Source organism: Bubalus bubalis, chromosome 1, assembly GCF_019923935.1.
Source record: "Bubalus bubalis isolate 160015118507 breed Murrah chromosome 1, NDDB_SH_1, whole genome shotgun sequence".
Taxonomy (NCBI): Eukaryota; Metazoa; Chordata; class Mammalia; order Artiodactyla; family Bovidae; genus Bubalus; species Bubalus bubalis.
In genome coordinates this window covers 121323208-121454771 of record NC_059157.1, presented here as the reverse complement: position 1 = coordinate 121454771, position 131564 = coordinate 121323208, and the positions used below count along the sequence as shown (strand labels likewise).

At 39.1% G+C, this 131564-nt stretch overlaps 1 protein-coding gene across 4 annotated transcripts; it reads left to right on the top strand.

Moving 5' to 3' along the window:
• Window positions 1-41648: 41648 nt before the first annotated feature.
• CCDC50 (coiled-coil domain containing 50) lies at window positions 41649-128894 on the top strand. 4 transcript variants are annotated; one of them, XM_006050270.4, is made up of 12 exons: window positions 41657-41997; window positions 78654-78716; window positions 79556-79682; window positions 82892-82982; window positions 93977-94094; window positions 99026-99550; window positions 107686-107801; window positions 113277-113321; window positions 113407-113511; window positions 115650-115729; window positions 119782-119888; window positions 122389-128894. In XM_006050270.4, exons 1-12 carry the CDS (start codon window positions 41949-41951, stop codon window positions 122406-122408), a joined length of 1446 nt encoding a protein of 481 aa, XP_006050332.2. In that variant the 5' UTR covers window positions 41657-41948; the 3' UTR covers window positions 122409-128894. The 4 variants fall into 4 exon arrangements, with proteins under 4 accessions (XP_044799504.1, XP_006050333.2, XP_006050332.2 ...); XM_044943569.1 differs by lacking the exons at window positions 119782-119888; window positions 122389-128894 and adding an exon at window positions 117419-118691 and having other exon boundaries at window positions 41649-41997; XM_006050271.4 differs by lacking the exon at window positions 119782-119888 and having other exon boundaries at window positions 41650-41997.
• The last annotated feature ends 2670 nt before the right edge of the window (window positions 128895-131564 follow it).

Below are 131564 nucleotides of genomic sequence, written 5' to 3'. Positions count from 1 at the left end.
CAAATTTGAAATGAATCATAATGGGAACATTAATGTCTTACTCTATCATTTTGCTGCAGCCAACACTTTTAAAAATTAAGACTGAATCTAATTAATTCAAAGTTGGCAAATGTCCCATCAATTACTCTTTTTAATACTTGCTTTAACTGTACTTTTTTTTTAAGTAAAAGTCTTTCGGTATTATCTATAGTTACAATTTTATGACTGAAGATGCAGTAGTGACCTCTGGCCTTGGCATTTATTTTTTCTCCCAAGAGACTTAAGATGTATTTGCTTTAAAACTGTATTAGAGACATGTTCAGCTCATGGTTCCCTAATTTAAAAAAAAAAAATGTTTTTAAATATAAATAAGGTTATTCTGAATTTTTTTTTAATACAAACTTCTGTTATACAAAACAAGGAACACTGTTCTCACAGGGTTTGCCTTCTAATAAGAGGCTAAATAATTGACTTGTCTTCTCAGATAAGGTTGGGTACTGATGACTTCTTCCTAAACAAAATTATGTTTGGTTTCTTTCCACAAAGGCTTTTTCATGATATCTGACACAACTTTCTGAACCTTTTCTTCTGTTATGTTTTAGTTGATGTTGGCAATTTAATGACACAAAGGTTCCTTATTCACAACCATCCATTCACTTTGGGAAAAAAATTTACAAAGACCTTTCATTAAATCATTCAATCCTCTGTCCCTAACAATCAAATTATTTTACTAAATTCTTCTCATGAGTGTATAGCCAAATTAATTGTTCAAAGAAAAACAAATTTTCACTACTGACTGTGTTAGATAAATGAAGTTAGCATGTTTGTTCCTGGAACCATTAGTATGCTGCTGCTGTGACTTAGTCGCTTCAGTCGTGTCTGACTCTATGCGACCTTATGGTCTGCAGCCTGTCAGGCTCCTCTGTCTGTGTGATTCTCTAGGCAAGAGTACTGGAATGGGTTGCCATGCCCTCCCCCAGGGGATCTTCTTGACCTAGGGATTGAAAACAGGTCTCTTGCATTGCAGGCGGATATGATATTGCTGAGCCATCAGAGAAGCCCACCATTAAGTAGACGCAGTAATAATACATACTGAGGTTATTGTTGCCATTCAGTGAGCAGTCATCCCATGTCAGTTCCTGTTCTAAGCACTTCACATACTGTATCTTATTTAATTCCCACCTCAATCCCTCAATAATTATATAATTGTTGTAACATTTCACCTTTTTCAGCAAAGGGAGAAAGTTGTGGAACCAAAAGTGAAACCTAGATCTATTCAACTGCAAAGTCACATTCTTAACCCAAGTTGTCTCTTTCCCATAAATAGGGAAAAAAAAGACTGTTCCAATAACAGAGACCTGATCTTTAAGAGAGGCTTCCCAGGTAACCTAGTGGTTAAAGAATCCACCTGCAATGTAGGAGACACAGGAGATGAGGGTTCGATGCTTGGGTTAGAAAGATTCCCTAGAGAAGGAAAAGGCAACTCACTCCAGTATTCTTGCCTGAAGAATCTCATGGATAGAGGAGCCTGAGGGTTAGAGTCCATGGGGTCACAGAGTCGGACACAACTGAAGCGACTGAGCATGCACACATGCAATTTTAAGAAACTTACAACACTTTCACTTCGCATTTTCAAGAGCTATTTTTTAATCACTTAATCTGTATTTCAATTACAGCAGATAAATAACATTTTTATTTTGTCAGTAAGGACATTTTAAAGTTATAATTTACAGATAGCTTTAAGATTCACATACATTTTATCTGTTTCTCATGATGAGCAACAGGAAAAGAGCAGAGAGTCAGGGTCCATATGGTGACTCTAACACACTTGAATAATCACTTTTGATTCTATTAAACTCTTGGGCTTTTTTTCCAGTAAGTAGAAAAATTGAACAATTTCATTCTGACCTCAGTCTGACCCTGTTAGTTCTTGGTAAAATCCTGACACATCGGTTAAATGAGTGAATAAAAGCAGCAAGCAGGAGGAAGAAGGCAAAAGCAGAGACTCTGGAATTCTGACAAGTCAAGACATAGATTTTATTAAGAGTTCAGAATGGCCTTTATTTGTTAAAATCAAATAGATTTTATTTTAACGTCTATCCAAATACGTTAAAAATTTTTTTAATTGAGTTATTTGTCTTGTTATTATTAAACTGTAAGTCTTCTTCATATTCCAGATACTAGTGCCTTATCAGATGTATAATTGGCAAACTTACTTTATATTCTGTCAACTGTCTTTTCACTTTGTTGATAGTGTCCTTTGAAGCACAGAAGTTTTTATTTGGATAAACTCCAACTTATCTATTTTTTTTTCTGTCATTTTGTGTTTTGAGTATTGTATCTAAGAAACCATTGCCTAATACAAAGTCATGGGACTGTTTTTTTTTTTTTTGAGTTTTGTAGTTCTGGCTCTAAAATGTAGGGATTTGATCCATTTTGTGTTAAGTTTTGCATATGATGTGAAGAAGGGGTCCAGCTTATTCTTTTACATGTGGAAGTTTAGTTGTCCCAGCACCATTTGTTGAATTTCCCCATTGAATGATCTCAGCATCGTGTCTATATCAATTGACTATGTTATTGTTGTTCAGTCAACAAGCTGTGTCTAACTCTTTGTGACCCCATGGACTGCAGCATGCAAAGCTTCCTTGTCTTTCACTATCTCCCAGAGTTTACTGGAACTCATGTCCATTGAGTTGGTGATGTTATCTAACCATCTCATTCTCTGCTGCCTTCTTCTCCTTTTGCCTTCAAGCTTTCACAATGTCAGGGTCTTTTCCAATGAGTTGGCTCTTCACATTAGGTGGCCAAAGTATTGGAGCTTCAGCATCAGTCCTTCCAGTGAATGTTCAGGACTGATTTCCTTTAGGATGGACTGGTTTGATATCCTTGTGGTCCAAGGGACTCTCCTTGCTGTCTTCTCCAGCACCACAGTTCAAAAGCAACAATTCTTCAGGACCCAGCCTTCTTTATGGCCCAACTCTCACATCCATACATGACTACTGGAAAAACCATTGCTTTGACTGTATGAACCTTTGTTGGCAAAGTGGTATCTCTGCTTTTTAATATGCTGTCTAGGTTTGTCACAGCTTTTCTACCAAGGAGCAAGTGTCTTTTAATTTCACAGTGGCAGTCACCATTCATAGTGATTTTGGAGCCCAAGAAAATAAATTCTGTCACTGCTTCCACTTTTCCCCATCTATTTGCCATGAAGTGATGGGACTGGATGCCATGATCTTAGTTTTTTGAATGTCGAGTTTTAAGCCAGTTTTTTCACTCTCCTCTTTTACCCTCAGTTGACTATAGATATGTGGCTTTATTTCCAGATTCTCAATCATATTTCATTATTCAATTGTCTTTTTGTTAGTACCATATTGTCTTGATTAATGTAGCTTTGTAGTAAGCTGTGAAATCAGGGAGTGTGAGGCTTCCAACATTTTCATTTATTCTGTATCACTTGTACTTCTATATAAATTTTTGGATTAGCTTGTCAGTATCTGTAGGGAAAAAAAACCAACTGCGATTTTGACAGGAAAGGTCTTGAATTTGTAGGATCAGTTTGGGAAATATCACCATCAAGTCTTTCAATCCATAAATCCAGGATATCTAACTATTTATGTCTTTTATTACATTCAAAGTTGTCTCATCGTTTTCAATGAACAAGTCTTACAGTAGTTTTGTTGAACTTACATCTACATAGCTTTTTGTTGCTATAATAAATGGAATTATTTTCTTCACTCAATATTTGCACTGTTCATTGCCAGTGTATAAAATATAATTGATGATCTTATTTCTCGCAAACTTGCTGACCTCACTTATTAGCTCTGACGTTTTTGTTTGTTTGCTTTGCAGATTTCTGCAGAGTTCCTAATTAGAAGGTCATATCATCCACAACTACAGTTGTACTCTATCCTTTCCAATCTAGATGCCTTTATTTACTTTCCTCACCAATTTTCTGGCTATAATCTTTAGTACAATGTTGAGTAGAAGTGGTGAGAATAGATTTACCTTGTTCTGATCTTAGGTGGAAAAGCTTTCAGTCTTTCACCTTTAAATCTGATATTAGTTCTGGACTTTTTGTAGATGCACTTTATTAGGTTGAAGAAATTCCCTCCAGCTCCTAGTTTGTTGAGTGTTGCTATTATAAAAGAGTGTTGGATTTTGTCAAATTTTTTTCTCATCCACAGTGGTTTTTCACATCTATTGTGGTCCTGTGATTTTATTCTTTATTCTACTGGCATGTTGTATTACATCAATTTTTGTGTATTAAATGACATTTGTATTCCTTGGGTAAATTCCGTTTGGTTGTGATATATGATTTTCTGACTATGTTACTAGATTCAGTTTGCTAGTATTTTTTACACCTATATTTAAAGGGGTATTATCCTGTAGTTTTCCTTTCCTTGCTATGTCATTTTCCAGCTTTGGTATGAAGAGAACAATGGCATCATATAATTTAATTGGGAAGTGTTCTCTTATCTTTTAATTTTTAAAAGAGTTTCTGAAGGATTAGTGTTTACTCTTCTTTAAATATTTGGTAGAATTTGACAGTAGAGTCATCTGTTCCTGTACTTTTCTTTGTGGAAATTTTTTCTGAAATACTAGTCAGTCTTACTTCTCATAGGGCTATTCTACTTCCTGATTTAGTTTTAGCAGTCTGTATTTATCTAGGAATTTGTCCATTTCATCTAGGTTATCTAATTGTTGGCATAAATTTTTTTCATAGTATTCTTTTATATACCTTTTTGGAATAAATAATTTGATTATACATGTTTTAAATCTAGAAACAAAATACTGAGATACTTGTCACTTTTTATCAAGAAGAGCCATGAGATATAGAGACCTCTCTGGCAGAATCTAATGCAGAGTAATAGTAATAATAGTGTATACAACATATATTAAACAGCAGTAAGAACTGAATCCAGAAAAGGCTTTACTGCAGTGGATAAGCATGGCAGCAGGAATTTCTGCTGCTGCTGCTGCTAAGTCACTTCAGTCGTGTCCGACTCTATGCGACCCCATAGACAGCAGTCCACCAAGGCTTCTCTGTCCCTGAGATTCTCCAGGCCAGAATACTGGAGTGGGCTGCCATTTCCTTCTCCAATGCATGCAAGCATGATAAGTCACTTCAGTCGTGTCCCACTCTGTGCGACCCTATGGACCGCAGCCCACCAGGATCCTCTGTCCACAGGATTCTCTAGGCAAGAATACTGGAGTGGGCTGCCATTTCCTTCTCCAAGCAGGAATTTCTAGGTACCTGCATAATATAAAGTAGGAGCTTAGCCTGTTTTCAAGTAGCATTTTTGATAATGATTAACAGCATGGTAAATATTTGAGTAGAAGTAGAGGCTTAGTTTCTGGCCCAGATTGGGGACTTAAAATATATGCTTCCACATCTGTAGTACTTGATGCAAGACAGAGCATCTTTCAGAACTGTAACCAAGGTGAAACCACAGAGCAAAAAATCATATGAAATACAGCCAATGGGAACAGAAAGAGAAAAATTGGGTTCAAAATCCAGGATCTACCAGAGGATGTAAAATTAAATTAGCAGTGTTTGATAAAAAAAAAAGTAGTTAGACTCTTAGAATTGAGATGAGAGGAAAAAAACTCAAGAATTTTGGGCCTCATTTTAGGTTTGGGCCTCCTTGGCCAACAGGGGACCTGGGTTATAAAAAATGTCTCAAAATTCACTATCTTCCTTCAGTTTCCACAGTGATGGTAGCTGTGAAGACAGTTTATCCTTCTATCATGAATCAGGAATTCCATGTGCCATAATCACTTGAGTTCAGTTCAGTCGCTCAGTTGTGTCCGACTCTTTGCGACGCCATGAATTGCACCACGCCAGGCTTCCCTGTCCATCACCAACTCCTGGAGTTTACCTAAACTCATGTCCATCCAGTCGGTGATGCCATCCAGCCATCTCATCCTCTGTCATCCCTTTCTCCTCCTGCCCGCAATCCCTGCCAGCATCAGGGGCTTTTCCAATGAGTCAACTCTTCGCATGAGGTGGCCAAAGTATTGGAGTTTCAGCTTTAGCATCAGTCCTACCAATGAACATCCAGGACTGATCTCCTTTAGTATGGACTGGTCAGATCTCCTTGCAGTCCAAGGGACTCTCAAGAGTCTTCTCCAACACCACAGTTCAAAAGCATCAATTCTTCAGCACTCAGCTTTCTTCGCAGTCCAACTCTCACATCCATGCATGACCACTGGAAAAACCATAGCTTGACTAGACAAAACTTTGTTGGCAAAGTAATGTCTCTGCTTTTTAATGTCTTGTCTACGTTGGTCATAACTTTCTTTCCAAGGAGTAAGTGTCTTTTAATTTCATGGCTGCAGTCACCATCTGCAGTGATTTTGGAGCCCAAAAAAATAAAATCTGTCGCTGTTTCCACTGTTTCCCCATCTATTTCCCATGAAGTGATGGGACCAGATACCATGATCTTAGTTTTCTGAATGTTGAGCTTTAAGCCTAACTTTTGCACTCTCCTTTTTCACTTTAATCAAGAGGCTTTTTCATTCCTCTTCACTTTCTGCCATAAGGGTGGTGTCATCTGCATATCTGAGGTTATTGATATTTCTCCCAGCAATCTTGATTCCAGCTTGTGCTTCCTCCAGCCCAGCGTGTCTCATGATGTACTCTGCATATAAGTTAAATAAGCAGGGTGACAATATACAGCCTTGATGTACTCCTTTTCCTATTTGGAACCAGTCTGTTGTTCCATGTCCAGTTCTAACTGTTGCTTCCTGACCTGCATAGGGGTTTCTAAAGAGGCAGGTCAGGTGGTCTGGTATTCCCATCTCTTTCAGAATTTCCCACAGTTTATTGTGATCCACACAGTCAAAGGTTTTGGCATAGTCAATAAAGCAAAAATAGATGTTTTTTCTGGAACTCTCTTGCTTTTTCCATGATCCAGCAGATGTTGGCAATTTGATCTCTGGTTCCTCTGCCTTTTCTAAAACCAGCTTGAACATCTGGAAGTTCACGGTTCACATATTGCTGAAGCCTGGCTTGGAGAATTTTGAGCATTACTTTACTAGCATGTGAGATGAGTGCAATTGTGCAGTAGTTTGAGCATTCTTTGGCATTGACTTTCTTTGGGATTACAATGAAAACTGACCTTTTCCAGTCCTGTGGCCACTGCTGAGTTTTCCAAATTTGCTGGCATATTGAGTGCAGCACTTTCACAGCATCATCTTTCAGGATTTGGAATAGCTCAACTGGAATTCCATCACCTCCACTACCTTTGTTCGTACTCAGGGCTTTTTTTATCTCCCATCTTAAAACAAACAGGAAATCAACTTTATTAGACTACTCACATAGTCTTTCAACTATGTTCTGAGTTTCTCCATTCCACCAAGGCCAAACTTCCTGAAATAATTTCCTGCCCCCAGTTCTTTCTCGTATATTTACTTTGCTGCTGCTTCTGCTGCTGCTGCTAAGTCGGTTCAGTCATGTCCGACTCTGTGCAACTCCATAGATGGCAGCCCACCGGGCTCCCTGACCCCTGGGATTCTCCAGGCAAGAACACTGGAGTGGGTTGCCATTTCCTTCTCCAATGCATGAAAGGGAAAAGTGAAAGTGAAGTCGTTCAGTCGTGTCCGACTCTTCACGACCCCACAGACTGCAGCTTACCAGGCTTCTCCGCCCATGGGATTTTCTAGGCAAGAGTACTGGAGTGGGTTGCCGTTGCCTTCTCTGATATTTACTTTACCCTATTTCAATCTTGCTTTCAGCTTCCTCTTCCCAACTCTATTGAAATGGTCCTTCCCAATGACCTTATTACTGCTTAGGTTTTCCTTTTGGTGGATATCTTTTCAGAATCTCCTTGGTTGACCACACTCTTCTTACTGAAAAACTCCCTGGTGTTCTCCTACTTTGCTAGTCATTCTTCTTCAGTTTCTTTTACCATTTCCTCCTCCTCTGACCTTTAAAAGGTGAACTTCCTCAGGTTTTGATTCTAGATTCTTTTTTCTTATCAGGCTTCAATCTCTTCTAGGAAATGTATGACTTTAACTATCTACATACCAGAGACTCAAAAATGTGTCTCTCACTTCACCTTTCTTTGGTTACCATGCCTGGTTTTCTTACAATTTTCTCAACCATATACAAAAGAGAACCATTCATTTTTCACTCTAGTGCTTCGCTTCTCTTCTAGTGTTTACTACCTGAGTAAATAGTAGGGCCCTTACCAAGTTACTCATTCAGGAAAACCCTTCCTCTCCGTCTTTTTCAACCAAGAACAAAGTTCTGTCTAAACCTCATAAGTATTTTTCAGATCTTTCCATTTCTATCTTCAATACCACCTCCCTAGACCAAGAAGCTATCATTCGCACTTAGGTTACTGAAGTACACTTTTTAAGTCTCTTCGCATCCCCTTTTATCCCTTTCAATCCATTTTCCAGAAAGCTTTTAGAGTAATCTTTTGAAACTGAAAATACAAGTCTGTAATACTCCTACCCTTCAACTTCTTTCCTTTACACTTAGGATAAAGATCAAAAGGCATAATATGGTCAATGAGGTCCTACACTCTCCACTTCTATCTACTTCTTCCATCTTGTCCAGACCCACCTTTCTCTTATCACAGTTCAGCCACAACAACCTTCTTTCAGTTCTTCAAAAATGTCATTTTTTTCTGCCACAAGGTCTTAGTACCAGCAGGAAGTCACACTCTCCTCTCCCCCCTCCCCCCACCACACACACATTCCTCACTTAAAATCATCATTTCCTTAGCAAAATCTCTGATTTTTCCATACCGGATGAGTCCTCCCATCATAGCTCCCCACCGTGCCATATTTTTCTGAATGGCACATATCTTAACTTGAAATCAATTACTCATGTACGTTTTTGTGCATTGTCTGTCTCCATTGCACTATAAGGTTCACTATGCCTGTAAGGTTTTTGTTTGTCTTGCTCATAACTATATTCCCAGCAACCAGAGAGATCCTAGTCTAGAACAGTCTTCCACAGAATATCTAACGATGAAGGGTCCATTTGTAGTCCTGTTTGTGCTTGGATGTCTTCCATTAGTATGACTAATTTAAACTCCACCTGCTAGAGGCAAGAAGGCTCTGAACTATTCTAGACATAGAATAGGGCTATTTCAAGAAAAATGGAAGGATGCCTAAAACGAGGCAGGGCTGAGAATCTCAGGGCCCAGAGGAAAAGAGGACAAGAGAAAACAAAGGCTGGCATACATTATGTTTCATTTTTCATTGTTCTCCTAAGTTAGGAAATAGCTGACATTGAGCATGACTTTGAATTAATAAGCAAACTAATTGAATATATATATATATATATGAACATCTTAATGTGTATATAGACCAAGCAATAAACTATAATTATGCTTGCTATCCTTGAGAAAGAATGTTATTATCTGTAGGGAAGAACAGTGTTGAAAACCAAATGATGTCAGAAAAGGAACCTGGCAGGCATCCTGCAGTTCACTTATAGCCTGAATCAAGGCTTCTTCTAGAGAAGCTCAGGAGCAAAAAGCCATTTTTAATGAGAGTCTCTTCAAATAAAGAGCTTCCCTATAAGTGTTTTTCTCTTTCTCCTTGTATGTGACTTTGGGATTTGGACTGCAGATTAACTTAAAGATTTTGTCCCTTGTAAGTGTCTGACTCATAGAGTAATTCATATATGTTTGGCCATTCCTGACTTTATTCCTGTTAGGAACTAATCTCAGGAGTCCTATTTGCCCTTCTCTAACCCTAATTTCAGCTTTTTCCTTTCTCTTGCTCTGAGATCTGGTTTCTTAAAATTTGCCTCACTCTGCAGTGGAGTTGGGAAAATACTTTCAAGAGATCATTCTTTTGTTCCTACAGTTCCCATCATTGAGAAGATTCTTAACCTTCATTTAACCTACCTTGGAAATTCATTTTTAAAAAACAGAAATCCAAGATTGTATTTTTCAATTAATAGTTATAAAATCTCCTTAGGGAAGAATAAATTGTTTCTTTTCCATATATTTATAGTATAATATAATTCTATGTGTTATGGCGCTTGTTGCATAATATTGGTTGCTAATTAAGTCAGCATCTGGATCACTGTCTAAATCTGAGTTGCTTGAAGACAAGGATAGTTATTCTTTATTTTTCACTGTAACATATATCTTCCAGCCTGTGGTGAGAATTAAGCAAAAAAATATGAGATTTAAAAAAATTAGCATGGTTCATGTCACATAGTTTGTGATTATAAATGTTGGTCAAAGTGAATTAATGAATTTCACCATTCATTATCTTCATTTAGATGATCTCTTTACTAAGAAAATTTATTTAAGAAAACATTATTCTTTATAAAATGTACTTAAATATGCTCATTTTTATCCAGTCAGGTTCCATGTTCTTTTGTCACTTACCTTAGAAAAATAATGAATACAAGTTGCTCTACCATGTAATATTGGGACTTTGAAGATCTGGACTCCAGTCTTCCCCATGTAAGATGCTGAGATTAATTATATCTTAGATTCTTTCTCCTTAAACATTCTGTGCAAAATTTGGCTAAATACTTCCTTATAAGCTATATTGTGATGCAAAATCATCTTAAAAATAATGCTAAATTCTTGTCATATATTTTCATACCCAACATAGTACTGAACACAATAATAGATCCATAGTAGCCTCATAAAAAATTCATCAATTTAAACTATGAAAACATCACTGTTTTGTTTAACTTAGAATGTGTATGTGTGTTAGTCACCCAGTTATATTTGACTCTTCGCAACCGCATAGACTGCCGTCCCCAAGCCTCTTCTGTCCATGGAATTCCCCAGGCAAGAATACTGGAGTGGATAGCCATTCCTTTCTCCAGGGGATCTTCTGGACCCAGGGATTGAACCTGGGTCTCCTGCATTCCAGGCAGATTCTTTACTGTCTGAATTTCCAGGGAAGCCCTTAACTTAGAATGGTTACTATTTTTTTCTCACTAAATCAATTTTGTGTGTCTGTGTGTGTATTCTGGTTTATTATTCTTTTTCTTCCATTTATAGTAGTGACTTACTCCTTACCACAATATGTCACTTTCCTCTCCTTGACTGAGTCATCTCCTCCCCCTTTGTTGAATTCTAGGAAGTCTTTTTGGGTGGCTAAACAAATGTAAGAACTTATGTAAGCCTTAGTCAAACCAGCAAAAAAATTTGTCTCATTTTAACTGATGACCTGAAGATTTGAGTGGAACACAGTCATTCAGATTTGCTTGGCTTCACATAAGCCATTTTGCTCAGTCTTAGTTGATTCACAATGCTACCTTGCCACCCACAAATTTCCTTTTATTTCTCATTACAATATTTTTCAAGATTTCACTGTGAGAAATCTTCTATGCTATCAATACATTAAGTAATGGATGAAATTAGATGTTGAACAATTCAGTTTTATTAACTAAATTCTTTGTATTAGTGCACCCAGAGAACTTCAGTGCAAAGAGCAGTGCTTTTGGAAGAAGATGCCATTATCATAATGAGATTTCTTCCTCTGACATAAACCATTAGGTGGAGTCAATATTTATGAAGCTTTTATCCTGACTTGTATAATTTGTAACTCCTGCCTGGGTACGACTTTTCAGCTCAGCTATTCTTAAGTCCATTAAGTACTATAACAGGATGAGCTCAGATTTATTGCCACTACTGAGAGCTTTTCTAAGATGTGTGAGTTGAGAGGAAAAGAGTCTCTGGGAAGTGAGAATGTAGAAACAATCAATTTTGTTGACTGCTGAGATTCACCTCCATATACATCTTAATCAGTACCCCTTAGAAGAAATATTTTCTCTGGGAATGGAGAACTTTAGAATTGGACAGGAGTACCTAGGGACATATTCTCTTTATTAAAAAAAAAAAAAAATCTCACAGTAATTCACAAGTACCTATTTAACCGCAACCATGTAACCATCAGTGAGCCAAGTGATATAAAGGATAAAAATGTTATGTAGGTAGAATAGGGGAAAGGAATACAGAATAACGGTGACTAAAAGAAAGGGAAGGGAAAAGCCCACAAAAATAGAACAAAGGAAGGTCTGAGGACCAGAGTGAGGACCTCGGGTAGAACAAACAGCACTCCTGGCTAGCCCAATTTACATAGGGCAGACCCAGGGGGAGGAAAAAACCATTTAAAAAGAGGAACCAAAGGGCCAGGGGTCTCTCTCTCTCTCTCTCCCCCCACCACCCCCACCCACATGCATGTGCTCTCTGTCTCTTTCGCTCTCTCTCTCTTCCCTTCACTCCTTTTGCCCTCACGCCTTAGGGATGTATTCCCCTTTATTGTCTAAATAAAACTGATCTGTCTGAGAACTATAACACGGACTGTCCAAGAGCTGTGATGCACCAAGGATTTTAACATCCGTAGCTTCAAATTTTTGTTGAGACTAGACGAGACAGAACACAGGAGCTTACATGCCCCTGACATCTATGGTGCCACGACTCGGATTTAACCTGGCTGAAACAACCTTGGTGCAGTCCGAGCAAGGAGGAGGCCAAGCACAGCAGGAGCCCAACTCAGGGAAAGCTCCCAAGGTAGAAGCAGAATGCAAAGAAAACCCAGCTCAGGGGAAGTGACAAGAGGCCCATCGTGCTGGAAACGGGGACAGCGAAAAATGAACTCAGCAGAAAATTCACGTAGCTCAGTCTCAGATTCCAGAAGACCTCCAATTAACGTAGGAGGTCCTTGCTCCTATGGCTGGAGGGACATATGCCTCACGAAATCTTAATTCCTTTACAAACTCACGTTTCTTATTTCCTCGAACCTCCACCCAGTCTATTATTAAAATACCTTAATGCCCCTAACACAGCCAGATAACCCACTCCTTTGTCATTACTTCTGTTATTACCTAAAGTGGGTCTATGACAACGAAATGTTTACCATTGGAGACACCCTAAACTGCTCTTATGGAGGAGTAGGGAAAGAAGTCAGTGACCTACAATCCCTTAGAGCAGTAAGAGGATAAGGCTTATGACTGTTTCACTGTTTCCCAGTCTCAGGGCACAGGCTTAGATTGCTTTATATCATGATATCTATTCCCATCTGTAGTGAACAAACTGGCAATGAGTTAAAATTAAAACCCCTTAATCCTACCCAGCACTGGTCATGCTGGAGACCTTGGGGATGCCCAACTCCAGTCCAGGATTCCCAGGAGGTCAACCTGCCTTTATCTGCCTAGGGATCTGGTCCTCAAAAGTTTGTTATGCCTCAACTTGCTTGGGGATCCGCCAGTCCAGGAGACCCAGGAGGTCATCATGCCTCAACCTGCCCAGGGACCCAATTCTCAGGAGGCTGACCTGCCTCAACCTGCCCAGGGATTCGATCTCCAGGAGGCTGTCATGCCTCAGCTTGCCTGGGGATCTGCACCCTAACCCGGGGACACCTGGCTCTCAGGTTGCAACAGTACTGGGTAGGATAAGTTTCAGAAAGACTCACCCCTAAGGAAGTCGACCCGTGGAAATTGAAGGAGCCCTATTAGTTTTTTTCTTTTTCTTTTCCTCCCTGCCATGACTGTCTTTCAGATGGGAAATAACCAATCCACTTCCCAGCAGATGCCCTTGAGATTTATCCTTGATAACTAGAAGCTGTTCGATCCTCTAACTCTAAGAGGTCGCTTAAAATTCTTTTGTGAAGTCGCTTAAAATTCTTTTGTGCCACGGCGTGGCCACAGTATCCTCTGGGGCATGAGGAACACTGGCCTGGGGATGGAGTTTAAATTACAATGCCATCCTGCAGCTAGAATTGTTCTGCAAAAGACAAGGGAAATGGACAGAGATCCCCTATGTCCAAATTTTCTTCCAACTAAGAGATGTGAAGGAATCTGTGTTAAGTATGGGATTGTTGTATGCCCTAAAAGTGAGCCTACTAGGGAAATGGTGCTAGGCACAGGCAACCAAGAGAAGGAACCCCCCATGAAGGGTCACCTCCCAAGCCCCCAAAGAGACTGGAGCCTCCCACAGCTCCCGAGTTGCCTGGTGTTCTTTCCTTGTATCCAAATGTGCCCCCATGTCCCGGAGCACTCCCTCCACAAAAGCCAGCTCTTATGTCCCTTAGTCAAAACTGGAGGAGAATTCAGACCAACCCGGGTCCATAAACCCTTCCTCTTAGAACTAAGACAGATCAAACAAGACCTGAGAAGCTAAACAGATGACCCAGGCAAATATGTAGATACATTCCAACACATTACCTTGGCCTTAGATTTGATGTGGAAGGACATCATGGTCATATTATGTCAAACTTTATCAGACCCTGAGCATGCTAGGGTCTTAAAGGAAGCCCGAAGGTATGCAACGTGGCTTCACATGTCAAGTGATAAATACCCAGTAGGGGAAACTACAGTCCCTTCCTCAGATCCTAATTGGAATTATAATGGCCCTGAGTACATTTGGGAAAGGGATCATTTTCTAATCTGCATGAAGGCAGGACTGAAAGCAGCCCAGCAAAAAGTAATCAGCTATGCCCAGGTCTCAGCAATAAGTCAGGAGCCCAACGAGAACACTATTGCCTTTTTGGAAAGGCTAAAAGAGGCTCTCCAAAAGTTTACCAATCTGGACTTAGACTCTTACGAGGGGCAGATGATTTTAAAGGACAAATTCCTGTCCCAGTGTGCATTCTTGATAGAAGATGTTTTAAAGCATCTCTCTCTTTTCAGGGCAAACTATTTTTACCAGCCACCAAGTAAAACAACTCCTAAATGGGAGAGGCCATGTATGGATGTCTTGATGAAAGTGAAAATGGAGAGTGAAAAAGTTGGCTTAAGCTCAACATTCAGAAAACGAAGATCATGGCATCCAGTCCCATCACTTCGTGGGAAATAGATGGGGAAACAGTGGAAACAGTGTCAGACTTTATTTTTCTGGGCTCCAAAATAACTGCAGATGGTGACTGCAGCCATGAAATTAAAAGACGCTTACTCCTTGGAAGAAAAGTTATGACCAACCTAGATAGCCTATTCAAAAGCAGAGACATTACTTTGCCAACAAAGGTTCGTCTAGTCAAGGCTATGGTTTTTCCTGGATGTGAGAGTTGGACTGTGAAGAAGGCTGAGTGCTGAAGAATTGATGCTTTTGAACTGTGGTGTTGTGGTGTTGGAGAAGACTCTTGAGAGTCCCTTGGACTGCAAGGAGGTCTAACCAGTCCATTCTAAAGGAGATCAGCCCTGGGATTTCTTTGGAAGGAGTGATGCTAAAGCTGAAACTCCAGTATTTGGGCCACCTCATGCGAAGAGTTGACTCATTGGAAAAGACTCTGATGCTGGGAGGGATTGGGGGCAGGAGGAGAAGGGGACGACGGAGGATGAGATGGCTGGATGGCATCACTGACTCAATGGACGTGAGTCTGAGTGAACTCCGGGAGATGATGATGGACAGGGAGGCCTGGCGTGCTGCCATTCATGGGGTCGCAAAGAGTCGGACATGACTGAGTGACTGAACTGAACTGAACTGAACTGATCAAAGAATTCTCAGACATCAAGTAGTGCTGATGGAAAATTCAGGCCTCACTATATCTCCTTGTGAGGGTCTTAACCCAGCCACCCTCCTGCCTACCCCTGAGGGCTCTCTCTCCTTTAACTCTTGCCTAGAAACCTTGGACCACTGGACAAAATTCCTCCCCAAGAGGAATTGTCAGAAGATCCTCTGACCAATCCTGAGGAAATCTGGTACACTATTGGAAGCAGCTTTGTCTTGGATGGAAAAAGAAGAGCTGGATATGCAGTAGTCTCCAATTTTGAGACCATAGAGGCTAAGCCTCTGCCACCAGGTACTTCAGCCTGATTAGCTGAGCTCATAGCCCTGACTCAAGCTTTAGAGCTGGGAAAAGGAAAAAGAATAGCCATTTACACTGACTCCAAGTATGCCTTTCTGGTGCTACATGCACATGCTGCTATTTGGAAAGAAAAGGGCCACTTGACCACCCGAGAGTCCCCAATCAAATATGGTGATCAAATCCTTAGGCTCGTGGAGGCAGTTTATCTGCCCACTGAGATTTCAGTCTCCCACTATAAGGGACACCAAAAAGGGAGCACAGAAGTGGCAAAAGGGAGCCAAGCAGCTGATCAGGCAGCTAAGAGAGCAGCATTATAGAACCATGACCTAATACGGGGTTGCCACCTTAGTTCCACAGACAAATTTGCCAGAAACTCCTTCATATACTGAAGGTGAAACTCTTAAAGCTAAGAGTGAGGGCTTTCAAGAAGATCATATGGGGTGGTTCCAAAAGGAGGGACTCCTTTTTCTGCCTGGAAACCTCCAATGGAAGTTGGTTAACTCCATACATGCCACCACTCATTTAGGGGAAAAGGCCCTCCAAAGACTACTAGAAAGGTCCTTCAGAGGAACAGGCCTCCAAATGACTATAAGGCAAATGGTCTCCTCTTGTCCCACTTGCTAATTAAACAACTAAAGAGCTTGAAGACCCCAGCTGGCCCAGCCCATCCAACGACGTGGGGCCTACCCAGGAGAGGACTGGCAGATGGACTTCATCCAGATGCCAGTTTCTCAAGGGTATAAATACCTATTAGTCATGATAGATATATTCACAGGATAGATTGAAAGCTTTCCCACCCAGACTAAGAAGGCTGAGGAGATGGTAAAAAAAAAAAAAAAAAAAAAAATACTGCTCCGTGAAATCATTCCAAGATTTGGTCTGCCCAGGTCATTACAAAGTGACAGTGGGACATCTTTTTTACTTCTAAGGTCACGCAAGGGGTCTCTAAAGCATTGGCCATTACTTATTATCTCCCTTGCACCTAGAGGCCTCAGTCTTCAGGAAAAATAGAAAGAGCCAACCAATTCTTAAAATCAGCGATAAAAAATATAACCCAGGAGACCTCTCTGGGAAGGAAGGAGGCTTTACCAATAGCTATCCTCCGCACATGTACTTCCCCTAAGGAATAGGTTGGTCTTAGTCCTTATGAGATGCTATATGGGAAACCTTTTGTTTACGTCAATGACCTCTTCTTAGATCCAAAGGCTCAGACCCTCCCGTCTTATACTATGGCCATTGGGCAATTCCAACAGGATATATGCTTGTGGGGTATGAAGCAGGACCCAAAAGATTCTAAGGAGTCACCACTATATGATCTGGGGATGCAAGTCCTAATTAAAGTCTGGAAAGATGGGTCCCCTAAGGCTCAACTCCAGCCCACATGGAAGGGCCCTCCCCTGTAAGACTTTCTACCACCACAGCAGTCAAGATACCAGGACGTGACTCCTGGATTCACTACTCACGAGTCAAGCCGTGGAAGAAAACAGAAGAGGACACTCCATACACCTGTGAGCCCCTGGGAGCTCCCAGACACCTGTTCAGAACTACAAATGAGCGCCATTCTAATGAACATGCCCAAAATTAAGTTTCTGGGTATAAGATGTCTCAGGATCGCTCTAAAGAGCAAACACAGCTTGGCAGGGGTTGTACTCCAAAACAGACAGGAGATAAATCTTCTGATCCCTGAACAAGGAGGGACTTGAGCCATCCTAGCTATGGGAATTTGGAGTTGGCTAATGCACCTACGAGTCCTTGGTATGCCATATTGATGCTCCTTATGATTGTTCCATGTATTATCAATTTTCTAAGCCATTTTGTCTCTGCCCAGGTCAAGCTACAACATGCAGTGATGGTTCAACAAGGATATATAAAACTACAGCTGACCACGGAAAATATCACTCACCCTTAGATGGACACCACTATAAGGACTCTGAGGCCTGAGACTAGCAAGAGGGGTAGGCCCAATGCCCCTCACCATCCCAGTTCAGCAGGAAGTAGCCAGAAAGACCTTAACACCCCTATTCCCAAATAATTGGGCCTCTCATCTCTTGGGGGTGGGGGGAATATTATGTAGGTAGAATAGGAAAAAGGAGTCCAGAATGACATGGCTAAAAGAAAAGGAAGGGAAAAGTCCACAAAAATAGAACAAAGGAAGGTCCGAGCACCAAAGTGAGGACCTCAGGCAGAACCAACAGGACTCCTGGCTAGCCCAATTTACATAGGGCAGGCCCAGAGGGAGGAGAAAACATATAAAAAGAGGAGCCAAAGGGGCCAGGGGTCTCTCTCTCTCCAGTGCACAGGCTCTCTTTCTCTCTCTTCTCTTCGCACCTTTTGGGTCGGCATGCCCTCATGCCTGGAGGATGTATTCTCCTTTATTTTCTAAATAAAACTGATCTGTCTGAGAACTATAACACGGACTGTCCAAGAGCTGTGACGTGTTGAGGGCCTTAACATCCGTCGCTTCAAATTTTTGTTGAGACGAGACAGAACCGAGATTACACTCCCCTGACAAAATCATTTAATAAGCTGTGCTACCAAATAGTAAGAACCTATCACTAAGATTCAGATGCCCAAGTTCAATCTGTGATGCACTATTCATGAATGTCACAATGCCTGGTGAATCCTGATTTATCTTCTTCCTCATCCACTCTTCTTCCCAGTATTTCAAGCTGATGGTACAATGAGCAACTGTTCATTGTCTGTGGAACATTATACATATGATACAAACTCGCAGCCAAGCCACCTGGAGTTATAGTTTTCTGTGTAGCCAGAGACATTACTTTGCCAACAAAGGTCTGTCTAGTCAAAGCTATGGTTTTTCCAGTAGCCATGTATGAATGTGAGAGTTGGACTATAAAGAAAGCTGAGCACTGAAAAATTGATGCTTTTGAACTGTGGTGTTGGAGAAGACTCTTGAAAGTCCCTTGGACTGCAAGGAGGTCCAACCAGTCCATCTTAAAGGAAATCAGTCCTGAATGTTCATTGGCATGACTGATGCTGAAGCTGAAACTCCAATACTTTGGCCACCTGATGCGAAGAGCTGACTCATTTGAAAAAACCCTGATCCTGGGAAAGATTGAAGGCAGGAGCAGAAAAGGATGACAGAGGATGAGATGTTTGGATGGCATCACCAACTCGATGGACATGAGTTTGAGTAAACTCCGGGAGCTGATGATGGACAGGGAGGCCTGGCGTGTCACAGTTCATGGGGTTGCAAAGAGTCAGACACGACTGAGTGACTGAACTGAACTGAACTAAGACATAAAATAAGATAAGACACACTTGTTTAGGGCCAACTTGGTGAAGGATCTATTGTAGAAAAGAGACTTAACTGATGGCTTTCAAATTATATCTAGAAAAGTTCCTGAGACAGTCTTCATCAATGAAGGGATTCAAGAAATAATTGTGTTGGCTTCCTTGTCCTTGACTGGGACAACTCTGAAGCATGTTCTTCACTGACAGCCCAAGTTCCCTATTAGATTATGCTCCAGGTGTCCACAATAGTGACCTACTTGATAACATACTCTATCAGCCTTCTTCCTTTCCTAGGCTCATTACTCCTGTCCCCATCAATCTCTTCTGGTATTTCCTCCCAAATAAACTACTTTTATTGAATCCTTGTCTAAAGGTGCACTTCTACTGAAAGCAAATTAAGACACCTTTAATGCAGTGTATATATAATATTAATATCAAATATTAACCTCAAAACTCCATTGTACATAAATTCAACAAAAACAAGTTATGTATATATTGTTTATCTTTTCCCTAACTTACCCTATAAAATAAAGAAGGACTACATTAACATAAGAACATAAAGAGCACAAATTCACTTCAGAGAAATTGTCAACCTGTTCACAGATTTCATCATCTATAGATTAGGTGTAATGATGATTTAACTCTAGTACGTTTACAACTTGCAGATAATCTGTTTGGGTTAATAGACATTTCTTATCTAAAATGTCCAATGGCATATTTGGTCCACACCAAATGGTTTTGGACAGGACCAAATGGTCATGCAAATATAAAAACATTTTGGCATGGACCAAATATCTAGTGGACCAAATGTCTTAGAGAGTTTCCGTGGTGGCTCAGTGGTAAAGAATCCAGCTGCCAATGCAGGAGATGCAGGTTTGATCCCTGGGTCAGGAAGATTCCCTGGAGAAGGAAATGGCAACTCACTTCAGTATTCTTGCCAGGATTATCCCAAGGCCAGAGGAGCCTCGGGGGCTACAGTCCACGGGGATGCAAAGGAGTCAGATATAACTTAATGAGCAAACAATAAAAACAACAACAAAGTATCTTACAGACATTTTGGACAGGACCAAATGTCCTGCAAAGATCTGCTTGTCATGCATTTTTTTAGTTTAGTCTATGTCTTTTCTTGTTTTATGCCCTGGCCCAAATTTAAGTCAGAAATATACAATAACCACTAGATTTGTATCAGTTTCAGAAATTGCCTAAAGCGTGATAGAGATATTGATAAATGGACAAAAGACCTGCTTTGGGGTTCTTTAGCTGCTTAAGCACTAAATCATCCCCTCCGGTAAGGATGGGGAAATTTCACGCTGGAGGTTGCTGCAGAATTCTCATTAACTAATTCCCTGAAGAAGCTTTGCTTCACCTCTGGCAGACCTTTTCTCTCCAGCACATGAGAGATGGGCTACTGACAGGAATGAGAGTGCAACCCATGTAATTAAATGAAAGAGAGGTTCATAGGAATTATGTGAAGAGAAAGAATCAGCAATCTTCAGTCCCTAGTTTAATTAGCTAATGAATGCCTGGACAGGCACCGAGTCACTTTATTGATGCAGAATTCCTTTCGACCACTCTGTTTGAATACAGAATCATAGATTCTTGAAACCTTCGCTTGCTTTGAATGCTGAAATTGACACTGAAGGCTCTCCCTGACCTAGCCTAACCTGCCTCAACCTATCCCTATAGGTTCCTTGCTGACATTTCCATATACCCTCTATATGCCAGTACACTGTGTTTTAGACCAAGTACTTTACAGAAGAAAACTTGTGGCAAAATTACATGCTGATGTTTTATTGGAGGGTACTGAAGGGTGACAGAATATGCCACTTTAAAATATGCCACTTTGACATAAGGATTATTTTGAGCTAAAGACACTTGAAAATTAAAAGCAAGTGAAAGATGGATACTGTGCCCTCCTCTTTTTCTTCCTGAAAGCAGGAAATAAACCCCCCATATGTCCTCCTCATACCAAGAGGACAGTAACATTCTTATCTGAGAGAAAACTATAAAAATAAACCTTGTTAAACTAACAGTTATCTTGCTGGTCACTTTTCTACTCAATTAACTACCCTAGCTCTAGGGTAGTTATTTTGCTACCCTCTCTATTTTGCTACATTCTCTTGATTTACTACTCTTCATCCAATTCAGAATAAATATGCATTCAATTCTAACAGCTTCATTGGATCTTCAGTTACTTTTGAGGGCTCTCTAGCCTGTAAAATACATATTAAATTCATTTTTATACATTTCTCCGTTAATCTGTCTATGTCAATTTAATTCTGAGTCCCAGCCAAAAACTCTTAAGAGGCTTAGAGGTACTATTTTGCCTCCCAAATGGTACAAAAAGGGAAAGTAAGGTATGGAAAGAAGGAAACCAAATACACAGCAATGTGCTGCTGTGCTGGCCAGTCTCACTCACCTGAGTCCGGCTGGATGAATCCAGTCAGGTCAAGGAAGCCCTGCACCTCAAAAGAGTCCATGGTGGATCCAAAGGGTGAAAGTGAAAGTGTTAGTTGTTCAGTTGTGTCCGACTCTTGGTGACCCCATGGAGTAGCCTGCCAGGCTCCTCTGTCTATGGAATTCTCCAGGAAAGAATACTGGTGTGGGTAGCCATTCCCTTCTCCAGGGGATCTTCCTGATCCAGGGATGGAACCCAGGTGTCCCGCCTTGCCTGGGAAGGCCAAAGGATACATCTTTTAGATCTTTTAGATATTTGAGGGTGGTTCAAATCTCTTCCCCTGGAGAAGGAAATGGCAACCCACTCCAGTACTCTTGCCTGAAAAATTCCATGGACAGAGGAGCCTTGTAGGCTACACTTCATGGGGTCACAAGGAGTCGGACACGACTGAGCAACTTCACTTCACTTCACTTCAAATCTCTTCAATTCCTTTGGAATTGATATTGTTTCTTACTTATAAAGTGCTGGTAATGCTATAGGAAATTGATTTAAAATTATTTATTCTCTAATTGTTGCTAGTATACAAAAATACAATCGATTTTTGTGTGTTGAACTGTACTCTATGCCTTTGTTAAATGTATCACTTCCAGTAGTTGCTTCCCTTCTAATTTCTATTTACACGATCATGTCAAATATAATTAGAGTCTATTTCTTTTCCAATCTAAGTGGACTTTATTTTCTATCCTTACTGCACTGTGGAATGATGCACAGTAAAATATTGAATAAAAATAAGGAGAATTGATATCCTTTCATTGTTCCCAGCTTAGGAGCCAACAGTGAAGTATTTCACGAACCTCTATTTTTTCTTTTTATTTTTCATAAATACCTTTTACAATATTGAAGAGGCTTCTTTATATTCCTGGCCTGGTAAGAGTCTCTTCTCTTAAAAGTATGAATTGGTTTTCCATTTTCTCAAGATTATTTTTGATACTTTATATTGAGATGATCAAGATGTTGAGTTACAGTGACTGGTTTTTTAATATTAAGTCAATTTTACATTCTTAGAAGTAACTTCAATTGGTGTCTATGTGTTATTCCTTTTGTATATTTCTACTGACCTACTAATATTTTGTTGAGAACTTTTGCATCTATCTTCATCAGGGTTATTGGTCTATATTGCTCTCTTCACATAGTATCTTTGTCAGGTTTTGTATTCAGTGTTATGCTGCACACACAAAATAAATAGGGTCATGCTTCCACCTCCTGATTCATTCAAGTCTTCTCTTTTCACGCTTCAACCTCATAGTACTTCAGTTTCATTTTTCCATCTATTACTTCATGCTTTTGTTATCATGAATCTAATTTTTAAATACTTTATAAACACTTCTTATAATGAACTGTTTGCTTTAAGCAATGAGTTGTCTTTTACAAAAATAAAGGAAAAAAGAAAAGAAGCTAGTCTTCCTTCAGCCTCTTGAACTTCTTGTAGTATTTCTTGTAGTGTAGATATGATGGCTACTCATTTTCTGAGCTTTCATCTTTAATAAGTTACTTTATTTTATTTTAAATATAAATTTATTTATTTTAACCGTTTATTTTATTTTTGAAGTGCCATTTTGTAACATATTGAATATTCATTTGATAGGTATTTGTTGTTATTACTTTACAGTTGTAATTTTTATTTTCTGACCTGTATTGTTTCTAGCTAGAAGTCAGTCATCATTTACATACCTTTTCCCTTGTATATATTGGATTGGTCAAAAACTTCTTTTAGGTTTTTCCATACAATGTTATGGAAAAACCCAAACCAACTTTTTGCCTAGCCCAATAACATGTCATTTTTCTTTGGATGTTTTGAAGATTTTCTGTTCCTCTGTGGTTGTCACCCATTTTGACTAAAGTGGTTTAAATGCTTTTTCTTTGTATTTCTCCCTGGGTTTTCCTGAGCTTCATGGACCTGTAGACTGATGCTTTGAAATAAAATCTGGGAAATTTTCAACCATTATTTTCTCAAGGGTTTTTTCTTTTTTTTTTTTTTTTTTGGCCTCATTATCTTTCTCTCCTATCTTGTTTCCTTAAGCCCCTGTGTTATAAACAGTATGGTATTATTCCACCGGTAATAAGGGCTTTTTTTAAAAAAAGAAATCTGTTTTCTCTCTTTTTCTGATTAAATAATTTCTATTCATCTGTTCTCAAGTTCACTGAGTCTGTATCTGCCATCTCCAATATATCATTAAGTCCATCAGTGATTTTTTTTTTTTCACTTTAGAAATTGTAATTTTTGTTTCTAGGATTTCCATTTAAGTTTTTGGTTTTTATCTGCTAAAATTCTATATTTGTTCACTGTTTTTTTTGTATAATTTTGATTTCACTACTGAGTTTCTCGGCTTCCCTGGTGGCTTAGTGGTAAAGAATCTGCCTGCTAATGCAGGAGATGCAGGTTTGATCCCTGAGTTGGGAAGATGGCCTGCAGAAGGAAATGCAACCCAGGCCAGTATTCTTGACTGGGAAATCCAATGGACAAAGGAGCATGGTAGGCTACCGTGTATGAGGTTGCAGAAGAGTTGGACATGACTTAGTGACTGAACAACTGAGAGTTTCTAGCTATTTATTCATAATGACCACATATTTTGCTCTAAGTCCTTAAAAATATTTCTAATAACTGCTAAAAATAGTCCTTTTATGTCCTTGACTGCTAAATTCAACATCTGAGTCATCTTGGTGTTTGTTTCCTCTGATTGCCGTTTTCTGGATTTTTCATCACATTTTCCTACTCTTTTACCTGTCTAGTAATTTTGGGTGGGAAAACTTTTCTTTCCTCATGAACATTTTGAATGATACATTGTAAAGAATCTGGGTTAAATTAACTTTTTTTTTTTTTTAAATGACTGTTGAGTTTTGTTTCAGCAGGCAGTTATATGCTAGAAGTTCTTTCTGTCAAAGTTTGGTTTTAGAGTGTGTTAGATTAGATTAGCTACAGAACACTTTTTACAAGTAGGCTATCCATATAATTTATGGCCTTTTTGGTAGCTTACCTGAATACCAGATGTGTTAATGAGATCTCTCCACTGTCGGTGGATCTTGAACATTTTCCTGCATCTGGTGCCCTCTAGAATGGCCATTCTGTCCTCTATTTTGTGCATGCTGCTTTCTGTTAGGCCTCATAGGGTTGGTTTCATCAGACAGATATGCAATGCCGGCTTTGATCAAGGACTTGGGAACTCCTGTGTGCAGTTCCTGCTTCTTCAATCCCCTGCCCCACAAGTTCTAAATGTGTCAGAAGCCCTGAACTCTATTCCCCAGAGAGAGTACTGGGACTCCACTCCCTTTATAAAAGTTCAGCAAAAGAGACACTGATGTATAGAACAGTCTTGTGGACTCTGTGGGAGAGGGAGAGGGTGGGATGATTTGGGAGAATGGCATTGAAACATGTATAATATCATATATTAAACGAGTCGCCAGTCCAGGTTCGATGCACAATACTGGATGCTTGGGGCTGGTGCACTGGGACGACTCAGAAGGATGGTATGGGGAGGGAGGAGGGAGGAGGGTTCAGGATGGGCAGATTCATGTTGATATATGGCAAAACCAATACAATATTGTAAAGTTAAAAAATAAAATTAAAAAAAAGAGAAAAAAAAAAAGTTGGAAAATTGTACCAAATTAAAAAGTTAATAAGAGCATGGGAACTCATTCACGTATTTGTCTTCTCCCAGGGATCATATTGCCTAAAGCCCAGGACTTTAAAACATTTGCCACATATGTTTTCTCCAAAATTATACTCGTTTATGGAGGGAGGACATGCTTGGAACTATTGACTCTATCCCAGCAAGAAGTGCAAGTCTAAATAAGCTTTTAAATTTTGAATGATGAAATATGTAATATTTTATATGTAAAGAAAAAAATGGAAAATATCACCACACCCAGACCAAAGTCAGTATTTTTCCATACTAGCTTCAAATATGTGGCTTTTTTCTCAAAGAATCGAAACTTTTACAGATATAATTGAAATACACTCTTTTGGTTATTTACTGCTGTATATACCACTTTGGGCTTCTCTAATGGCTCAGTGGTAAAGAATCTACCTGCAGTGGAGGAGATGCAGGAAACTCACGTTTGATCCCTGGGTTGAGAAGATCCCATGGAGGAGGACGTGGCAATACACTCCAGTATTGCCTGGAAAATCCCATGGACACAGGAGCTTGAGAGGCTATAGTCAATGGTGTTGCAAAGAGTCAGACACAACTGAAGCAACTGAGCACAATATATCATTCTACAGCTTCTTAATTGTAAACAATAACATTCATTTCTTTATTCGATATTCAGCAAATTGAGGGCTTCCCTGGTGGCTCAGACAGTAAAGAATCTGCCTGCAATGCAGGATATGAAGGTTTGATCCACAGGTCATGTAGATCCTCTGGAGAAGGAAATGGCAACCCACTCTAGTATTCTTGCCTGGGAAATGCTATGGACAGAAGAGCCTGGTGGGCTACAGTCAATGGGGTCACAAAGAGTCAGACACAATTGAACAACTATCACTTCCACTTTTTGACAAATTGCTCCAGATTAGTGAAGACAGTTTATCTCTGTCCCATATGATTTTATCTGGAATGTCTCAACTGGATTTTGAAGATTCATTTTCTTTTTTTTAATTTCATTTTATTTTTTAACTTTACAATATTGTATTGGTTTTGCCATATATCGAAATGAATCGCCACAGGTATACATGTGTTCCCCATCCTGAACCCTCCTCCCTCCTCCCTCCCCATATCATCCCTCTGGGTCGTCCCAGTGCACCAGCCCCAAGCATCCAGTATCGTGCATCAAACCTGGACTGGCGACTCGTTTCATATATGATATTATACATGTTTCAATGCCATTCTCCCAACTCATCCCACCCTCACCCTCTCCCACAGAGTCCAAAAGACTGTTCTATACATCTGTGTCTCTTTTGCTGTCTCGTATACAGGGTTATTGTTACCATCTTTATAAATTCCATATATATGCGTTAGTATACTGTATTGGTGTTTTTCTTTCTGCCTTACTTCACTCTGTATAATAGGCTCCAGTTTCATCCACCTCATTAGAACTGATTCAAATGTATTCTTTTTAATGGCTGAGTAATACTCCATTGTGTATATGTACCACAGCTTTCTTATCCATTCATCTGCTGATGGACATCTAGGTTGCTTCCATGTCCTAGCTATTATAAACAGTGCTGCGATGAACACTGGGGTACACGTGTCTCTTTCAATTCTGGTTTCCTCAGTGTGTATGCCCAGCAGTGGGATTGCTGGATCATAAGGCAGTTCTATTTCCAGGTTTTTAAGGAATCTCCACACTGTTCTCCGTAGTGGCTGTACTAGTTTGCATTCCCACCAACAGGGTAAGAGGGTTCCCTTTTCTCCACACCCTCTCCAGCATTTATTACTTGTAGACTTTTGGATCGCAGCCATTCTGACTGGCGTGAAATGGTACCTCATAGTGCTTTTGATTTGCATTTCTCTGATAATGAGTGATGTTGAGCATCTTTTCATGTGTTTGTTAGCCATCTGTATGTCTTCTTTGGAGAAATGTCTATTTAGTTCTTTGGCCCATTTTTTGATTGGGTTATTTATTTTTCTGGAGTTGAGCTGTAGGAGTTGCTTGTATATTTTTGAGGTTAGTTGTTTGTCAGTTGCTTCATTTGCTATTATTTTCTCCCATTCTGAAGGCTGTCTTTTCACCTTGCTTATAGTTTCCTTTGTTGTGCAGAAACTTTTAAGTTTAATTAGGTCCCATTTGTTTGTTTTTGCTTTTATTTCCAATATTCTGGGAGGTGGGTCATAGAGGATCCTGCTGTGATGTATGTCGGAGAGTGTTTTGCCTATGTTCTCCTCTAGGAGTTTTATAGTTTCTGGTCTTACATTGAGATCTTTAATCCATTTTGAGTTTATTTTTGTGTATGGTGTTAGAAAGTGCTCTAGTTTCATTCTTTTACAAGTGGTTGACCAGTTTTCCCAGCACCACTTGTTAAAGAGATTGTCTTTTCTCCATTGTATATTTTTGCCTCCTTTGTCAAAGATAAGATGTGCATAGGTGCATGGATTTATCTCTGGGCTTTCTATTTTGTTCCATTGATCTATATTTCTGTCTTTGTGCCAGTACCATACTGTCTTGATGATTGTGGCTTTGTAGTAGAGCCTGAAGTCAGGCAGGTTGATTCCTCCAGTTCCATTCTTCTTTCTCAAGATAGCTTTGGCTATTTGAGGTTTTTTATATTTCCATACAAATTGTGAAATTATTTGTTCTAGCTCTGTGAAGAATACCGTTGGTAGCTTGATAGGTATTGCATTGAATCTATAAATTGCTTTGGGTAGTATACTCATTTTCACTATATTGAATCTTCCAATCCATGAACATGGTATATTTCATCATCTATTAGTGTCCTCTTTGATTTCTTTCACCAGTGTTTTATAGTTTTCTATATATAGGTCTTTAGTTTCTTTAGGTAGATATATTCTTAAGTATTTTATTATTTTAATTGCAATGGTGAATGGGATTGTTTCCTTAATTTCTCTTTCTATGTTCTCATTATTAGTGTATAGGAATGCAAGGGATTTCTGTGTGTTGATTTTATATCCTGCAACTTTACTATATTCATTGATTAGTTCTAGTAATTTTCTGGTGGAGTCTTTAGGGTTCTCTATGTAGAGGATGATGTCATCTGCAAACAGTGAGAGTTTTACTTCTTCTTTTCCAATTTGGATTCCTTTTATTTCTTTTTCTACTCTGATTGCTGTGGTCGAAACTTCCAAAACTATGTTGAATAGTAATGGTGAAAGTGGGCACCCTTGTCTTGTTCCTGACTTTAGAGGAAATGCTTTCAAGTTTTCACCATTGAGGATAATGTTTGCTGTGGGTTTGTCATATATAGCTTTTATTATGTTGAGGTATGTTCCTTCTATTCCTGCTTTCTGGAGAGTTTTGATCATAAATGGATGTTGAATTTTGTCAAAGGCTTTCTCTGCATCTATTGAGATAATCATATGGTTTTTATTTTTCAATTTGTTAATGTGGTGTACTACATTGATTGATTTGCGGATATTGAAGAATCCTTGCATCCCTGGGATAAAGCCCACTTGGTCATGGTGTATGATCTTTTTAATGTGTTGTTGGATTCTGATTGCTAGAACTTTGTTAAGGATTTTTGCATCTATGTTCATCAGTGATATTGGCCTGTAGTTTTCTTTTTTTGTGGCATCTTTGTCAGGTTTTGGTATTAGGGTGATGGTGGCCTCATACAATGAGTTTGGAAGTTTACCATCCTCTGCAATTTTCTGGAAGAGTTTGAGTAGGATAGGTGTTAGCTCTTCTCTAAATTTTTGGTAGAATTCAGCTGTGAAGCCGTCTGGACCTGGGCTTTTGTTTGCTGGAAGATTTTTGATTACAGTTTCAATTTCTGTGCTTGTGATGGGTCTGTTAAGATTTTCTATTTCTTCCTGGTCCAGTTTTGGAAAGTTGTATTTTTCTAAGAATTTGTCCATTTCTTCCACGTTGTCCAATTTATTGCCATATAATTGCTGATAGTAGTCTCTTTTGATCCTTTGTATTTCTGTGTTGTCTGTTGTGATCTCTCCATTTTCATTTCTAATTTTATTGATTTGATTTTTCTCCCTTTGTTTCTTGATGAGTCTGGCTAATGGTTTGTCAATTTTATTTATTCTTTCAAAGAATCAGCTTTTGGCTTTGTTGATTTTTGCTATGGTCTCTTTTGTTTCTTTTGCATTTATTTCTGCCCTAATTTTTAAGATTTCTTTCCTTCTACTAACCCTGGGGTTCTTAATTTCTTCTTTTTCTAGTTACTTTAGGTGTAGAGTTAGGTTATTTATTTGACTTTTTTCTTGTTTCTTGAGGTATGCCTGTATTGCTATGAACTTTCCCCTTAGCACTGCTTTTACAGTGTCCCACAGGTTTTGAGTTGTTGTGTTTTCATTTTCATTCCTTTCTATGCAAATTTTGATTTCTTTTTTGATTTCTTCTGTGATTTGTTGGTTATTCAGCAGTGTGTTGTTCAGCCTCCATATGTTGGAATTTTTAATAGTTTTTCTCCTGTAATTGAGATCTAATCTTACTGCATTGTGGTCAGAAAAGATGCTTGGAATGATTTCATTTTTTTTTTGAATTTACCAAGGCTAGATTTATGGCCCAGGATGTGATCTATCCTGGAGAAGGTTCCATGTGTGCTTGAGAAAAAGGTGAAATTCATTGTTTGGGGATGAAATGTCCTATAGATATCAGTTAGGTCTAACTGGTCTATTGTATCGTTTAAAGTTTGTGTTTCCTTGTTAATTTTCTGTTTAGTTGATCTATCCATAGGTGTGAGTGGGGTATTAAAGTCTCCCACTATTATTGTGTTATTGTTAATTTCTCCTTTCATACTTGTTAGCATTTGTCTTACATATTGTGGTGCTCCCGTGTTGGGTGCATATATATTTATAATTGTTATATCTTCTTCTTGGATTGATCCTTTGATCATTATGTAGTGACTGTCTTTGTCTCTTTTCACAGCCTTTGTTTTAAAGTCTATTTTATCTGATATGAGTATTGCTACTCCTGCTTTCTTTTGATCCCTATTTGCATGGAAAATCTTTTTCCAGCCCTTCACTTTCTGTCTGTATGTGTCCCCTGTTTTGAGGTGGGTCTCTTGTAGGCAGCATATGTAGGGGTCTTGTTTTTGTATCCATTCAGCCAGTCTTTGTCTTTTGGTTGGGGCATTCAACCCATTTACGTTTAAGGTAATTATTGATAAGCATGATCCCGTTGCCATTTACTTTATTGTTTTGGGTTCGAATTTATACACCATTTTTGTGTTTCCTGTCTAGAGAATATCCTTTAGTATTTGTTGGAGAGCTGGTTTGGTGGTGCTGAATTCTCTCAGCTTTTGCTTGTCTGTAAAGCTTTTGATTTCTCCTTCATATTTGAATGAGATCCTTGTTGGGTACAATAATCTGGGCTGTAGGTTATTTTCTTTCATCACTTTAAGTATGTCTTGCCATTCCCTCTTGACTTGAAGAGTTTCTATTGAAAGATCAGCTGTTATCCTTATGGGAATTCCCTTGTGTGTTATTTGTTGCTTTTCCCTTGCTGCTTTTAATATTTGTTCTTTGTGTTTGATCTTTGTTAATTGGATTAATATGTGTCTTGGGGTGTTTCGCCTTGGGTTTATCCTGTTTGGGAATCTCTGGGTTTCTTGGACTTGGGTGATTATTTCCTTCCCCATTTTAGGGAAGTTTTCAACTATTATGCCCTCAAGTATTTTCTCATGGTCTTTCTTTTTGTCTTCTTCTTCTGGGACCCCTATGATTTGAATGTTGTAGCGTTTAATATTGTCCTGGAGGTCTCTGAGATTGTCCTCATTTCTTTTAATTTGTTTTTCTTTTATCCTCTCTGATTCACTTATTTCTAGCATTCTATCTTCAAATTCACTAATCCTATCTTCTGCCTCTGTTATTCTACTATTTGTTGCCTCCAGAGTGTTTTTGATATCATTTATTGCATTATTCATTATATATTGACTCTTCTTTATTTCTTCTAGGTCCTTGTTAAACCTTTCTTGCATCTTCTCAATCCGGTGCTGTATAGAAGGAGAAGTTTTGAAACTACTGTAAAAAAAAGACCGATAACTGGAAGCAGGAGGCTTAAGCCCAAACCCTGACTCCAGGGAACTCTTGACTCCAGGGAACATTAATTGACAGGAGCTCATCAAACGCCTCCATACCTACACTGAAACCAAGCACCACACAAGGGCCAACAAGTTCCAGGGCAAGACATACCAAGCAAATTCTCCAGCAACACAGGAACACAGCCCTGAGCTCCAAGATACAGGCTGCCCAAAGTCACCCCAAAACCATAGACATCTCATAACTCATTACTGGACAACTTCATTGCACTCCAGAGAGAAGAAATCCAGCTCCACCCACCAGAACACCGACACAAGCTTCCCTAACCAAGAAACCTTGACAAGCCACCTGTAGAAACCCACACACAGTGAGGAAACGCCACAATAAAGAGAACTCCACAAACTGCCAGAATACAGAAAGGACACCCCAAACTCAGCAATTTAAACAAGATGAAGAGACAGAGGAATACCCAGCATGTAAAGGAACAGGATAAATGCCCACCAAACCAAACAAAAGAGATAGGGAATCTACCTGATAAAGAATGCCGAATAATGATAGTGAAATTGATCCAAAATCTTGAAATCAAAATGGAATCACAGATTCATTTTCAAAATGCTTGGCAGTCTTCTTGGTGTTAGCTGTCACTTGGGAGCTCCATTAGGGGTTCAGGCTTGGGATCTTTGTTCCCCTACAGATAGCCTCTCCACATGGCTAGATGAGCTTCACACAGCATGGAGCTGTTCAGATAGTCACATTTCTTACAAGGCAACTTACTTCTCTCAGAGCATCAAAGCAGAAATTGCCTAGTCTTAATGCCAGGGCTTTCAAGTCTCAGAATGTTACTTCTGCTGCATTTTACTAGTCAATGTAGTCACAGATCCAGCCCAGATTCAATGGGAGGAGAATTAGACTCCATGTGTTGATGAAGGTCTATAATGTCATTATGTAAGAGGGCATGTATGATAGGAACCAAGATTTTGGTCATTTTTGCAAATATAATCTACAGCTCACAATCTTCTGCATTCCTTATTCCTTCCCCTCCTCCTCTACTCAGAGGTAGCCACTGTAATCAATGTTTAAACTTCTTATTCATATTTTTATACCTTTACTAAAGCTCTCTGTAGCACAGAACACCTTTAATACTTCAAGCATTCTTTACATAGAACCAAACAAAGTATTGAAGAAATTTCACAAGTGTGTAACATGACAGAAATTCCTTAGATGTATTTATCCAAGAATCTTCTAAGGCCATTACAGTGCTAACAACTTGAGTTAACACAAGTTTATCCTGTTTCCTTCTCTCAACTTGAATTTATAGTCTTGCCCTTTTAGTTATAGGTATCATGGGGAAAATAACATGGAGAAAGAAGATTCCTAAATTATGGGTCTCCTGCAGAAAAACTGAGTATGCAGTTCATCTTTAAGAGTGCATTCCAAGCTTTTCTAGGTGGAAGATCTTTTAATTTAGACCTTCCTTCATTCATATTGTTTGCAGTAACTTTTGGTTGAAAAAAAATATATACACAGAAAGTTATGCTGATCTTAGTAATGTTTATAAAAAATTTTATATATGAATCACAAATGTACCTGAGTTCATTAAAAAAATGGAATTGTGTTTTATGAGAGATTTATTATTTATACAATTTGCAGATCATTTCATATATATGTGTGTGTGTGTGCATATATATAAATTAGTGGAACTAATGATAGTAACTCTATCACACAAGATTTTTCCCCCCAAGGCTAGGAATATTTTACTACAGCTCACATTGCTATATCTTGCTTTAGCTCTGTCTTAGGTCATGATCCTCCTCCTTGCATAGTCAGAACCTGTGCCAGTGTACTTACCATCCCTGGATGTGAAGCCTGTTGACATCTTATCCTAGTTGCTGCCAAGTCTCTTGGATGAGAGTCCCTTGCTCTGGCTCCATGTAGACTCACTTTCTTCATTGTTGTCTCTTGCCTGCACTCTCGTGGCAGCCATGAAAAATCTCCCAAATGACAGTGGTATCCATACTTACTTTTTATGGTCCTTATTTTTTCACTTAAGAAATGTATTTGTATGTAAGAAATAAATGCCCCATAAGCAAAAGTTGGACTTCAGGACGTGGTTATAAATAAGTTAAAGTTTCTTCTTGGCAAAGTTAGAGTTCTGTCTTTTTAACCTAGTTGTTTCTCTAAATCTTTTCAAGGATGTCTACAATCTAGACAGTTTTAGATGTCTACAATCTAGATTTTTTTTCTTAAAACTCATTTTTGAAAAGAAAATATTAAGAAATTTACTTTAAAAATATTGTTTGATCAGCATTTTAATACTTCTTTACCAAATACTTTATTCAACAATGTATTCAATACACGTTTCATGAACAGTTATTATATGCCAACACTATTCTATGTACTTAGGATTCAGTAAATCTGGAAAACTCAGCAGTGGCCACAGGACTGGAAAAGGTCAGTTTTCATTGCAATCCCAAAGAAAGGCAATGCCAAAAAATGCTCAAACTACTGCAAAATTGCACTCATCTCACACGCTAGGAAAGTAATGCTCAAAATTCTCCAAGCCAGGCTTCAGCAATATGTGAACCGTGAACTTCCTGATGTTCAAGCTGGTTTTAGAAAAGGCAGAGGAACCAGAGATCAAATTGTCAACATCTGCTGGATCATGGAAAAAGCGAGAGTTCCAGAAAATCATCTATTTCTGCTTTATTGACTATGTCCAAGCCTTTGACTGTGTGGATCACAATAAACTGTGGGAAATTCTGAAAGAGATGGGAATGCTAGACCACCTGATCTGCCTCTTGAGAAATTTGTATGCAGGTCAGGAAGCAACAGTTAGAACTGGCCATGGAACAACAGACTGGTTCCAAATAGGAAAAGGAGTTCGTCAAGGCTGTATATTGTCACCCTGTTTATTTAACTTATATGCAGAGTACATCATGAGAAACGCTGGACTGGAAGAAACACAAACTGGAATCAAGATTGCTGGGAGAAATATCAATAACCTCAGATATGCAGATGACACCACCCTTATGGCAGAAAGTGAAGAGGAACTAAAAAGCCTCTTGATGAAAGTGAAAGTGGAGAGTGAAAAAGTTGGCTTAAAGCTCAATATTCAGAAAACGAAGATCATGGCATCCGGTCCCATCACTTCATGGGAAATAGATGGGGAAACAGTGGAAACAGTGTCAGACTTTATTTTTCTGGGCTCCAAAATCACTACAGATGGTGACTGCAGCCATGAAATTAAAAGACGCTTACTCCTTGGAAGGAAAGTTATGACCAACCTAGACAGCATATTCAAAAGCAGAGACATTACTTTGCCAACAAAGGTTCGTCTAGTCAAGGCTACGGTTTTTCCTGTGGTCATGTATGGATGTGAGAGTTGGACTGTGAAGAAGGCTGAGCGCCGGAGAATTGATGCTTTTGAACTGTGGTGTTGGAGAAGAGTCTTGAGAGTCCCTTGGACTGCAAGGAGATCCAACCAGTCCATTCTGAAGGAGATCAGCCCTGGGATTTCTTTGGAAGGAATGATGCTAAAGCTGAAACTCCAGTACTTTGGCCACCTCATGCGAAGAGTTGACTCATTAGAAAAGACTCTGATGCTGGGAGGGATTGGGGGCAGGAGGAGAAGGGGACGACAGAGGATAAGATGGCTGGATGGCATCACTGACTCAATGGACGTGAGTCTGAGTGAACTCTGGGAGTTGGTGATGGACAGGGAGGCCTGGCGTGCTGCTGCGATTCATGGGGTCGCAAAGAGTTGGACACGACTGAGTGACTGATCTGATCTGATCTGATCTGAATAATTCACATAGGCAAAGATCCAATCCTCTCACTCAACTAGACAGACGTATTGAATAAACATATAAACCTGTAGTATCTGCAAGAATAACTGACGTGGAGAGAAAAAAAAGAGTGGACAGATATGGAATGACAGATAAGGTCAGGAAATATCTCTCTGAGAAGGTGGCATTTGAGTAGACACTTGAATGAAATTAGGGGAGCATGTCATGAAGTTGTTTGGCAAAGGGTTGTGTAGGGTGAAGGCTTTCCAGGAAGAAGGACCAGTTAAGTCAAAGGTATTGATGCAAGAATATGCATGGCCTAGGAGGAACAGCAAGGTGTCAGAGTGAGAGAAGGCCTCTTCCTTTCTTACAAGAGGAAGGAAATGAAATCAGAGTGGTAGGGGTGATTCCAGTAGATTATGGTATGCACTTTGGATTATAGTCTGAAGAAGATGGAATGCCACAGATTCAAGTGCAAAGGAGTAACATTCTTTGACTCATATTTGAAAATGTAGGCGCAAAGGATTCAAGTGCAATGTAGGTGATTCTGCAGATATAGAGAAAAAACTAGTGGTTACCAGTGGGGAGGGGAAGGGAAGGAAAGAGGAGCAACACAGAGATGGGAAATTAAGAGCTACAAACTATAAAGTATAAAATAAACCACAGGATATATGGTACCACATAGGAAATGTAGCCAGTATTTTATAACAACTATAAATGAAGTATAACCCTTAAAACTGTGAATCACTCTATTACACACCTGTAATGTATAATACTGTATATAAACTATAACTCATTAAAAACTCAGAAAGCAGAGAAAAGAGATAAAAAGAAAGGTATTTCTTTGTGTATTTCATGTGATTGAGTCACTATATCCATCCTCACCTGAAATCTGTCCAGAGATGTTCAGTTACAGGAGCCAACAAGCTTCCCTCTCTCGTGCACATCAGTATGGGTCATGTTTTCTGTTACTTGCCACCAGGCACCTCCTGCCTGCTAGGAGCAGCTTTCCATGTACATGCTGTCCACAATTCTCAGGCAGTGTGCTCTCACCACCTGGCATCTCAGCATACAGGAAACAGTCACCCCAGAAAATGTGCAAACTATTTGAGGCTTAGATTTGGAGTGTTACATCATGTTCTGAGAGAGAAAAGACCACCTTTGGAGGGTACACTGTCCAAAATCCTGGAGGAATGGATCCTGAGAACTGTCAGAGAACATCACCTGGCATCAGCTGATCTCAGCTGCTCCCTGAGCAGTGAGGGCTGGGTGTCCTTCCTGAAACAGAGGGTCTTTGGCAAACTTGCTTCTGGATACTGATGTGTTTATGGTCATATCCATCAGTTGCCGGAAGCATGGGGTGGAAACTGATTCTGAATGCACAGTCTCTGTGAATACCGACATCCAGCTTCAACATTTATTTCTGAAAACGTTTTACCAGTTTGTGCTCCTTTCAGGACAGTTGGGTTCATGATGAACAGGACTACCTGGGCTTCTCTCCTTGCTTTTCTGGGGCTGGTGAACCCAAGGGGTCCCAGGGCTGAGTTCAGCTGGCAGGTACGGACCTTACATTCCAGTCCCAGTAAATCCTTTGCTAGGCACTTGAGATCTTTTAGGATTGCCATAGGATGGGCTTCCCAGAGCCTGTTCTCCCCAGTTGTCTTGATTGTCATCAGTTTGAAAGGAATTCTAGTCTACTGACCATAAGCATCAACAGCCTGCTGCCAGACTGTTGGTATCTGCATCTTAGATCCCCACCAAGGACTGTGCAAATGACCTTACCTCTCCCTGCTTCAGCTTCTTCCTCTGTAAAATGGAGATAATAAAACCAAACATACACACACACAAATTTTTAAATTTATATGTCAATGGGAGTGTGGCTTTGGTGCATTTTCAGCAGAGAGCAAATTGGATACCTGGATTCAATTCACCATCTTTACTGAAACATCTCCATTCACTTTTTTTCTTCTTAATAAATATATTTTATTGAAGTTTAATTGACTTACTATGTTTCAGGTGCACAGGTGATTTGGTTATACATATACACATCAATTTTTTTCAAATTTTTTTCCATTATAAGTTATTCCCTTTGTTGCTTATTGCATGTCCATTTTTTAAAAGTAGAAATCTAGCATTCTATTCATACTGAGTCAAACAGGTAGAATTAAAATGTCATACACTTTTTAGTTAGGCAAAAATTCATGTTTTCTAAAATATAAATATTATACATACTTTATATATATATATATATATATATATATGGAGAAGGCAATGGCACCCCACTCCAGTACTCCTGCCTGGAAAATCCCATGGACGGAGGAGCGTGGTAGGCTGCAGTCCATGGGGTCGCTAAGAGTCGGACACGTCTGCGCGACTTCACTTTTACACTGCTTGAAAGGAAAGTTATGACCAACCTATATAGCATATTAAAAAAGCAGAGACATTACTTTGTCAACAAAGGTCCGTCTTGTCAAGGCTATGGTTTTTCCAGTGGTCATGTATGGATGTGAGAGTTGGATTATAAACAGAGCTGAGCGCCAAAGAATTGATGCTTTTGAACCAGATCAGTCCTGAATATTCATTGAAGGACTGATGCTGAAGCTGAAACTCCAATACTTTGGCCACCTGATGCGAAAAGCTGACTCATTTGAAAAGACCCTGATGCTGGGAAAGATTGAGGACGGGAGGAGAAGGGGACGACAGAGGATGAGTTGGTTGGATGGCATCACCGACTCAATGGACATGAGCTTGGGTGAACTCCAGGAGTTGGTGATGAACAGGGAGGCCTGGCGTGCTGCAGTTCATGGGGTTGCAAAGAGTTGGACACGACTGAGCGACTGAACTGAACTGAACTGATATGTATACAAAAAACTTCGTAATCTGATTACTCTCTCTCAACTCTCCTATTGCTACTTCCTTATGAATAACCTGGAAGTTAATCAAAAGTTCTCTTTTCCAGTCCTTGTTGCCCTTGTCAACATATTTGACACTACAGCCAATCAAACCTTTAAATGAATATGAAACTTAGCAGTTGGATACATGAAGGTGGAACTCATGGAGAATTTGGGTAGAAAATATAAATTTTGGGGTTAGTCAGACTATTAGGTTGAACCACAGTATTTGTCAATTTTTTTTTTTTCAGTCAAAATTGTGCCATACTGGCAATTTCATTTACCCAAGAGTTAATAATCAAAGCAAAGAGACTGGATTAATAACTAAAAGTAATAAGAACAGTTAGGAAGGAATAGTTTGAGTACTAAAGTGCAGTCTAAAACACTCCAGCATTTGAAGATCTAGGAAATTGGGAGGAACCCATAAAGAATGTCACATAGGAGTGTGTGTGTGTGTGTTTAGTTTTGGTGTACATTCTAAGGGTGGTCAGTTGCCTAACTAGGAATACAAACTGCAGGTGTTATAATGTAGGATTTTACCAGAAGGCCGCACTCCAAAGAAACTTGTAATAGGAACATTAAGCTATTTTTAAAAAAATTAATAACAGAAATTCCATAGCACAATATAATGGATATTAGGAATCAGTTTAAATTTGGCGATATTTTAAATATATAGATATGTGAATTGGCTGAAATATTTTAAAGAAATTCCCCACTCTTACTTGGATAGGGTGTAAGAACCAAGAGAGCCTTTCAGTCTTTAATTTGTACAATGGTGCTCAAGGCATGATTCCAAAATAATGTGTGTGTTTGCACAAATCTTTTATGGATTGTGTAGTTAGAGGCTATAAAAGGATAAGGAATTGAGGCTTTATTAAGTTTTCAGAGTGGATTTTATGACTTTTTGTACCTAAATGTGTGTATATATGAATTTGGTTTCAGACATACTTTTTTTATAACCTGGTAAAAACAATTCAGATGGAATTGCTAGCTTATGTGTGTGTGTTCAGTTGTGTCCAACTCTGTGAACCCATGGACTGTAGACTGCCAGGCTCCTCTGTCCACAGGATTTTCCAGGCAAGAATAATGGAGTGGGTTGCCATTCCCTTCTCCAGGGGATCTTTCCAACTCAAGGATCAGACCCTCATCCCGCATATCTCCTGCATTGGCAGGCAGATTCTTTACCATTGCATGACCTGGGAAGCCTATAACTATCTCCAATAATTGGCAGATACCAGTATCCAGAAGAACCCTCAAAAGTGAGCTTACATTATTTGAATCATTTTTTTAACAACATGGCTGCTGCTGCTGCTGCTGTTGCTGCTAAGTCGCTTAAGTCGTGTCTGACTCTGTGCGACCTCATAGACGGCAGCCCACCAGGCTCCCCTGTCCCTGGGATTTTCCAGGCAAGAACACTGGAGTGGGTTGCCATTTCCTTCTCCAATGCATGAAAGTGAAAAGTGAAAGGGGAGTCGCTCAGTCGTGTCTGACTCCTCGCGACCCCATGGACTGCAGCCTACCAGGTTCCTCCGTCCATGGGATTTTCCAGGCAAGAGTACTGGAGTGGATTGCCATTGCCTTCTCTGAACAACATGGCTAGTGGTGTAGATAAGTGAGGGAGATAATGAGTTAAGTGAAAATACAAAAACTAAAGCAAGCCCCAAACAAAAAAATGTGTTAAGAAGATGAGTTGAATCATATCTATTACATGGGAATAATAAGCCAATAAGAGGAAAGCTGAGAATTGACTCCTGGATTTGGCAACATGGAGATCATTGTTAATTCTAATAAAAACAGCTGTTTTTTTGAGCAATGAGGCTAAAAACTATGATTGAAATAGTTAAGAAAGACCAAGAGAATAGGAAGTGGAGATCATATGAATAGATGAATATGTTTTATGGTCTTACAGTGATCATAAGAAATGTAGATGTTGTTAAGGAAAACAAAGCAATGACCCTTTGGCATATCTCAACTATATTAATCAGAGTCTAGGCAAAAGAAGGCATACTCAAAATGGTTAAACTGGAAAGAACATAATTAAGGGAGTATTTACAATGGTGTGGGTATGGTTAAGGGAACCAGTAACAGTGTGAAGCTATTAGCATTCTAGGCCTGAAGGGGCACTGTAAAGAAACGGTACCATGAGAGACTCATGAGAGCTGGAACTCGAGGAAAGAGGCTTCTAGACAGGCGTTGTAGTCAGAGAGACACAGTATGACCAAAATTTTGGCCTAGCTAGCATAAAGGAAAGACATGTAATACACACCCTGACATTTCCCTCCTCCTTTTTTTTTTTTTAATCTTTTGCCAGTGTTGTCCATTGGTCTAACTCAAAATGAAACCACAGGGCAAGGAGACCCTGGTGATGTTTTCATAAATGTCACCCGCCCAGAGCAGATCATGACAGAGGAATGAAGACAATGAATTTGGGGGAGGAAAACTGACAATACTGTTATTATAAATATTCTCTATGACCATGGGAAGTTAAAAAAAAAAAAAAGTCATAGAAGGCAGGCAACTTAAAAATCCCCACAAAGCTACTTTTCTAATATTTCTATTTACACACTTAATTTGCTGGTGTTCTTTCTGCCTAGTAATAGGGTTGGTTAACCTTTTCTGGAAATGGTCCAATAGTAAATATTTTATAATCTGAGTACAAAGAGGCAAGATTGAAAATATTATGTTGTATTTCTCTATAAGCACTTAAATGTAATAATTTAAACACATAAAAAGCAGCCATTCAAATCCAGTGGCCCATGGTTTGCCACCCTCTGGCTTAGAAAATCCTCTCTTAATTTTTCGGTAATATGGCAAGTCCAAATAAACCCTCCTCCACATGGCCTCTCATACAGTTACTCTTTGAGCTGTCGAGTGACAGAATATCAACTTTTACTAGTTTAAGGTAGTAAAATGTGCTAGCCTCAATTGAGAAGATGCTGGAGGTAAATACCAGAATCCAGAGCAGTGGGAATCTCAGAGACCAGGTGGTTTTCTACTATGGTAACACCAGAACACACCCTCTTCATCTCTATTGTCTTCTTACCTTTACTTGTGTCTTCAGTTTGGCCTCATTGTCTATTAAGAAGAGTCAACCCTCCTCACAAGAAACAATGCTTATCTGTCCTTCTTTATATAATAACCCCAGAGAAGTATTCTGCTTGACTTGTCTTGGTCACACACCTATCCTTGGATGAATGTATGTAGGTGAGGGAAGAAGCTTGTTGATGGTGGAGAGGTTCTTTGATTGCACAAGCTTGGGAGAGGAGGCCCCTCCCGGAGAGGACTTCCCAAAGGAAGGGAGAATTCTGTTGCCAGGAGATGCTATTTCGGGGAAATAAAAATGTAACAATTATAGACCAATGTGTGACATGCCAGAAGAGGGAGACGTCTGACGCATGTTGTTATCACCCACAGTATCTAACATAGGACTCGGTAGACGTTCGTGCATTTTTGATGAATGAATGACTCAGTTCCCTCAACTGGTTGTGAACATTCTCTTAACAGGCCTAGCTTCTGATCAGCTGCTCTCTAGTTCTGTACACTGTAGTAGAGAGTTTTTAATGCCCAAACATCATCTTTCCTCTAATCCCAGGAAACAAAGAGTGCCCCAAAGAGCCAGGCACACAGGAAGCATCCTGTGGAAAGAGCCCAAGAATGGGGACTACACCGGCGACAGTAACGACTCTTGTGGGAGATCCGTGCGACCTTTTGGCCGAGGCCTTCAGGACACAAGGCCCCCGCCGACAGACGCGACCCTCCCTTGGGAGGGAGGCAGGGCGCGGGGGCGGGGGCCCTAGCCTCGGGCGCGTCACTCGGCACGAAGGAGACAGCAGGGAGGCGGCCGCAGGAGCAGATCTGCGCTCGCCAGCCACTTGAATTGCGGTTACAGACCTGCACCTCCCCTCCCCCTCCCCACCCAGGCCCGCCCGCCCGCCTTTCTGTCTCCTCTCTCCCTCCGTACTGGCCGGCCCGGGTCCATTTCCGGGCTCCGGGTATTTGGTATTGATCAGGGCCGGGGGCGCGGGAGCAGGTGGCTGCGGCGCTGCTGCGCCCGGGTCCGTCTCCCGCCGCCCTTGTCGCCAGCCCTTGCACGGCGGCCCGCCCCGTTCTCCGGGCCCGAGCGCTGCCTGCTGGACTTTGCGCCGCGTCGGGCGCTGCTGCTGCTGCGCGCCGGGCCGTGCTCTGTGCAGGCGGCGGCCGGGAAGCCGGAGGCGAAGTGCAGCCCGGACCCCAGGCCAACATGGCTGAAGTCACCATCGACCAGTCCAAGCTGCCGGGAGTCAAGGAAGGTAGGGGCCGGGCCGTGGAGCGCGCGCCGGGCCCCTCCGGCTCCTAGCGCCGGGTCTTTCCCGAGGGAGGAGGGCCTTCCTAGTCTCGGGGGCCCCCCGCGGCCTTCGCTTGGCGCCCACCGGGTGCCGGCCCGCCCTGGCCGGGAGGAAATTGAATTCCGGTTCTTTTGTGGGACCTTGGGCAAGTCACCTAAGTTCTGAGCCCCAGTTTTTCTCCACCGTCGGGAGATGAGGGGAGAGGCTAACACCACTCTCATCAAGTGGTTGTGTAGAGGTTCTCTGGAATAGCCGTGCAGTTAGTGAAAGCTCCAGACCTGGGTTCCTCTGACTTATTTCTCTTATTAAAAATTCAGGCCCAGCCTAGCTGGCTTGAAGGCTAGGAAGTGGGGAGTGGTTGACGTTCAGTTCCTTGTGGAACCTTTGTTTTGAAACTTGACTCTTTCCCTCCTTCTGTCTACGTTTCCTAGCGCTGCGTCTGGCTGGCTGACTTTCCCACCTTCATTCCAGGTTTAAAAGTTTAGTCTGGGCACTGCCCAGCGCGAGCAGCCAGATGGGAAGCTGCTATAAATAAGCGTTTTCTCACAAAAAGCAGTAAGCGAAGGGGAGCAGGGGACTCATTGTGATCCTAATTTTTACTAGCTTCCTATACTGATGTCCAGATGTAAGAGCTTGATTACTACTGGTCTGGCTTGACTTCTAGCAAGAAGCCCATTGACTTCTTGCCTCTCGTCTTCATCCTAGACCTTTTATTTTTTTCTTTTAAACTGAGCTCTTGGGTGCTGGATCGCCGTGATCTTTAGTAATCTTAGGCTGTTATTTGTCCCTGGGAAGCATGGAAGTCCCAGAGTGCTATCCGGGCTTGCAGAGATTGCCTTTGTAGTGGATGTCATTTGATTCAGCTGACTCTTGTGGTCTTAGTTGTCCTGGGAAGGTGGAATTGAAAATGATCTTTGCTTTCTTGGAACTGTTTCACTGCCAACCTGATTTGACTCATAGGGTGTTGTGGGTGCTAGGGCTGAACCCAGGATCCAAAGAAAGCTTGACTGCTTTAGGCCCCCGAGTTCCAAACACCAGGAGACAGTCGCTGGTTTTGTGTAGAATTCTTAATGCCTTTGGGCCTGTCCTGTTGTTCCTAAAGGATGTTAGTTTTTTAGGCCGGAGATTTTTTAGCAAGTGGTGTTTTTCAACCCTTGAGTTCCCATTCCTGGTTTTGGTAAAGGTTCTTGCATTCATATGTAAATGATTTTTTCTTTCCATGTCAAGGCTGGAGCCTGAGTGGTGGGAAAGGCAAATTTGCTCTTTGAAAGTCCTAGTCTTAGAGATAGTCTTTAACCTTTGTGGTATGAAGTTGTGTGTGTGTGTTTACATATATCCTTGTATATATAATGCTTCCTTCGGGGGTGTGAGGAGTAGGATAAGAATTGGAGTTCAGACACAACCTCAATTTGTAAACTGGGGCTTCCCTGGTGACTCAGTTGGTAAAGAATCTGCCTGCAGTGTGGGAGACCTGGCTTTGATCCCTGAGTTGGGAAGATCTCCGGAGGAGGGCATGGCAACTCACGTCAGTATTCTCTGGAGAATCCCGGTGGACAGAGGAGCCTTATGGGCTACATTTTACAGGGTTGCAGAGAGTCAGACACAACTAAGCGCAGCACACAGTCATGTAGTGCTATGAATTTACCTTGCTCCCTGTACATGTTAGTGATGTGAAACAAACTTGAAACTCACTTTCTATGTTTGTGTTTATATTACTCTTAGGTCTTTTGGTTTCTAACCAAGACATGAATGGTTAATTCTAGTATATTCTTTCTCAAGGGTTTCAACAAACACTTTCCATCTATAAATGCGAGATTTTTCCATTGCTAAACTCTGGCATTTAACTCATTTGGATTGGTTTTCGTTTTACACAACTTGATGTGAGGCAGTCCAGTTTATATAATATGGTAAAGTGGTATGGAAATTTATGTAGCTGTTTCATTAAATTAAAATTACATATATTAATTTACTTTGAAGGTGGTCAGAAATTGTTGAGAAGATCTTTGTTTTTGTAAGCATGTGATTTTTCTGGTTCAAAGATCATCAAAGGAAATGATACACTATAGTAGGAATGTCCTAAAGGCAGTGTGGTTTTTGTTCTGGGAGGTATTCACATCTAATAAAGTGTATCTTTCTCTAATATAAGTCTTGATTATAGTCTGGTTGCTCCCTAATGATTTTTTTTTGGACCCTAATTAAAGAAAATAAAGTTGGTGACCATGATTGGGTAAAACATACACAAACATTGAGACTGTTCTTAATATTGAAATTCTAACTCAGTTTGAAAAGGAAGTTTAGTAATAATTTGCTTAATATTCTGGCATAGATTTTTAAATTCTAGTTTTAAAAACTCTCTACTTCTCTTATTAGTGTAAACCTTTATATACAATTACAATTTGGAATCATTGGGCAGATTCCAGTAGAGACTGAGAAGAACAATGCAGTGGATGTCTGCCCCTTCCCACTGCCCTTTTCTTTAGGAAGGGACTGGGCGCCCTGGGACTTTTTTGTGAACTTCTCAACAGAGGTCATGGTAGCGGCTGACTTTAGGGAAGGGGAATATTTGAAAACTTTTTTCTTCTAGGTTAAAAATCTAACACTTGCTTAGTTTTAAGATGGTCAAAGATACTCATCATTTGGACAGACCTTTGAAAAAATAACTACTGCAGTAGTTTTACCTTGGGAAATCCCTCTTAAAATAGGAGACAGAGATGTGTTTGAGTTCATTTGTAGTGAAAAGAATTAAGTCAAGAATTAAGTCTAAGATGAATTTTAAGATACATCATTGTTTCTGGGTTTAAAAGCATTTTTTTTTGGAACATCTGCATACTTTTTGTAATGGAAATACTGTTGCCATTGTTTAGAAATAATGCTTTATTTCTTTGGAAACATTTGAGGTTCTCTGCTACCAGATTTGAAATAATTCTCAACCATTTTTTTATATCAGTAGATGTACATCTCAAATGCATCATGCAATTTGTGAATGCTAGACAAAAGTATTCTCCAATAGAAAAAGGTTCCAACAATATTCAACATTTTTTTTTTAGTTTAGATCAAAGCTTTTTTTCCCTTAAAAAAAAAAAAAGAGCACTTTCATTAGTTAACAAACTTAGATTTTTGGTCAGTTTTAGCTTCTTTGCTGAATTTTCTTTCTGAAACCACAATCCAGACTCCCCACTTTTTGCTCTCTCCAGTCTGATTCCCATCTCTGTGTGTCTGATTCTTTGTGACCCCCAAGGACTGTAGCCTGCCAGACTCCTCTGTTCATGGGATTTTCCAGGCAAGAATATTGGAGTGGATTGCCATTTCATTGTCTAGGGGATCTTCCTGTCCCAGGGATCAAACCCATGTCTCCTGTGTCTCCTGCTTTGGCAAGCGGATTCTTTATTGCAGACACTGGGGAAGCTGCTTCCATAGCTCTACTTAGTTTTAATTGCCGACTGCTAATCTTGCTCTTTCCCATATTTAGCAAAGTTTTCACATTATCTTAAGATTTTGGTCTGAGAGATGTAGACTGTGCATCAAAGCCATTTCTAGACTCTAAAGTTTATTAACTCCTTTGCAGTTTTTTAGTCATTAGCGTTTTCCCACTTTTAAACATTGAGCACGAAATATACAATCTACAGTCCTCTCATCTACCAGGCCAACCTTCTTTCTTTTTTCCTCTCAGCAGTAAGGGAATTTATTATGTATTATGTATTTTTACTGCCCTTCAAATGGGAAGTTCCAACATCTCCAAAGTTAGTTTACTTGATTAGTATCTGATGAGCACCTGTGCACTTGTGGTAGAGACATTTCTTGAAATGAAGGTAGCTAGCTATTCTGAGAGCAAATTCTTTTTCTTTAAAGATCAAAGTTAATGCATTTTCAGAAATATGCCTAGAAAGCACTGATTCATTTTAGGTCCAGAACACCATAGTGGCAAGATGAGGGTAAATTAAATTAATGGCGTAAGTCTAGAACTTTAAGCAGAAAGATATAAAATTATGTCTGTTACAGTAAGTTAATCAAGTAGTCCCAGAGATCTAAAGCATGTGGCATGCCCACAAGACACATAATGTGATGGAGGTCTCTAAGAGGTCCATTTTCTGGCTCTCAGACAAACTCAGTTTCTCTTTTCCTCAAAATTTCATAGGTTTTTTTGGGGGTAGGGGGGTGGTTATTGTTTTTTAATGAGACCTCTGCTAAATCTTGACTTAGGTATATGTCTTGTTTTTCTTTACCTTGATCTGGCTTCAGATCTTTCACATAGCTGGGAAAGATTCAGCAAATATGTGAATGAATAAATGAGTAAATCATAGACTACTAAATGCTCTCTTAGTTTAGAAATCCTATCTCTGGCATAATTTCCTGTTCCTTCTCAGAGCATAAGCTCTTAGAGGGCAGAGATAATGCCTTTTAACCTTGACATCATGTATCTTAGTGCCACTATTACAGTTATGAAAATGTTTTATGTATTTTTTTTAGTGGTTTTTTTTTTCATAGATATGTCTTATAAATGGAATCCATACAAAATTATGATAACATAGAAAGTAAAAAAAAAAAAGTCATTGCATGCTCTTCATTGTGACTTTGAAGGTAATCATTATTAAGAATAAAATTTTAGTAAAAACATTTTTGAAAATGCTATTTGGTGGTTTGAATTTTTTTTGAGTAATAGGTTTACTTTTTTCCCCCCTTGAGGTAAAATGCAAAGCAGTATCATATAATTTGGAAGCTGAAAAGAACCTTAGGTACATATTTTTTAGAGATTTATGTGTGTCACCCATTGTGTGAGGGTAATTTCACAGTAAAAAGTGCCCTGTGGTGGATGGTGTGATCTTGACTGTGCTGGAAAGGCAGTCCTAAAGAGTTCAAGGAGCTGTTCAAGGAGTTGTTGTAAAGAACTCTTGAAATTCCACCCGGAATGCCTCTCACGTTGCTATATGCAGGTATGTAGTACCTTCTTAAATAAATGCAGTGATTTTTAAAAACTGAAATAGCTGCTATTTGTAAAATAAAGATTATTTTAATAATTCAAGAAATGCCTTTTTTTTAAAACTGACAGGTACATAAAGGCCAACTTCTCCCTTGTGGGAAACTATTAGAAACCACTGCTCCACCAGATTTTCCAGATGAAAATCTGAGAGCCAGGAAGGGGAAGTGAGTTGTAGTAAACCCCTTAGACTTAACATATCTAAAAATTGCCACATAGGGCCTAAATTTAGAGAAGTTTAGAGCTGAGTATTCCACAGCTCAGTCTTCCCTCCTCTCTCCTTTTTCACCTTCCCCTTCCTTTCCGTCTCCTCCCTTCGTCGCTCTTCTTTTGTTCCCTCTCTGTGTTGTTCTCTCTCTTTTCAGTTATTCTGTAGATAAAAAAGAATCACTCCTGATGTATTTCCTTAATGGGTGCGTGTGTGTGCTCAGTCATTCAGTTGTATCCTTCTCTTTGCGGCCCCATAGACTGTAGCCTGCCAGGCTCCCCTGTCCGTGGAATCTCCCAGGCAAGAATACTGGAGTGTGTTGCCGTTTTCTTCTTCAGGAAATCTTCCTGACCCAGGAATCGAACCTGCATCTCTTGTGTCCCCTGCATTGGCAGGCAGATTCTGTACTGCTAGAGCCACCGGAGAAAAACAATGGTATAAAAATAATGAGTGGCAAAACAATTTCAGAGCTTTTTCTCAAGTTGTTTTAGGGATAATGTTTGATATGAATGTTAAAAAGTTGACCTAGGTTTCATTTTATTTTTTAATTAAAAGCTTTTTTTTTTAGGTTTTTGTTTTGATTCAGCAAATGAATTGCCGCATGAACTACAGGAGGTCATATTCCTGCCTCAGTGGTTTTTCCTACACAGAAGATGCATTTCCTCTCTGTACACTCAGCCTGAAGGGGCTAATGTTTAGAGGCTTGGATATTTTAAGACGATTAAACATACTGTGGAAATAAAGCTGTGGGCCATTATCTTTCCTTAGTTCTCTTCAGAGATGTAGAGTTTTGATTGAGATAAGTGAATTTTTGCCTCGGTAACAAAAAACAGTGTGATACCTCACACTTTTCTTGAAATCCCAGTTTTTTAAGTAAAGGAGTGTATTTTACAATTAACTACCCTGAGCTATAGGGGGGGAAAATAAACCTTATCACAGCTATGTTTGCAATTTCAGATGTAGCCACTGGAAGGATTGTTGGATTAATGCTTTAAGCTGATGACCTATTTAAAAGTGTCCTGTGCTTCAAAACTGTAAAATTAGGGTGCCCTAGATCCTAAATAAGAACTATAAAGGATAATTGGTCTTATATACCTTGGGGTTATATAGACTGTTTATTCCTAGATGTTTGAATTTAGAAATCAGTATAAGAATTTCTAGATACTGTTGTGTGGTTTATGTGCTGTGCTTAGTTGCTCAGTTGTGTCTGACTCTTTGTGACCCCATGGAGTGTAGCCCACCAGGCTCCTCTGTCCATGGGGATTCTCCAGGCAAGAATACTGGAGTGGGTTGCCCTGCCCTTCTCCAGGGGATCTTTCCAATCCAGGGATTGAACCCAGGTCTCCTGCATTACAGGCGAATTCTTTACAGATTGAGCTACCAGAGAAGCCCAGATACTGTTGTGTTGGCTAAAACAGAAGAGTTTTTCAGTGAGCTGGAACAGAAGACCCAAACGAACTTTTTGGCCAACCCACTGATTACGTTCTTTGCAGCCAAATAGATAGAAACTGTATAATCAGCAAAAATAAGACTGGGAGCTGACTGTGGCTCAGATCATGAACTCCTTATTGCCAAATTATTATCAGACTTTTATTGAAGAAAGTAGGGAAAACCACTATAGACTATTCAGGTATGACTTAAATCAAATCCCTTATGATTATACAGTGGAAGTGACAAATAAGTTCAAGGGATGAGATCTGATAGAGTGCCTGAAGAACTAGGGGCAGTGATCAAGACCATCCCCAAGAAAAAGAAATGCAAAAAGGTAAAATGGTTGTCTGAGGAGGTCTTACAAATAGCTGAGAAAAGGAAAGATATACCCATTTGAATGCAGAGTTCCAAAGACTAGCAAGGAGAGATAAGAAAGCCTTCCTTAGTGATCAGTGAAAAGATATAGAGGAAAACAATAGAATAGGAAAGACTAGAGATCTTTTCAAGAAAATTAGAGATTCCAAGGGAACATTTCATGCAAAGATGGGCACGATAAAGGACAGAAATGGTATGCACCTAACAGAACCAGGAGATATTAAGAAGAGGTAGCAAGAATACACAGAAGAACTATACAAAAAAGATCTTCATGACCCAGATAACCACTATGCTGTGATCACTCACCTAGAGCCAGACATCATGGAATGCAAAGTCAAGTGGGCCTTAGGAAGCATCACTACAAAGTTAGTGGAGGTGATGGAATTGCAGTTGAGCTATTTCAAATACTAAAAGATGATGCAGTGAAAGTGCTGCACTCAATATGCCAGCAAATTTGGAAAATTCAGTGGCCACAGGACTGGAAAAGGTCAGTTTTCATTCTAATCCCAAAGAAAGGCAATGCCAAAGAATGCTCAAACTACCTCACAATTGCACTCATCTCACATGCTAGTAAAGTAATGCTCAAAATTCTCCAAGCCAGGCTTCAGCAATATGTGAACCGTGAACTTTCAGATGTTCAAGCTGATTTTAGAAAAGGCAGAGGAACCAGAGATCAAATTGCCAACATCCGTTGGATCATCGAAAAAACAAGAGTTCCAGAAAATCATCTGCTTTATTTACTACGCCAGAGCCTTTGACTGTGTGGATCACAACAAACTCTGGAAAATTCTGAAAGAGATGGGAATATCAGACCACCTGACCTGCCTCCTGAGAAATCTGTATGCAGGTCAAGAAGCCACAGTTAGAACTGGACTTGGAGCAACAGACTGGTTCCAAATAGGAAAAGGAGTACGTCAAGGCTGTATATTTTCACCCTGCTTATTTAACTTATATGCAGAGTACATCATGAGAAATGCTGGGCTAGATGAAGCACAGGCTGGAATCAAGATTGACAGGAGAAATATCAAAAACGTCAGATATGTAGATGACACCACCCTGATAGCAGAAAGCGAAGAAGAACTAAAGAACCTCTTGATGAAAATGAAAGAAGAGAGTGAAAAAGTTGGCTTAAAACTCAACATTCAGAAAGCTAAGATCATGGCATCTGGTCCCTTCACTTCATGATGAATAGATGGGGGAACAATGGAAACAGTAACACACTTTATTTTTTGGGGCTTCAAAATCACTGCAGATGGTGACTGCAGCCATGAAATTAAAGGATGCTTGCCCTTGGAAGAAAAGTTATGACCGACCTAGACAACATATTAAAAAGCAGCGACATTACTTTCCCAACAAACGTTCATATAGTCAAAGCTATGGTTTTTCCAGTAGTCATGTATGGATGTGAGAGTTGGAGTCTAAAGAAAACTGAGCACTGAAGTATTGATGCTTCTGAACCATGGTGTTGGAGAATACCCTTGAGAGTCCCTTGGACTGCAAGGAGATCCAACCAGTCCATCCTAAAGGAAATCAGTCCCGAATATTCATTGGAAGGACTGATGTTGAAGCTGAAGCTCCAATTCTTTGGCCACTTGATGTGAAGAACTGACTCATTGGAAAAGACCCTGATGGTGGGTAAGATTGAAGGTGGATGGGAAAGTGGACGACAGAGGATGAGATGGTTGGATGGCATCACTGACTTGATGGACATGAGTTTGAATAAGCTCCTGGAGTTAGTCATGGGCAGGGAAGCTTGACGTGCTGCAGTTGATGGCGTCGCAAAGAGTTGGACACGACTGAGTGACTGAACAGACTGACTATTTTTAAAAGGACACCACAAACACGCATACTCAAAGTTTTTTTTTTTTAAGTATGTCACTATTTCAATAAAACAAACACACACATTAAGATATGTAGGTCTTCATATGATATTGGTAACCATACACTGACAGAAAAGCACTGAAAACTTTCTAATAAACCAGAACCAGTGTAAAACCAGTCTTGCTTATATATCAGTGTTTTTTTCTTTTTAGCCAGGCTCATTGATGTGTAATTCATGTACAGTAAAAGTTCTTCTTAATGTGCAGTTCTGAGTTTCACAAATGTTTGGTCTTGTAACCACCACAGCAGTTAAGATATAGAACAATTGCATAACCCCCAAATTGTTCTACCCCTTCCTCCCCACCCCAACCAACCACTGATTTGTTTTCTGGCCTTGTACTTTTGCCTTTACAAAAATGACATATAAATGGGATCACGCAATAAATAGCTTTTTGTGTTTGACTTCTTTCACTTAGCCTAATACATCTAATACCATGTGTATATCAGTAATTTTGTTCCTTTTCATTGCTGAATTCTAGTGAATGGCTGTACCACATTTGCTTATCCATTCACTAGTTGATGAATGTTGAGGTGTTTTTACTTTTGGTGGTTATAAATAGTCTCTATAAACATTTGCATACAATTTTTTTTGTGTGTGTGAATGTGTTTTCACTTCCCTTGGGTTAGCACCTGTGCTTAGGTGCTCAGTCATGTAAGACTCCTTGTGACCCCTTGGATTGCAGCCCGTCAGGTTCGTCTGTCCATGGGGATTCTCCAGGCAAGAATACTGGAGTAGATTGCTATGCCCTCCACCAGGGGATCTTGCCAATCCCAGGGACTGAATTTAGGCCTCCTGCATTGCAGGCTGATTCTTTACCAACTGAGGCACCAGAGAAGCCCAAGAACACTGGAGTGGGTACTCTATCCCTTCTCCAGGGGTCTTCCTGACCCAGGAAACAAACTTGGATCTCTTGCTTTGAAGGTGAATTCTTTACCAGCTGAGCTACCAGGGAAGCCCTGGGTTAGAACCTGGGGTAGGATTACTGGGTTGTATGGTGAATATATGTTTAGCGTTATAAGAAACTACCAAACTGGTTTTCAAAGTAGCCGTACCGTTTTGCATTCCCGCAGGCAGTGTATGTGAGCTCCAATTGCTCTGCATCCTTGTTTGTACTTTACATTGTCAAGATATATTTAAAACATTTTTAAGCGATTTTCTTAAGGGTTTAAATTCTGGTTCTGTTGTTTTGTAGCTGTGATCTAAATTTTAGCAGTGTAATATTACCTCCTGTGGCTTTAATTTGCATTTCTGTAATGACTAGTGATTGGAGACTCTTCTTGTGCTTATTTCCTATTCTTACATCATTTGTTGAAGTGAGTGTTCTGAAGTTTGCCTTTTAAAAAAATCAGGCTGTTTTCTTGTTAGAGCTTTGAGAACTCTTTATGTATTTGAATTCAACTCTCTTTTCAGATAATATTGTGTAAATATCAGTGGTCTTTGAACCTTGGTGCAATGTTAGGAGCTTTGCTGTGAGCAGGTTCCTGCTCTACTTGATACCAGCTGAATCTCTTGGAGATGGTCCCAGGAAACTGTAGTCTTTTATACCCAGATTATACATTGGGCTTAACAATGGGCATTTGGAATATACTGACTAAAATTACTGTGGCCACCGTAACGCAGGGATGCATCCTACCCTACTTTAATTTTTTGTTTTTTTTCAGTAGCAACTCATTACCTTTATCAGGGTTAAAGAATGGCAGCATGTTTTTCCTTTTGGTAATTGAAATTTGTTCCTCTAGGATAGAAGTTTGCAAACTATGGCCTGTGGGCCAGTCCAGCTACCCACTGCTTGTTTTTATACAGTGGAGCTGAATACAGCCTTTATATTTTTAAATGATTGAAGAAAAAGAAGAAGAAGAATGTTTTGTGACAGGTAAAAATGATATGAAATTCAAATTTCTGTGTCTAACGTTTTATTGGATCATAACTTTGCTCATTTGTCTACATACTGTCTGTGGCTGCTTTTGTGCTGTAAAGGCTGAAGTGAGTGAGTAATGACAGCACAGACTATGGTCAGAAAAACTTACATTGTTTACTCTCTGTTACTCTGTGGAGAAAAGATAATTTCTCTTGGACCATTTCAGCGAAACCTTTTAAAAACTTCCCTAATTGTTTTTTTTTTTTTTTTTTGATGCTTCATTAATCACTATAAACATCAGTTATCAAACCTTTTTTTGATACAGTGGTGCACTGTTGGAGATTGTTACTGGTTGAACCCACGCGACAGCATGTATTATTTTTGTAGTGATTTTTACAAATAGACTTACATCTGATTTTCATTTTTTAAAGAAGAACATGTGCTTCTTTAAAAATGTCTAGGTACTTCAAAATTGATTATCAAAGTAGAAACCATATGTAAAGTAAGAATAATCCATTTGCCAGTTCTGAGTAAGGGCCAGTGGGGCTTTCATGAGTGAAGTGTATGAGTAAACAAGTTCAACTTTTGAAAAATTTGCTTATGATTCTTAGTTTATTACTTATTACTGACTCTCTTCAAAACACGCAAACTAACATTTGCATGAATGAAGTGTCACTTTGTCTCTTGGAAACTTGCATCAGAAGTACCTAGGTTAATTTACCACTAAACTTTGAAGGCTTAATGTGTGATGAGCATTTCCAGTCCTGATACAGCTTCTCAAGGACCAAAATCAGGGGAGTCTCCCCTGGACTTTTTGGCTGTTATTTTTCCAGTGACTCATAAAGACTGAGTCACTTTCCGTTAACACTCAAGGACTTTAATTGCATTTAGTAAAAGCAGGGATGATTTACAAGGATATCTTTCCCCCTTCTCTGCCTCCTCATCAACATTTTTTTTTTTTTTTGTATGTTGACTATATAGAGAGTCCGTGGTTTACTTTAAATATGATACTCACTAATTTTTGAGTTGCACTTTCCATTAAATACCTTAAAATATTGGCTTTTTCTTTCATATTATGAAATTCTGCAAAATTCAGAACGTTAGAGTTGGCAAATACATTCAGAATTTTTTTTATTGTCTAGATGGGAAACCAGAAGTAGAGGAGGACAAAGAAGGGACTCGATTAAGATTCATATCCTCCCATCTGCACATGTTCAGTTTGGCCTAACATCTGCCAGCATCTATTTTAGAAAGGATTTTGCACTCTCAGTGTCTGCCTTTACAAACGTTCCTTATCCTGTTAGTGATTGCTGGATTCTAACTTACCATATCTGCTTCTGTTGTTTCCCCAGTTTTCCATGGTCAGACCTCATTATTTTATTTAAATTGGACTTTAGCTTACCCATGAAGCCTTTCTTTTTTTCTTTTCTCCTTGTAGTTTCCCCATGAAAATGCCAAAGAGCTGATCTTTGAAAGATTATTTCAGTTATGTGTGCGTGTGTTGGAGGGGAGAAGCTGGAGGTTTAGAAAATGGTTAGTTAGGGAGCTATTATCAATAGGACTCCAGTTTAACGTGCTTTCAATATCCCCAAATTCCAGGAACTTGGTTGCAGTGGCACTCAGGCTCCTCAAACTGGGATACCTATTGAGGTAAAGCAGCGCTGCCAAATCATTTCTAGGACAAACCCAGACACTTTGTGAGTAAAAAGGGCAATTTTAATAATTGTACCAGAATAGATATATAAGAGACTGCTGAAATACCACAGGCGGTTGGATATGATGATCAAGTGAGGTCCTTGTTAAAAAACCCTGTCTGGATATATAAAGTTTTCATTGACACTTACAGCATAAAGAATACCTGTCTCCCATAGACTGTCTTGAGATTCTTAATGGGTTTTCTATTTCATAACTGATACTAAATGAAACATGAAATCTGTTCTATAGAAGGTAGTAGGATTAAAGTTTCGTTAAGCTGTTCATAAATTAGTTCCCCAAAATTCTGCTTTTAGTTAGTTTTCTTTTTGTTTCCTGTTTATCTGTTCTCCCCATATATACCCCTTGAAAGTGGGGAATGGGTGTTGAAAAGATTTGTGCAGCTGAGGAGAGGTAAGAAATGCACACATTTCTGATGTAACACAACTATCATTCTCTTCATTTTAAAAGGAGTAGGAAGCCACCATTTTACTCTGTACGTTTCTGCTTATGTATCTTTTCAATAATTGAGCTCCTCCTGGAATTATTTTGCAGTATTTGCTCTAGTTTACCGATACATTAAATAATTTGTCCAGGTTGAAGTCAAGCTTGTGTAAAATTTAGTTTAAGCAGACTAACTTCTTTGGAAAGAGAAGTATTTTGAACCTAGGCTTGTAAGACTTGGTTTCACATTTCCTCATTACTATTCATTTGATGTAAGAACTCAGAGAAAACACTCAATGTCGTTCTTCAGTTTCCTTATCTATTTATTGGAAATAACATTTACTATGTCTAATACATGGATTTTCCATGAGAGTTAATTGAAGAAATGGATATGAAAATTTTTGCAAAGTGCAGTGTTGTATATTTAGTCTCGGTGATATTACTGTTCAAGTTACCCTATAATACTCCCACTTCTCTTTTTTTCCAGACCATTGTTCTTTGAGCCCTAATCCTTGACATGTTATTTCCTTCTATACTATCCAAATATAGCCTGTTTCTCTCCACTCATCCTCTCATCACCTCCTCAGGCCCAGCTCAAATGCTGATTCTCTGTTAAATCTACCCTGCTTCTTTGCTGTGTGTCTCCTTAACCTACTTTTGAGGTACTTAACTTCCTTAAGCCACATGTCTCACCCACTGTATTGGTCTGTTGGCTCTCTGTCAAGACAAGACTGGTAGCAGGCTGGTCTCAGTACTTTCTGGGGATCCTTATTCATAGGAGATACTCCAGAAAACTTGTCAGACTATCTGACAGGCCGACTGACCTGAGCTAACTACTCTAATGACGCTCGAATAAGAGCTGTGATCATTTGCATGATACAGTGGGACTGCAACAGAGGATTAGAGGCAGTCTTTCACTTTTAGTTGCATGAATTTTCCCCATCTCTCAGGTTTCTGTAGGAGGCTGATTGGTGTTAAGGTTAACTCAAGGCCTAAACACATAGTAAGTTCCTTTGGAAACAATGATCTTACCTGTTTATGGGTTAATTTTAGTTATGTATGACCATATTACTGTGTGTAAATTTTCCAGGATTATGATATGGTAGCATTTTGTTCCTGTTACTAAAGGATCCAGGTAGTTTCTTAGACGGCATTGGATTCTATTCAGAATTTTTATGTTTACTATTTTCTTCTTTAGATTTATCCTTAGGAAGAGGGGTCAAAGTTTTAACAAAACAGGTCACATATAACATGTATTTTTAAGTTCTTGATTATGGAGGAGATTGTGAAGAATGTAAAAGTTACAAGTTAGAAACTAAGAAGATGAATGTACAAATTATAAACTTGGTATGGTTTATGAGATCAAGAGAGAGTAGGAAGGCATGAGCAAAAGAGCTCAAGAGTTTCTTGCTTTGGAGGTGGATATGTTTAATTCATACTTATCTGAGGATGGTTTTGTCAATTAGGACATACAGTTTAGTCTGTTTCAGCTTCATTCTGATGTATTAAAAATTAACCCTTTTAAAAACATACTATGCTACAAAAACCAATTTATATTGGTAATTAGATATTATAATGGTATTTTTAAATCATCAAAATGACTTTGAATCCTTAAAAAACAAATGAAACAAGTGAATGCTCTAGAGCAGAAAAGGTATTTGGACAGCTTGTCTTCCTGTTCGCCGATGCAGGCTGCCTCTGATTTTCTTTCACTTCCTCTGCAGGGGAATTACATGATAACCACATATACTGTATTGAAGCCAATTTCAGTAACAACACATAGAGAAATAAATCCAAGGCATCTAGAACCCATTCTTGGTGAACTTAAATTTGGTGATCTTCAAGATTTCTGAGTATGGAAGGTATTTGCTTTCCCAGGCTGTGCTCCGATCATCTGGCCCCAGGTTAACTAACCTTTTAATAAATTGCACAGTCCACAGTTGAGTTCATTGGACAGTAAATGAATCTTAACATGGTCTCATTTTATCATGAAATTGAAGGTTCTGTGAGAACCGCTAGTTTAGACAGGATGAGTCTGCCTTTTGATGTGGCACTCCCTGGTGGCTCAGACGGTAAAGCGTCTGCCTGCAGTGCGGGAGACCAGGGTTTGATCCCTGGTTTGGGAAGATCCCCGGGAGAAGGAAATGGCAACCCACTCCAGTACTCTTGCCTGGAAAATTCCATGGACTGAGGAGCCTGGTGGGCTACAGTCCATGGGGTTGCAAAGAGTTGGACATGACTGAGTGACTTCACTTTCACTTTTCAGAGTGAACAAAAGATTATTTTAAGATTTATTGGTTGTTACTGGTGGCTCAGACAGTAAAGAATCTACCTGCAGTGTGTGAGACGTGGGTTTGATCCCTGGGTGGGAAAGATCCCCAGAGAATGGAATGGCAGCCCACTCCAGTATTCTTGCCTGGAGAATTTCATGGACAGAGGAACCTGGTGGGCTACAGTCCATGGGGTTGCAAAGAGTAGGACATGACTAAGTGACTAACACTTCCACTTTCAAAACTACTGTGGGTGGTGGTGGTTTAGTCAGTCGTTTGTGTCCGACTCTTGTGATCCCATGTAGTGTAGCCCGCCAGGCCCCTGTGTTATAAAATTTCCCAGGCAAGAATACTGGAGTGGGTTGCCATTTCCTTTTCCAGGGGATCTTTCCGACCCAGGGGTTGAACCTGGGTCTCCTGCATTGCAGACAGATTCTTAACTGACTGAGCCACCAGGGAAGCCCACGGTATAAATATGTAAAAGCAGATTTTTGCCCTTTTGGTATGGCAAAAATAAGAAAACCATCAGCAACAGTGAAGAAAACAATATCTGGTATAGAAGAAAGTGTAACAGTCTTCCTGTGTGGATAGTCTATATAGGCTGTGCTTATCACGTTTTTAGATGATGTGCTTATATACTAGAGACAAATGTATATAACTTACACTGAATCAACTACACTTCATACTACTAAGTTGGAGGAATTATTAAAAATAATTTGAACCGTTTCCTTAATAGGTCAGGACATTGAGGTTCTGATTTTGGAAAGTTCTGACTGGTATCTGGAATGAAGAACTGGGCTTTTTGTACTTCAACCCGGGAAAGAGATATCTAAATGCATGTAGCGTTTTGGTATCTTACTGAATTTTTGTATAGTAAGATACCAAAATGCCATGTGGATTTGGCAGAAAGCTTTTACAGTTCAAGGAACAGAAATTAGGAAAATTTATCTAGTTTTAGGCATGCGGTATTTTAAATCTACATGTTAATATATTGTTTAGATTTTGACTAGCTCTACTTCTACTCAATAGTCTGCTGTCACACCATACCTGATGGTGATACTTGGATGATTCTTATATTTTGATAAACTGTAACTACATGACTTTCACATAGAATTCTTCTTTACTTTCTAATCATTAATATTCAACTGAAAAAAGTTTGGTGTGGTGGAGCTTATTAAACATTCTAGGCGTTCTGATTTTCTTATAACTCGGGCCCACAGTGTATATGTGTGGAAAATGTGTTCTCCCTCATGAGAAAACCTATAATGTAGGAAAGAGCTATTGAAATGTGGTCAACTGTTGATTATATTGTAATTCCTTGCCAGGAAATATTTTCATGCATTCATAAGAGAAAGTAGTGATTGCTTATTCCATTATAGATTCTGTATATAGGGAAGTGATAGATCTGTGTTAATCAGTGACTTAGTGGGACCTGACTAAAAGAAATACTTAATAAAAAATAACTAATTATAAACATTCATTAATTCTGATAAAAAAGTGTTAGTCACTCAGTCATGACCAACTCTCTGCAGCCTCATTGATTGTAGCCCACCAGGCTCATCTGTCCATGGAATTCTCCAAGCAGGAATACTGGAGTGGGTAGCCATTCCCTTCTCCAGGGGATCTTCCCGACCCAGGGATCGAACCTTTGTCTCCTGAATTGTAGGCAGATTCTTAACCATATGAGCCACCAGGGAAGCCTCTAATTCTGATGATACCAGTAATAATTGGAAGTTCCATTTATTGAACTTCCTCTTACTGAGTGACAGATATTTTCTTTGGCCCTTCATTACCTAATTTAGTCCTCACAACATTTATCTTCATTTCACAGAGGAGAAACCTGAGGCTCAAAGAGATCAAATAACTTGTCTAAAATCTTTTAGCCAATAAGAATGCAGTATTTGAATCCTGATCTATATAGCTCTAAAGGTGTTTTTTCTTTTTTGAAACACTTTTTAAACATTAAAAATCCAAATCAGAACCATGATGCCATTTTATGTACTCTGTTTACTTTTGTGTGGTTGAAGAAACCTCAGCATACTCCTTATTGGAATTTATTACTGAACTTCAATTTTTGCTTCTCTCTTCCATTCACAGAGTTTCCAGTTTTCTTTGGGAATAGAGGACAATCAAAAGTTCACATCTAATTTAAATACCACTAAGGTGAATAAAGATTTCTTCCTCAAAAAGAAAAAAAAAAAATCCCCTCTGATGAACTATCAATACACGGAAACCCAAAGTGATTGATAGAATCCATTCTTAAAATCTGCACACATCTCCCTGTTACCTGCTTAGGAAGTTTCTGGCTGTACTGTGGAACTCAGGCTCACTTCTTCCAATTTGCTGTTGGGTCCTTAACCTTCTTCTGTATAGAGTATTTCTAGAAGAACTCTGATTTTAATGTAATCCTGCTTATAAGAGAAATCTCCTGGTATTCCAAGGAGGCAGTCCCCTAGTAAGTGTAAAAACAGTTGATCTAGGAATGTACCCATGATCTTAAGATACTTTACCAAAAAACACATTTTGTCAGTAAACATGACCAATTATTGAACATATGGCAGCATATCAGAGTAAGATTCCAGAAATCTCGAGATCACCCATTTGTGGCAACCCACTCCAGTACTCTTGCCTGGAAAATCCCATGGACAAAGGAGCCTGGTAGGCTGTAGTCCACGGGGTCGTGAAGAGTCGGACACCACTGAGGGACTTCACTTTCACTTTTCACTTTCATGCATTGGAGAAGGAAACGGCAGCCCACTCCAGTGTTCTTGCCTGGAGAATCCCAGGGACGGGGGAGCCTGGTGGGCTGCCGTCTATGGGGTCGCACAGAGTCGGACACGACTGAAGCGACTTAGCAGCATACTTTGAGATTTACAAATTTCCAAGATTACTGGAAATGTGTGTAGAATTCTGACAAATGGTTATCACAGTGAAACTGTGAGTGTTGCAGTTTGCCTTATGGGAACAGATTGTAAGAATATTTTTCCTATACCTACTTACCCCATGAGCAGTTTTTTGTTTTTTTTTTAAACTTTGAGTATTACTGTTCTCTCAAATTTTTGAAGCTGAAATGAATTTACTAATCCTAACATGAAAGTGCTAGCTAATGTATCTGCTTAAAGAAAAGTTGAAAGTGGAAATGTCTGACTCAAGGATAAATAAAACTTGCAGTAGCTAGTACTTAAGGAAACTTGTCATATGAAGCCAATAAAGGCAAAATGGTTTTTCTTCCCTTGGTGTAAACTTGTACTTAAGTTGGATTGGTGTGATCTTTTGGGTTTTAATGGGCATGACTGGGTTTATCCTACAGAGGTTTAAGAAGATGGGTGGCTTTTCTTTCTAGGCTAAGGCAAACAGAGAAACCAAACCATTTGAGGCCTGCCAAACCATTTGAGGGCTTAAGTGCCAGGAAAAGTGCCTCAAATAGAGGAACAGAACATTGTAGTTTCTTTAGGGATACATGGAGTAAAAATTAAAGAAATATTTTTTTTTTCCTATGAGGATATAAATTGCTTTGAAAAAATTATCTGCCACTGCTTATCTAGGGGTATTTTACCCTTTTGAAGACCCCTGTGGTTATCAGTGGTCTTTTGTTTTCTACATGAAAGGTTTATCTCTGTTGAAATAGTTTGTACTTTTTTTTTAAAAGAAATCGACACAATGTTGTAAGGCAATTTTCCACCAGTTAAAAAACATGTAAGAAGTACAAATTTCCTCTGATGCTTAAGTACTATAATGGTTATTATTACTCTTATTACAGGTGAGCAAATGTAAATGATATTAATTTATTTGCAATTATTCATCTGGTGAGTGTTAGAGCTAGTATTAGAATCTAAGTAAGCTTAGTCTTGGTTAAAGTGCATGTGTATGCAGTAGGTATTCACAGAATATCTCCTTATGCAACACACTCTATGCAACACACTCTATGCAACAACACCTCTATGCAACACACTACAGAAAATACTGTTTAAGAGATTCATATTTTCCGAAGTGTAATTTGATAGTCATCTTTTTTATGTTTAAATATGAAATTTTATAAATCTATTTGGAAATCAGCTGAATCATTTTAAAGCAGGAGTGCTATTTTTTTAATCATTTTTATGTAATGTACACAGTAATTAGCTGCTGTGTAAATTCATATTTTCCTGAATTGTTCTGAAGCGAAGCACCCATGTAAAATGTAATTGTTCTTTAAGAAAGCCACCAAAAGCAGTAAATTTAGAAGTCTTCTCTGGTTATGATTAATTTGATTTTATAAGACAGTTGAAATTCACAAATGCGTTTCTTTGCTAATGAGAATCCAGCATTCTTCGGTGAATAATCAGTAAGGTATTAGAGATCTGATAAGTTTATTTAGTAGCAGTTCTATTTCACAGAATCAAATTACTGTAACTGTATTGAATTAACAGCTCACTTTCCTTTCCAAGAGGATATTTGTTCACTTTGTTTCTGTGACTATATCTGCGTAGTGATTACTTGATAAATGTAGAAAATCTCTTTTTCTTTTCATGTGGCTGAGGTTAGCAAAACTACCATCACGTTAAGGCTGAGGAAAAGAAGCATAAAACACTTTGAAATTAAATCAGTAGCTACTACAAGACTAGAACTATATTTAGGGTCATTGATTGTCCATACTGGCAAAGTGAGTTATATCTGTTGGTTAAAACATAAGCATGCATTCTTTCTCTCTTCTTCTTGTACATACACACATATACACACATACATTCACACACACGATTAAAATGGTTTTAAATGCTGCTGAGTGACCTGGTTGTCTAAACTGATACTGTCCTTTCTAGTAGTATTGTGGTTATTGTTCTGAGCAGTGTTGTCCAACAAATTTTCCATGGTGGTGGAAGTACTCTGTATTTCTCACTGTCCAAAATGGTAAGCATCAGTACCACATGCCTGTTTAGCACTGGAAATGTGGCTAGTGAAACTGAGGAATTGGATTTTTATAATTTAACTTTCAGATCAGATCAGATCAGATCAGTTGCTCAGTGGTGTCCGACTCTTTGCGACCCCATGAATGGCAGCACGCCAGGCCTCCCTGTCCATCACCAACTCCTGGAGTTCACTCAGACTCACGTCCATCGAGTCAGTGATGCCATCCAGCCATCTCATCCTCTGTAGCCCCCTTCTCCTCCTGCCCCCGATCCCTCCCAGCATCAGAGTCTTTTCCAATGAGTCAACTCTTCGCATGAGGTGGCCAAAGTACTGGAGTTTCAGCTTTAGCATCATTCCTTCCAAAGAAATCCCAGGGCTGATCTCCTTCAGAATGGACTGGCTGGATCTCCTTGCAGTCCAAGGGACTCTCAAGAGTCTTCTCCAACACCACAGTTCAAAAGCATCAATTCTTCAGCGCTCAGCCTTCTTCACAGTCCAACTCTCACATCCATACATGACCACAGGAAAAACCATAGCCTTGACTAGACGAACCTTTGTTGGCAAAGTAATGTCTCTGCTTTTGAATATGCTATCTAGGTTGGTCATAACTTACCTTCCAAGGAATAAGCATCTTTTAATTTCATGGCTGCAATCACCATCTGTAGTGATTTTGGAGCCCAAAAAAATAAAGTCTGACACTGTTTCCACTGTTTCCCCATCTATTTCCCATGAAGTGATGGGACCGGATGCCATGATCTTCGTTTTCTGAATATTGAGCTTTAAGCCAACTTTTTCACTCTCCACTTTCATTTTCATCACGAGGCTTTTTAGTTCCTCTTCACTTTCTGCCATAAGGGTGGTGTCATCTGCATATCTGAGGTTATTGAGATTTCTTCCGGCAATCTGATTCCGGCTGTGTTTCTTCCAGTCCAGTGTTTCTCATGATGTACTCTGCATAGAAGTTAAATAAGCAGGGTGACAATATACAGCCTTGACAAACTCCTTTTCCTATTTGGAACCAGTCTGTTGTTCCATGGCCAGTTCTAACTGTTGCTTCCTGACCTGCATACAAATTTCTCAAGAGGCAGATCAGGTGTTCTGGTATTCCCATCTCTTTCAGAATTTTCCACAGTTTATTGTGATCCACACAGTCAAAGGCTTTGGCATAGTTAATAATGCAGAAATAGATGTTTTTCTGGAACTCTCTTGCTTTTTCCATGATCCAGCAGATGTTGGCAATTTGATCTTTGGTTCCTCTGCCTTTTCTAAAACCAGCTTTAACATCAGGAAGTTCACGATTCAGATATTGCTGAAGCCTGGCTTGAAGAATTTTGAGCATTACTTTACTACCGTGTGAGATGAGTGCAATTGTGCGGTAGTTTGAGCATTCTTTGGCATTGCCTTTCTTTGGGATTGGAATGAAAACTGACCTTTTCCAGTCCTGTGGCCACTGCTGAGTTTTCCAAATTTGCTGGCATATTGAGTGCAGCACTTTCACAGCATCATCTTTCAGGATTTGGAATAGCTCAACTGGAATTCCATCACCTCCACTAGCTTTGTTCGTAGTGATGCTTTCTAAGGCCCACGACTTCACATTCTAGGATGTCTGGCTCTAAGTCAGTGATCACACCATCGTGTTTATCTGGGTCGTGAAGATCTTTTTTGCACAGTTCTTCTGTGTATTCTTGCCATCTCTGCTCAATATCTTCTGCTTCTTTTAGGTCCATACCATTTCTGTCCTTCATCGAGCTCATCTTTGCATGAAATGTTCCTCTGGTATCTCTGATTTTCTTGAAGAGATCCCTAGTCTTTCCCATTCTGTTGTTTTCCTCTATTTCTTTGCATTGATCGCTGAAGAAGGCTTTCTTATCTCTTCTTGCTATTCTTTGGAACTCTGCATTCAGATGTTTATATTTTTCCTTTTCTCCCTTGCTTTTCGCTTCTCTTCTTTTCACAGCTATTTGTAAGGCCTCCCCAGACAGCCATCTTGCTTTTTTGCATTTCTTTTCCATGGGGATGGTCTTGATCCCTGTCTCCTGTACAATGTCACGAACCTCATTCCATAGTTCATCAGGCACTCTATCTATCAGATCTAGGCCCTTAAATCTATTTCGAACTTCCACTGTATAATCATAAGGGATTTGATTTAGGTCATACCTGAATGGTCTAGTGGTTTTCCCTACTTTCTTCAATTTAAGTCTGAATTTGGCAATAAGGAGTTCATGGTCTGAGCCACAGTCAGCTCCTGGTTGCTGACTGTATAGGGCTTCTCCATCTTTGGCTGCAAAGAATATAATCAATCTGATTTCGGTGTTGACCATCTGGTGATGTCCATGTATAGAGTCTTCTCTTGTGTTGTTGGAAGAGGGTGTTTGTTATGACCAGTGCATTTCTTGGCAAAACTCTATTAGTCTTTGCCCTGCTTCATTCCGTATTCCAATGCCAAATTTGCCTGTTACTCCAGGTGTTTCTTGACTTCCTACTTTTGCATTCCAGTCCCCTATAATGAAAAGGACATCTTTTTTGGGTGTTAGTTCTAAAAGGTCTTGTAGGTCTTCACAGAACCGTTCAACTTCAGCTTCTTCAGCGTTACTGGTTGGGGCATAGACTTGGATTACTGTGATATTGAATGGTTTGCCTTGGAAACGAACAGAGATCATTCTGTCGTTTTTGAGTTTGCATCCAGGTACTGCATTTCAGACTCTTTTGTTGACCATGATGGCCACTCCATTTCTTCTGAGGGATTCCTGCCTGCAGTAGTAGATATAATGGTCATCTGAGTTAAATTCACCCATTCCAGTCCATTCAGTTTGCTGATTCCTAGAATGTCGACATTCACTCTTGCCATCTCTTGTTTGACCACTTCCAATTTGCCTTGATTCATGGACCTGACATTCCAGGTTCCTATGCAATATTGCTCTTTACAGCATCGGACCTTGCTTCTATCACCAGTCACATCCACAGCTGGGTATTGTTTTTGCTTTGGCTCCATCCCTTCATTCTTTCTGGAGTTATTTCTCCACTGATCTCCAGTAGCATATTGGGCACCTACTGACCTGGGGAGTTTCTCTTTCAGTATCCTATCATTTTGCCTTTTCATACTGTTCATGGGGTTCTCAAGGCAAGAATACTGAAGTGGTTTGCCATTCCCTTCTCCAGTGGACCACATTCTGTCAAATCTGTCCACCATGACCCTCCGGTCTTGGGTTGCCCCATGGGCATGGCTTAGTTTCATTGAGTTAGACAAGGCTGTGGTCCTAGTGTGATTAGATTGACTAGTTTTCTGTGAGTATGGTTTCAGTGTGTTTGCCCTCTGATGCCCTCTTGCAGCACCTACTGTCTTATTTGGGTTTCTCTTACCTTGGGCGTGGGGTATCTGTTCACGGCTGCTCCAGCAAAGCGCAACCATTGCTCCTTACTTTGGACGAGGGGTATCTCCTCACCGCCGCCCTTCCTGACCTTCAATGTGGGATAGCTCCTCTAGGCCCTCCTGGGCCCGCAAAGCCACGGCTCCGGGTAACTCCTCTAGTTGCTGGCCCTGGCCTTGGGCGTGGGTTGCTCCTCCAGGCCGCCGCCCCTGGCCTTGGGCGTGGGGGCGTGGGGGCGTGGGGTAGCTCCTCCTGGCTGCTGCCCCTGACCTGGGATGCAGGGTAATTCCTCTGGTCGCTGCCCCTGGCCTCAGGCATGGGTTGCTCTTCCCGGCCGCCGCCCCTGGCCCTGGGTCAATTTAAATAGATAGCTATATGTGACTAGTAGCTGCCATAAACAATGTGAAAACAATTTTTTTTCTGACCCTAGTGGATAGAATAATGGATGGATAGAACATACAGAATTGGTTTAGTTTAAGGAAATCTTTTCTAATACCTGTTCCATCTGATGCTGGGCTGTCTGAATACCTCCTGACTTGGGGTTTTGGAGAGTTGTAACTTTGCTTGGGTAACTTTTTTATTTTGTTACTGCCAGTACAGAAGGGTTTGGCTTCAGAGCACCATTCCATAAAGTTTATGCCTGTAGCCCAGAAAGCTTGTGAGGTACTTTGTGGGTATATATATATTTTTTAATCATTTATGATAACTTGAGTCAGATATTTCCTAATGGAAAGTCTTCCCTCTGTCCAACAGTTCTACCGGGATGAGTAAAATTTGCTGTGTTTTCATCCTGCTACCTCCCTCCCTGTTTTCACTGTCCTTTTTTTCAGTATTTTTCTCATCACCAATGTTTCTCCCTGTCATATGGAAATTTCTGACTCAGCCATTTTCACTTTTCCAATAAGCTACCCAGTTACTCTGTGGTCTCTGATAATGATGTAGATGGTTTGTGATATTAAAGTAGTGCTTCTGATTTGAGGACATATTATCTCAGCATTTTCAAACCCACTTGCCTGCAATCTAGTGTGTCTGTGGTTAGCTATAATATATCTCCTTGCCAAACAAGTGGTTTGGGTTACTGAGGTTTTCATTTAACTTTGAATTGGGAGAGGTTGAGGGGGTGCGGGGAGAAACTCAGGAACCTATTTTGATAAATTGCATCAGAGTTAAATGTTTGGATTAAATCACTTATTCTGCATTTTAACATCTCTTTACTGAGTTCAGGCTTGTGCTTTTTATTAAAGCTGTGTGTATGTTTGTATATATGTAGACACAAGTTTAAAACTCATACTTAAACTGTATATGAGTCTATTATATAACTTAATGTTTGCTACTAAAGTTAACTGACCTTGCTTTCATGTTTGGTGCTAGTAAAGCATTTCTCTTCAGTCAGGAACTGGTGTTTTTTCTCCTTTTTGATAATGGGAACTAAGCATCTTTACATATTTTCCTGATTGCTTTGGTTCTCAGGAATATCAGATACAAATTTGGGGCCTCATGTAGACTTTGTTTTTGTTAGCATACTTTTTTCCTTAAAAAAAAAAAAAGCTTATTCTCTAGTCTTAGGGAAACAGTATTAATATAATTAAATTGAGTAAATAAACATTGCTACTGCAACTTGTTTTTTCCTCTAGTAATATTTGCTGCTTCACCGTTTAGATACTTAAATAGGATTAAAAACATACATCTATCTTTTAATTATAAAATGTTATAAAATATTATGAAAGGGATTATGAATAATAAGATTCTCTTTCATGATTTTAGGGTCAGGGTTAGAAATAGAATAAATTAGAAAATAAAATATAAACATGTTTTAGAAGAAAAATAAGCTACATTATAGTCCTACAGTACATAATGAGTGTTAGGACTTTGATGTTTATTCTTTCTAGTATTTTCTAAATGAAATTTAAATTGAAAAACCAGATATTTCTACCGTAGTCCATGTACCCTGTAGTGTACCTGTGTGCTCAGTCATGTGTGACTTTTTGAGACCCTATGGACTAACCTGCCAGGCTCCTCTGTACATAGAATTTCCCAGGCAGGGATACTGGAGTGGGTTGCCATTTCCTACTCCAGTGGTTCTTCCCAACCCAGGGATCAAACCCACGTCTCCTGCATTGGTAGGCAGATTCTTTACCGCTGAGCCATCTGGGAAGTCCCCTGCTCTGTAGTATGGGCATATACTAGACAGAGGCTCAGAGATCAGCCTTGGGCTCTGCCCTTATTGTGTCGAGTACCTTCAGGACTTCCCTCACCTGTGCATAGCTCATGTAATATCCCACGTGAATAGTCATCTATCATGTATGTAAAATAACAGACTTCTGAGTGCCAGTGGTTTGTACAAAGCATCTACGTACATTCTAGGAAAAGGTGAGTGCTCTGAGGCTGAAACTAGGCCCAGGGAATATCTATAGATTTGCAGGAGAGTCCTTCCACAGACAATTTTGTAGTTGTCTGAAAGCTATACGGAAGGGAGGTGGACTTCCTGTGGTTAAATATTTAGGAGGAGTCCAAATGATTATTTGGACAGGATACAGTTGGACATGGCAGCTACTCACACTCTTTCTGATAATCTGTTTCTATAATTTTAAGAAAGTGATGAATCAGTCAGCACCTTTTTATGAACAATAACTGACACGTAGAAATGTTTGAGGAAACTTGGGAACCTCAACCTATCATCCAGGAACTTTATTGTTTTCATGATATTTTGAGGGGATTAAAGCCTCTTGATATTCTAAGACATTTTAAATTTCTGATCAAGGTGGTGACTTTGTAGATCAGATATTTGGTGCAGCTTTGCAGAAAATCTTGAGTTACACTGTTCTGGTCTTTGTGGAGTTTTTTATTAAAAAGGGTAGCTTTCTGTCTTTCTGTAATGTTTATGGAAGGGTAATTAATCTTGAAAACATCTTTCTGTTACTAGACTTCTTAAGACTCCCCCTCTACCTCCCTCTTTTTTTTGTCTCTGTCAATTTTGATTCGTTTTCCATTCACCTTAAACTTATTAACATTTTCTAATCTTCAGGACTATTTAGCAGCCTGCACCTCCAGTATTCTTGCCTGGAAAATCCCACGGACAGAGGAGCCTGGCAGGTTGCAGTCCTTGGGGGTCACAAAGAGTTGGACACGGCTGAGCAACTGAGCACAATTGTAGAGGACTTCTGAGGACGTGAGCCAGTTTTTTCAAATGAATAACTCAGGGCATTAGCTCCAGATTCTGAAAATTCATGCCAGCACTTTAGTGCACAGTGTGTTCTGCTTCAAAACACCATGTACATCCTATGTACCCTGTCAGGTTGATTAGTTTAACAAACATGTCCTCATGTATACACATTTTTCATAGCCCTGAGGTCTAATCTGAAAGGGCCACATATTTAACTATGTGATTCTTGGCATGTTATCCCAACTTTCAGAGCCTTATTGAGTAATGTGCTTAATTGTCATCTAAAGGAACCAACAATTAACCACCTTCCTGAGTGTACAAATTTTCTAGGTATTCTAGGAGTCTGTCGGGTCATTATCCTTTCCATTATAATACATCTGAAATCTGGATGTTGGAAACAGAAACCCTTTACTGTCACTTATGACTGTGTGGGTATATGTGAAGCTTCTTAGCTTTGTTTTGGTGGAGAATCAGGATGGATCACACCTCCAAAAAATACAGAATTTCATGGCACGTTATTTACACTAGTCATTTTTCTCAGGAGCCATCCTTTCCATAGGGATTTATCAGAAAATTATTATCCTAGGTACTGGGATAAACGTTAGCAAGAAGATCATAAGATATTTTTCTGCCTTTCAGGGTCTTGAATGTTTGCTAGGGAAAAAAATGAATACATGTATTTATAATATGATTAGTCCTCTAGTATTATGTTTATTACATTTTATGAAATCATTGGGGAAAAGAGCATAAGTAAATATGCTGGGTTTTGCCAAGTGTCAGTTGTGATGGTTTTGGTTGTATGTCCTGTAGGATTGGGTTCATAAAGAGGTGACATTTGAATGACGTTTTTCTGAAGGTTGATTATGAAGTTTTTAGAGTGGAAAGGTGCCACAGGCAGAAAGGAAAGGGTCCCTACCTCCACCATGTATATAGTGGTCACTGAATTCCCCTCAGACTTACATGGCTCTCCTGTTCTGTGCGTTTCACACCCACACTGACCAACCAAGAAAAACTCAAACCAAAACCAATAACCATAAAAATCCCCAAACAATTGACACATTGGTTAATGATACTTGATGCCCTGATCAGTTGTACAATATGTGGAATGAAAATCTTTGCCTTTCACAAAGGAATTGCAGAAATCTCTATGTACTTTGTGGGTAGTTTAGTAAGTAGGGGTAATTATACCAAGGATAGTAAGTACAGGAAGGTGGATCTGATTTAATTACCATATTTTATAGATTTCTGCTGAGAAGGATCCTCTGTCTCCCAGACAGATGGAGTAACCATAGTAAATTGAAAAGAACAGGAGATTTGGAGAGTTGAGATCAGAAAAGTAACACTTCTTTCCATTGGCTACTTTTGAGCAGGAACAAAGTAAATGAAAATGGAGCAGCTGTGTTCTCTCTGTCATACTGTACCTCAATTTTGTTCATTAACACAAGATGGAAATTAGAATCACTAAGAGTCAGAGAAGGATCAAAGGTTTCAGTTACCATTTATCCCTGAAAAATCAATTGCTCAAGCATTATTCAGGTGTTATTCTAGTTGTTTTCAGCTTTCTACCTGAAAGTGGGAAATTTCACTTTTCAGAGTGACCCAGGGACTCAACACTATTTTGAGGCTCCTAATTTTGGGGTTATCTGGGGACTCATAATTGGGGCAAGTGGTTAGGAGAGTGTTTCCGTTAAGAGACAAAGCTGAGCATCTCTAAGAAGCTGATGGTGGTGGTGATGGATGGGGGTTGGTTTTGGAGTTGGTTTCAGCCGTGGTGATGTTGATGTCCCCTTACTACCTATACATAAACTTTGCTGGGATTGAGAATATGGAAGATTTGGCATTAGGATGAGGTCTGTTCACAGTTTACCTGCCTCTCATTTCTCTTCTACTGAGGCAGTTTTATTAAAACTTTAAATACAGGGAAGAGACTCTTCTTTAATGGTTTAGAGACATTTCTCTTGTAGGGCAGTGAACAAGAACTTAGCGATTTACATATGCTATCATTTCTTGGTTAAAATTGTCTTTAACAACTATTAGACACATTAGTCTGAATTCATTAATACTGTCTTACCAAAGGAAAGGAAAGCCATTGATTTTTGGATGGAGATGGGGGAAAGTTGGTAGATCCCAAAGGGAGATTTTCCTTGGAATTTCCCACTGCAGTTACTACCTAGGGTTTTTCTTATAGGTCATCTGTGAAGCACTGTACAAATGACAGGAATTTTTTTTTTTTTTTTTTTTTGGTCCTTGCTTTTCAAAAGTGAACATAGGCCAACTGTGATTGTTAGTGAGATAAAGTAGACTGTGTCCCATTTTTATTGCTCTATTTTAAGACTTGGAATCCACCTTCTGACCTGAATTTTATTTCGTCCTCAATTTCAAAGAACCTAACTCATATTTGTCTTATCTTAATTAGTATTTAATAATACCACTCTTTTCTGACATATTTAAATATAGACCCATTTCTTCTACGAGTTCTGTGAACAGAAGTATTTGAGGCGAGAATAGTTCAGTTTGGTTTCCAATTCATGTGCTCATTTGTTGTGTTATCTTGGTCAAGACACTTTATTTCTCTGAGCCTTAGTTTCCTCATAAATAAAGTGAGGATACTGACAAAACCTCTGTCTTCAGAAGGTTAGGAGAGGTAGGTGTGAAAGGGCATTGTGATCCCCAAAGTACTTTATCAGTGTCAATTGTAGTTGACTGTTATTACCAAACTTTTCAAGACAAAACATCTTCCCCATGCATAGAATGTGTACCCATGTGTACAGAAAAAAGGAAAGCAAGCCTAAACCCAGCTCTCAGTGTTGAGTATATATTCCATCTGCTACTAATAGCATTTACACTAAAACAGAATAATTCACAAAATTATACCAGAACATAAAAGGTAATACAGACGGTTGAAAGATATAGTTTCTAGTGAATGTATTACTAATCTAGGCATTTTTATGTGGGAGGAAGCTTGTTAAGATTGAGTCATAGCAATTGTATTTTCAGAATGTTTGCAATGTGGGTAAAAAAAATGACAAAAGGGAATGACTTCTTTACTCCTCTTATAGTTTGTATGGTTAAATGGTCCCTCTGCCAAGAATGCTTACCGCTTAAACCTTTCTGTGACATTGGCTTTGTATCTTAGCTACTTTAAAGGTTTCCTCATACAGCTTTGCAGGTCACCTCCACTCCTTGTACCTGTCCCTCCCCTTCATCCCCCTTCATAACAAGCATAACTGCTCCATTGTTCTGTCTCCAAAGAATTTTCTATAGGTTTTTATGTGTGTTTGAGTCACTTAGTCATGTTTGACTCGTTGTGACCCCATGGACTGCAGCCCACCAAGCTCCTCTGTCCATGGCATTCTCCAGGCAAGAAAACTGGAGTGGGTTGCCATCCCTTTCTCCAATAGGTCTTTATAACCTTTATCAAACTTACTGTTTTGTCTGTTAACCTGTCACTTCCACCTCCTTGATGACTTGTAAATGACTTAACCCTTCTAATAATAGAATTCAGCAAATGTTTGTTGAATAACTGTGTTAACTAGGTGAATACTGTGCCATTTATTTATTTAAGGGGATCCTCGGATGAGTGAGAATCATCTTTCTTTTTGAGGAAAATAGGTGGGAGATCTATAAATCTTACTTCCCATTTATGAGACTTGCTTGCTTTTATGTAAACTGTTCCACTGTATATATGTACATATCTGAATTTTAAAAACCACTAAAACTCTGTTCTTTTCATGGGAAGGGAAGAGGTTTCTAGTTTTTATTTGAATGTTTGGATAATTTTACAGCCTCTGTGATGCTGTCATCAAAAACAGCTTAATTCTTTCTATTCATAAGATATCGCCTTCATCCTTTGTCTATGGAACTCTGACTTTTTTTGACCAGTTTTTCTTCCTTTTTTTTTTTCATTTAATGAGCATCTCCATCTCCTGAAGTCTTACTTTATGCTATATCCAGCACTAATTGGGTGGAATACATAGAGATTGCAGGGTTGGATGAGAATGGAGAATGATGCAGTTGGCTATTCATGGCAAAAAGATAGCCTGAGATTAGGGTGAATGAGAATGAACATGGGAGGGAAAAGTTTGAGAATAGGGAGGGTAAAAGCCCAGGGTCCAGTGGTTCCTCTTAAATGTGCCTACAAGGAAACAGTCAGATAAGTTGATGCTCCTTATTCTCAGTACAATTTCTAGCTGTTTGCTTCAAAATAGGTTAGAGGAGGAGCAAAGATCCTGTCTGAACTTGTCCTGACTGAGTAGTGTTTTCTGTAATTCCCAACCTGGTTACTGATTTACAGAAGTGGCTGGTTGTGTGACTTCCCCATCTTGAATTAGAGTAGAAATGCAAAGAATGTAGAGGCTGATTTTGAAAGGCACTAGGGAGGACTATCACAGTAATCCAAGTCTAGGCCCCAACCAGTAATGCTGAAGAAGCTGAAGTTGAACGGTTCTATGAAGACCTACAAGACCTTTTAGAACTAACACCCAAAAAAGATGTCCTTTTCATTATAGGAGACTGGAATGGAAAAGTAGGAAGTCAAGAAACACCTGGAGTAACAGGCAAATTTGGCCTTGGAATACGGAATGAAGCAGGGCAAAGACTAATAGAGTTTTGCCAAGAAATGCACTGGTCATAACAAACACCCTCTTCCAACAACACAAGAGAAGACTCTATACATGGACATCACCAGATGGTCAACACCGAAATCAGATTGATTATATTCTTTGCAGCCAAAGATGGAGAAGCTCTATACAGTCAGCAAAAACAAGACCAGGAGCTGACTGTGGCTCAGACCATGAACTCCTTATTGCCAAATTCAGACTTAAATTGAAGAAAATAGGGAAAACCACTAGACCATTCAGGTATGACCTAAATCAAAGCCCTTATGATTATACGGTGGAAGTTCGAAATAGATTTAAGGGCCTAGATCTGATAGATAGAGTGCCTGATGAACTATGGAATGAGGTTCGTGACACTGTACAGGAGACAGAGATCAAGACCATCCCCATGGAAAAGAAATGCAAAAAAGCAAAATGGCTGTCTGGGGAGGCCTTACAAATAGCTGTGAAAAGAAGCGAAGCGAAAAGCAAAGGAGAAAAGGAAAGATATAAACATCTGAATGCAGAGTTCCAAAGAATAGCAGGAAGAGATAAGAAAGCCTTCTTCAGCGATCAATGCAAAGAAATAGAGGAAAACAACAGAATGGGAAAGACTAGGGATCTCTTCAAGAAAATCAGAGATACCAGAGGAACATTTCATGCAAAGATGGGCTCAATAAAGGACAGAAATGGTATGGACCTAACAGAAGCAGAAGATATTAAGAAGAGATGGCAAGCATACACAGAAGAACTGTAGAAAAAAGATCTTCACGACCCAGATAATCACAATGGTGTGATTACTGACCTAGAGCCAGACATCCTGGAATGTGAAGTCAAGTGGGCCTTAGAAAGCATCACTACAAACAAAGCTAGTGGAGGTGATGGAATTCCAGTTGAGCTATTCCAAATCCTGAAAGATAATGCTGTGAAAGTGCCGCACTCAATATGCCAGCAAATTTGGAAAACTCAGCAGTGGCCACAGGACTGGAAAAGGTCAGTTTTCATTCCAATCCCAAAGAAAGGCAATGCCAAAGAATGCTCAAACTATGACACAATTGCACTCATCTCACACGCTAGTTAAGTAATGCTCAAAATTCTCCAAGCCAGGCTTCAGCAATATGTGAACCGTGAACTTCCTGATGTTCAAGCTGGTTTTAGAAAAGGCAGAAGAACCTGAGATCAAATTGCCAACATCATCTGGATCATGGAAAAAGCAAGAGAGTTCCAGAAAAACATCTATTTCTGCTTTATTGACTATGCCAAAGCCTTTGACTGTGTGGATCACAATAAACTGTGGGAAATTCTGAAAGAGATGGGAATACCAGACCACCTGATCTGCCTCTTGAGAAATTTGTATGCAGGTCAGGAAGCAACAGTTAGAACTGTCCATGGAACAACAGACTGGTTCCAAATAGGAAAAGGAGTTCGTCAAGGCTGTATATTGTCACCCTGTTTATTTAACTTATATGCAGAGTACATCATGAGAAACACTGGGCTGGAAGAAACACAAGCTGGAATCAAGATTGCCGGGAGAAATCTCAATAACCTCAGATATGCAGATGACACCACCCTTATGGCAAAAAGTGAAGAGGAACTCAAAAGGCTCTTGATGAAAGTGAAAGTGGAGAGTGAAAAAGTTGGTTTAAAGCTCAACATTCAGAAAACGAAGATCATGGCATCCGGTCCCACCACTTCATGGGAAATAGATGGGGAAACAGGGGAAACAGTGTCAGACTTTATTTTTGGGGGCTCCAAAATCACTGCAGATGGTGACTGCAGCCATGAAATTAAAAGACACTAACTCCTTGGAAGGAAAGTTATGACCAACCTAGATAGCATATTCAAAAGCAGAGACATTACTTTGCCAACAAAGGTCCGTCTAGTCAAGGCTATGGTTTTTCCTGTGGTCATGTATGGATGTGAGAGTTGGACTGTGAAGAAGGCTGAGTGCCGAAGAATTGATGCTTTTGAACTGTGGTGTTGGAGAAGACTCTTGAGAGTCCCTTGGACTGCAAGGAGATCCAACCAGTCCATTCTGAAGGAGATCAGCCCTGAGATTTCTTTGGACGAATGATGCTAAAGCTGAAACTCCAGTACTTTGGCCACCTCATGCGAAGAGTTGACTCATTGGAAAAGACTCTGATGCTGGGAGGGATTGGGGGCAGGAGGAGAAGGGGACGACGGAGGATGAGATGGCTGGATGGCATCACTGACTCAATGGACGTGAGTCTGAGTGAACTCCGGGAGTTGGTGATGGACAGGGAGGCCTGGCGTGCCGTGATTCATGGTGTCGTAAAGAGTCGGACAGGACTGAGCGACTGAACTGAACTGAGGGAGGATGTATAAGAAATTATGGATTAAGCAAGTAGTACTTCGGTATAAATGAGATGATGATTTGGAAGTTTTTAGTAAACCTTAGAGGCTAACTCTCTGTGTATTGCAGCATAGCCTCATGCAGGTAGGGATTCGTGTACATATTTGTCATCATGGAAGATCTTCTAGGTTCTTTTCTAGCTCAGGCCTTACCCATATTTTATGGGTACCAGTTTAGCCTCTACTGTAATAAGATTGAAGGTCAAATAACAATAATTGAATGTGTTTCAGCCTTACTTTTTAAGTATTAAGAAATGATTGACAGGAGTCATTAGTAAGTTAATCTAAGTTCATAAATTCCTTGGCTTATTATATGTCATATATGTCATCATGTGTTTGGTTTAGTAGTGTGTGCTGCTACTGAAATAAGAGATGTGAATTTTATAAGTTTTTATATTAACAATTCTAGTTGTAGAATTTAAGTGTAATATATATAAAACATTACAAAAAGTACAGAAAACATAGAAAATAAATATATATAAAATATACCATATAAAAACCCAGGAACCTACCACCTGAATTTAATAGATATTAATATTTTTCCTTATTTGCTTCAGTCTTCTCTGTTTGTAAAACAGTGGAACAGGGTATGTGGTAAAGGCACACTTGCTCATGTACTTGTGTCTCTAGGGTCACCACTGTTCTCCATTCAGTTATATCACTGCCAAATATTAAAAACTTATATTTTTGCTACAGGCATATGTATCCGTAAACATATTTTTAATGTCATGCTGACTTCTTCACATGGTTATCCACATGGAAAACTACACTAATTTTATAATTTTTATTTTATTCAGCATAATATTAAAAGCATAGAAAAAATATATTTTTGACATAACTTTTTGCCCTAATAACATAAATTGAAGTGGCTTTTAAACTTTTTTGAATGTAATTGCAGAATGATAATTTTTTACATTGTGGCCTAATGCATGTCACATACGCATGTATGTGTATATAATGCTGAAAAAGATTTCTCCAAACCATAGTTTCCTCTATTGTGTGTGATATACTCTATTTTCCAGGTTGTTCATTCTGAAATGCTTGTCCCAGGCTCAATAAATTGCTTTTATCATCTAATAATAGATTGCCATCCATGGTTTGAAAAACATTAGTAATCTAAAAAATTAGTCTTAATCTAAAATTAATACTGCCTTTAGTTTGCAAATAATAAAAACTTTTGTAGTTTAATAAATGTGCTTCAGATAGTAAGGTAGTGTGACTCAGCAGTAAAGAAACCATCTGCAGTTCAGGAGACACAGGAGATGTGGATTCAATCCCTGGGTCAGGAAGATCCCCTGGAGGAGGAAATGGCAATCCACTCCAGTATTCTTGCCTGGAAAATCCCATGGACAGAGGAGCCTAGTGGGCTACAGTCCATGGGGTCACAAAGAGTCAGACACAACTGAGCAACTGAGCACTCATATTAAAATAGCATTCTTCTGCAAGAGGTTTGATTACATTCATTTTGGCTAACTCATTCTGAATATTTGTTTTCTATGAACAATATCCATGCATGTCTAGCCATTTAATTAATTGATGTTGATTTATTAATAGCTAAGTGTTTTAGAGAAAGCATCTTAGTCTTTGTATCTCCTTTCAGTCTGTCCTGACTGTGGTCTTCCATGAATCCAGGAGGGCTGTCATGGCGTCAAGAACAGAAGGAATTCTTGCTTGTCCAAAAACTGACTCCCAGCCCTGCCACCAACAGTCTGTGTATAAACCCTTAATAACTCCTTTCTTCCTTGTGGGCCTCATTTCCTCACCAATTAAACAGAAGGTTTAACGAACTCTTCTTAAAAGTAGGTTCATTCTGTGAAATATGGGAGAACTTTGACCTGGGCCTCAGTTATTAAAATTTTATGAGAATATATCTGGTGTGAAAGAATAGGACTTTCTATTGAGATTGCTGGTTTTGAGGTTGCATTTGAGCCAGGGGTCAGCAGGTCATATTTGGTTTAATATGATTTTGAGACAGAAATGATTTTCCATCATAAAGCCTTTTCAGAGTGATCTGATGTCTCCAAGCTCTGCCTGCTTTTTGGTTTCATTATCTCTCAACTAGGGACAGGGCTGTGTGAATGTGTATGTGAACGTTCATAAGTGCTAAGAATGGCAAAGGAATATTTCTGCATTCTGTTTTAATTAAATGTCCTTACAGACAAAACCAGAGCTGCAGGAAAAAATCTGTAAACTCTGGTAAAAGCCCTGGAGGACAGGTTCCTGAGTCCTACACATGGCAGGCATCTGAGGCTTTGGGAACTTTGCTCTTTAATGTGAGGTACATGTTTGGAATAGAGTAAGGATATATCACCTAAGCCACACATCCTTAAACAGAACAGTATTTTTCATGACAAGAGTCCTTCGTGTGTGTATTTGCTTTAAGAAAGAGTTTTAAATTACAGTTTGGGTGGAATGAACCTTTAAGACCATCTCTTCCTATTGGTGTCTAAAAAAATAGTCCAGGAAATACTCTGGGTGGCTGTCCCGGTGGAGGCAGTTAGTGGCAGATGCTTAGTTCCAAGGTTCCTACTGTCTTTTGGTTTGCGGATTCTTTTTAGGTATCTCTACATTTAGAGAAACCTAGAGAACCAGTTCTAACTCATGTATGAGAGTGTAGACCCACTGAATGTGACCACATTTTAAGTAGAGATCTGCTCTTGCCTGAGGGGCTAATAAAGATGTGTTTTTCCCTGAGAGGATCAGGATAAACGTAAGTCTCTGGGAGAGGATCTGCTGAACCCCAGATGGCTGAGACATAAGCTCTGTGTGTGTGTGTGTGTGTGTGTGTGGGACTGCAGTACTTGCCCTCCCTTTGTAGACATGGATTAGAATTTCTGGACCTCATCCTTAGGCCAGGATCTCACCATTATTTTGTTACTTTGTTGTACACCTGTACTTGGCATTGAGCAGATACTATCTGGATTTGTGTGAATGAAGACTTCTTACCAACTAATTACTCTTTTGTACATTGCCAGTTATAAAGTTGATCATCCTGAACTATAAGAATGGATTCTCTGAGGTCCTGAACAAAGCCTTTTTCTTTTTATGTTGAAGCGCTACTAATGAGCTTTTCTGTCTGCCCTTCCCCATCCTCTGCAGTGTGCCGAGATTTTGCTGTCCTGGAGGACCACACCTTGGCCCACAGCCTGCAGGAACAAGAGAGTGAGTAATAGCCCCTGCAAGCTCGTCCAGTTTTCTTTTTTAGTGGTAGCCTTGAGGCAGATTTCTTAGGGTGAGGCGGGGAGAAGACAGAGTCATCAGGCTACACCACCCATCATCCCAAGGGATCTGTCTAGGCAGGTGACACCTCGGTGAAGAATGCACTTCTCTGTGTTTTGAAGTGAGACAGCTGCTGGGGATGAGAAGACCGTTGGGTGTATCGGAGGAAAAGTGGGACTTGAGCCATTTCCTTTGCTTTAATGCTGTAGGAGGGATACAGTGGTTATATGCGGATCAGGAGTATGTAGAAGGCTGGCATAAGAATAGGGGTCCAAATACCTTTACCTAGATTGGTAAAGATACCAATTGGTAAACATACCTAGTGGTATCTAGATTGTAGAGTTTTCTGAATATTTATGTATGTAATTATGAAAAGTAAATCTAAGTTATATGTGTTATACAAAAGTACATATATGTGAACTTGTAATTTGTGTGTCAGTATAAAAATCAAGTGTTGAAAAATGTAGTTTTTAAATGAAGTGGCAACTTGTGGAGCAGGAGGAGCACTGGCCCTGGCTTTAGATGGTTTGAGTAGAAGTTTAGGCACTGCCACTGCTGACCAAATACTCATGACTTAACCTTTCTGATTCTCTTTTTCCTTAATGAAAAGATGAGAATGCCAACTCCTGTGCTGCGTATTATGCAGCATTACTGAGCGTATATGTGGAAATGATGGCTATGAAGTTCTTTTTAATTGAAAGGCTCTTCTTAAGTTTATTCTTAAAAGTTTATTATGAATAAGCCAAAGCATTGTAATTCCTCTCTCCAATCTTCCTGTCCAGTTGAGCATCATTTGGCATCAAATGTTCAACGGAACCGTTTGGTCCAGCATGATCTGCAGGTGGCTAAGCAGCTTCAAGAGGAAGATCTGAAAGCCCAGGCTCAGCTGCAGAAGCGCTATAAAGACCTGTGAGGACTTGGGGAGTGGGAGAGCATTGTGCCAGGACTGGTTTTCAGGGAAGAGCACTTTCTGTCTGTCCCTTTGATTCCTTTCACTATTAGATTATAAATCCTACAGTGACGATCCCATAGTTTTTTTGATTTATAAAAATTGTATTTGTTGTTGGAATTCCTTTCTACGTTTTGGGACATGCAGTTTCTGGTAGGACTTAGCACTTTTCACTGATGGCTTTGAGCCATTTGGTCCAGCTCTGTGTCTCACTTTTCCTTAACTGTGTGATGGGGAAATGATCTCTGTCTCCTCTGCCTCCTGTGGTTTTGGGGGGAATCTAGCAAAATACTGGATGTCACAGAATTTTCTGAAGTCTACTGGGTTCCTTTACTATTTCCTAGTAATGTTTGTTGCTCTTATTTTCCTTGAACCCCTTGCCTTTTGGGGGAGGGGCATGCCACTTGACTTGTGGGATCTTAGTTCCTTGAGGGATCAAACCCATGCTGTAGCAGTAAAAGTGCCAAGTTCTAACCATTAGACTGCCAGGGAAGTCAAGAACCCCTTGCTTTTTATATGGAGGCAGAATCTTTTGGAAAGTTCTGAATTGTACCCTCCGTTCTCTTCATAACTTCAGTGTCTGACCAAAATTACTTCTCCATCTCCTCCTAAATAGAGAGATCATGTCTAAGGTCTATTCCATCATAATGACTTTTTAAACTTCTTTTTTAATGTTTTGAAAGCTCACAGAATACATCTCTTCTTTGAGAGAGGTTCCTATACTTCAATCTGTAGTGGTAGACTTAACTACAAAATCGTTTTGAGAAGGAAGGAGTAAAGGAAGAGGTGAAGGAACCCTTCTATTTAGTTTATTTGTCTTATTTAAATAAACATGAGAGCCTATTACTTTTCCACCTTTGAGGAAGGGTTTTTCTGTTCTGTTATTTGCAGAGAGGACTTTATTCATTATTTTATTCAGTTTTCTTATTTTGTAAATAAACATTCTTATTGACTCTTGCTAAATAAAATAAGCCTTTCAACCATGAAAGGCACCAGAGAACACACATATGAATAAAACATAGCCATTGTTTTTAAGGGAGTCAGGGAAAAAACTCTGAGCACTTGCCAAAGTGACTTGCAAATTCATGAAGAATTCCATATTTTTAAAACTAGATTAATAAATACTTTTTGATAAGTTCAAAAAAGTGAGTGAATGAAAAGAGGATATAGAAATAATGAATGAGTAGATTTTTATTTTCAGTTCTGTGGTTTGAATGGTTCAGAATCCTATAATATTGTATCTGTAACATGAAGTCATTAAATCCCAAAACTTTTGCAGCTAATAAGACAACATGAGAGGGCATGATTCACTGGTTCATAGTGGCAGGACCGGAAATCAGGTCTCCAGGTATCTTGTCCAGTAATTTTCCTACTAGTGACTAAAACAGCTTGCCGTTTTCACTTCCGGCCTGCGCTCTCTCTCATGTGTTCCCTTCCCCCTTCCTGTCCGATGTGCACGTTCTACATGTACATACACATCCCTGTATGTGCACCCGTCTGCTTTCATCTCCAACTGTCTATGTCCAAACATGTTGAAAAGGACCATTTCCTTATACAAACAAGAATAGTGTTCATCCCCTCACTTTTATTAGAATAGAATGTGTGGATTTCTATTCCTCCAGAGAAGTTAGGATATTACCGCCACTTCCGCCCCCAACACTTTTCAGGTACAAAAGGCTGCTTTTAAACAGGGAGTATACAACCAAGACTAGATTTGTTGAATACTCTTTAAGTTCAACTGGCAGGGCAAGAATAAAAGGGAATATAGGTTTAGCAAGTGAACTGCATGTATAAGCCACAACTGTAGTTTTGTTCCAGCATCTTTTAGATACCAAGCTCTAAGCATATGTATATCGCTTCAGGTAACAACTAAAGGTTGTAAGGGCCATGTAAACACTGGCTCCCCAGCATTATCACACTCTATAGAGTTATAAGCTGCCTGTTAACTTTTCCTGGGTTCAGAAAGATCCCCTGGAGGAGGTCATGGCAACCCAGTCCAGTATTCTTGCCTGTAGAATCCCATGGACAGAGGAGCCTGGTGGGCTACATTTCATAGGGTTGCAAAGAGTTGGACGCAGCTAACGCAACTTAAGTCTAGTCTAACTGTTCCTGAAACCTGAAACCAAAAGACCATCTCTGTGATATCCAAACCCCATTTCTTGTTGAAACTGCTGTTTCATTTGTGCTGTTTGTAAGGACGTGTTTCTCCCCACAAAATGATGTGTCTGGTTTCTCCCAGCAAAGTATATTGTAGGGTTCTGAGTACAGGATGGAGATTTATTTAGTTTTGTGTCCTCAGTGTTGAGCATGGTGCCTGGATGACAGCACATGTTGTGTGAGTCCTTTTTGAATCCATGAATGCCAGTACAAAACAAAACTATGGTAGCAGCAGCATTACAACCTTTGGTTGCCTTAGTGGCCTGAGTGTTAAGAAAACTGGCATCAGCCACAGAGGTTTCTCCTGGCACCTGAAGCTGTGGAATATACATCCACCCCCCACCCCCCATTTTTAAAGTTTTATTGAAACTGAAAAAAATGTACTTAATTAAAAATATATAAAAATTGTTTTGAAGTCATACCACCACCTCTAAGTGACCACAGTATTACTGACATTTTAGTGAATTCACTCTTACTTTATGTGTACTTTGTGCATACTTGGATATTTGTGGATCTTATTCTCATAGTGTCCATCTCCTTGGCAGAATCTTGAGGGACTGTGGTGGTGGTTTAGTCGCTATGTTATGTCTGACTCTTGCAAGCCCACAGGCTGTAGTCTTCTAGGCTCCTCTGTCCATGGAGCTCTCCAGGCAGGAATACTGAAGTGGGTTGCCATTTCTTTCTCTAGGGGATCTTCCCGACCCAGGAATTAAACCTGGGATATGATCATACAGAAAAGGCCCAGTGCTTTCCATTATAGTATCTGGGGATCATGTTCTGATTCTACCACTTATTTTCTCTGTGGCCTTAGGGAAGTGATTTTACTACTCTGGGCCTCAAGTTTTTCTAGCTATAGGATGTGATGGTATTGACCTCTTTGCATCATTATTGTAAGGATTAAGTGAGATAAAAATATGCCCTGGCTCTTGTGAGTATTCAGTAAATTGTGTTGTGGTTAGAAAAATCATTCCTTGTGTTCTCCATTCATGTTGTTTTCTCCTTTGTTTTTCAGTGAACAACAAGACTGTGAAATTGCTCAGGAGATTCAGGAGAAGCTGGCTATTGAGGCAGAGAGACGACGCATTCAGGAGAAGAAGGATGAGGTACAACTTGTTTAATGCCCCTCCACCCCATGGAGGAGGGCTGCTCAGCTCTGACTCTCTGTGTTCACAGGCTCAGTGTAGGGTTGCTGGCCGGGCAGGAAAGCTTTCCCCTTTTGGGGGTGCATAGTCCAAGGGTTGCCCCCTCCATGGACCACTGTTTATTGCCCTTTGGTCGTTGTTTAAGTGGTAAAATCTTAAAAGATGACAACGGTTAATTTGACAAAAGGTGTGAATTCGTTTCTGTAGGCTGCCATAACAAATCACTACAAGCATGGTGGCGTAAAACAATAGGACTTGGTTCTCTCACAGTTCTGAAGGTTGCACGTTGAAATTAAGGTGTTGGCAGGGCAGTGCTACCTACTAGGGGAAATCCCTTCTTTGCCTCCTCTTAGCTTCTGGTGGCTCTTGGCCGTCTGCATTCCTTGCCTTGTGGTTGCATCATGTCAGTCTTTACCTTTGTTGTCACATGGCCTTCTTCCCTGTATCTTTTTGTCCTCTCGTCTTCTTGTAAGGACACCAGTCATTGGATTGAGGGCCCACCCTAATAGAGTATGATCTTCTCTTAAATAATTCTATCTGAAAGACCCTATTTTTAAATAAGGTCATGTTCTGAAGTTCTTGATATAAATGAATTTTTAAGAGATAATTCAGCTCCATACAAGATATCTGCCTATGGGTTATTCCCACAACTTTAGGGAGAGCAAACCTTGAATGTAGCCTGAACAGGAGTCATGGACTGGTCATTTGCTCTCCCTCTTTTTTGTTATTGGGTTCACTTTCCTATGATACCTTGCCTCAAAACAGTGATCCATTTAATTCTGTATATATTTTTAAATTGTATTGTCTTTAAGCTGAAAATGACTAAAATTAGCAGTAGTATATGGTTTGTAAAAAGACTTGAATTTGTACTTACTGATCATTGCTTTTGTGTTATATTTTCAGCATTTCTTACAAACAGTTCCTTTTTCATTGTGTTGACTCTGTGTCTGCATTTTTAATAGCTATTCTGCTATTCGTGACCCTTGTCTTAACTTATAATAAAGAAAAAAAATGATTTTTCATTTTTAATAGTAGAATGATCATATGATACTTTGTGTACTGAGAAATTTTGTGTACTCTCCTGGGCACACTGACACATGCAGTCACCCTATTAAATAGATATTTCAGGGTTATTAGTGAACCAGTCTGCATCTTCTCTTTCTCCTACTGAGCCACTCTGTGACTCTGGAACTCCTTGTTCAATGCCAGGCGAGTGTGAGACACCTGGTGTGAGTCTATTCAGCTATTTCTTTAAGAAACAAACCATGATTATGTGATGATCAGAATTGTAAGTAAGAAAGAGGGATTCCTTTTCATCCTTCTGTTATCAACACAGGAGCTCTTTCTTACTGCAGGATGTGTTGCTTCTCTATAGTCAAGACTTCCTTGGAGATGAGTCTGGAAGCTGAAAGAAGTGATTATGTTTTATAGACAGGAAAGCGTCTATTTTAAAAATCACAGAGTAATGAAGTTGGCTTCTTATAAATGCTCCTGGTGTCCTGTAATATTTTTTCTTTCCGTTCAGGCGAAAGCAGTATTAGGGAAAACAAAATACTTTATTTTATGCCTGTGGAATCTAAATAGCAATCACAATAAATAATCTCATTGTTATACTATATAAAGTATACAGTGTTGTGAATAACTGCATTTCTCAGATGAAGAAATTAAGTGTTAAAGAAGTATATGAATGACTGGTCCCGGCTATAGTAAGATGCCAGAGAAATGTCTCTGCGGTTCTGACTGCCTCTGACTTAGGTATACTGTGACACAACACAGAACACATAAACTATGGGGTTTGAATCTTATCTGTTTAACTTTTAGCTGAGACTTCCATCGTCTCATTTAGCCATGTAGCCCCTCAGGTTCCAAACTAAAGAAGTCATGATAACTCTACGTTACCCTAAAGGGCTGCTGTGAAGTTTAAAATCATGTATTTAAGGTCTCTGCTACATATTAAATTAATAGTTGTTCTTTCCTTTTTGCTTTCTCGCCCGGTGTTTCCCCCACCATTCTCCCTTTGTAACAACTCTGATTTGTGCTGAATTAAAAGGTGGGGGTGAAATAAGCAGAGTTAAGTGTATTCCGATATGGTATGATTTGAGGAATCTTTAGGAGTTTCTTGCCTTTACAGGCCTCCTATTATCTCCACTACTATTTGACCTACTGAAATGTTTCCCCTTGTCCAGTGCAAAGGAGAGATGAGATGAGAAATCTAGTTGTGGAGGTTTAGTGAGACTAGCCTTTAAAAACTCAAGACTTTTTTTTTTCCAGACGTTTTTGACTTTTCGCTGATGCCTTAGTTTAGAATATGGCTGTCCTATCAAGAGATTCTTTAATTGTAGAAAACTGTGACTTCCAGCTGACTAGACTGTTTTAATATTAAATAAAAATTTGCAGTATTCAAGTTTGATGTTGAAGGATGTATGATAATGCTTATTTGTTTATTTTAGTCCAAGGCACCTCATAGGGGAGGCTGAAACAACAGTGCTAATTTTTCTGATCAACTTTGCATCGCCTGTTACTCATCAACTGTCCGGATTCTTTGTTTTGTTTTGTTTTGTTTTGTTTTTCCTCTTTCTGTGCTCTTCTGCTTCTTTGTAGAGTCTGCTTAACTAATAAGTTCTTACCCAGCAGCGGGGCTGTGGAAAACTCCTCTCTGGATTTTCACCCAGATCTCTTTTAACAGATTTTTGGAGTCAACTCTTTTTTGTAGCTTATAATCATCCAGAACAACCTAATGTAGAATTCAAGGTTCTTTCCTCTTGGGATAGATACTTTTTTCTGAACAACATCATTCATGAGAAGTAGAGTTATACAACTTTCTGTGGGTGAATTAGCATGTCTAACTTTGTTGTTGTATAATATTATTGTGTTTTTTAAAAGAGTACAAATGTAGGCAGGTAGCATTTCCATTGGGGAGACAGATGTAGAAGAGTGTAAAAAGATCTGTATTCTTACCACCACTGTGGCCCCTTCCCTTCCTTCCTTCTTTTTCCTCGTTCCCTCCTCTTTCCTTCCTTCCTGTCTTCCTTGCTTTTTTTTTTAACTCTTACATGGTGTCTTGAATATTGTAGTAGTAGCATTTCTTTCTTGGCACCCTGTTGAAGGAACATGTACCCTTTGTAATACTGGACTGAGTTTATGGGAGTACTTACCTCATAATCACATGAGTTTGTGGTTAATATGGGTGGACAGATTTTATTGGGATCTTTCTCTTTGGTCACAGGTTTAGCATTTGCCAGTATTATTTAATCAAGCCAAGAAATGTGTTTTTAGTTGATTTAATTTAGTTATTCTTAAATAACTAAAAAAATAAATAACTAAAAATTCTTAAATAGCTAAAGAGAGTTCCAGAAAAACATCTACTTTTGCTTTATTGACTATGCCAAAGCCTTTGACTTTATGGATCACAACAAACTCTGGAAAATTCTGAAAGAGATAGGACTACCAGACCACCTGACCAGCCTCCTGAGAAATCTGTATGCAGTTAGAACTGGACATGGAACAACAGATTGGTTCTAAATCGGAAAAGAAGTACATCAAGGCTTCTTGTCACCCTGCTCATTTAACTTATATGGAGAGTACATCATGCAAAATGCTGCGCTGGATGAAACACAAGCTGGAATCAAGATTGCCAGGAGAAGTATATCAATAATGTCAGATACTCAGATGACACCACTCTTATGGCAGAAATAAGAGCCTCTTGATGAAAGTGAAAGAGGAGAGTGAAAAAGTTGTCTTAAAACTCAACATTCAGAAAACTAAGATCGTGCTATCTGGCCCCATTACTTACTTCATGGCAAAAGATGGGGAAACAATAGAAACAGAGAAACTTTATTTTTTGGGCTCCAAAATCACTGCAGATGGTGACTGCAGCCATGAAATTAAAAGACGCTTGCTCCTTAGAAGAAAAGCTATGACTAACCTAGACAACATATTAAGACAGTATATTAAAAAGCAGAGACATTACTTTGCCAACAAATGTCTGTCTAGTCAAAGCTGTGGTTTTTCCAGTGGTCATGTATGGATGTGAGTGTTGGACTATAAAGAAAGCTGAGTGCCAAAGAATTGATGCTTTAGAACCATGATGTTGGAGAAGACTCTTGAAAGTCCCTTGGACTACAAGGAGATCCAGCCAGTCCATCCTAAAGGAAATCAGTCCTGAATATTCATTGGAAGAACTGATGCTGAAGCTGAAGCTCCAGTACTTTGGCCACCTGATGCGAAGAGCTGACTCATTAGAAAAGACCCTGATGTTGGGAATGATTGAAGGCAGGAGGAGAAAGGGATGACAGAAGATGAGATGATTGGATGATATCACCGACTCGATGGACATGAGTTTGAGTAAGCTCCAGGAGTTGGTGATGGACAGGGAAGCCTGGCGTGCTGCAGTCCATGGGGTCACAAAGAGTCGGATTTGACTGGGTGACTGAACTGAGCTGAACTTATTCTTAAATAAAACTCTTAACTACTTTGTGTATATGTGAATATTGATTTATATATGTGCCTTTGAACCTAGGTATAAATATGTGTGAATGTGAAACTATTTTAGGGAAAGCCGCTTTTTTTTTCCTTGAATAAATAGTATCATGGCCAACCATGTAATGAAAAGTCTGTGGAACTAATCCAACAATTTGGAGACATTTATAATGTGAACTATTCAGGGATAAACTTAGTAACCAATTTACATTAAAAATTAATCTAGTGTGAGCCATGGTACTTTTTCATAGCATTCTTAATGTGATTAGAAATTCATGGTCTAAAAATATATTTATGTAAATTGGTAGTATCTAGAAAATAGCTCAGGTAGTAATAATTTAAGCTACTTATTTTTTTCACTATGTTGTGGCACTTTAAAAATAAGTTTACACATACATAGCCAGACAGGGGGAGTGAGTGGGAGGCCTCTGATTGAGAAAATTCTTCTCTCCTTTTCTCCTAGTTATATTGGTGTTTTTACAGCCATGAATTTGGTACTATTCTGTTTTTCTGGTCTTACAGAGTAACCCTTTTGGGGTTATACCTGATTTGCATTTCTTACTGAGTTAGATGTTAATATAGTAATTGCTAGGTAATAAAAAAGTTTAGCAATCTAATGGAATGGCTTTCCTTTTTTTTATTCTTCTGATAGTCATTTGACAGTCACATTTTCACATCTCCCTTAGATTATCTTTATGCCCAAGATTTTCTCATTTTGAATCCCACTGCTATTATGATAGAGGTGAAAACCTTAAGGGAGAAGTAACCCTGGTATATAAAATTGTATAAACCATAAAAGTACCCAAAGGGATCCAACAGTTCAGTAATTTGTCTTCTACTTGAGAAAGTTGCATGGGGCTCCTCTGCACCTTACTGTGTGAATGTCTGTCTTAGAGCAGTCGTCTTTCATGTCTTACATTATGTTAATCATTTTGCTTCTAGCACCTAACGGACAAGGACAGTAATGATAATGACCATGTATCTTATTTCTCTGTAGGAGGTCTCTAGCAGACTATGTGAGCCATTGAAAGGAATCGGTGAATCTGTTTTCTTGACATAGCATTCCTGTAGCATTCCAGGAATCCTTTTTTTGTTTGTTTGTTTACCTTTGTTTTTATTTATTTATTTTTTATTATAAATTTATTTATTTTAATTGGAGGCTAATTACTTTATAATATTGTATTGGTTTTGCCATACATCAACATGAATCCGCCACGGGTGTACATGTGTTCCCCATCCTGAACCCCCCTCCTACCTCCCTCCCCGTACCATCCCTCTGGGTCATCCCAGTGCACCAGCCCCAAGCATCCTGTATCCTGCATCGAACCTGGACTGGTGATTCATTTCATATATGATATTATACATGTTTCAATGCCATTCTCCCAAATCATCCCACCCTCGCCCTCTCCCACAGAGTCCAAAAGACTGTTCTATACATCTGTGTCTCTTTTGCTGTCTCACATACAGGGTTATCGTTACCATCTTTCTAAATTCCATATATATGCATTAGTACACTGTATTGGTGTTTTTCTTTCTGGCTTACTTCACTCTGTATAGTAGGCTCCAGTTTCATTCACCTCATTAGAACTGATTCAACTGTATTCTTTTTAATGGCTGAGTAATACTCCATTGTGTATATGTACCATAGCTTTCTTATCCATTCATCTGCTGATGGACATCTAGGTTGCTTCCATGTCCTGGCTATTATAAACAGTGCTGCGATGAACATTGGGGTACACGTGTCTCTTTCAATTCTGGTTTCCTTGGTGTGTATGCCCAGCAGTGGGATTGCTGGGTCATAAGGCAGTTCTATTTCCAGTTTTTTAAGGAATCTCCACACTGTTCTGCATAGTGGCTGTACTAGTTTGCATTCCCACCAACAGTGTAAGAGGGTTCCCTTTCTCCACACCCTCTCCAGCATTTATTGCTTGTAGACTTTTGGATGGCAGCCATTCTGATCGGTGTGAGATGGTACCTCATTGTGGTTTTGATTTGCATTTCTCTGATAGTGAGTGATGTTGAGCATCTTTTCATGTGTTTGTTAGCCATCTTTATGTCTTCTTTGGAGAAATGTCTGTTTAGTTCTTTGGCTCATGTTTTGATTGGGTTGTTTATTTTTCTGGAATTGAGCTGTAGGAGTTGCTTGTATATTTTTGAGATGAGTTCTTTGTCAATTGCTTCATTTGCTATTATTTTCTCTTATTCTGAAGGCTGTCTTTTCACCTTGCTTATAGTTTCCTTTGTTATGCAGAAGCTTTTAATTTTAATTAGGTCCCGTTTGTTTATTTTTGCTTTTATTTCCAATATTCTGGGAGGTGGGTCATAGAGGATCCTGCTGAGATTTATGTTGGAGAGTGCTTTGCCTGTGTTGAGTGTTATTTTAATAAATGTGTTTACTTAGAAAGTCTTCTGTTAGAGGAGAGGAGGGAGCCTTAAGAGGGAGCAGATATATGTATAATGATGGCTGATTAGTTGTATGGCAGAAGCCAGCACAACATTGTAAAGTAATTTTCCTCTAACTAAAACATAGGAATTTTATAGTTTCTGGTCTTACGTTTAAATCTTTAATCCATTTTGAGTTTATTTTTGTGTATGGTGTTAGAAAGTATTCTAGTTTCATTCTTTTACAAGTGGTTGACCAGTTTTCCCAGCACCGCTTGTTAAAGAGATTGTCTTTTCTCTATTGTATATTCTTGCCTCCTTTGTCAAAGATAAGGTGTCCATATGTGCATGGATTTATCTCTGGGCTTTCTATTTTGTTCCATTGATCTGTATTTCTGTCTTTGTGCCAGTACCATACTGTCCAGGAATCCTTAACTCTGCCTTTACTTATGCTCACAGCTTCCCATTTTCCAGAGTTGAGTGTTATTTTAATAAATGTGTTTACTTAGAAAGTCTTCTGTTAGAGGAGAAGAGGGAGCCTTAAGAGGGAGCAGATATATGTATAATGATGGCTGATTAGTTGTATGGCAGAAGCCAGCACAACATTGTAAAGTAATTTTCCTCTAACTAAAAAATAAATTAAAAAAAGAGAAAATCTTCTGCACAACAGTTATTTCTGCCTATTAACCCAAAGTAAGTCTACCTGATTAATATTATTAATTAAAAAATAATTTAATGTGACTTCAGAAGGATTTTGGAATTCTTTTAGATTTGTTTTTTCCCCAAGTTATATTTTGTCAAACACTAATTTAGTAAGGTTTATATATATGTATATATTTTATATAACAAAAAGACTTATGTCACAAAATAAATTTGGAAATTCTGGGGTTGCAAGAAGATAACATTACTTTGTAATGTTATCTTCTTGCAACCCCAGAGCTAATATGTTTAAAGAATTAGATATAATACATGTTTTCTGTTGAATGTTTTTTATTTTTTGGTGAACCTTTGATACCAGTGTTCTCAGAAACAGGTTGGGAAATGCTGTTGTAGACTAACCTTTAACGGGAAGGAAGCAGAGGTTCAAGGAGGTTGTTTATGTCAGGGGTGACTAAGCTGCATCCAAGCATGGTGACTAATAATTGCTGTCTTTAGCTTGTTTCAGGGGAGATTTTTTTTTTTTTTTAATTGAAATCACCTAACTAAACCCACTGTGCAGTAATGTTGGAAAGCAGGGAAGAGAGCTGACTTGGCTGAGCCGTGGTTTGTAGTATAACAGCAGATTCCCGTTGAAATCCTTTTTCCTTTCCCACCTCAAGTACAGCTAGCTGTTCTTATTCTTGTCAGCCAGAAGAAGCTTACTCATAAAAAAGGAGCTGAGGTGTTAAAAGAACAAAGGTTTGAATGCTGAGATGCATGACACATTGTGATTATTATTTTTCTACTTGGTTAAAAGCACTCCTTTTGACCAGCTAATACATTGTACAAAATGGGTATCACTTTGTTTCTCTTTGGTTCATTTTTGGCTCTTCACATTGAGAATGTGCCCTATTACTATGTATTCATTAGGAATAAATTTGATAGTAGGAAAGCAATTATAAAGTCCCTGGAGGGCAGTTTAATAATTTTGGCTGGCAGTTGGACCTGGTAGTTTTCCTCTATATTTTTATTCAGTTACATAAAGGGAGACTTTTTGTTTTCAGAAAAACAAACCACTTAAGAAAATGTAGTGTTGGGTGTTCAGTCAACATGACAACTCAGGGAAGTGTTTACATTTTCTTCCTACTTTCGTAGTAAGATGTATATGGATTTAGGAAATTCTGAAATAGATATTAGTGTGAGGAGAATAAATTATCTTGTCACACCCCTCCATAACTGATTACTGTATTGCTTTGTAACGCATCAATGTAATGAACCTGGCACAGAGGAGGGCACCCAGTAACATTTCCAGATTATTACAATGTGTATTGGGATGTCAAGACATTTGACTTTTAAGGTTCACTAGTTCAGACTCTTCATTTTACAGATAAAGAATTCAGGCCCAAAGAAATTCATTTTAATAGTTAATGTTTTTCTTCCAGTGTCTCTGAAGCATCTCTGACTTGAACTGGAACTTACCAAATATATGTATATATTTACACAGTTTCATGAGAAATTTCCAGCATAGAAGTCAGTTACAGATTATATGTTAATAATATAAATTTGAATTTAAGCCTATTTCGTGAATGTTAAAAGCCACGTACGTGGATGTGTGTGTGCTTACACGCATGCTCAGTCACTCAGTCGACTTTTGTCCGACTCTTTACAATCTCATAGTTTGTAGCCCGCCAGGCTCCTCTCTCCATGGAATTTTCCAGGCAAGAATACTTGAGTGGGTTGCCATTTCTTCCTCTAGGGGATCTTCTTGACCCAAGGATCAAAGCCAAGTCTCCTGCATCTCTTGCATTATCGGGTGGATTTTTTACTGCTGAGCCACCTGGGAAGCCTTCCAAGAATACTGATAACCTCTACTAATTCATCTAGCCTCAGCATCCAACTTTTTTCTACACTGATATAAGAGAAAATTAAGTCATTCAGATGAATTTTATTTGCCTTGCAGTCTTAGTATATTCTTCATTTGACTTATTCAGAAAAATGCAGAAAGAATGGTGATTAATTCTTGCCTCAGAAGTAAGCCCCTCAGAACTGCCTGTGATTTTTATTACCATTTGTATCAGTGAGTACTGTTGCCATATTTATAAGATCTTTAAGAACCTAGTAACATCTAGGGATATTCTTTTTTAAAAAGTATACATAAAGTTTATGTGCTATTTTATTGGCCCTTTTATAGAAATAATCTTCAAATTCCGAACTCTATCTCCAGCTCAAAATCTTTAGGAACTTTTCACCCCTTATATTATAGACTCCAGACTTTTAACAATTGACTATAAAGGGTGCCTAGCATCCAGCCTCTGTCTGTTAAACCTCATCTTTCTCTAACACCCCACATACAGTGTTCTAATTGGACTATTGGTTGTTTTCTAGAGTGATGCCCATTAAAATATTTATAACTTTGCTTGTGTTGTTCTCAGCAAAGAATATCTTCCCTTGCCTGTTGGAATCCAGTTCTTTGTTTAAAACCTAACATTAATGCAAAGCCTTGAACTAATTCATATAAGCAGAAGTAGTATTCCCTTATTTCTGCGCTCATAGACATTTTCCCCCTTTTTTCTGAGGCATTTACAATTTGATTGTGTTATAGTTATTTGTGTATTGCTTTGTTTTCAAAGTGGGGTGGTGATTTTTTAGGGGATGAAATCAGAATGTTATTTGCCACTCAGCAGCTGCTGAAAACTTGCCTGGAGATGGAGCGTAGGAGAGACAGGAGGAGGACTGTTTTCTGTTTTTGTTTTTGTTTTTTTTTAGTAAGACAGCCATCCTCTAATGCAAAGCTAAATCACAATCAGCTGAAAGATTCTTTAAAAAACTTTTTTTAAATGAAATGAAATCAGTGTATATATACATTACTATATATAAAATAAACAGCTAATGGGAAGTTGCTGTATAAAACAGGGAGCTCAATGTAGCAGTCTGTGACAACCTAGAGGGGCAGGGAGGAGGTTCAAGGATGAGGGGACGGACATATGTCTGCTTGTGGCTGATTCATGTTGTTGTATGGCAAAAGCCAATACAATATTGTAAAGCAGTTATCCTCCAATTTAAAATAAATTTTAAAAAAGGTTATAGATTATGGCAGTCTTCCTCATTCAGACTTAGTGAATCATCATCTTGGAAAAAGGGCCCATAAATATGTATTTTAAAAAATTCTGTTCCATAACCAGTTTTAGGAATATTATATTTGAATATCTTCAGGTAGAGTTAGATTTAAATTTAATTAAAAAACCTTTCTCCCTCATCTGTATCTTGTGTGCTTCCTGTTGAGCAGTCGTCTTTGACATTTGGACAGTGTGAGCATAATACCACAAGGTCTGGAAAACCATAGGCAGAGCCACGAAAGCCTGGGAGTGGAAAGTCAAACCACTGACCAGTAGGGTTACTGTATGGCGTTTGTTCTTTCTCTGAAGTATTTATTTTTCTTCTCTCTGTATTTGCAGGACATTGCTCGACTCTTGCAAGAAAAGGAGTTACAGGAAGAGAAAAAGCGAAAGAAACACTTTCCAGAGTCTTCTGGAGTCGGTGCTTATGGTGATAGTTACTATTATGAAGATGGAGGTAACAATTCCTGTCTTTAGACTCAGTTGCAAGACACCCTTTAAATTTGTCTGTAAAGTGACTCTAGGGCCCATTTAGATTGTGGTGAAATTTTATCTTATCTAATGAATCCATCTGTTCTTTAGATGGATGACCAGAGTCATTTTTATGGCTGTAAAATGTGAATATAGTTTAGCAAAATCTGACATGTGTTCTTTTGCACTGTTGCTACTTAGAATGTATATTACATTCTAAGCACATAAACTAGGGTATGGAAAAATGGCAAATGAATCTCTGCCTCAAGGAAATCTGGGTGTACTGTTTGAAGCCTCAAAGTAGCATAAATAATAAAGGAGGTACAGCATTTATAGATGACTGGATACCAAAGCTTTTTTCCCATGCCTCTTATCTTTTAAACCTAGGCCAATGGATTATCCTGCTGGTGACAAGATTGAATATTATGATTTTCTGTTGAGTTTTTGCTTTTGATGCTTTCTTTGCTATTTCTACCATATAGAAAGTTTTCTGAGAGAGACATCCCTTCTCTAGTGCCTGCTTCTGCAGTGTGGTGGTGGTAGCACTTGTGGTAATGGTGATTCTTTATCTTAAAAGTGTGTTGGGAAATGAGTATTTGCAAGTATTATTTAGTTCTTTTTAATGACATGTCAAAGGAAGGCTATTTCATATAGTTTTTAGTGTCAGTATTTAACTGTAGTTCAGCTTGGAGACCATGTGCTGTGCTGTATGTAGTCACTCAGTTGCATCTGACTCTTTGTGACCCCATGAACTGTAGCCTGCCAGGCACCTGGGGATTGCCTGGGGATTCTCCAGGCAAGAATACTGTAGTGGGTCACCATGCCCTTCTCCAGGGGATCTTCCCGATCCAGGGATCCAACCCAGGTCTCCCGCATGGTAGGCGGATTCTTTACCCTCTGAACCAACTTGGCTTCTGTGGTAGCTCAGTTGGAGACCATATTTAGGATACCAAATACCAACCAAATAACATCTAAAGGCAGCTTCTAGAGAATAAAGATTTTAAGATGAGTAATCCCCAAGGCCCCTGAAAATTAATTATCAGTTGCTTTTCTATAGTATCATAAAACGTAAGTAGGTATTTTTCTTTGGTGAGTAGAATGAAAAGTATGTGTATGTAGATAATAGGATTATTATAGTTGAGTCTTCCAGTCACATTGTTCTAAATCTTTCAAAATGAGTAGAGCTCAACTCTTAACACAATTAGTAAGCAGATTGATTCTCTACTTGTGGCTTGGTGTGTTCTTCCACATGCGAAATGCTCAACTCTTTTTTGATAGCCATTTTCTTTAACCTGTTTTTTTTAATAAAATGATGTAATACATCATTCAAGAAGAAAAATTGCCAGTATTTTTCTGTACTAGAGATCAGAAGGTAAAGAGTTACTCATCAGCTTTAATTAAAATCTTAGAGATATGATCTAGTGTTTTTTTGTTTTTTTTTGTAATTCTGCCAGAAGGCACGTTCGTTGCAGATAAAAATATAACCATTCTAAACTTAAATCTAGAAACATTAGGGTGGTAAATCAGTACACTAAAGTACTGATTTTAGCAATCCTCTTTTAAAACCTATCACTTACTTGAATTGGGACTTAAACCTGATGGTTTTGACCAGAGTATTGTCATTGTGATTTATCTCTGTAGACATTCAGTAGATTTTCAGGGACACCTAAATTTTTTAAAAAATTTGCATTTAATGCTTTTGTAAAGTTACAGAGAATGCTCTATGTGCTTTTCCTGGAGTTGGGGCGGGGGGATTGGGAATAGGATCTAGGGATCTCCTGAATGTGTACCTGTAAAATAGTGTTGGAACTTCTCTTCAGTTGTGTTGTTGCTTGGAGATGATACATTGCTGAACATGTGATCTTCGTTTATATGCCTTTGAGTTAGACCAAGGTGAGTTCCACAGAAACCACATTGTAGTCCAGCTGACATTTACAAAGCAGCTGTACGTTCTTTGCAGTGGTCCTTTCCCAACACATAAGGGATATTCTTGACTTGTACTTCTCTGCCTTTGTGTGCAGTATAATTTTTGTCTGTCTTATATAATAATCACAGTGAATCATTATGGAAATGGTCGCTTTAGCTTTAATTTTACTTAAACTTTAATAAATTAATCTTTAAAAAGTAATCATTTATAGATTTTCTACAAATCTGGAATTATCCAAAACCCCTGTCAGATTTATATCAATTGAAATTGTATATTTTATTTATGAAGCCATGTTTCTCTTTCAAAGCCCCTCACCTGTATGCCTGGCATATTAGAGATTTTTTTTTTTAAGTCATTGTCTTTGGAGTCATTAGACCTTGATTCAAGTTACATCTCTTCCTTAGAAAAATTGTAATATTAAGGAAGTTATCCACTATAATCACTGTAATCCTTTTTCTCATCTGTAAAATGGAGATTCTAAAAATATATCCTTCACATGGATGTTGAAAAGATTAAACAATAGAATTTTTGTGAAGACTTATTAAACTCTAAAGTACTATTATTTGTACATATATTAATGTAAAGCGGACTTCCCTGGTGGCTAAGATGGTAAAGCGTCTGCCTACAATGCGGGAGACCCAGGTTTGATCCCTGGGTTGAGAAAATCCTCTGGAGAGGGAAATGGCACCCCACTCCAGTACTCTTGCCTGGAAAATCCCATGGACGGAGGAGCGTGGTAGGCTACAGTCGTTGTGGTCACAAAAAGTCAGACACGACTGAGTGACTTCACGTTTCACTTTAATGCAATGTGTGTATTAAATAGTATTTGGTCTGTCCAAACAAAAATCATTTTATTTTGAAAGACAAACATGGAAGAATACAAAATGTTTGCAAATATATTTGTGTGTGTGTGTATATATATATATATACACACATACACACACACACATATATATATGTATACGTATATACATATATGTATGTATTGCCTGTAAGGAAGTTAATTATATTTGCCAAATAACTTGGTCTCAAGAAATGTAGACGTCTCAATCCTTAACTGGACAGGGTTTTAAAGGATTCAAACATTCCTCCATCCATGTCTTCTTTTTTGCCTCAGGTTTAAAGATATCACAAGTGATCACAATAAATATTTTTCCCTATCAACTCTGTGAAAATGTAGTAATAGCCCTGTTCTAATTGTTGCAACACACTTCCCTAAAGTACAACTGTTAATATCTGTTAACATATTAAAAGAAGTAAAAATAAAACATTCATGACTTTACAAGTCTATGTTAAAAACAAAACCTTTCTTTTCTCTGTGTGGGTTTATAGGCAGGCTTCACTCCTGCAGTTTTCTGTGGGAACATTGGTATTAACACTAAACCATTGTTTCCTCCTTTTGATCATCCTTTAAGTAGCTGGTCAGTATTATGTTAATTCACAGCAGTAGTAAATAGATTCTTTGTCAGTTGTCAAAATACATTTAAAATAATAGTTAGCGTAAAGCATACTTTTTTATTACAGAGAGTAATTGTCTGTTTCACTTTTGCTTTATATAAAAAATAAATTCTATCGTAAATTATGAAGATAAATACCTCTACAGACTTTTTAGAAGACAGGTTTTAATTTAGATGTCGTCTTTGAAGCAAATGTTCTTTTCTTCTGGAAAGCTCAAGAAGAAACCGTTTAGAGTTTTGAATGCAAGCTTTTTTGGCATCATTGATGCATTTAAGACATATCCATATCTCCCCTTCCTGTATTCCTTCACTAGATTAACAATAACAAACATTAACAAAAGCGAAGAGCCCAAAACCAAACCAAACAAACAAAAAAACCCTGATAACTAAGGAAAAGTATGGTTATTTATTTTTTCTACATCCCATCCAGTTGCAAGAGCTGCTTCAAATGCAGTTCAGCAAGTCACTAATTCCAATGGGGAATCTTGGCTGTTTTAGCAATTTTCCATGGAGTTAGGATTTCTTTTTATTATTTCCCCATTATAGTAAAAATCTTTGGAAATGTTAAATATGCTCTTGGAATATGCGTTGTTAATTCATTTCCTTTGTTTTCATAGTTTGCTGGTTCCTAAAAAAGACCTGACAACAAAGCACCATGTATGTGCTGTTTCTCTAGTTTGTGTTAAACTTAGGGACTTGTATATTTAGCACATGTTGTATTTCTATATACAGAATACAGTATCATAAAGTTTTCTGAAATATGTTTAGGAATTGGCTTCTTTTTATGTATTCCGTTATGACATCTATTTTTTATTATTTTCCTATGCACAGCTTCAAGTAAGATTTGAAACAGAGTCATCCAAAGATAACAGGGTCATTTACTCACATAAAATTCTCCTTTGCTCCCTCTTCTTCCACACTGAACTGTAATTTTTCTGGGAATGTTTGCTTTGGCCACCTAAGGGGAGAGGGTGGAGGAATAAAAAATCTGTGGATCATCTGTCTGGACCAAGTAGAAACTAGCAATATTCTGATCTAAATTTATTGTTATTTCCAATAAGAATATTTGAAAGTCTCTGACTGGAATCACAAAGTATAGTTCTTTTTCTATTTTTATAAGATTCCCTCATCTCTCACTTACCGCCCTCCCCCACCATATACTAGTTCCAAATTGATTTGATAAATAGGAAAGAACACTTAATGAGTGGAATTTTTGTTATTGGCAAATATTAAACTACTATGTTAATCCTTCCCTAATCATGATCAAACTCTTCTTTCAGATTTAACTTATTTCATTTAATTTCATTTTAGTTTTATTACCTTTTTGGCTATGTACCTAGAATCCTTCATGTATGCACGGACCATTCTGGCAAACACTCATCCATTCGTTTCAGTTTGTTAAACTGAAAAAATGGTCTTCTTCACTTTAAAATATATTAAGCTTGAGGCCTGTCTCCATCCTGTAGTGAGTTCCTACTGAATCATTAAGTTAACCTGCATTTCTGTTTTTCACGTTCCTCCACCTCCGCTCAGACCAGCCACGGTCAAGGAGGGCAAGGGAGTTGGGTTCAGGAAGCTCAAGGCCTTGTAGACTCCAACATGAGGAAAAGACTGTGAAGCACAGGAGGGAGAGACCCAGACATCCACAGGAGAACTTGGGAGAACCGGAAGAGCATTGTTCGTCAGAGAAACCTCCGTCATCTTCTAGCTCGGGTCAAGTGAGGGACGATCCTCAAGGTAACACTGAGCCTGAAAGAAAACTCTGTGGCCACGAGAGGCTCCGGAGACCTCCCCTCCCCAAGATCAGCGGTGAGGTGCTTCTGAGCACTGAATCGGATGACTGGGATGCTCACTCTAGCCATCGAACTCGGAAGTGGGAAAAACAGCTCAGACAGCAAGACCAGCTCTCTCCCAAAACCTCACAGAAAGCGGGGCTTCCCTGCAAGGAAGCCGTTTATAGGTGGGACCATGGGCAAGGTGAGCACAGAGAGAGGAATCGCAGGCCCCGGACTCCTCCCTTCTCAGAGAGAGAGGAGCAGCTCCCACTCCGTGACACAGGTAATGAAGGCCAGCCTGGTCGGAAGTGCTGCTACTGTGTATATACATACAAACAAATGTATCTGTTAAGCACCGTAGACATGTCCTTTCTCTCTGGTTTATGCTTATGGCTTTGAAATAAATCCTCAACCAGATATTATAAAAGGTATTTACTTAATCTCAAATCTCAAGAAGGAGAATATCTGTACCTTTTCCCTTCTGCTTTCTAAGAGAATACACACTCCTTGCAAGGTTCTTCCAGCCCCACAATTGCAGTGGAGGTACTCGTCCCAGGTACAATTTTTAATCTGCCAAGACCTTACATCAGAGATTCTGATACTAAAGCAGTGCTATTGAGTTTCTGGTTTTGATTCCATGAACCCAGAAGGTCTAATGACACCACCTTCATAATATTTGCCTCCAAAGAAGACCTACAGGGCTGGAAGTACTGGATTTTCTTCACCTCATCTTTCTCAGTTGTGAAGTGAGAGATGAGACAGGTGGTCTCTTAAGATAGTGTTTTCAAATAGTGAGCCTCTAGTTTGTTTTCATCAGAATCAGCTGGGCTATTTCCTAAAAATGCAGATTTCTGGATCTTACATGTGTTATCAATCCCTGGAGTACAGCCTGGCAACTTGGGCTTGTTTTACCAGGAGGTGATTCTTATGTTCTTCAAGTTTGAAAACAGTTGTTTTGAGTTCCTTCCTGTGCTTTAACCAGCTTCAGCTCTACAGTTGGTGCTCTGAAGCACCAGTGTCAGGTAAGTTCTTGGTACTTACTTAGAAATGAGGTGAATGAGCCTCCCATTTCTGGCATCCCTGAGGCCCTACTCTGAAGTTGGTCCCTGACACGATAATGGTTCTCTCCGTGCTTTTCTGGAAACTGCCACTGGGATGTTTTTCCATATAGCTGTACCACTACGAGGTGTAGCACTGCCTGTCTGCTCTTTCAATTAGACTGTACTCATCTCCCTGGTTTTGTTTTGCTCTTATGGAATGTTTACAGAGACTCGGGTTATTGGGGGAAAAATACCAAGGAGGCGACTCTTCTTACTTCCTTCCATTTACTGTTGCCCCGCCAACCTCTGCTTCTGGTTTGGAGAGTGGTTTCTAGGTTGCAGGTTCATGTTGATTCTTTTGGTTCCCCCTATCATTTTATCTCTTCCTGCATGTTAGTCCTTTAAGTTTTTAAAGGACTTGGTGATAAAGAAAATGAAAATCCAGTTCAGCAAGTATCTATATGCCGCAAATCTTGCCTCAGGCTTTATGTTTAGGGGTAGATGCTTGGATCTGAGCCTCAAACAGTTCATGAGGCAAGCCACAAAGGTGGATATGTAAACAAGCAATTGCAAAATCAATATACTGTGAACAAAGAGCTCTGGGGCAATAGAGGAGGAAGTGATAAAATCTACCTGGAGTATGTTTTGTAAGTTACTTTATATCAGATTTAGAAAGACGTTGGAGTCCAAAAAGTATCAGGGGGGAAGGCTGATTTCATCGACCTCTGTGTTTCTGATTTTGTGCCTCCGACCCGCTAAGTGTGCTCTGAGGGCTGGTTAACCTCTATGGCTTTTTTAGTATGCTCAAGGGTATTTTAAACAGACTCAGAAAGGGTGGAAATAATATGAAAGAAACTCAGTGACTCACAAACCCTACTACTGGAGTTGTAGGCAAATGTTTTGTTCCTTTTATTTTAATAGCATACGAGTTTTAAAAACAGTGTGACTAGGCAGTTACTAAAATGGCAACAACATAGCTGCTAGCATCTGTCATCTCATTTTCAGCTTACTTTGCAGATTTCACCTACAAAGACTTTGTTGGCATTTGATTTTGTGATCCACCCACCACCCTAGAATAGGTCAGAAGATTACATTAAAATATAATTATGTACTGGTGTCTATTCTTGCTGTTGTAAAAGTTCTTAAAGTTGTTAGCATAGGCCAAAGTTTTGTTTAACCTAATAATGAAAAAACCAGCAGGACAACAGAGAGCTAGTTCTAAGAGCGCTGGTTTGTGGTACAATCCATTGAAAAGGAACACAGAATAAAACTGCTAAATTAAATATATGATTGGCTAATTTTCTAAAGAGCAGTAAATCCATATTACCTTTGAGGGTAACATCGCTATTGGGCTATTAGATTGAAACAGCTTATTAATTTTCTGCAGTTTAACTTCCAGCCTCTCAGAGCCATTAAACACCATTCTATGATATTTCCCAAGACTGGCTTCTTACAAAATATGCGTGAATGGTATCGGGATCCATGTGTCATCATATTAGCTTATTCCATAGTTTGAGAGAAGTTTATCTTGAATACCAGTACTTTTAGCAGTTTTATTTTATCAAAATTTCTTTAAAGGTAAGCTTTGTTTGTTTATTGAGGGAAGTTCTTGTTTTCTCAAACTGGAGAATGTTAAACAGAAAAAGATAAGCAAGAATTTAATTAAAAAGTGATTGTGGAACTGTTGAAAATATGGCTTACCTGGTTTTTTGAAATCTGGTTTCCAGATTATGTTTAGGTTACCAAAATGAAGACCGCCATTTTCTTAATTTCTTTGAATTAACTGTATTTAATAACATTTTGAAGCATCTCTATTTTCCGTAATGACAGGCTTGCAGTGTACTATCTGGAATTCCTTCTTAGGTACTTAGAAAAGCTCTTTTCACCTTTGGTATGAAATATACTGCGATTAGTCAGCAGTCTTGTCAGTCTAGAAGTCTAGTATTCCAGGCTGTAGAAATTTTCTACTTAATGAGATCTACAAGTTCCAAACAAAGAGTTCAAATAAACTTTTCTCTCTCCCTCTAAATATTTAACCTAGGGAGAAATTACCTCAAAATTTAACTATTTATTTTTATTGGGGTATAGTTGACATATAACATATAATTTCAAGTGTATATTTGTATTTATTGCAAAACGATCACCAGAATAAGTCTAGTTAACATCATCCCCATACTTAATTACAATTTTTTTCTTGTGATAAGAACTTTAAAGATGTATTCTCTTAGCAACCTTTAGATGTACAGTATAATACAGTCTCCATACTGTACATTATATCCCCATGACTTATTTATTTTATAACCGGAAGTTTGTATTTTATGACTTTCTGTACCCATTTTGCCCATCCTCCAGTCCCTCCTCTGACAATCACAAATCTGTTCTCTGTATCTTTGGGCTCAAGATTTTTGGTTTTGTTGTTTTGTTTTAGATTCCACGTATAAGTGAAATTATGTATTATTTACCTTTCTCTTTATAGTCCAACTCTCACATCCATACGTGACTACTGGAAAAACCAAAGCTTTGACCACACGCACCTTTGTTGGCAAAGTGATGTCTGCTTTTTCATATGCTGTCTAAGTTGGTCATAACTTTTCTTCCAAGGACCAAGCGTCTTTTAATTTCATGGCTGAAGTCACCAACTGCAGTGATTTTGGAGCCCCAAGAAAAGAAAGTCTGTCACTGTTCCCATTGTTTCCCCATCTATTTGCCATGAAGTGATGGGACCAGAGGCCATGATCTTAATTTGATCAGATGTTGAGTTTTAAGCCAACATTTTCACTGTCCTTTTTCACTGTAATCGAGAGACTCTCTATTTCTTCTTCACTTTCTGCCATATGGGTGGTGTCATCTGCATATCTGAGGTTATCGATATTTCTCCTGGAAATCTTGATTCCAGCTTGTGCTTATCCAGTCCAGCATTTCTCATGATGTATTCTGCATATAAGTTAAATAAGCAGGGTGACAATATACAGCCTTGATGTATTTGGAACCAGTCTGTTTTTCCATGAGAGTTGGACTATAAAGAAAGCTGAGGGCCAAAGAATTGATGCTTTTGAACTGTGGTGTCTGAGAAGATTCTTGAGAGTCTCTTAGACTGCAAGGAGATCCAACCAGTCCATCCTAAAGGAAATCAGTCCTGAATATTGAAAGGATTGATGCTGAAGCTGAAACTCCAATACTTTGGTCACCTGATGCGAAGAACTGACTCATTTGAAAAGACCCTGATGCTGGGAAATATTGAAGGTGGGAGGAGAAGGGGATAACAGAGGATGAGATGGTTGGATGGCATCATCGTCTCAATGGACATGAGTTTGAGTAAGCTCCAGGAGTTGGTGATGGACGGGGAAGCACAGTGCAGTCCGTGGGGTTGTAAAGAGTCAGACACAACTGAGCGACTGAACTGAACCTTTCTCTTTCTTACCTTACCTACCAAGATGCCTTCAGGGTCCATTCCTGTGTTTGTAAATGGCAAGATTTAATTCTTTTTAATGGCTGAATAATGTTCCTCTGTGTGTGTATGTGTGTGTATAAATCTCACATTTTCTTTATCATTTATCCATCAATAGGCACTTAGGTTGTTTCATGTCTTGGCTATTGTAAATAATAATACAGTGAACACAGGGTGTACATATCTTTGAGTTTGTATTTTCATTTCCTTCAGATAAATTCCAAAAGTAGAATTACTGGATTGTATGGCGGTTCTAATTTTTAAAAAAAAATTTTTTTGAGACTTTTATACTGTGTTTCATAGTGCTACACCAATTTACATTCTCACCAACAGTGCACAAGGGTTTTCTTTTCTTCACATCCTTGCCAACACTTGTTGCTTCTTGTCTTTTTGATAATAGTTATTCTAAAGGTGTGCCATATGATACCTCATTGTGGCTTTGATTTGCATTTCCCTGATGATCAGTGATGTTCAGCACCTTTTCGTACCTGCTGGCCATCTGTATGTCTCCTTTGAAAAAATGTCTGTTCAGATCCTCTGCCTAATTTTTAATCAGATTGTGTTTTTGCTATTGAGTTATTGTATGAGTTGTGTGAGTTATTTATACATTTTGGGTGTTAACCCCTTATAAATATGTGATTAGTGAATATTTTCTCCCATTCTTTTTTTCTCCCATGCCTTTTTGTTTTGTTGAGCTTCCTTTGCTATGAAGAAGTTTTTTAGTTGGATGTAGTCCCACCTGCTCTTTTTACTTTTGTTTCATTTGATTTTGGTGTTGAATCCAAAAAATCATCTCTAAGACAAACGTCAAGAAGCTTACTGCCTGTGTTTTCATCTAGGAGTTTTATTGTTTTGGGTCTTATATTCAAGTATTTAATCCATTTTGAGTTAATTTTTGTGTATGGTGTAGGTAGATGGTCAAGTTTCATTCTTTTGAATATGGCTGTCCAGGTTTCGTAGCGGTATTTACTGAAGAGACTGTCCTTTCTCCATTGTGTATTCTTGTCTTCTTTGCCATAAATTAATTGACCATATATGCATCTAGGTTCTCTGTTTTGCTCCATTGATCTGTGTGTCATTCTCTCTCTTTTTTTTTTTTTTTTGGCTGCACAACTTGCAGGGTCTTAGTTCCCCAAGCAGGGATTGAACCCACACCCTCAGCAGTGAAAGCTCGGTGTTCTACCTACTGGACCCCCACAGAATTCCCATGTGTCATTCTCTTTTTAGCTGCCAAGAAATCATGAACTTAATACCCTTTCAAATCAATTAAAACTCTTCGTTTTACCATTGCATTTGAATGCCTTCCAAACATCCTTGAGTGATAGTAAAGCAAAATATTTTCTTAGTTAATTGTGTGGTATAGAGTAGGAGGCACAGCCATAGAGAAAGTTTAGTTCTCGAAATCTGAGTGCATTTCCACTGTATTTCTTCACCAGATGGCTTACTTGAAGGAACAGGGTGTGATCTCCCCTGTTGTCCTCAACTAGGCTTTGGACTGCTCGTGGAAGTGTCATTTCCCTGTAGATGGGCATGAAGTGAAATTGTTAGTCACTCAGTAGTATCCGACTCTTTGCGACCTCATAGATTGTGGCCCACCAGTCTCCTCTGTCTGTGGAATTCCCCAGTCAAGAATACTGGAGTGGATTGCCATGCTTTTCTCCAGGGGATCTTCCCTACCCAGGGATCAAACCTAAGTCTCCTGAGTTGCAGGCAGATTCTTTACCGTCTGAGACACCAGGGGGCTCTGTAGATGGGCATATGGTACAGAAATCCATCTTGTCCATTGACTTTTCCCAGTGCTTATCTAATTCTATTTATTTTTCCCTAAAATCTTCCCTTTTAGTTAGGACCAAGCTAATCATAACTCAAGGTTTATCTACTCTTGGGAGTGAGTATGCCACTGTTTCCTGATTGTCCCAAACAACTTGGAAATCTGCATTAAAACTAGCCCAGCCAGCATAAGATCTGGAAGCTCTAAAGATGATGTGAAGTTGAAGTAGGTTCCATATTTTGTGTTAGCTGGTGCTAATCAAGCCTAACCTAAGAAACTCAGGTTCACTAGTCTTCACTTGTGGTAAGGCAGATGAGCCTGTGGCTTTTGGTTTTACCACAGTGCTGGATTTAAAGCTCTATAAGAGGCTGCATCAGATAAGTAAACTCTTCATTTGCCCAGAATTTAGTTGTATTTTTTTCCTTTACGTTTTCCTCTTTTATTTAAAGCAAGTGAATCATGAAGTAAGGCATTTTGATAAAAATTATGTTCATGTACAGTTAATTTGATGGACATAATATACTAGTAGTTTCAGAGGTGATACAACCAGTCCATCCTAAAGGAGACCAGTCTGGGTGTTCATTGGAAGGACTGATGCTGAGGCTGAAACTCCAATACTTTGGCCACCTCATGCGAGGAGTTGACTCATTGGAAAAGACCCTGATGCTGGGAGGGATTGGGGGCAGGAGGAGAAAGTGATGACAGAGGATGAGATGGCTGGATGGCATCACCGACTCGATGCACATGAGTTTGGGTGAACTCTGGGAGTTGCTGATGGACAGGGAGGCCAGGTGTGCTGCAATTCATGGGGTCTCAAAGAGTCGGACACGACTGAGCAACTGAACTGAACTGAACAAAAGCCAGATCTCACCCACGCTACATGTATTAGAATCTCAGGGGTTTGGGTTAAAAATGTTCACGTGTATTTAAAGTATTCCAAGTGATTCTGATGTATAGACATGATTGAGAACCACTAATATAAAGAAATAGGCAACTAGGAGTAAATTACTTTTCCTCCCTTCAGTGACACAGTTACTGAAGGTCACTGTTCCAGATGGTTAATCTTGTTCACTGCATAAAACATTTTTATTATTTTTGAAAATAATATATTGTTGAATACATTGTTGAAAAATTGTAATTTATAAAGGATAACAAGAGGGCAATACACACAATTTTGGAATAACCATTAGCATTCACCACCTAAGAGTTATAAAAGGAATATATGCTGCCCTAGTGGCTCAGATGGTAAAGAATCTGCCTGCAATGATTCTTTATGATTCTTTCATGTAGGAGACTTGGATTTGATCCCTGGGTCAGGGAAGACCCCCTAGAGAAGGGAATAGCAACCTACTTACCAGTACTCTTGACTGGAGAATCTCCTAGACAGAGGAGCCTGTTGGGCTACAGTCCATGGGGTCACAAAGAGTTGGACACAACCGAGTGACTAACACACATAACATTTCAAAGTAAAAAGTCCAAGATCCCTACTAGTCTCCATGTTCCTTTCTTCTCAGAGCAAATAAAACTCTCAAGGTCATTGTTCTCCCTGACATTTCACTTAAGTTATATCCTCCTTAAAATTTAAGAACATTAAACTGATCAGAGCACTGAGAGAGATCTAAAGCAAGTGAATTTGGAGACCATCAGAGCAAAACCCAGGTCACGGCCACTGGTTGGTTAGTAGGCACTGCCACAGAACTTCCAGGCGATGCTGTTTCTATTCCCTCTGAAGTAAGGTGTGCAAGGCTGAGGCAGAAAAATGCAAAGCCTCTCAGCTCCTCCAGCCTTGACAACTTAGTCTCTTCAGAATTCCAACTAACTTTCTTTTCTCTAAATTCTTTTTATTTCAGGGACTTAATCTTTTTTCACTTCCTGTTTTACAAAACCTTCACTTACAGTTCTTTGTATGGTTTACTTCTGTTGGAGAAACTGAGAGGCAGTTTTTACCAGGCAGGTTTGGGTGGGTAACTGTGTTTAAATGTATGGATTACCTGTATCTCCTCTCCCATGCCTAAGGGAAACAGTCATTTCCATCACACCCTACACTGAATTTTAGAGTTGATGCAGTATTGTCACAGTTAGATACTGAAGACAAACTTCTTTTTCTTAAATGTTGCCACTTCTCATAAAATTACTCAATAACCTTGACTTTTTTCTAGGAATGAAGCCCAGAGTGATGAAAGAAGCAGTTTCTACTCCATCACGAGTGACCCACAGAGATCAGGAATGGTATGATGCTGAAATTGCCAGAAAACTTCAAGAAGAAGAAATTTTGGTGAGCAGAATTTAACACAAGATTTTAGGTGAATCAGGTTTTTTTGTGAATTAAATCAACCTTGGCATTTATATAATAGGTGTTTTAGTCCTTTCTGTTGAGAAACTGATACCTTTTTTTATGGATGCAAAAAGCAAAACAGGAATAAAGTGTCCAGTTTAATTCATTGAGTAAGCATTCAGTTCAGTTCAGTCCAGTTGCTCAGTCATGTCTGACTCTTTGTGACCCCGTAGACTGCAGCACGCCAGGCCTCCCTGTCTATCACCAATTCCCAGAGCTTACTCAAACTCATGTCAATTTAATTGGCGATGCCATCCAACAATCTTATCCTCTGTCGTCCTCTTCCCCTCCCACCTTCAATCTTTCCCAGCATCAGGGTCGTTTCACATGAGTCAGTTCTTCACTTCAGGTGGGCAAAGTATTGGAATTTCAGCTTCAACATCAGTCCTTCCAATGAATATTCAGGACTGATTTCCTTTAGGATGGACTGGTTGGATCTCCTTGCAGTCCAAGGGACTCTCAAAAGTCTTCTCCAACACCACAGTTCAAAAGCATCAGTTCTTCAGTGCTCAGCTTTCTTTATAACCCAAATTTCACATCCACACATGACTACTGGAAAGACCATAGTTTTGACTAGACACACCTTTGCTAGCAAAGGGATGTCTCTGCTTTTTAATATGCTGTCTAGGTTGGTCATAACTTTCCTTCCAAGGAGTAAGCATCTTTTAATTTCATGGCTGCAGTCGCCATCTGCAGTGATTTTGAGCCCAAAATGAAAAAGGCTGACACTGTTTCCACTGTTTCCCCATCTATTTGCCATGAAGTGATGGGACCGGATGTCATGATCTTAGTTTTCTGAAAGTTGAGCTTTAAGCCAACTTTTTCACTCTCCTCTTTAACTTTCATCAAGAGGCTTTTTAGTTCCTCTTCACTTTCTGCCATAAGGGTGGTGTCATCTGCATACCTAAGGTTATTGATATTTCTCCCAGCATTTTGATTCCAGCTTGTGCTTCCTCCAGCCCAGCATTTCTCATGATGTACTCTGCATATAAGTTAAATAAGCAGGGTGACAATATACAGCTTTGACGTACTCCTTTTCCTATTTGGAACCAGTCTGTTGTTCTATGTCCAGTTCTAACTGTTGTGGCCTGACCTGCATAGGTTTCTCAAGAGTCAGGTCAGGTGGTCTGGTATTCCCATCTCTTTCACAATTTTACACAGTTTATTGTTATCCACACAGTCAAAGGCTTGGACATAGTCAATAAAGCAGAAATAGATGTTTTTCTGGAACTCCCTTGCTTTTTTGATGATCCAGCAGATGTTGGCAATTTGCTCTCTGGTTCCTCTGCCTTTTCTAAAACCAGCTTGAACATCTGGAAGTTCATGGTTCACGTATTGCTGAAGCCTGGCTTGGAGAATTGTGAACATTACTTTACTAGTGTGTGAGATGAGTGCAGTTATGCAGTAGTTTGAGCATTCTTTGGCATTGCCTTCTTTGGGATTGGAATGAAAACTGACCTTTTCCAGTCCTGTGGCCACTGCTGAGTTTTCCAAATTTGCTGGCATATTGAGTGTAGCACTTTCACAGCATCATCTTTTAGGATTTGAAATAGCTCAACTGGAATTCCATCACCTCCACTAGCTTTGTTTGTAGTAATGCTTTCTAAGGCCCACTTGACTTCACATTCCAGGATGTCTGGCTCTACGTGAGTGATCACCCCATCGTGATTAACTGGGTCATGAAGATCTTTTTTGTACAGTTCTTCTGTGTATTCTTGCCACCTCTTCTTAGTATCTTCTGCTTCTTTTAGTTCCCTACCATTTCTGTACTTTATTGAGCCCATCTTTGCATGAAGTGTTCCCTTGGAATCTCTAATTTTCCTGAAGAGATCTCTAGTCTTTCCCATTCTATTGTTTTCCTCTATAACTTTACACTGATCACTGAGGAATGCTTTCTTATCTCTCCTTGCTATTCTTTGGAACTCTGCATTCAAATGGGTATTTCTTTCCTTTTCTCCTTTGCTTTTCACTTCCCTTCTTTTCACAGCTATTTGTAAGGCCTCCTCAGACAGCCATTTTGCTTTTTTGCATTTCTTTTTCTTGGGGATGGTCTTGATCCCTGTGTCCTGTACAGTGTCACGAACCTCCGTCCATAGTTTATCAGGTACTCTGTCTATCAAATCTTTCAGAGATGGCAATGGCAACCCACTCCAGTAGTCTTGCCTGGAAAATCCCATGGACAGATGAACCTGGTAGGCTGCAGTCCATGGGCTCGCTAAGAGTCGGATACGACTGAGCGACTTCACTTTCACTTTTCACATTCATGCATTGGAAAAAGAAATGGCAACCCATGCTAGTGTTCATGCCTGGAGAATTTCAGGGATGGCAGAGCCTGGTGGGCTGTCCTCTATGGGGTCGCACAGAGTTGGACATGACTGAAGCAACTTAGCCGCAGCATCTATCAGATTTAGTCCCTTAAATCTATTTCTCACTTCCACTGTATAATCATAAGGGATTTGATTTAGGTCATAGCTGAATGGCCTAGTGGTTTTCCTCACTTTTTTCAATTTAATTCAGAATTTGGCAATAAGGAGTTCATGATCTGAGCCACATTCAGCTCCTGGTCTTGTTTTTGCTGAATGTATAGAGCTTCTCCTTCTTTGGCTGCAAAGAATATAATTAATCATCAGGGTCTTTTCAAATGAGTCAGCTCTTCACATCAGGTGGCCAAAGTATTGGAGTTTCAGCTTCAACATCAGTCCTTCCAATGAATATTCAGACTGATTTCCTTTAGGGTGGACTTGTTGGAACTCCTTGTAGTCCAAGGGACTCTCAAGAGTCTTCTCCAACATCACAGTTCAAAAGCATCAATTGTTTGGCGCTCAGCTTTCTTCACAGTCCAACTTTCGCATCCATACATGACTACTGGAAAAACCATAGCCTTGACTAGACGGACCTTTGTTGGCAAAGTAATGTCTCTGTTTTTTAATATGCTGTCTAGCTTGGTCATGTAATTAGAGATACGAAGGGAACATTTCATGCAAAGATGGGCTCAATAAAGGACAGAAATGGTATAGACCTAACAGAAGCAGAAGATATTAAGAGGAGATGGCAAGAATACAAAGAACTGTACAAAAAAGATCTTCATGACCCAGCTAATCACGATAGTGTGATCACTCACCTAGAGCCAGACATCCTGGAATGTGAAGTCAAGTGGGCCTTAGAAAGCATCACTACGAACAAAGCTAGTGGAGGTGATGGAATTCCAGTTGAACTATTTCAAATCCTGAAAGATAATGCTGTGAAAGTGCTACACTCAATATGCCAGCAAATTTGGAAACCTCAGCAGTGGCCACAGGACTGGAAAAGGTTAGTTTTCATTCCAATCCCAAAGAAGGCAATGCCAAAGAATGCTCAAACTACTGCACAATTGCACTCATCTCACACACTAGTAAAGTAATGTTCAAAAATCTCCAAGCCAGGCTTCAGCAATACGTGAACCATGAACTTCCAGATGTTCAAGCTGGTTTTAGAAAAGGCAGAGGAACCAGAGAGCAAATTGCCAACATCTGCTGGATCATCAAAAAAGCAAGAGAGTTCTAGGAAAACATCTATTTCTGCTTTATTGACTATGTCTAAGCCTTTGACTGTGTGGATCACAGTAAACTGTGTAAAATTGTGAAAGAGATAGGAATACTAGACCACCTGACCTGACTCTTGAGAAACCTATGCAGGTCAGGCCACAACAGTTAGAACTGGACATAGAACAACAGACTGGTTCCAAATAGGAAAAGGAGTACATCAAGGCTGTATATTGTTACTCTGCTTATTTAACTTATATGCAGAGTACATCATGAGAAACTGTGGGCTGGAAGAAGCCCAAGCTGGAATCAAGGTGCTGGGAGAAATATCAATAACCTTAGGTATGCAGATGACACCACCCTTATGGCAGAAAGTGAAGAGGGACTAAAAAGCCACTTGATGAAAGTTAAAGAGGAGAGTGAAAAAGTTGGCTTAAAGCTCAACATTCAGAAAACGAAGATCATCGCATCTGGTCCCATCACTTCATGGCAAATAGATGGGGAAACAGTGGAAACAGTGTTAGACTTGATCATTTTGGGCTCCAAAATCACTGCAGATGGTGACTGCAGCCATGAAATTAAAAGGCGCTTACTCCTTGGAAGAAAAGTTATGACCAACCTAGATAGCATATTGAAAAGCAGAGACATTACTTTGCCGACAAAGGTCCATCTATTCAAGTCGACGGTTTTTCCAGTAGTCATGTATGGATGCGAGAGTTGGACTGTGAAGAAAGCTGAGCACCGAAGAATTGATGCTTTTGAACTGTGATGTTGGAGAAGACTCTTGAGAGTCCCTTGGACTGCAAGGAGATCCAACCAGTCTATTCTAAAGGAGATCAGCCCTGGGTCTTCTTTGGAAGGAATGATGCAAAAGCTGAAACTCCAGTACTTTGGCCACCTCATGCGAAGAGTTGACTCATTGGAAAAGACTCTGATGCTGGGAGGGACTGGGGGCAGGAGGCGAAGGGGACGACAGAGGATGAGATGGCTGGATGGCATCACCGACTCGATGGACATGAGTTTGAGTGAACTCCAGGAGATGATGATGGACAGGGAGGCCTGGCGTGCTGCTATTCATGGGATCACAAAGAGTCGGACACGACTGAGCGACTGAACTGAACTGTGGTTGGTCATAACTTTTCTTCCAACGAGTAAGCGTCTTTTAATTTCATGGCTGCATTTACCATCTGTAGTGATTTTGGAGCCCCAAAAAATAAAGTCTGCCACTGTTTGTACTGTTTCTCCATCTATTTGCCATGAAGTGATGGGACTGGATGCCATGGTCTTTGTTTTCTGAATGTTGAGCTCTAAGCCAACTTTTTCACTCTCCTCTTTATTACGCACTGTATAATTTGGTAAAAGTAGACCCTATTCTGGCTAATTATTGCTGGGAGCAATATCAATATCCTCAGATATGCAGATGAACTGAACTGAAAGACCTGTCCCACCAGATTGTCTGGAGCACAGAGTGCCTTACTTTACCCTGAACTCCCTCAGGTTGTGTTGAAGGTCAGCAGCTGCCACAGCGCAGGATTAGTCTTTACAGAGGCAGATGGCGCATGCCCTATTTGTTCAGTCATCGGCAACAATCTTGGCATGTTCCAGCTTGTAGTGGACAAAATATATATATATATATATATATATATATATATATATATATGTATAATGGAATACTGTTCAGCTATGAAAATGAGGAAATCCTTCTGTGCAACAGACTCTGACTGAACTGAACTGGCTAATGAAACTATACAAACTGATTGTCGTCTTCAGGGATGTTGATCACAATTAGTTTCAAATACCAGTGGGTTTTTTTTTTAATGTAAGCTTTTTTTCTTTCCAGTGGCCAACTAGATTCCAGTTAAATTATACTTTTTTTGTATTTTCTGTACCATAGGCTACCCAGGTGGACTTAAGAGCAGCTCAGGTTGCTCAGGATGAGGTGCGTTCATGTTAATTTGTTTAGCCATTATTCTTTGGAAATATCCCAGTAATTTTCTACTTACAGCTTTGCAATTTTTGTTTAGGAAATTGCTAGACTTCTAATGGCTGAAGAAAAGAAAGCTTACAAGAAAGCCAAGGAGCGGGAGAAATCATCTTTGGACAAAAGAAAGCATGACCCTGAGTGGAAGGTAGAGTCTGTTTGTTTTTAAAGAGAAATACAGGTAAAACTATAATGGGGAGTCCTCTTTTAGGGTAAGCTCACAGATATATTTAGGGCATATAAATTATCTGTCTCTTGTATGTGAATCTGACTTATAAGAGTTGTTTCACCATGAAAAATCATATTGAATTCTTGAAAGTAACTATGTAAAGAAGTTACTTATGAGGTTAAAAACTCATTTCCTTCATTTTAAGACCTACTGAGAGGTAGGTGCCTATGGCCACAAGCAGACATAGTTTTTTACTCTGCTTGCCTTCTAGGAAAATACAGTGTTTTCCAATTGCTCTTAAATTTCCACAGGGGCCTTTCCCTCTTCTTTGGACTTTTCTGTTTGCTTATATTGTCCTTCCTTCTTGATCCTATGCCAGCTGTCTCTCTTGCCTCTGGCATCACTTGATCCATGGCAGATGGACAGCCATTCTTATCACCAGCCATCATTGCTTATGAAACTATCTACCATGAGCTTCAATTGTTACCTTCTTCTCGTTAAACAGAAATAGTAGAGACAAAATAGTGACTGCTGTTCATTCTGAAATAGTCTAATTATTATATGTGGTGACTGCAAGTTTAGTTGAACAGATCTTACTCATTAGTTTCTGTGTGCAAAGCACCACTCTGGCCTTACAGGGAGAGACAAAGATAGATTTTCCTCAGAATAATGTATAATGTTGGGAAGAAGACAGACTATAGATAGCTAACAAATGTGAGGTCAAGCTGGCTGAAAAATGCATAATGGAAAAACAAAAGGAGCTGGAGTGATGATTTATACTGTATAGGCTTTTAGGGAGGCAGTCTGTACTGGGCTGGAAGGATGTAACCAGGTGTGTCTCCACAATATGGTTGAGGTTGTGCTCCGTTCTTCTCCTCCGCACTTCCCTCCCTCTCTCAAACAAAATCCTCCCTTGGGCCGCTGGTCCTGTCACAGTCTCAGCATATGTTTTGAGAAAAACGAAGAGAAAGTATTGTAATAGTATTTCTCTACTGTTGCCTGTTGCTCAGCTGTGAATCTAAAAACAAATGAAAATATTATTTCCACGTTATCTATTTACCTTGTTCGTAATTCAAGATTTCTCCAAACAGACATATATCATTTTCATAGAAGGCTTCCCAAATGCTCTTGTTACGTAAATTAAGCTGCAAGTAATTGCCTAAGAGTTCCTCAAGTTCTTTGTTAACTCAGCTAGGCTGGAAGTAGGTATTTTTAAAGATTACACATCAGGGAGGGAAGAGGAAGAAGGTCACATTTCTAGCAAGCATCAGGACTTCTGATATTTTTAGATTCTGTCAGTGGGGCTGGAGTTGTTTCTAGAAAAGTTGGCATGAATGTGCCTTATTTCTGGGCTTGAAAGTTATCATCCCTAAGTCATATGTTAAGAAACAAGTTTAATAGCATGAAGCTGGATTCCATAGACTCTGGGAGTCCTCCAGTTCTGTTACTGAACCAAACTTGGATCTGCTTGCTCTTGCACAGTAAAGCAAATCTACTGATATTCCGGGTTGTGGTGAAGCAAAGTGTAACATTTATTGTAAGGCTCCATACATGCAGTCAGGGACAGCTAGTACTCAAAAGGCCCGAACTCCCTGGTGGGTTTCAGGAAAGCATTTTTAAGAGATCTGGAGACTATGTGCTTGTGGTCATCAGGTAGTTCACATCTTCCATTTGGTGGGGGTTTTCACATCTGTAAAACCACTTAGGAAGTGAGCACCGTATACTTTTATCTAAGTACTTCATAAAAGAGCTGAAGCAGAGGATATGGGGGAGGGGAAGGCTTGAGATTCATGCTTAGTTACAGTTCTTGTCAGCTGCCATGTAGCTGCCTTGTTACTAATGGGTGACCAAGCGTACCTCTGTGGTAGAGCCTGTTTGTGAGGGTTTAGTCCACTCATCTGGTTGTACTGACAACCTGCAACACTCTTTCACAACTACAATTTTCTGGTCTCTAAGTGACTGTTTAAAAATATTTTATGTTGCTAAGCTAGGTGTAAGTAACCTAAAATTACAAAAGGAGAGTTTGACATTATTTAGATAATATATAAATCTAATCTTTCTCTGTTTGCTGTTTTCTGTGTGTGTGTGTGTGTGTGTCTTTTTTCTTTCCCCCTTAGCCCAAAACAGCTAAATCAGCCCATTCAAAGTCAAAAGAGAGTGATGAGCCTCACCGTTCTAAGAATGACAGACCAGCACGGTAAGATGACACCTGAAAAGGGGAGTGTGGATCTTGACCTTGGGGTGAGCAAGAGATATTGGCTGCCTGAAAAGAGTGTTTGTTCCTTGGAGAGGAGATCCAGAAATCTGCAGTTGTGAGGTGGTATCAAATCTTTCAGGATTATTTTCAAGCTTTGTTTTCTGTTTTAAATTGTGTTGAACAAGTCAAGTTAGGAAGATGGGGAATTTTACAGAAGCTGAGGTAAGGAGAGATGCACTTTTTTGTTAGGACCAGTTCTTATCTCTGGAGTCACTGAATTGACTGCCCTCAGCTAAGAAGGGATGAGATTAACCATTTTCTTAAGTAAAATCACAGGTTTTAAATGTTTACTGAGTTCCATGATCACATGGAATTTACACATGCATGACATTTACACATGTCTAAATGCATTTCTGTGTGAGTCCCAGTGTCCTAGGCAAATGCTCATTTCAGTCATTGCAGACTGTTCTTCATCCCACTACAACAGGTAGCTGTGGCTACAGCATATGTGTACTTTCTAACTTCTCTCAGGCAGTCTGGGGTCATGGTTATGGAGCAGCTGCTACTTTTCCACTGCAAATTGTCAACATTTAAGTCTTTGGGAAGCAACCTTTATTTTTTCTTTATTGCTTTCTGTTGCTTTTCAAGGAAAAACTGATTGGAAGAGGAAGAGCGAATGTTAAATAGAAAAAGACAAAAGTAACACTAAATCTAACATTTGAAAACTCTAAATTATTGAAACTTTATACAGTATTTTGGTCCTGATTATTAATGATATATTTACTAATCATTAAAGCATAAGTTTTATGACATTGAAAAATATACACTCTTGTTGTCACTCATTGCTCACGCTTAAACTACTAGACTTATTTCCTTAAATAGAATATATTTAGTGTTCTTGAAAAGCCATACTCTATTTTTAAACCCATGGGCTTTCAGAAGATAATTGTAAAACTTTTAGGGCACAGTAGTGTACTTTGTTTGGTGCTGCTGCTGCTGCTAAGTCGCTTCAGTTGTGTCCGATTCTGTGCGACCCCAGAGACGGCAGCCCACCAGGCTCCCCCGTCCCTGGGATTCTCCAAGCAAGAACACTGGAGTGGGTTGCCATTGCCTTCTCTAATTGTGTACACTTGCTGCTGCTTATAGCTTTTAGTTACACACATGCCAAATGTCTTTTAAAGCAAATTTTAGATTTAGTTCAGCTTTATTTATGTCCCTGCACAACATCCAAGTAAAATAAGAACTAATCTGTTCTCAGTAGGTAAATAGGTAGGTGTTGCTTATTATGCCTTTTTTTTTTTTTTTTTTTTTTTAAATAAAGGGAATTAAAATCATCTTTAGAGTTATTTTGCAGCCTTTGAAGTCCTTGGACTTTTTAGAACACCAGTATTTTTGACAGCATATGATAGAACAGTCTGAAACGTCTATTTAAAGGATTTAAATTGAAAACAACTTTCTGAAATGTAATGGGTTCTCTTAAAAATATTTGATATATTGAAAGAACAAATAATCAAATGATCCTGTGTTAAAACTGGCCATTGTAAATGAGTGAAAAGTGGCCTATGACTAGTAAAACTGAAGTCATTTTTTGACTTAAGAGGAATATTTGTCTTTAACTATTAAAATAAAAATTTTATTTTTTTAATCAAAAAATAAAATACTAAAAGAAAAAAATATCTTTCTTTGCAGAAAGACGATATATATGGCAAAACAAAATGAAGAAGAATTTTATGAAACCTGTATTTTTATAGTTAGAACTTATAGCTTATGATCTTATTATAGATAGCTTGTACAGTTAATGTTAGAACGTATGCTTTGTTAAGGTTAGATTCTGTGGTTTCCTCTTTCACATTTAATCATGGTGGAAGATGAGTTAACCATTTGTACAGAAAGAGATGGTTTCCAGGATTGAGAAACTTGGTGCTGGTTCAAGATGTTTACTTCACTGTAGTACTAATAGTGGTACAGGGGCAACAGATTCTCATGGAGAGCGTATAGCAGTCATGGTTAAAAGTCATTGTCATTGTCCATTAAAGATTTCTACTCGAAAAAACAGAAAACTAGTTGGCAATCTGAATTAATTCCAATTCTTTGTAATTGGAAAAAGTTTAACCTAAGTTCTAAACTGTTTTAACTATAGGATTTTATATTAATAATGCTACCTGGTATTTTGATTTTGTATTTTCCCTTAGAAAAACTTAAGAATTTTATAAATATCATTTGGTTCCTACAGTGTTCTTATGAATATGAAATATATTTTTCTCCACTTATTCATTTGTCCAGTATTTATTGAGCTCCATAGTAATTGCCCAGACCCAGAGTAAGTGGCAGTCAACAAAAATTTTCTTGCTCTTATGAAATTTATAATCTAAACAGACAATTATACAACTAACTACTATGATTGTGTTAAATGCTAAGGATGAAAAATGCAGGTTGTTAGAAGAGCATAAGGAGACATTTAACCTAGTCTGGGTGTCTGGGAAGGCTTCTTGAGGAAATGAATTTTGAGTGAATTCTGAAGTATATTTGGTTTTATCACTAGCTTAAAGATATAAATCATTTCATAAGAACAGTTGGAAACAGGTAATCCTAATACATCAGAAACTATAAAACAATTAGTTAGCAAGATTTTTCCAACTTTGGATTTAAATACCCCTAACTGAAATGACTGTCTCCAGTGCAACAAATAATTTGGTAGGACCCCTGGAAGCATTAACCCAAGATTTGTTCTCCACATAAGCAAAAAATTAATAAAACAACACACCAGATAACTGAGGGCATCCTAGATTGATTTGTTTATCCTCATGGATTTGTTGACATCCTAAACTTTGTTCAACACTTCAGCATCCCTTTCCTTGGTGATGAGTTTTTCTGATAGTACCAGTTGGCTTGTGTTTCTCCAGTATTTGGTCATCTAATGAGGATAATAAAAAAAGTAAAATAAAGATCCTGCCACCCTGATTACAAATCGTGTTTTCTTGAGTGTAAGTTACTTCTTTAGTTAACATTCTTAATTCTGGAGTCAGATTGCTTTGTCTCAACTTTACCTGCCAAGACTTATGTTACTTTTTAAAGGCAAATGTTCTAAATGTCTGTGAATAATGAAAGAAAAACACTTATTTAATTTCTAATATTTATAAACAAATGATTCCATGCTCTTAACACACAATCTGAGAACACCTTTGGGAAACACCAAAAAAATGAGAGATTTTGTTTTACAGCCTTATCAATGCCAAGTGTCTGCAAAAATCAGTTATATAATTAAAATAATTAAAGTTTGGAGTATTAAAAATTTCCTGTATGTTTTTTTACAGTTGACTTGTTTTGACATGAAGTTGCACATGCGTTTAAAACTGTCCTTTCCTTCTCTAAGCTCTACTCTGCCACCTAGTGGTTTAACGAACTTTGCTCTAAATTTCCTGTGTTGACCAGTGTCCCATCTCCCTCCCTTAGCTGCTGCCTTCTCTCCCTTAATTACTTTCTTCCCCCATCTGTCTTTTCCTTTCTTTCTCTTTTGCTTGATGAAACCTGCGAAAACAATGTATTTCTCATTAATGGCAGTGATCATATCTTGTTAATCTTTATCTATCCCTTAGCACAGTGAATGAATGTGAATGTATTAGTCGCTCAGCCGTGTCCGACTCTTTGCGATCTCATGGACTGTAGCCCGCCAGGCTCCTCTGACCATGAGATTTTCCAGGCAAGAATACTGGAGTGGATTTCCATTTCCTTCTCCAGGGGATCTTCCTGACCCAGGGATCGAACCCAGGTCTACCGCATTGCAGGCAGATACTTTACTGTCTGAGCCACCTGGGAAGCCCACCCAGTGCCTCAGAAGATACTTGTTTTTATTGAATTATGTGCATCAAAACAAAGAAACAAGTTAAATAACTTATCCAAGGTTATACAACTGGCTAGGCACTACCATGAGGATTCTGACATATTCTGGCTTTGCTTCTCCACTGAAACTATGTTTTCTAAGTGATCCAGTGAGGGGTGGAGTCCTAGTCATCACTACGCAGAGTATCTCTTTAAACCTTGACTTTTCTTAGGCCACCACCACCTCCCATGACAGATGCTGAGGGTTTGGATTTCACTCCTTCTGGAAACCAGCATAATTCCACACGTCACTACTCAAAGTCAGAGTCTTCTCATAAAGGTAAGACAAATGTATATGGTCAGCTGTAAGATCTTTTTTAATAATTGCCATGCTATAGTGGAAAAGCCAGGTGCTATATTATAGATCACTAGAGTGGAAAAATAAGTTAGTCTTCTTCTGAGCAGATCATTATATTACTCTTCATTTATTAGAGGGCTTCCCTGATAGTTCTGTTGGTGAAGAATCTGCCTGTAATATGGGAGACCACGGTTCGATTACTGGGTTGGGAAGATCCACTGGAGAAGATCATTATGTTCAGTTCAGTTCAGTCGCTCAGTCGTGTCTGACTCTTTGCGACCCCATGGACTGCAGCACACCAGGCCTCCCTGTCCATCACCAACTCCCGGAGTTCACCCAAACCCGTGTGCATTGAGTCGGTGATGCCATCCAGCCATCTCATCCTCTGTTGTCTCCTTCTCCTCCTGCCCTCAATCTTTCCCAGCATCAGGGTCTTTTCAAATGAGTCAGCTCTCCGCATTAGGTGACCAAAGTATTGGAGTTTCAGCTTCAACAGCAGTCCTACCAATGAGCACCCAGGACTGATCTCCTTTAGGATGGACTGGCTGGATTTCCTTGCAGTCCAAGGGACTCCCAAGAATCTTCTCCAACACCACAGTTCAAAAGCGTCCATTCTTCTGCACCCAGCTTTCTTTATAGTCCAACTCTCATATCCATACATGACCACTGGAAAAACCATAGCCTTGACTAGACGGACCTTTGTTGGCAAAGCTCTGCTTTTTAATGTGCTATCTAGGTTGGTCATAACTTTTATTCTTCATTTATTAAAAAACAAACAAAAAAAATGATTTAAAAACAGAAAGCAGACACCTTAAATTGAATGGAAGGTTTTCTGTGTGCACTTTAGTTGAGCTTTGAACAACACAGTTTTGAACTGCTCGAGTGTCCATTTTATACATGGATTTTTTTTTTTCTTCCTGTGAAGAAATTCATCTATAGTGAATACTGTAGTACTACGCCATCCATGTTGGTTGAGCCAGCGAACAAATATACAGAGGGCCTCTGTAAATGGTACATGGATTTTCAGCTGTGCAAAGGGCCAGTGCCTCTAACCCCCTCTGCATTGTTCAGGGGTCAACAGTATTTATTTGCATTTTCTCCAGGGAGAGTTCATAGCTTTTATCAGATTCTTAATGGGTGGCTATGTCCCCCATTTAGATCTATTGGACTTTTACTGTCCTGGCTATTGTTTCCCATCTACCCATGACTCTCTCTTAATTAGATTAAAGTACACAGATACACATACACATCACAGAAACACATCACACATAAGAAAAATGGGCAAAAAAAAAGGGGAAAGAACATGAGATCTAAGTTGGACCAGATCTTTAAAATGAAAGGAATAATCAGGTCTGTCTCCTTTAGCAACGATAGGCATTGACTTAATGTGTAATTTTATGACAGTCATAAAATCAGATAATGAAAATGTAGTTTCTCATTAATTTGCTCATCTAAAAGTATAGGTGATTTTAGTGGTGTCAGCGTCGTCAGGTTATATAAGTAAAATATATGAAAGCAGATTGCAATAGACTTCACAAATATTAGGTCTTATTGGTTGATGTTTTTTATTTTTTATGTTTTCTGAAGATTTCTTAGGCGATGTTTTCATTATCTTTTCCCAAATCTAATGATTACCTTTCCAAGCTTACTTAAAGTTTCGTTTCTGCAATGATATACAAGATACCAATGCACAGGTGCCACTCCAGACCCATTAAATTAGAATTTTTGCCAGGCATTGTATTTTTTTAATCTCTCCTTATTATCCTCCAATTAAAAATAAAAATAATAAAAAGCTCTCCTTCTCCTGCTCCCCTATCATTCTGCCATTTATCCAATGTTCAGAATAAGACAAAAAAAGATTAGCAAAACAACCCATACACTACGATTTTCATCAGTTGGTGACCTTTTCAGCATCCCTTGTTGATTTCTTTCTCAAATTATATACAAGCATTACTTTTAGGAGGTGCATTCCTATCCTTGCCATACATTTTATACGTAATACTAAACCAACACATTGATTATGAATATAAGTACAGTTTCCCTAGGTACCTTTCTGCAGCAGATTGGTTCCAGAATTCCTGAGGATTTCAAAATCCCCGGATTCTTAAGCCCCTTATATAAAATGTCGTAGTATTTGCATATGACCTACTTACACCCTCCCCTAAACTTTCTCTAGATTACTTATATTAATAATGTATAATTCAATGTAAATGCTCTGTAAATACTTCAAACATATGTCAAATTCAAAACTTGAACTTTCTGGGATTTTTTTTTCTCAGTATTTTCAATCCATGCTGGATGGAGAACCCACAGATACAGAGAGCCAATTTGTATGCTTACAACCAAGAACAAACAAAACACGTGAACCATTTGAGATGCATAGAAATATAGATAACATTGTTTTATTTGAACAGGGAGAAAAACAGTGTCTCAGAGATTTTTTTCCTTAATCGTTTTTCTTCCTTTTTCCTTCTCTCCTCAGGTTTCCATTATAAACCGTAAAAACCTAGGAATCTGCCTTGAAAACGGACTCACTGTAGCAAAATTCCTGGATGATACAGAACACATTCCACGCTTATTTTTTTCTTCCTCTATTTTGTATTCCTGAGATTTATCCTCAAGTGTTTTTTGGAACATGAATAATTTTCATTCATTTAAAATATTTTGGTTATTCCCGATCACTTGGGCAGTACAAGAAAATCTAGCTTCTGAATATTGGCCATCTCTATGGAGCATATGCTTCCAGGGGTATAGTATCTAAGAGCTCTATAAAATGCCATTTTCATTAGGTATGGAGTATTGATATTTCATGAATAGGCTTTACTTAGCAATTAGGATTTTGTGGAGGTAATGATCAAAGTAAAACATAATGTTTGGATGCAATGCAGAATAAAAGAATATAAGAAATAGCTTTTTTGGTGCATTAGTGTATGATATATTAAAAGATAAGAGACTTTTGCTTTTTTTTTTTTTCGCTATTCAGGGAAAGAAAAAAATCACAACCATAAAGTATTTAAAAAGAAAAATAAAAAGGAACAGTTGAATATGTAACTGACTATAAAGACTGTAGAGGTTTTATGTATCCTTACACACCCTCCTGGGAAAATTGGCCTAGATGTCATTCACTAACACCGTCTCTGCCATTGCCTCCTCATTAGCAAGAATGCTGAAGCCTCTGAGCATTGAACCATTTTTTAGTATTTATTGGCAAAAATTTAATTCTAAGAAGTTTTAACTCAAGTCTGCAAGATCAATTAAAGATGAAAAATTTTGTATCCCTTCTCTTATTTTACATTTACATATAAAGCCAAGGGAATTAGAATTGGAAAGATGTTTATGTAAGTAATGATGCTGTCATTTTCTCTGGCTGTAAGATTGAATTTTTCCTCTTGCATATAAAACATAGCAGCATTGGTTGGCAACCTCTCAAAAAAATTTTGTGTATCTGTCAATAAGCAGATTAATTGGACTTGAACTTGATAAAGTTCTTCATCCAAGTATTCGATCCTGCACATATGTTAGTGACACATGGGTGCTGGATTCCTTTGTGCCAGACCTTAAACCCCTCTTCAGGAAATCTGGAATTTTGTTAATCTTCTAGCCTCATGGAAATGCTTCTTTTTCTATACCAGTTAGTTAACATAAATATCAGTCATGCTGTATATTCAGCATATTTATACTTGAGAAAAAAGTTGTTAATCCACTCCTTTCTGGCTGGGAACTGCCTTCTGTTTGCCTTATCTTTTGAAATAGTCTTTCTAGTTGGGCAGTATTCATGAAGTTTTTTAGACTAGCTTCTCAGAGGATTTGGGTTTTTCATTTTGAGGAATAGCTTTAGTTTCATAGTTTTTGGATTGTATGAACTTAAGTAAAGGATACTTAAGGGTTAAGTTTTGAGAAAATAATAATCTAGAAATAAAATCCTTAAGGTTATAGTCATTTTGGAGAAATAGGGAAAGGGAAAAGAACAGAACTTTGCATGTCCAGGATGAAATGACTGAGGAAGAAAAATCTTCAGTTAAATAGACTGCTACTGCTGCTAAGTCACTTTAGTCGTGTCCGACTCTGTGTGACCCCATAGACGGCAGCCCATCAGGCTCCACCATCCCTGGGATTCTCCAGGCAAGAACACTGGAGCGGGTGGTTAAATAGACAAGAGGAGACCAAATGGAGGTCCTAACCTTAAATCAAATTCCAGAAGATGTTTTCAATATCAAAAGGTTAGGCCTTTTGATTCATAGTAATGCTATATTTTTCTTTGTCTGCCCTGTGATTTACTTCATGTTTTAAAAAGTTTTTTATGGTAGCTTTAAAGAAAAGAAAAGCAATGTATTTTTATTTGAAAATCAGGCAAATGGGCAACATCATTTGCCATATTTTTATTTTATAAATGTTTATTTTTCTATCTCATACAATGATCAGTTCTTTTCAAATTCTCCATTTATCCTTTCATGTACTACTTCATGCAATCATATTTATTACTGTAAAATGCTAACTGGGTGTATTTTACTCAAAAAATATCAGGTCACTTTACACATAACCAGGATGTTAGTGTTTCAGCTCTGTTAGTAAGTGACCAAGGGTAGTATTTCCCTCGTTACACACAATTCAACATCTGTATGGAAAATTCGTTATTTTTTTTAATGTTTTTAAAAGATCAGAGTTTTTAAATAATTTAATTTTTTTTTTTGTAAAGCAAACACTTTTTAAGGAGTATCAGAGTAATTCTTTTCCTGTGAATAAGAAGACACATCAAACAACCAGTTGAATTCCTCTTATTCTCATTCAAATAGTGTAATTGTTAATTATTGTTAATTTTGAGACTGTAGAAGCAACTGTGTGTGTCCATGGAATTTTCCAGGCAAGAATACTGAAGTGGGTTGCCATTTCTTACTCCAGGGGATCTTTCCAACCCAGGGATTGAACCTGGGTCTCCTGCATTGCAGGTGGATTCTTTACCACTGTGCCACCTGAGAAGCCCCATTTAGAGGCAACTAGCACTTTATTTTAAGAAACTGCCAAACATCTTCACTGTGTTCTCTGCTCTCTACTTGTCATTTTTATATAAATATGGAAGCATTTATTTCTTTTCCTACTTCTGGAACACACACAGTTTAATTTTTAGATCCACAGTGTATTATGCTTTAATGTTGTGATGTAAAATAATCGTTCTGGCCTTGGAAAATCTTCCTGTTTCCATACCTCTGTTCTCCCAGGGGCCAGACCCCATTAACATCAGCGTTACTGAATGAGCACAGTGTGTTGTGGAACCTTATCATGAGGCTGCTGGACATGGACACCCCATCACCCCAACCTAACTTTTTGTAAGTCACCACCTGGAAGCAAGGTTAGAAAAGGATCAGTTTAAATGTTCTGAGTTGAAAAAAAATGTGACTGTATTGTCAAATTGTTGTTAGACATAATTTTATTGGGCGACTAGGTGATTGCTTCACATGCTTTAAAATGACATTGAGGTTTTTAGAAGGGGACTTTGCACACAGTGACTTAATATTTATCAAGTGAATTTACAATAACCAGCAGCAGATGAACTGCAGAAAAGACTTCATGGGTTTTGACCATAGGGAAACATCTGAAGTGGAAAAGATAGGGATAGATGCTCCCAAGAGGAAAAGCTTTCTAGAATAGCAGTGGCCACTTGCATCTAGATCAACATATTCCAAAAAGCAAAACCTTGGGCCTTGTGCTCCACTGAACTCACTTGAGAAAATTAGGAACCAGACCTGTTGTCCCCTTTTCTTTGCGTGGCCTGCAGCAGAACTGGATGGTGAATAAATCCATTGCTGACTTTGTCCATACCTTTCGCACAATGTCGGGACTTTTCAGTATAAAACTAATGTTTATTAGTTTTATTAAATAATTGATAATTATTTTTCTTTAATGCTGTCAGATATTCTCTGAATTTTGTCTTGTGCCGAATTGCCCTTTAGAAACCCCTGGTATAATATGGTGCATTTAGTTTACCACATGAGTGGTTAACATTTTAGGGCCTTGATTTTTAATGAGTGTTGCCTTTATATAAAAATCATGTTGGGGGAGATTATTCATTTATTCAGTGTTGATTTTCTTGAAAGGTAACTGTGGTGATTGTAATGTCCTCAGCCTAATTAAAGGCACGAGGCTGCCGTGTAAGCAGCTTTCTGAAGAACTGAGAACAAAACAGAACTTGCTCTCAAAGCCTCGTTTCCCTTTGGTTTGCGTTGGGGACTTTAATGTAGAAACGGAACCTTCAGGTAGATTTCACTGTTACATAGTGTGTCATATTCTGATAACATCAGTTTTTTAGAACCAAACATACAAGAATCAAAACCTGCTGTTTGAGCAAAAAGGAAAAAAAAAAAAAAAAACATTTTTAATAATACTTTGTCTACTGCTTACAGCTCAGAGTCAGAGAAGTGATTAGAAGTGATCCCATTTTTCCTTCTATCCGGTGGTGCCTGTGTCTTAAAGCCATAACTGCTGGTCTTCCTGATGATAGGATCTTTTTTCTCCCTCATCTGTTGTAGGTCAGCTGGGCAGGGAGAAGCACACCAGAGACTGTCCTGATAGTGCTGTGCGGGGCTCAATGTCACCCAGGGTTCTCCAGGAAGAGTCTCTTTCATCCCTGGTGGTACATAAGATTATCCAAGGGAAGAGTTGAGGCTGCTGTTGCTCCTGCTGTTTAACTCTCATTAGAAACGGTAGATTTATTTCTAGAGAAGTCAAGAACGGAAGGGTAAAGAAGGAAACCCTCACTTGTATGAGTCATTTCTCTTATGAGACTTACACTTAGGTCAGCAATGTCTGTGAGGAGCAGTATTGCCTTAAATTAGTTTGATTCTGACCAAGGTCATGTACTGTATTTCCCATAGAGGAGTGACTGTCAACTTTCCATTGAGGTATCAAATTCACAGGTGAGCCCCAAACCTCCTTGTCATCAGATGTTTTGGACTTCCTCCCACCGAGCTATGGGTGATGTGCACACTGATAGGCGTGTCATTTCATTTCAAATTGCCTCTCAGTCTGTGAATGAGCAGTGGCATGATCAGGAAGGCTGGTGGTCAGAGAGTGAGAATTTCCTGAGCATATTCTTCAGGTGATCACTTCCTGAATAGTTGAGAGTTGACTGTCTTCATTTCCTATGGTGTTTGTGTAGACGATGTTTCCAAGGGTTCTGTTACACAGTGAAGTCAGTTATTCTGTAAAAATTTTGCTAACACTCTTATGTATTGAAATGCATTACATACGTTAACAAAAAAGGAGAAAAACCAAACAAAACAGAGACATTTACTCAAATGGGAGATTTGTTGATGTGAAAAGTGTTTCTATTTTATTACTTTCAAAAGAAAATCAGAAAAACTTTTGCTAGGGCAGGGAAGACACCAGAGTGGTTTTTTAGGCTTGCATTTGATGCCACAGAGTAATCCAATGTCATCTAAGTAATCATGTTGATTTGTGGAAATGTCTGGTCCTAAAGATCACTCTTTCTGCCCTTAAATATTTGTGAACACTGCCTAGAAATATGTTCCTAATAGACTTAAATGTTTTTGTGTATTCTCTGCAAACTAGAAAATGTTTCTCTCACTTTTGAGTAAATGTGCATAGCCTAAGGAGCCGGCACTGTGCTGATTTCAGCATTTCAGTTAAGGACAGAGTTAATTGTGTAACTTAGTGTCCCATGACTCATTGCTGAGGTTCATGTAGAAAGCGTAGAAGAACTGAAAGACAGGGTCTGAGTGACATTTCCTTCACAGAAGAGCAAGGATTAAGGACAGCAAAGAGAAAGTTGAGAGGATATACTGTTACACCTCATATGCTTGGGAGAAGCTTTTGTGGCCGAGTTTCAGACCATCATTGGTAAAATAGTTTCTAGCTGTTAAATATAATGGGAAGGTTTTTGATGTTAGAATTTTTTAAATTTCTCATTGAATTAGCCTCTGGAATCCTTGTAGGCTATAACTTGAGGTTTGCCATCAACTGAAAGCCAAATGCCATTTCCCAGCAATAGCTGTATTTTCCACCTGCCTCTTGAAAGCAAGGTAGTATTTGTTCATGAAGTATTACGAGATGATAGGGTATAAAAATGATATTCCAAAGTGAGAATTCTCTGTAAATGTGGTTGTCCTTAAGAAGAATCCATCCCAACACAGTTGTATCTTGGAAGGTACTGAATTATAAAGTACAGGAGTTTTTCGTAGGAATCAAGTTGCTCAGGAAATTTGAGGTGTCCTGTCATTTGTCTCAAAATTTGGAAAAGTACGCTCTTGAGAGAGAGAGATTAATAACTGCACAGTGCCCAAAAGGTTTTGGATGCTTTGGTAAAAAGCCCTTTGACATTTGGAATGTGGATGTTTAAACAAGTGGGGTGTTATCCCAAGCACTTAATCAGTTTGTAGCCACGCCCTAGGGGAAAGGCAGCTTTGACATAGTTATCTCACAGAACTGAGCAGAACCTTAATGGAATAGAGTTACTGGCCTCAGTTCAGAAAAAGAGGAGGCCACCTCAAATCACATGCCTGTCTAGAGATTAATGAAACTGAGAGACATTGTGGATGCCTTAAAGGTGACTGATACTGGGTGCTGGCGGGTATGTGTGCATCCTTCTGGACGAGGCTTATGGAAACAGACTATTTCAATTCACCTTCGTACAGCACACATTCCTGCTCATGACCTCTTTGGAGAAAGTGAGAAGCGTGGTGCTGGAGACGTTCCTGTGTCTTGGGCGGCTGAGGTGGTGATGACTCTCCAGTACTCAGGCCTCCCTTCAGTGCCACTTGTACATCTCCATCTATTCATCTATGCAAGCTTGTGTTTCAGTGCTTCATTTTTTACACCTTGCATCCATTTGATTCCTTTAACGTCAGGTTTAACATTGATATGATGAATAATTTTTAAACCAAAGTATTGTCTGTGCTTGTTTTCCTGAATTGTTGGAGGCAAACACCAACCTTGTCATTTTCTCTTAATAAAGTCATTCATTTGTTGCATCAATGGTCTCTGTCTCATGTTTTCTTTACTGTATTCAAGGACTTGGGGAGTTCTGCGAACATACATTTGTTTTTTCTTTATAAGGTTAACCCTCAAATGTCATTTAATGACAGTAGCTTTTTCTCTTACACTGGTTACTGTAACCATGTGTAACATTATACTGATGCCTATGTGCTGTGCTTAGTCACTCAGTTGTGTCAGACTCTGTGTGACCCCATGGACTGTAGCCTGCTAGAATCCTCTGTCCATGGCGATTCTGCAGCAAGTATACTGGATACTGGAATGTGTTGCCATGCCCTCCTCCAGGGGATCTTCCCAACCCTGGGATCAAACCCAGGTCTCCCACATTGCAGGCAGATTCTTTACCGTCTGTGCCAGAGAAGCCCAAGAATAATGGAGAGGGTAGGCTGCCCCTTCTCCAGGGGATCTTCCTGACCCAGGAATTGAACTGGGGCCTTCTGCACTGCTGGCAGATTCTTTACCAGCTGAGCTACCAGGGAAGCGTATATTGATGCCTAGTACATTAACTCAATGTATTCAACTCAGTGTACTCAACAAGTGTTCCCAAATCTAAATCCATTAGAGAAGTGGCTTTGTTTTGTGTGTGGTGGTTGATAGCTTGGTTGATTTATTTGAGAGAAAAACAGATGAGTGAATGTTCACACAATAATCAGAGTGATTCACCCCGTGAGGCCAAAGACAGTCTGCACCACACATGTATTCCATGGATGCTGAAAATAGGCATCGATAATAACTACCATTTATTGAACATTTTAGCTTTATGAGGTGTGTGTGTTTATCTAATTTTGTTTGCTAGACCAGCCATGATGTGGAAAGTGATTCTGCAGAAATTCAGCTGGTTCCATAAAGCTAAGACACTATTTTCAATGACTTAAACTGATTTAAGAGAGAACTATTTAGTTTCCCTGGACCAGACCCTAGACTTCACTTTCTTCTTTGGCAAATGTTACAGGGAGTCTAAGTGATCTCCATTATGTATTTATACTACTGTGAAAATGTGCTAAGGAAACCCAATCCAAAATTGGAGTTGGGAAGCCACGAGAGGAGGGCTCTCACACGTCCCACGCGTTGCTGCTCGTGTAATTTAGCAGGAAGAAGGAAGATTTCCTCTCTCACTTGGCAACTCTACGCTGCCCTATGCTTCAGCCAATGAGAAGACACCACCACTTTGAAATCTCATTCTCCTCAAACAAACTTTCGTTTGAAACAGCCTTTCACTTTGTTCTCCTGACTTGCTTATGTTTCAACATAGCTTGCTTGTCCCAAATTGCAAGTCCTTTCCCCAAATACACTCATTTTTGCCTAAGCAAAATTGCTCTTCACTCTGTTTTCACACCGTGTCAGTGCCAGACACCCAAGGAGCACCAGTGATGTGCAGACATTACTCTCCATTTTTTAAGTTGAAGAACTTCGGTGTGCTGATTCAGCCTTCAGTTTCTAAAGAATGGATGAAGCTTGGCAGGGATAAAAGTTTGCACTCTAGAAGACAATTAAAACTTTAAGTACGTAATTAAGGTAACTTCCTGTAATCTGCAGCAGGAGGTACCCAATATTCTTGGATAGGTCTTGTGCATATGCCTGGGTCTGAGTGTCAGGTTCTGGCCATGTGGTGTGGAGAGGAAGCACACGAGACACCCCCCTCCTTTAAAGGCATCGAGAAGAACCATAGCCACCTCCTACACTGGAAATTTGGAGACATCTCTGAGAGGACTTTGGGCTACGCCATGTCATAGGGTAGGGATTTGAAAAATCTCACCCACATATCAAGAGGCAGAAAGATCATGTGTTTCCTCCCTGTTATATCTGAGTCACATTCTTAAACAAACAAGAACTGAACACTGCAGCAAAGCCATGACTAAAGAAATCACCAGGAGTAAGGAGACCTCCTGGGTCCTAGTCCTGGCTTTGCTGTGACCTTGGTTCAGGGCCTCGGGACACCACTTAATCTTTCTACTGATAAACTTGTTGCAGTGAGGGTTGGTAATCTGTAAGTACTCCTGCAGTTGTAACATTCTAGGATCCTGTCAAGATGTGTAGGGTTCCTTTAAGATGCTCCGGAAAGAGAAGAATCTCATGCACTACTGGGGGCCTGGAAAACCACAAACTTCCTAGGCATTCATTTGAAAGGCCTCATTTCTGACCTTGTATCCTTTAAAAAAAACTGTGCTTGTTTTTGACAAATATATGTTTAAGAGGTACAGTGTGATGTTTTGATGTATGTATACACTGTGAAATGATTATCACAATCAAACTATAACCATCACCTCTCATAGTTACCTCTGTGTGTGTGTGTGTTGAGAACACTTGGGATCTACTCTTACAGCAAATCTCAGTATGGAGGTTCCTTACAAAATTAAAAATAGAATAACTGTTGTTCAGTCACTAAGTAGTGTCTGACTCTGCAACCCCATAGACTACAGCACGTCAGGCTCCCCTGTTCTCCACTATCTCCCAGAGTTTGCTCAGATTCATGTCCATTGAGTCAGTGATGCTATCTAATCATCTCATCCTCTGATGCCTTCTTCTGCCTTCAGTCTTTCCCAGCATCAGGGTCTTTTCCAGTGAGTCAGTTCTTCACATCAGGTGGCCAAAGTATTGGAGCTTCAGCTTCAGCATCGGTCCCTCCAATGAATATTCAGAGTTTGTTTCCTT

Bases quoted from the DNA above. Each gene is read 5' to 3' on its own strand.
- CCDC50 (XM_006050270.4), top strand. From the start codon at position 41,949: ATGGCTGAAGTCACCATCGACCAGTCCAAGCTGCCGGGAGTCAAGGAA. The intron at 41,998-78,653 runs GTAGGGGCCGGG...CATCCTCTGCAG, and splicing joins GCTGCCGGGAGTCAAGGAAG to TGTGCCGAGATTTTGCTGTC. The intron at 107,802-113,276 runs GTGAGCAGAATT...TCTGTACCATAG, and splicing joins TTCAAGAAGAAGAAATTTTG to GCTACCCAGGTGGACTTAAG.